The following is a 125,961-nucleotide window of genomic DNA, read 5'->3' as shown; positions in this document are numbered from 1 at the left end:
TATGATTATGAAACAGTATAAAACATCAAATTGATCTCTTTGTACAGCACTGCTTTGTCATCGTGCTTCCGTGCAGCGGTTATGCAACTGATCCAGCATAATATATCTGAAAGAGGGACCTCTATGAAACTCTCTCTGTATAAATGGCTTTTCTGCTCAACAACTGTCATGAATCCTGTAAATGTGATTCCGCAGAGTTTCGTGTGTCTGTCTGTGTGTCAGTTCACTAATCTTTTCCATTTTTTACTTTTATTTATTTATTATATGGACATCAGTTGGAACTAAACTGCTCATTATATCATGTGACATATGTACCATCTTATCATATTTATGATATACCTATAGTTTATAATATTATTTAAATGTATATTTATAATATACATATATGGGCCGTCGCTAGTGGGGCGAAAGGTGGTGACGATTTTAGGGGCCCCAGCTTTTACAGGAATAACAACAAGACAAAACGACTTAGGAACATGTTAAATCTGGCCAGGTTTCGTTAACTCTTCAATTTCTGTGGTTATGTGTGTATGCGTGCAATGTCTTTCCAACCCCTCAACAGAATTTTACAGTATATCAGTGCATATATGTTGACATCTCATTGACTATGAGTGAATGAGTTATAGTGTTGCATCTGGAAGGTTGTGCACAGTGTTTGTTCACAATGCACACAGGTTAACCATATGGTTATATGGGCGAGTGCTCTGCATGTCAGACCACGTTGTTCTTTGTATATCTGCTTTGAAAGTAAATGTGTGTGTGTGGATGTACAGTTGGAATGCATTGTGCATATGTGTGTGTGCGTGTGTGTGTGTGTGGGAGAGAGGGAATTATAATGGATACAGGATGGTCTACGTAATCAGTTTGATAGGCATCAATAAAAATAACCAACATAGCCACATCTTTGTGTTGTTACTCATCTCATCTGCTTACAATGGAAATCGACTAAAACCATTAAAAACCTATCAAATTCAAATAAATTTTAACTGAAATAATTTAAAATGTAAAAAAAAAAAAATCCTTAAACTTATTTTATTTCAGCTCTCTATATATATATGGTCCTACTCATAATATTATATATATATATATATATTATTTCAACATTTCTAATTTAGTTTAGGTTGATGTAATAACTAAAACAAATAATAATTAATAACAACTATATAGACATAAAAAAAACCAGAAATTATTCAAAATTATTTAAATGATCAATTATTTTAAATTAAAATGAACATATAAACATATAAATACTAATTCAAAATATGAATAAAAAATATAATAGAATAACACGGGCATGGATCAGCTTCCTTCCATCCTTAATTATATGAGAATATAAGTATAATAACAGAATATAAATATAATTTGTCATTCCTTGTGAAAGTTATTATAGAAGCCAGTCCGTATGCCTTGCCCACAGATTGTTCTGGGATGATTTCACAATTAATTGACAATATTATGATGTATTAATAATAAAAATGTAAATACTGTGTCTGTAAACTGTACCTTTATCATGTGCTACCCTTCATTTTCAGGTAAACTAAGAAGTGAAGGTGGAAGTAGAAGTGTTGATATAAAATAAGGCCTACACAAATACAATTAATTTTGTGATTTTAGAACTGTATGTTCTTCACTGTTGCTTGAGGGACCAAGTTAAATAGAAAATAGAAGAAAAAACCTTTATACCTCTAAAATTACATTTATTTGCATACTAAATTGGCCTTCAAAAGGCCTTAATGCTTAGTCAGCTCTAAATTGCAAAATATCGTTTTTTTTGTGTGTGTGCTGAAGTGGATCTGATTTGGCATTTCATTCACACAGTCACAGAACCTTCAGAAATGCATATCTATTTTTTTATTACTCACAGCTCTAATGGAAATTTGACCAGTGAGCCATTTACACTGGTATGTGTTTCATATGCATCTTAATCAGATAAACTCACATGAAATGCCCAAGAGGGGATTAGAGGGCTTTCTTTCAGCTGTCTCGCCACTGGATGTCAGTGTCAGGTAATCCTGTGGGAGTTAGAGCGCCTCCCAGCGGTGACGATGAGATTTGCATTTCATCTTTATAAGGCAACAATAACCTAAACTTGTCAGATAGATTTGCTGTGCCTCTGTATGTTTTCCAAATAAACAGAAGCTTATAGATTAAATTTGGACACAATTTCAAATCATTCCAACCCAGTACCTCTACATAGGCTACAAGCAGGCTACTGTATTTCTGGCAATAATGGTTCTGTATTTTATTCTCAAAAATATCCTCAGCTAAAATACATAGTTGGAGATTACTAGGCCTATACTGATAAAAATCCATCCATTAATGGGTACTTTCCAACACAATCCAGCAAAACAGGATATGCTTGATAGCATATAGAGGCCTGTTCCCTCAACATCAAGGCTGTGTGTCAGAATCTAATAAGCTGCCTAACTAGACTTATAGTAGGTGTGTGCAGTACTTTTGGGCACCACAGGATCATGGCCCAAAATGATGCTGACACAGGAACACCTGGTGCCCAAAAGTGTCTCAGTATCCAGCACACAAGATTTGAGCCTAAATCTACAAGGTCAGTTGGACTTCATCCAATTCCAGAATATAATCATATGATAGTTTTAAACAAATACAGATAGAATGTAAAATTTGTTTATAGCTGTGCACATTGCACACTACATACCGCAATCTATCTCGCTATAGAATTATTAGTTGTGCAAACTATTCAAGTTTAATGCTATTTTCCCTGTTCAACTCATTAGTTATGAAGGACATATAATCAGAATTAGGCTGATAAACATCTTAAAGTCACCATGAAATCGAAATTGACAAATCTTTTTTTAAAATGGAATATTGCCGTTTTTATAATAAGGGATTTCTCTGTGCACATCTTTTTTTTTTTTATCCATGGAGACACGTGTCTCATAATCTTTGAACAAAATAACTTCCCCCCTCTTTTGCAGTGACATCTCTTCTCTGATGATGTGTTTAATGGCGCGAGGGCGGGGCAAGCTGTCACTCACATGAGATCCACCAATAGCAAACCACAGGGAGGGGAAGTTATTTTGATTAAAGAATATAAGGGCTAAAAAAATATGAGATGGAGGAAAAATGATTTGTCAAGGCTTTTGCGTTCTCTCATTGTTTCATCAAGTTTCTCGTGCCGCAAAGGTTTTGCGAGCGAACATAATGTTTCTCAGCGGAACGCAAAGGTTTTTGCGAATGAACGTAAAGTTTCTCGGGGGAACGTAAAAGGTCTTGCAAGCAAATGCAAAGTTTCTCGGGGGAAGGCAAAAACATTTGCGAGAGAATGCAAAAGCACTGACTTATCATTTTCCCTCCCATATTTTTTTCCACCACCATGTCCATTTAGGAGCTCCGTAGATGGCAGATAATGATGATGTGCACAAATAAATTACTTATAATAAATACGTCAATATTCCATAAAAACAAGAATTGTCAGTTTTGAAAATCAATGGACAATTTTTTTTTTTTTTTGGAATATTGGCACATTTATTATAAACGATTTAGGCCTACCCATAGGCTACACATAAATCTATTTTAATACAAATTTTATTTTGAAATTAAATTTAATAAATTCAACTTTAAAGGTCAGAACAGGTAGAAATAGCTTAACTGCACATTTTCACTGTGTAGTGAATAGCTCTGTTATTACAAGGCCTACAGCTAGTACTTTCTTTATTGCCATTGTTATTTTTTGTTTTAATATTGTTATTGCTGCTACTTCATGTATGGTGACCTTGAGTGGTTTGAAAGGCGCCTTAAATAAAATGCATTATTATTATTACAGTTAGCCTACTTAATACAGAGTAGCCTACAAAGTACGGGTTGATATGTAAACATATGCTAAATTATCTGTCCCAGTTCATGGTCATTGTCAAAGGTGTGTGGGAGTCGTGAGGGGCGCATAGAAACACGAAGCCCACAATGAATCCTCAATGCATTTTTCACGCGAAGGCCAGACATCCCTGAACGTGCATCTGCGAATGTCAAAGGAGTCTCCCTCTCCCCCTTCTTTGGGCTCTGACCATTTTGGTTGAATACGAGGGAGCAGTGTGTTCCGGGAATAGCTTCTGTTAGTGGCTGCTGTGGAGGTGAACTAGAGACTACGCGCGTGAGCCCGAGTATGAGAGAGAGAGAGAGACAGAGAGGGGAGGGAGAAGGGAGAGAAACAGCCGCCTTCAAAAATGGCGTCTTCGAGGGAAAATGACTAATATTATGAAAACGCAGGCCTCGAGCTCGGCTTTCAAGTGAACTGTGCGGAATTACCACGCAGCGTCAGTTTTTTATACCGTCGAAGTCGAATGCAACACAAAACTCGTGAAGGGAACGGGATTTACTGAAAATAATAGCAGCAACACCATCTTATTTTGATGCGTCGACAGGGCTAACAGCTAGCTCACAACAACATTGTGGGTGGAATTTAAAGGGTGCATTTGATATTCCTCCAAATTCGCTCGCAATATAGTTGCACGCAATGTAGGAGTTGTTTAAAGGCCGATATGCCCCTTGCTTGGTTAATGCATATTTAATACAACTAAAGTAAGCGGAGAAAGGGGAGGAGAAACAAGGGAAAGGACGTGTACGGTCATATGCGTCCATCGGTAATTTATCGGTAACCAGGTCAAACCGAATGATTCGCATCCCGTCAGGAGCATGGCATTACTTGGTCTGATTTTAAATGAGAAAAGACTGAAAAAGAGGTGAGTTATTTCGTTGGAGGTGGTCGGTGAACACCCCCTCTATCACGCACGCACTCATCTCCTCCCCTCCATTTCCCTCTCCCTTTTCAATATGCTATTTTTCACTCTTGTGGACTTAGTCGTCTCTCACCAGGAAGAATGATTAAAAACTGACAACAGGACCGCGATCTTGCCGTGCAAAAAATAGTTTTGCACCGAAATCGTTCGCTCGCATCCAGCCGCGCGTATTGCGAAGCAATGGATAGAAATTACCCGGGCGCTGGGTTCGGTGATTTGGGCGCCGGAGCCGGATGGAGCTACGAGAGATCAGCCAAAGCAAGGTAAGCATGCAGCCATGCTGAAAACACAGAATGGTGTACGCTGTTTGGCACTAAACAGACTGTGAAAACCTATGCATTTGCATCTGACTCTGACGATGCATTTGCGTAGGATGTCATAAGGTATTAGTGTAGCTATTGTTATTCAAATAAGCGAGGGATTGCGTCTTTGGAAATTCAAGTGTGATTGATGGACTAATGTGCGGTTTGGGGAGGAGAGGGAAGAAAAAAGGTGGGGGGCGGGGTGAAGTCTGCCCGAACGATTTTGTTACAGATCCCATCGTAGATTCATTTAGCAGCATCCCCAATCAATGAGGGGCTCGGGTCAAGTCTATTGAGAGCGGGGTCGCTGAAAAGAAGGCGAAGTACAGCGATCGGAGATGCTGCTGCAGTTTACCTGCGCTCTTTTATTTGCAACATTGATTAAAAATACACCGTCTCACAATCAAACGTTACAGTTGCAATGGAAATGCATGTGTATATTCATATCATATTGCTCTAACCGCGTGTTCGATAATGCCTCGTTGTTTTATAAATCGTGGAAACAATACTACGCGGCCTCTGATGATGAGGAGCCACAGTCAAACCTCCCATTCAGCTGACGTTAGCTAACCTCTTCTTGCTGTTGTCGCATGTGGGCCTACTATTGATTCCAGCTAGAAAATGTTATATAAAAATTGATCTTTACGTTAGGGCAGTGAAAATAAAGCAATCTGTATCGTTTGTAAAGATATGCATACGCTAGCTCTCGCGCTCGTTCTTCGGAAGATGGGAGCGACCTGCGGTGCTAACGAGTTAGCATCCAATGCTATGCTTACTGTCACAGATTAGGACATTAATTCCAGCCAACAAACCATTGCATAAATAAAAAGGTTTATTTTGAAAAAAATCAAATAAAAATGGTATAATCACTAAGGCGTATCATTATTTTAATTTCAAAATAGTTTATTTGCATGATTGTTTTACATCGATAATGCCAAAGCATCACTAGCACACAGATTACAGAGACAGAAAAGATACAAGCCTTTAATAATGTTAATGAAAATGAAATAATTCACAATAGAACATTGTTAAAACAAAAATATTATTGTACTAGAGGAGAGCAGTGGCTGGTTTCTGAGGGTATAGCTCAAATTAAGATATGAGATTTATTTGGTTTTGTTTTTAGGTATAAATTATCTGTCCAGGTGCCTTACAGAAACTTATTATCTTAATATACAAGTTCTGAATGAGATTCAAAGTGAAATTGCTGTGGTTTCTGCTAGATAAGGATATATATGGATAAGATAAGTGTGTTTCTACAGCCCCAAACATATAAATATATTAGGGGTGCACCAATATTAAAAATAATCATACGTAATGGCAGATGTGGGGGAAAAAAATATTTTCTAAAAAATAAAATTGAAATGTTACAATTGAATTTAGGCATCAAAACATTTTAATAGTATTAAAAAAGCGGGATAACTATTATTTTTTTTACCTGAAAAAAAGCAAGCAATGAAAAACTTATTTAGTAATGCACTATGATTTGCTTTTGACATAGATGTTCAGGTCTTTCAAAAGTGACCTGTTGTCTAATTAAGGCATATATACAATTGTGTTTTTCTCTGATGCATAATTAACAGATTTTTAGTTTTAAATGATTATTCATTCAAATGTATGAATTTTGTTCTAATTAGCAATTAGGCCTGCTCGATTATGGCAAAAATCATATTCACTATTATTTTTGGTTAGTGAAATCACTATTTCACACGATTGTTGGTGGGCGATATGATCAAGTCTTAATTCACGATATGAGTCATTTTAAAATATCATTGAAATTTCACCATTATCTATTCTTCAGCAAAAACTAATACTTGGTTAACTAATGTAAGAAAAAGGACCTCAAAAGTAATTACATAAGACAAGTAAAACGTTTGCTATACAATAAGAACAAAGAATCTAATTACAAACAACAGACAAATAAATACAACAGAATGAAATACAAATTAAGTAAAGTGTTTTAAGTTTTTCAGGAAGATGTAATAACAGTGGCATTCAGATAAGTAATAGCCCACAACAAAGAAAGTGAATAATCAAGTGTAAGATAACACTGCATAGGCTTACTGTACACATTAAATACAGATTAATCCTTATTAAAGCTTCTTAGGTTATTCAGTTAAGATCAGTGAGTGATTTTCCTTTGTCATTTCTTGTTGATTATAATTAATAACAGGCTGCTGTCATTTTAAGAGATTGCGTAATGCACGGATTCAGTATAGTGTTTTTTTCTCTAATGTGTACGTTTACTTAACCCAAAATTTTTGTCATAATTTACTCACCCTCAAAATGTTCCTGTATGAGTTTCTTTCTTCTGTTGAACACAAAAGAAGATATTTTAAAGAATGATGGTAACCAGACAGTTGATGGTAGCCATTTTTTTTCCTACTATGGAAGTCAATGGCCACTGTCAAATGTTTGATTACCAGCATTCTTCAAAATATCTTCTATTGTGTTCAACAGAAGAAAGAAACTCATACAGGTTTGGAACATGAGGGTGTGTAAATGATGACTTTTTGGGTGAACTATCCCTTTAAGACAACCGACTGTGTTTACAAGTGAATACTCTCCAAAAAGGCATTTTGAGATTTTTGTGTGTATGCTTTATGGCTCGTATCCGAAGCCCAAATGCCTATCTGCGTCCGGCTCCGACTTGGGGCACGCGCACAGAAAGCCGCCTGGCGACCAGTGTCTCTATTGCGGCTTAAAGCACTTTTAACACTGTTTAATATCAAACATGTACCGCAGTTTAGCAACAGACTGCATTTATTTAGCGCCGCTTTGAAGGAAAGGAAGGTGCATGGGACGGAATGCTGCAACGGCACAATAATCGCTTGACCTTGATTCTCTTGTTTTTATTGTTGGGAAGCCAAAATCAAATTACAATTAATCGCACAACCATATTAGCAATTTAAACAAACTTAATGGGAGTTGAATTAAAAGTTATATAACAGGAAAGTACCCTACCCTTTACAAAATTGCTTCCTAGTTATTGCTAGATATACTAGTTTAGGAATAGTGTACAAAGAGAGATTATTTGCTATTTAATTACTATGGTTTTAACCTTGTTTAAGTATCATTGTTTATTAATGCTAAAATCACTGGTGATTTCTGGTCTTGTCAGCTTGGTGTACGGCAGCTCTAGATCATCACACCCGGAGTCTGAACTTCTTCATCGCCAAGCCTATGCCACTCCCCATCCCCTGCAGGGTTATGCTACCAATCACCATCCTGGTGGATCTGGCCAGGGTGGGGCTTGGGGTGCAGCCGGAAGAAGCCTAGGTGAGTGACACTACTTTGACTCCATATCTCGTTTGGGTTCATTGTATCATGTTGACATGTATAGCTCTACAGCACATGTGGAAAATGGAATAGCTAAATTTTATTTATGATGTATGCTGATCATTTAATGATACAGTAATTGATATATGATAATTTCACAGTGTTTCCCACGGGATTTTGTGAAACTGTGGTGGGCGGACCTCAAGACCCTCTAGGTGGGATCCGGAAGAACATTTTGTACAGTTTCAAAGTTAAAGTCATAAATCTGGTGCACTTTGAGAGTTCGAAATTTAGAGCTCCAACCCATATTTAGTGTGCAAATTGAACAAAGAAAAAGTCAATGTATGGACTCAAACCTCTTTTTTAGTTTTGATAGTGTCTCAGTCTACATTACAGTACATACTACTACTACTACTACTAATAATAATAATAACAATATTATTATAATATTATTCATATGAGAGTAATATAGCCTAGGGCTGGGTGGTATATCAAGTTTGTACGATATATCAATATATTTTTTAGAAACAATATGCTATATATCGCCATTTAACCAAAAAATACCAAGATATGATTTTTTTGGCCATACCGCCCAGCCCTAATATAGCCTTATATTGTAAAACAAATGCACTGAAAAATAAATGAAACTTTCATAATTAGTTTTGGTCATTTCTGTACATGCAAGAGATAAACCCCATGCAAGAGCTTTTGGTGCTGTCAAGCTTTTATTATGGCGGAAACCAAGTTTACAAACGCATCTCATTACAAATCTAGTGAAATGCTGTAATCGCCAACTTTGCAAATGTGAAAATATTGTGTAACTGCGTTCCCAAATGCACGCTAAACTCAGCACATGCACAGAAAGAGTTCACTGCATTCATTCACTGTGAACTGAGACGCGGAGCTAAACGCGTGAGTGAAGTGCGCACTTCTCTTTGCGCAGCGCAAACAGTATTTTAACAAGGACACAAAGCCTTTTCGCGCATTCGATTTTAGTTTGTTTGACAGCAATGGTGCAAAACACGACATTAAAGACCTTTTTATGTTATTATGAGACGTTTAAATATATTTTCGGGCTGCCACAGTCTAGTCAATGAATGGGAAACACTGAAATCTATTTGTGGCTGTCAATGTTGATATTGTGGCTAAATCAATGTATGGGGAAACACTTTTATCAACTGATCACAATTGTTGATCACATCAAGGCCAGACATTTTTTTTACATGTGTATTTAAGTAGTTATTTTTTTGATGACTGTGATGTGAACAGTCTTGCATAAGAGGGTGCACTGCATTCCTGAGGTTTTGAAGTGCAATGTGCCCAATAGTAGTCTTTTTTTTATAGAGCTTATCACATTTTCTCTTCCTTGACTACCATGATTGGTTTGCAGCAAAGAATGCTTTAGTCAATACAAGGCTTGTCACATACACAATACCAAATTTCAGTGGTCAATTCTAATATCAGCCAAAAATACCAGTAAAATAATTTAAAAAGTGAAATATTCCTGTAATCAAGTAGTTATTGAAAACAAGTAAACCAATGTAATAATAATAAATGGAAACAAAGTTATTGTTTTTTTTGTTTTTGCATTTCTAACAGCAGGATCAAGTTTTCAATTAAAAAAGTTATCACATGCAATGTACTTTTGACAGCTCCAGAACTTTCGTGAAAACTACAGATTATACTTCCGCTATTTTGTATCCCTGTCCACAGACAGTCGGATCGACAGAGGGTTATTACCAGGCAGTGCAAACACAATGTAAATGAAAGATTCATTATGCAGTGTAACCGGTGCCATTGATATATAACGGGAGTTTTGGTGAGAGTCCAGAACTATTTTAATCACAATTAAAATGACAGTTTGTTTTCATGTTACGAAAAGAAACCATGTGAAGTTGACCGTTTAGTCACTGGCTTGATTTACTGATGCATAACAGGGCTCCAGACTAACTTTTTTTATTAGGAACGCTGTAGCCCCTGACTTAAAATTTTAGGAGCGCAAGCAGAAAATTTAGGGGCACACCTTAAATCACCTTGCAATGCAATTATTCACATTTTCCCCCAAAATAACTGTATTACTGACAAATGCTTTGATAATAAATAGCCTTAACGTACAGAAATTACAATGTGCAGTTTTATTTTAAGTTCACAGGGCTCCAGACTAACATTTGAAGGCAGCAGCACTAAGTTCTACAGAAAGTATTTGGTAGCACTGTGGGATGACAAAGCACTGAGCTTAATTTGAGGTGTATAGATAAAGTTAACTTTAATTATTATCATTCATAATGTCTTAATATTAATTCAAAAGCAAAATGAGTGACAAAACAGATATTAGGGAGTGAAAATAGCCAATAAGCGTCCTCTACAGCTATGTTTACAATAGTAATTTAATCTTTATCTTTTTTTTTAAATAAGTGTGAGTTTTCCTACTTCTTGAAACTTTTAGTTTTATAAATAGGGACAATCTTTAAAGGATGAACAAAAATGTTTTGTCAACACATTAAAAATAACATTTAAATATGATATTATAGTTTTGAAGTGCTAGAAAAAGATGTACTGTTATAACCACAATATACCATAGTTACAGTAAGTGTTACTACATTAAATCCATCGTGAATGTTGCTGATCTGTGGACCTAAAGCCTTCTATAACTTGTTCGTTCATGGCACGATGTTTCTCCTGTTTTCCACGTCAGCGCTGTTTGATATGATATGGTTTATAACAGAGAATTCTGCGTCAAATCTGAACGTTTCTCACTAAACGCAACTCGCAGCAATGTTATTAATTCTGTCGCGAACTCAATGGATTTCTTCACTGGATCTCCACGATGTAACTGTTTCGCGTGTTCGCGATCGGCCCGCGACTGGCGAGAGAAGCTCTGCGCTGTCTATTATTGGTTCGAACTATTAAACGGTCTGTGAAGCACTTTCCACTTTCATTTTGTTTTTATTTATTAACATGTCACGGCATACTCTATGCTTGAGGCTGAGAATGTGTCTAACTAGCGTATTGTGTTTAAACTGCAACATTCGCAGCTCATGGAGTTCGTCTCCTTACAGTAGGCTACCTCTCAACCAGCTGAATTCTCGCAGACAGTCTTCCCGAAAATAGTGGGTTCAGGCCTTTATCACCTTACAAACCTCTGACTCTGAATCATCATCATCCGACTGTGTCTGTCTGTGACATTGATATTTGTCTCCGTCTCCTTCCCACGGATGTTTACGCGCGCTCGATTATCTCTAGGACCCTCCCCCTCCACACATTAGCCAGTTACAGTGGCCATTCCCTATTCTTCTCACACTCATTTGCCTGCCACAAATTCCGGATTCATTGACGCGCCCCTTCCACGTTTAGTGAAAAAAAAAAAAAAAAAAAAATTCTCGTTCGCACATGTGCAACTGGATGTAAAATTCAGTCGCACACTCTCAAAATTTGGTCGCAAAATGCGACCATTTGGTCGCAGTCTGGAGCCCTGCATAAACAGCAAAAAACTATTTTGGGACAAAGAACATCTGATTGTACATGAATCATTCAGAAATCACTGATCACAGATAAGGCATTAGATTTAACATGGATACTTACATGTTGTGGCATTACTGTCATGTTCATATCTTACAGTAAAAGTCTGTTTGAAAAGCCTGCACCGAAATTGCGACTGATTTACCAAAGAATCCACAGTGAAATATACTGAACAAACAAATAACGCTCTACTGAGACATCCACATAATTGAAAATAATTAACCACTTTACTAGCATTAGGATCCATTGGAAGGTAATGTTATTTTTAGTTCAGTGATCCTGTATCTCTCTCTCTTTCTCATCTCACTAATGTGCCAGCGGGCAGGGCCAAAGATGTAGAAAATTATGTAGAAGTAGGCATTGATTTGATTCTGCAGAGGCGGTCTTTCGTCATACTATCATGTCATAATGTGACAAAATCTGAAACGAGTCGTTTTCGGAGCTTGGTTTCAGTAAAAGCTGTTTTTGGACCAACGAGGATGAGTACAATGAGTTCTTACATAGGGGTGGGAATCTCTAGGCACCTCACGATTCGATTCGATTACGATTCAGAGGGTAACGATTATTGATGCATCTTTTTTTTGTGTGTGTGACTACTTGGTACTTTTGAAGCAAAGTATTTATGATGACCCATAAAGAATTTACTTCCAATACTTCCTATATTAATTTTATTAATAAAACAAATGGAAGTGATTTGGCAAGTCAACTGTAAGGTTACATTTGACAGCATATGTCACAACATTGCAAAGAACCAACAGGAAAATAAATGTGCCTGTACTAGCAGCATACTTGTAGTAAATGAATACAAATTTCAGCATATTCTGAATCTCTAGCATTTGATAATGGACTTCTAACCAACATCCTCCTGTTATTTCCAATGAGAAATATAATCCTTCAGACAAAAAAACATTTTGCTGTAGCAAAATCACAAACAGTTTTCGTTCAAAAATATAGAATTATGTACCAGCAGCTCTCATACAAACATAATGCTTGTGGACTTACGCATATTCTGAATAATTAGTAACATACAAAGCCGCTTTTATACACAACTAAATAATAAAGAGTTATGACTTGAAATTTTTGCTGTATACCACAATCAAAAACAGCTTATACAAAAAAAGTAAATGAACATCTGCAGAGAGCACAGTCAAAATGTAACTTTTTGTGACTGGCATTGCACTGATACATACTGTAACTGGAGGGTAGTATAACGTACGTATAACAGATCGGTTTACAGCATATTATTGTGAAAACTAAACAATACAGAAAGCAGCTCTCATACAAACGTGCCGTTCGAATTTGGCGCTCAGCCATCATGTGTCTCTGTTATGTTCGCGTTTCTGTTATGTGCGTGCCACAGACTGTCCACGCACTGCACATCCGCTTGAGAGTTCTGCCTTTTACGTTTCATCAATATTACGTTATTAAAAAATTATTTTTTTTTTTAAATTGATTTTTGACATTTGTGAATCGATTCAGAATCTTCCACGTCCGCATCGCGATTCATCTAAGAATCGATTTTTTCCCCCACCCCTATTCTTACATGTCAAAAGATCAAGAAAAAATTTATTTCTTGATTCATGGCCCCTTAAAGACCTAATTTACTGTGTTTACATCAATACCCTGCCGAAGTATTTTGACCAAGAAGTGAATTTGATCATGTGAAAAGACATGGGTACCAAATTTAGAGAGACTGGTATTGTTAGATTTTCATTTTTATTATAGAATTTGCTGGGTATCAAAGCACCAGTACTTTTGATATCACCAATAAAAAGTATATGTTTTTGGTGTGCGTGTGGAAGTAATATATTTACCAAAATGTTCTCATTACATCATTGTTTTTCCATGTTTCTCATAGGCCTTTCTGGACTTTTTGATGCTGGGCTCCACCACGCAAGTCCATCAGGCCCAGATCCATCGGTTATGAACCTTATATCTGCACTAGAGTCCCGGGGTCCACAGCCACCTCCCTCTGCCTCATCCCTCCTATCACAGTTTCGCACTCCATCATGGCAGACTGGTAAACTGAGCTTACTGAGTTGTATGGGGTTTGCATGGGTGGTTCTTCTATTTGAATAATGTACAACAAACTGAAATAACATATTTGATAAAATGACATCAAGAATGCACAGTTACTTCCTCGATGTACTGAGTATATGGTGGAAATTCTGGTAAACTGTAAGTGCAGTCATCCAGCACTGTCATCACTGTTGCTATAACAACGATTAAAAAATATGAATTTGTTCTCTTGTAATAACTCAGTGTTCACAGCCATTTTCTTAGCCTTAGCTTTTATCTTTTCTTTGTGTCTTTTCTCCACATTCTAGCCATGCACACACCTGCCCCTGCAGAGCTCTTCATCTCTGGTGCTCTTCCTGGATCTGGATCCTTTCCATCCTCTTCTGCTTTGTCTGCATATCAACACCCAGCGTCATTCTCAGGGCGCTCCTTCCCTGGTGTGTCCTTACAGGATACGCCCACTTTCAGTCCTACCTCCAATGGCCTCCTGTCACCCCATGATCCTTTACTCCACATCAAGACGCCTTCTCAGTCAAGCCTGGGCTTTGACCGCCTGTTGTCATCACAGGGTGCAGCTGCGGCTTACCGTGGAAGTCATGATCCTTCTGTGAGTGGGGTCACATCTGCTCAAGCCTCCTCTGCAGCCTCAGTTTCTGCCCGCCATATACCGTCTCATCAGTTTAACTTGTTGTCCTCTCAACTTCAAGACCAGTCCTCCCAATTGTACAGTGCCTCTGTGTTTTCCTCTACCCCTGCTCCACCTCAGCCATCATCCCAAGAGCGGACAGTATCAAGACAAGACAGTGTAATTAAACACTACCAACGTCCCTCTCCGGCACAAGCCCCCCCATCCACCCCTCACCCCCTGCAGCACTACCTTAGCTGTGGGGTATCAGGATATCAGCAAGCCACTCATACTCGCCATGCTGGCCTCTCGTGCAGTCCTCTTGGTGAACACAGTCCTTCCTCAGACCATAAACCCTCCCCCAGGACTGAACAGTACAGACCAATAATCCAACCTTCTTATGGGTCCTCATCATCCACATCCTCTGGTGGGGCTGGAAAGGGGACAAAGAGCAGCTCCAGCAGTGGCTACTCCTCTTCTGGATCTGCATCCTCTTCCAGAACCCCCCACACACCACCCTCTGCCTCTTCTGCTTCATCCTCATCTTCATCCTCTTCCTCCTCCACTGCGTCTGCTAGCGCTCGTCAGTCTAATTCCATTCCAGCCTCCACTTCTGCCTCTGCATCCTCTCGGCAACAGCCACCAACTCAGACTGTACCTCCTCCACCCCAGTCACATTCCCAACCTTCCCAGAGCTCCTCTAACTCCACCCAGCAAACCCTTCCCAAGTCGTGCCTCTCGGGTTATGGATCCCCAGTGGCTCCAGTCAAGTCATCGAGTGGTCTAACTGGCCAGACCCCACCTCAACCTCAGTCTTTCTCTCCAAATCAGCCTCCCCCATCACACCTTTCCCAGTCATATGGGGGCTTCAGTTCTCCACAGACTCATGATCTTCCTTCAGCTAGGACCTCTGGAGTTGCTAAAGGATATGGGAATTTGGGAAGTCAATCGTTTTCAGCAGATTCAGTATATGGGACTGATTCAGGTTATGGGTCTCTGCCACCATCCCTAGGAGGTGCTGGAAGTCCATCAATGGGTTATGGCGCATCAGGACACTCTCCTGCCCTTCTACGGTCAGGAGCAAGTGGTGGAACAACTGGTGGTAGTAGTAGTGGAAGCAGCACAGGAACTGGAGGCAGTGGTAGCGTGGGAGGTGGAGGAAGTGGTGGTGGATCTTACCACATCCCTGATTCCAGCCCATCTCCATCTGGCAATTCTGGAATCATCCGCCCTGGTCTGCATTCTCCTGCACCTTCACGACCTGCTCAGTCACCTGTTGGAGCAGGATCCAACAAATATTTATCGTCTGTTCTCTCACCTTCGTTTTTGCCTTCCCCACAAGGGTACCCAGACACAAGAGGACCTCGATCACAACCCTACCACTCATCTGTTCCTCCTAAAACAAAGTCTGATAACAGCATACTTGGTGTAACAGAGTCTAGGCCACAACAAGACGATGATGTTGATGATGATTTCCTCATCCAACACCTTCTTCAAGCCCAGAGTCCTACTCCTCAAGCATCACATCACCACACTCCTCAAAGCCATCATTCCTCACAGCCCACCCAGCAGCCTCCAGTCCTTCCAGCTCAGGATAAAAATAAGGGGCTTGATTATGAGATGAGCAAAAGCTCAGAAGAGCGGTACCACCTTCAAAGTGTTATTCGAACACATAGTGCCACCTCTAATGCTGCCGTCACTGGCACCGGGAGTGGAGCTGGACTGGACAGTCAATTGGAGATGTCCCTAAAGAAACAGCACCAACAACAGCAACAACATCAACAGCAACAACATCAACAGCAGCATAAACAACAACAACAACAACAACAACAACAACATCAACAACAACCACAGCAGAAGAGCAACAGAACTGTAAGTGATGGAGGACGAGGGAGTTCAGAACAAACACATTCCCATCCTCACCATCATCATGATTCTTTGGGATCAGTGGTGCACTATGGACGGGGTGACCCGTATTCCCAACACTCCATTCCTCAACACTCCACCTCCCACCATCAACACACTCCACATACACCAACGCACCCACACCTACACTCTCACCCACACATGGATCTTCAGAAAAAGCCTCAAGATTCAGGAGATATGGCTTACATGCGTAAGACACCTGATGTGCAGCAACATCACCATCAGCATCAGCAGACACATCAACAGCAAACTCAACATCATCAGTCGCATTCACAACATCAACAACAACAACCACAGCAGCAACAGCATCATTCTCAGTCACAGTCACTTATGGACTCTCCCACTGACCAGTCTCGCCAACCTTCTCATTTGCTGCAGTCTGTGCTGTCCCATACTCGCAGCAAAATAGACCCTCAGCAACAGCAGCATTCTGTAAGCCAGCAGGCCCTAATGGAAGCCACTGGGGGAGTTGTGTCATCAGAGACCCATTCCCAGTCTCAGACATCCCAGCTCCAACTCCAGCTTCAATCCCAAGCTTTGGAAGCAGCTGGTCACTATGGTCATGGTTCTCAGCAGCAAGACCAGAGCCGCCCTAAGTCTAACACAGTGTCTTCACTAGACATGCTAGAGCATTCCCTCTCTCGGACATCTAGCCAAGAGGGGGCAATGGTGGATGAGAGGACAGGGAGTGAAGGAAGCAGGGGGAATTCTGGAGCAGCAACAGCAGGAAGTGTAGAAAGACGCCAGTCACAGGAACAGCAAAGACTTTCATCTCACCACCCAACGCAGCACCATGCCTCGGAGTTACACTCATATCTTCCTGAGCCAGACATGAGTTTATCAACAACCTCACATGGACACCACCTATCCCACCATCACCACCAACAGCAACAAGCATCACAAGGTCCTCAACATCCTAACTCCCACCATCAACACCCTCACCCCTCCCATAATAATCAGCAGAGCCATCATCATCTTCCTCAACAGGCCTCCTCTGCAGCTTCTCAGCAACAAGAGCAGTCTCACCCCTCTCATGCCTCCCAGATTCCTCAATCCCAACTTGACCATCAAGGAGAGCCTCACTTTGACACCAGAAATCCAGCCGCAAAATCGAACCAAAACCAAAATCAAAGCCAACAGAGCCAGAGGTTTGTTCCTTTAACATCCATCTGCTTTCCCGATTCTCTTCTCCCAGATGAGGACCGCTCGTTCTTTCCTGGAATGGAGGATATGTTCTGCCCAGAAGAATACAAATCCAGTTGCTCAGGAGGAACTGGGCAGGGTCAAGATGGGGTTGCACCTGGCCAAACAGTGCAGGAAGGAATGGAAGGAATTAAAACTACATCTGGAGGAGGAGACAATACAGGTCCAAGTTATGATATGCTTGGCCATCACAGTGACCAGGGGTATGGGCAATATTGCCATGATCTTTCAGAAACTGATAATGGAACCATGCATTTAGATCTTGACTCCTTGAAGACTCATGAGCTCCCATCTACTGTCAACACAGAGCAGCTTGGACTAATCCAATCTCAGCCAGCCAGCCTTGGAATGGGGACAACTGGAACTGTCGGGGAAGGATCTGGTGCCAAAATAGGAAGTACTGGGGGATCTGGGTCTGGATCCGGGGGTCTTACCTCTCCAATTTTCTGTTCCTCTCGCCCAAAGAAGCTTCTGAAATCCAGTTCCTTCCATCTGTTGAAGGAGAGACCTGATCCAAACTCCATGCCCAAGAAGAGCTATGCACAGGAGTATGAATTTGAGGATGATGAGGATAAGGCTGACGTCCCAGCTGACATTCGCCTCAACAGCCGAAGCCGACTTCCTGATCTGATACCAGACCTTGTGTCCAGTTGTCGCAAATCAAGTGGAGTGGGAGGGGGAACTTTAAGCCCTTTAATGGGTGATCTAGATTTTGGATACTCATCCCTTGGTCCCCCTCCTCAGTTGTTGCCACAGGATGGACCGAAAAAAAGAGGCAGGAAGCCCACAAAACCCAAACGAGATGGACCTCCAAGGCCACGTGGACGACCACGTATACGCCCATTGCCAGAACCTCACCACTCTAGGGGTATGATGGGAGAGTACGGAACAGGATATGTTCCTGAAAGAGGCAGAGGCAGAGGAAGAGGCAGAGGCAGAGGTAGACGGGATGAATCCATGATGGACATGGAGATAGCCAATAAAGATCCAAATCAGATGTATCAGCAGCACATGCAACAGCAAATGCATCACCAATCACAACAGCAGACACAGCATCAGGAGCCAATCAAACCCATCAAGGTGAGCTGTTAAAATTGAAAAAGCTACTGTTACAATTTATAATATACTGTCTAAAATGAAACTTACAACTTTGGTAGTCATTACAGATGAATAAATATATCAGTTATCAGAAATCATTTTTGTATAGCATTGTATAACATTGGATATTTAATTTTGTATGTTCATTTCATCACTTTCCAGGAGATTTTCTATAACGTTTTATCTTCCTCTTTTAGATTAAACTTCCTATTGGAAGCATGTCATCTTCTGATGCCTTGTTGCGGACAGACTCCTTATCAGGCACTGATCCGGCTCTCTCAGATGGTTCTCTTGGTTCCGCTCCTTCTTTGGGATTAAGCCCTGGGACACCCGGAGTGCCTGACATGAACAGACCTCAAGACAAGAAGTCCAAATCCCAAGAGGTATGCAAATATAGTAGGCCTGAAAAATCGAATTGTGATTTTTCTATTTAAAATTGCGATTTTTAAAATGCAATTTTTATTTTTTGATTTTTAAACAAATGAACAAAAAAAAGATAAAGAACACCAGGTTTGTTGTGCCTACTTAGGGCTGCACAATTTGGCCCAAAATGTTGTGCTTTTACATCAATATGACTAATAATAATAAATATGATTATGATTAGGGATGGCTGATATACTGGTAGATCTGATAAACCGGTAGAGATTTTGGACTATCGTCTCTATTGCGGTTACGCTCACGTCACGTGACGATGCTGTACTGCGCGGTCATGAAAGCTTATGGTTTGCATGCATTTTTTTAACAATGCCATTTAAAAACTTTAAAATTTTTTAAACCGGTTTAAAAACTGATTTTAAACCGTTGAAGCGGAATAAATAGCTAAAGACAACTAATTTCAGTATGTTCATGCACTGTCTGAGAGACATGAAGCTGCTGCTTAAAAGCGTGTGAGAAGTTTTTTACCGCTTAAATTGGCTTGAACGGTTAAAAACACATACCTATGTGTCAAAGTGAACATGTAGAGAGAGAAAACACAAAAGTACAATGGATCCGTGCAGTCGGTCTTAAAATTATCAGCATCCAAATTGACCTGCTGTCAAAAAAAGAGAGCATTTCTCACTGCTCTTGACTGAATAACTTTTGTAACTGTGATACGAATAACTGTACTAAGACTGTATATAACTATGTTGTGATATACATCGTTATCGTGAAATAAAATACTTTTTTTATAAGATTAAGTAATTAAGATTACTTACTATATGATTTTGGTCATATTGCCCACCCTTAATTATGATTATTATTAATTATTTTTTACTATTTATTAATTCTAAATAGAAACATTAAACAAAATAAAAAATATTACTATTGTAATACACTATTTAGTTTATAAAAAAATAAAAAACAATATTTAAAAATAAATATAATAATATTTATTTAATCTTTGTGATTTCATAATTGCACTAAGGCAAATCGCAATTTCGGTTTTATTTTGATTAATCGTGCAGCCCTAGAATGTAGTGTAGATTGCACAGTAGTTTTTGTGAGCATATTTTTACATTTTAATCTAATCACAAATTTTGTCCCTTCATGTTTAGTTGGAAGATAAAGAGTCGGAGAAGACTGGCTTTGTTGCCTCATTTCTAGATTTTCTCAAGTCTGGAAAAAGGCCATCTGGAATGTCAACGGGCTCAGCTGACAGCGGTGGAAATGAAGATTCATCTCCTGGGAAAAGTGGAGGCATTCGCCCATTATCCCCTCAACCTCCACCCCCGCCAGCCGCTGCGGCTGTATCTGGATATGGAGATGGGGAAAGTGATGGAGGACTGTCTTTGGGTGGCTGTCCTAGCCCATGCAAGCGCTTGGATGAAGAGCTGAAAAGGAACCTTGAGACTCTTCCCTCCTTCTCATCCGATGAGGAGGACTCCGTTGGAAAGAACCAGGACCTGCAAAAGAGCATCTCCTCCGCAATCTCTGCTTTGTATGACACTCCTCAAATCACCTCAATGCAGCCTTCTTCACTTCCTCCACCCCCTCCTCCACCTCCTCCTGAACAACTTACACCAACACAGCAGCCACCAGCCCTCAGCCCTCAACCACCAATGCATACACACCTTCCCTCACACGCCCATACCCACTCTATTGAGCCTGCAAGATTGCAAAAAGAAGAGCAGGAGGAAGAAATGGAAGAAAAAGAGAAGGATGTAGATGAGGTAGTGGAGCAAGACCTGGAAGAGAAAGAGAAAGTCCCAGACATGGAGCTGCCAAGTGTCCCAAAATTTGGAGGTGAGGGTCATTTTTGGAAAGTGGAATGAATTAAGCAGCTTAGAAAACACCTCCACACACCTTTGCTTTGTTAAAATAGGGCATTATTAAAACACAGTTGAACACTTGTTTGCTGTTGCATTGTTGAAACTATAGGTGTTTGAAAATTTAAGAGTACCCTTCTCTCTTGCAGACTCGCCTCAAGAAGCCATTGAAGCCCAAGCTCCCCCTTCTCTCCCACCAGTTTCCCCATCATCCCCTGCTCCCTCCTCCGCCTCCTCGCCATCACCTCTTCCTCCCCTCCCCCTCCCATCTCCCCCCCCTCCACAGGAGGACAATCCTTCCGCCTCTCAGAAATCTCCACCACAAGAGTCCTCACCTCCACCCAGTCCTGTGGCTTCCACTGTTCCTGTCCTCTCTCCTCCTCCTCCTCCTGTAGAGCCCACTCTATCCTCTAGCCCACCTTCTCCCAGCCCTCCTCCAGTACAGGAGTCCATTGCAGAGCCCGCCTCCCCTGAAGAGCCAGCTGTGCCTCAGATTCTACCGTTGCACTTGGCACAGAAACAGAGCGGTGCTGCCATTGTTGGAGAGACCGATGAGGATGAGAGTGAGAGTGGAGGCGAGGGCATTTTCAGAGAGAGGGATGAGTTTGTGGTGCGGATTGAGGACATCAAGTGTCTGAAGGTACGGCAATCTGTTTCTGTATTTTTTTTATGTATAATGCAAATGTGCAGAAATATAATGTGACAAGATAATTAATTTTGTGATAATCTCATCTCTCACTAGTTGGCCCTGCAGACAGGACGAGAGCCCCCTCCAATTTGGCGTGTACAGAAAGCTTTGCTGCAGAAGTTTTCCCCTGAGATTAAGGATGGACAGAGACAGTTTTGTGCCACTAGTAATGTGAGTCATGACCCATCACATCATTTGTAGAAAGCAGCACACCAATTTTCAGCCATTTCTACTTTGTTTACTACATCTGATTTTGATTCTTATATATTAGTGCTGTTTACCATGGCACTGTTATTATTACTTGTATTAAGCCAGGGTTTTTAGAAATATCACTTTCTATTTTTATCTGATAAAACAGGCTAAATAATCCCATTCACCTGCATAACACCCTATTAAACTACTACTCAAGCTAATTTAGTAACTGCAAAGCACCATCATTGCAACCATTCAGAACAACTTAGAATTGTGGCAGTAAGCATCACTTTTTCATCAGAAATTGTAAAAATCAATTGAAGGGAAAGTATGCATAATTGCATATTGAATAGTACAATATTCATCAGCACATTAAGTTATTGGTGATTCTGTTTTGTTTTTGACATTTGTATAAGCTGCATTTTAAGTTGTGTCACTATGTTTCTAAATTTTGTCTGTTCTTTTGTCCCCTTCTCCCTAATTTCTCTAATCCTCCTAGTATCTTGGTTTCTTTGGGGATGCTAAAAAGCGCTACCAGCGGCTGTATGTGAAGTTTCTGGAAAACATAAACAAAAAAGACTACGTGAGGGTCTGTTCCTGTAAGCCCTGGCACAGACCTTCTGTCAACCTGAGGTATTTTGACCCCTTTATCTGTCTTGCTGCCCAGTCACGTCAATGACTTCACAGACAAGTGTGAAGGCATCTCCTAAGGAAACTTGTTTCAGACAGAGTACCTAGGCACAATAGCATCATGTTTAGTGATCTAGAAGAGATTCAAATAAGCTTTATTCATATTTAGTGACTTAACTCCTTTCAGTTAATCCTTCAACACTTTTTACATTTTTTCCACCTGTTCTTTAACTGCACTCACAGGATTGTGAGATATCATAGATGCATACTAGACACATATATCTCATAAGATGAAGGCATGTTAGTTGACAGGATATTGCGCAAACATTACATTTGCATGTGCCTTGTTGCATTTTTCAGGTTTCGTACACATCCTATATGTCAGTATAAAAGTTGCAGTGTAAAGGGCTGTTTACAAACAGACAGTAACTATGAAGTTTTAATTCTATGAGAAGAGGAAAGTCCACATTACTCTAACAGTAACGCAGTGGTACAATATCATTGGGATCACTTTTAGAAGGATTTTTAATCTAGCTGATGAACGAAAAAATCATTGCTAGCCAATCAAAATCCACCCGACTTGAGCATTTAAAGCTACAGATGCCATCACTGCAGTGGATGCTTAATAAACAAAACATTATTGTATGTTGGTATGGATGCTAATATAGTTGTAATAGTTAACAGCCCTTAACAGTTACATTATTTACTAGGGTAGGGTATTTTACATGTTTTGTGGTGCACTGTTGACCTGCTTAATAATGGTGTCATGATGATCCAGATCACAGCGGGTCATTTCAATGTGGTATATTTTTGCAACCATCCTGTTGTTTTTTGCTATTTAGGAGGCAGTCTCAACCAGTCCCGAAGTTAGCCCCGCCCCCCAATAACCAGACTCCCTTAGAGAGGGTTGAGAAAGACAGAGAGAAGATAAAGGAACCACGTGAAAGCAGAGAGAAAAACAACATTCGGCCAAAAGAACTGCGGGACAGAGAAAAATTGCTTAAAACCAGGGAAGAAAAGAAAGAGAGGGAAAAAGAGAAAAAAGCTTCACCTCCGCCGCCTTCGAAACCTGAGAAACGGGCCGCGTTGACAGAACGAGGGAAGGTGAAGGAGGAGAAGAGGAGCGCTGGACAGGATAGGAAGACTGAACGCTCTGCTAAGCCTCAGCCAGCAAAGCCTCCGCCCAAGAAGCGCAGGAAGTGGCTGAAGGAAGTGCCCTCATCATCAGAATCAGACTCCTCAGCAAGCGAGGATGAAAGTGAGTATACTTTGAGTAAACGTGCATGGTATGCATTAGCCTAAATGTGCAGCGTATGTTTCTAAGGTGACACATTAACAATCACAATCGTTTTCTTGAATCTGTTTTTCTTTAATCAAGATTTTATTTATTTGCACACAAAATTTGGAATAAAAATTATAAAATCAAAAATATAAATACTATAAACTGAGTCTAACTCTATCACGAATCATATCGCTTACATCAACGATACATATCGTCACGTCTTCATATTGCGGTATAACAATGTATCATTACACCCCTATTATTAAAACTATATCATACATCATGTTTAACTGTAAAATCAAAAGAAAAAAATAGGAAATTATATTTTATTTAGAAAAGAAAAGCCTATAAATTGTAACATTGAGATTTTTTTTGCATTGTGACATTATTCAAATGCAAAATAACCATTTTTAGACGTAACAAATGAGGACATGTGACATAAATTAGGAGGCAATGTACAGTTATGATAGTGAATATATGTTGACATGTCTCTGTCCAGCAGTGTCAGTAAAAGCTGGCTTGAACACACGTGGAATGCGTGAGATGTACCGGAGCTACGTGGAGATGCTGGTCAGTACGGCACTCGACCCGGACATGATTCAGGCTCTAGAGGACACAGAAGGTAAATGAATATGATTACCTCCCAGAAAAACTGCTGCGCTGTCGTTTTCAAAACATGAGATGAAATTCACCCTTCTCCTTATGTTATTGGCTGTTTCAGATGAGCTGTATCTTCCTCCAATGCGCAAGATCGACAGCCTTCTCAGTGAGCAAAAGAGGAAGCTTTTGAAAAGAGTCAATATGAACGCCCAGCACCAGGTAATTCACCTTTGTATTTGTGCTTGCTTGGTTTGATCGCTTCAGTGGTCTTTCATGTCGCTTAGAAACAGGCATCATCAAGGACTTTCAAACAATGCGTCCAACACCAATTTTCTTCAAGGACTTCATACAATAGGTTTTTCTTAAAGGAACCGTATGTAAGAAATGTATTTCAATTAATCATAAAATGGCCCTGATATGTCTCTAGACATTAAGAAATCATGTTCGTTTCAAATACTTATATCACTGACAACAGTAGTCCGGCCAGGATATTGTCATTTAAAAGTGAAGTTGCAGCCCTCAACTGATGTTGATGTTGTCATGTTGTGTTTTGGCCTGATGCCCCACCCTCCACCTATCTACTAATCACGAAGTCAGTAGTGTTTCATACACCGCTCTACAGTCATTTGAAAGTGATTGCAGTACCAGTTTTGGCCACAATCTTACATATACGGTTCCTTTAAATTACTTTTTATTTCTCACATTCTAATAGAAAAGGTTTGGGTAGAAAATAAATATAAAAGTTAAATGTCTATATAATGTGCTTGTATATGAATTCCTATAACACAAATTGAAGAAATACAGCCTGTAGGTGGCAGTCTTGTAATGACATGATGAGAAACTGCAAAACTCCTAAAATAATAGGATTCTACTGCTAATTCATTATGCTGAATAACTTGCCTTTCAGAAATTACTGTTTAGAGACTTTATTCCTTTGTTTTAGTCACTGTTTGCATTATGTATAGCACGTTGCTGCTGTATTTTGAAAGCGGAAAGTGAATTTTTGCATTTTATAATTTAAAAACTGCACTGTAAAGCATTAAACTCACCTGACTCTGAACAGAGCTTGAGCCCTGAAGCATCTACAGCATAAAATACTATTTTACGTTGGGCAATCTGTGACGTACTGTGATTGGATTTCAATCATCCATGTTGTGTTACTGTAATTCTGAGTTCTTTGAGGTTAACCCGCTTAAACACCAGGTGCAGGGGAATATGAGACTTTAAATACTTTTTCCAAAACATATATTTGTTTCTTGTGCGTTTAAAACACCTACTCATTCTTTTTAAACTTCAAGCTCTCTTGAGCACTCTTCTACAAAACAAGCCCTTTTTCCAGGTATTCCAGAACTGACATTTCTGAAAGCTAAATTCAAGCACATCTTGTGTGAACCCTGTAAACCCATTCTTCTCTGAATGTCCCTCTGTTCCTGCTCCACAGGAAGCTCTTCACACGTTCCCTCAGATTACGGCGGAGCCCCTGGACTCGGGGGCGGTGAGGGTCAGACTGAGTGGGGAATGCTACAACCGCAAAACCCTGAACCGCATCAAAAAGAGTGTCTCCAAACCACAGGTGATTCTTTCACTGTGAACACTCCCCCTTTTTAAATTGAATTAATAGAGCTGTCAATTTGTGTGCGTGTAGATAGATAGATACAGTAGATAGATAGATAGATAGATAGATAGATAGATAGATAGATAGATAGATAGATAGATAGATAGATAGATAGATAGATAGATGGATGGATGGATGGATGGATGGATGGATGGATGGATGGATATATGGATGGATGGATGGATGGATGGATGGATAGAATAATATACCATTCAAAATTTGGGGTTAAAGATTTTTTTAAATGAACTAATTAATGCTTCTTTTTTTTTTAGCAAGGAGGGATTCAGTTTTTATTGTACATTTGTCAGTTTTTAATGTTAGATCTTTTTAACAAAGAATCCTGAAAAAATGCATCAAAGTTTCAACAAAAATATGAAGCAGCACAACGGTTTTCAACACTGATTATAATAAGAAATGTTTCTTGAGCATCAAATCATCATATTAGAATGATTTCTGAAGGATCATGTGACACTGAAGACTGGAGTAATGATGCTGAAAATTCAGCTTTGCATCACAGGAATAGATAACATTTTAAAATATATTGAAAAAGAAAACAAGTTATTTTAACAGTAATAATATCTCACAATATTCCATTCCAAAGGGAATCTTCTGAACTCCCTGAAATGCCTCGATTGTAGTCTTGAGTTTTCTTCTGGAAACGAACATGTCACAATATTCTTCATTTAAATAATTCCCAAGGAGATGTCTTCATTCTCCAAAACAAAGGGGCGGGGCCTGGTTGAGTTAGTTAGTAGTGTGTTTAAACTTGCATCTATGGTAAAGGGCGTGACATTCCCAAACACGCTCGAAGCGCTTGACCAATCACAACACACTGATCCATTCGACTAATTAGAGCACAGTGTGCTTTTCGGAAGAAGGGGATTTATAGAGAACTAAACAGAGCGTTACTGACAGACTGGGAAGAGAGGAGCTGCAACAATGGAGAATATGTGAAAAATTGTGTTTTTGAACATTCAAGCATTAAAGGACAAGTTCGGTATTTTACACTTAAAGCCCTGTTTACAGATCGTTTCTGATGAAATAGAACGGTTAAGATTAAATTTTGGACAAATGTTGCTGTCCCGAGAATTTTAGGTTTCTTTCGCTTTCCCCCCCACCAGTAGACTGGGTGTATAGGTGCACTGGAACACTCCTTCCTAAAACACATTAAACTTTCGTTTACAAAGACGTGAAACTCACCGAGTGGTCAGGGGTGTTCACTGATATGCTCACACAAAAATCGCTGCAAAATATGCTTTCCAACAGGTTTTATCGTAGTTTTTGTCCAACTCCATTGACTTGCATTGGATGTGCTGTGAGGTACGGTATTACTCCGCGCCGGAAACTGAAATGGGGTTCAGGGGTTGTTTTCTTCTTCTTGTTTTTTTTTTGTTTTTTTTTTACGGCGGATCGCAAACAATGAAATGCCAGTGGTTTGCTTGCAAAGGTGCATTATCGCCACCAACTGTGGCTACGAGTGTCTATTATTCAAGCTCTCAACGGAAGAATGTTCGGGTGTGAGACGTTTGGAAAAATAGGTCCACAGTTTTACAACGAATGGTAAAACACCTGTTGAAAAGCATCTTTTGCAGCGATTTTTGTGTGAGCATATCAGTGAACACCCCTGACCACTCGGTGAGTTTCACTTCTTTGTAAACGAAAGTTTAATGTGTTTTAGGAAGGACTGTTCCAGTGCACCTATGCACCCAGTCTACTGGTGGGGGGGAGCGAAAGATTGCGATATAATAAACAAATGGTTTCATGTGTCAGCTTGCTTGGTTCCTCAAGGAAAATGCACACACAGATTAGTGATAATGCTGAAATATGTATTTCTCAACTCAAACTTGCAACAACAACTAAAAAAACAGTGTTTTCAAATTAAAATAATATTTTTTCTAAATTAAATAGACATCTCTGCATTACTGCAAACTTGTTATTGTCTCAATAGTACAATAGTATAAAATAAATGGAACAATAATTAAGAACATTTGTATGCTCATGAAAATAAGATATTTTGAACATTCTGTCCAGACAAGCAGGGACATTTAAGCATGATGTAACACATGCTTTGTCTAAACTCAGTCTGTGGATCATTTTTGGTGCAAGTGTATTGTGATTGTCAAAGCATTTGGTAACTAAACAGAACTTTGTCAAGTTTAGTGACAACATGTTACAATGTTTACATGGTACAATGACTTGTTGGCTACTGTTTTTATTATTGCTTGACACAAATTTCACGATTTCGATCTTGATTCAATATTGATTCATTTGGATAAATATTAGGTAGCCTAACAGTAGATGCATGTTAATTTTTGCATTTGCATTTTTAATGTTTAAATATATTGGGTTTTTTACTAGGCTATAATAACAACGTTACAATATTTTAATAAGTAAAAATATAATAAATATTTAATATAGTGCACATATTTAGCAAAATACTCCTCTCTTTATATCATTTGTCTAGCCAACTAACGTGCTATCATCAAATGGGTTTCCTGAGATAAATGTAACTTTATGTGACACATTGTTCTCCAGCTGTTTTATTGACCTCTTTCCGGGGTTGAAAAAAAACCTGATTGATCAATATTATGAACGAGGCATAAACATTTCGGCAAGTCGTACTGTATCTTTCAACACGCCTATTGTTCATTCGTGCTTGTTTACTATTAACTAGTAGTAACTAGTAGTAGTTAACTAAGAGTAGGCTAAGAGATGTTCGGTTCACGACCACGATCTGTCACGTCACATTTACAAGCGCCAAAACGCTATTGTTTGAATTTTGTAATAAAATTGACAGAATCTGAGAGCTGAGAATTAGTTTCATATCAAAAGTAACCTGCATGTCTAGTCTTTTGGTGTCAGTGTCCTCTTTGCTTCTCTTTGAGAATGGATGTGTGGTGCGAGAGCGTGTGAAAAGTGTCAATTGCGTGAGTCTCACGCTGAATGAGTGAGAGTTGGCAGCCCTGCTCTCTCTGCTCAGTGTCTGTTATATTATAGCCAGAATATCGCCATATAACAGAGGTAGAGGTTTTCTGGCCACCAGTTCAGTGTCCGTCTACTCGGCGTCCGTCTCCGTGCTGCACACTGGGAAAACTCACGACGTGACCATACGCGCCACACGTGCCACTGCCTACTGAAACTGACTGGTCTTTTTATTAGCGGTGTAGAAAATGGGCAAACAGCTCTCAGAGAGAATGGGTTGTCATGTCCACACATGCATTTATTTATTTCATATAATCGCATAGGCTTGACATCGCGATTGCGATGTGATTAATCGTGCAGCACTAATTGGCAGCCTTCATAACTAATAGGAACAATGTAGAAACTGTAAGAGATTTCAGATTGTAACATGTCACCATCCCTGTCTCCTCCAGGACCTCAAGTTGTCAACAGACACATGTCGAATCTACAGTCTCTACCATTCACTGCATCATTATAAATATCATACCTTCTTACACTGCAAGAAAGAGGTAAGAACTACATTTCCCAAAAGCAGCTGGAGTAAACAAACGCATACATGAACGCACTACTAAAACTCTCTCGTCTTTTCTTGTAGACGAACACTATAGAGCAGGCTTCAGAAGACCCTGGACAAGAGGAGGTTGTTCAGCAGTGCATGGCCAATCAGAGCTGGCTGGAGACGCTCTTCAACTCCTTCTTAGAGCTGATGGCCCTCAGCACCAAAGCTTGAGAGGGAGGGGGAAATCGAGGAGGCCTCAATGTACAAAGAAGCTGGATTTACTGTTGCCTAGCTCCCCTTCCCTCCTCTTCGGCTTTACAGAAATTCTCTTTTAAGCGGCTCTTACGCAGCGGCGACAGAAGAGGACCGGGCGATGACAATAACCAATAACTCGATTAACTCTTCACAAACGTCACCGAGGCCGCAGACCCGGTGCAGGATCCCTCCTGAGACCTCGGACGAATGGATATGACTAAACTGAGAGCACCTGAAATGGGATGACCTTACTGAATTCACTGAATCCCAAGGAAATGGTACACAGAACCATGGAATATACTGTGTGGAGTCTTTATACTTTTTGAATTGACTGATTCACCGTGGGAAATAACTGACAGGAGGAGTTCGCTTCGTGTCGACACTAGGAGCAAGTCTGTTACTGAATTTTACACAAATAATTTTTTAAGACTATAGCAGTTTTCTTCTGGCTTTTTTTTCCTGAAACGAGAGCGAGAGAGAGTGAAGGTTCTGTTTTATAAACGAGTGCAGATTGGGGAGCGGACATGGGAAGATGCGTGCAACGACATGTGATGACATTCAACGCTTTAGTCCACACGCGTGAAACAAGTGAGCTAAAGTAATGCATTTTTATTATTTATAAAGACATTTTTAACAGGACTTCGCACATACTATACAAACAAGTAATGCTTCATAACGGTTAAAATAATGTTTGTTCAGATGTTATAAATGGATCTTATTGCCACATTCTGAGCTGTCTTCCTTTTTGCTCATCGAAGGTGGGTAGATACAATGGAAAATGTCTTATCGTTTTTATCTGTTACGGAAGAGAAAAGAAAGAACAAACTATTTCAAGCTACGCAAACGGTATTATTGCAGTGCATTCTACAGAAAAAAATCAAATGGCGTTGAAAGTGAGAGTGAAGCATCTGAGTCCCATTAGGGAGGGATTATGTATTAGTACTATTTAAAATGGAAATTTGTTTTTATTTGTTTGTCTTTTGTCTGTATTCTGAGTATTATTTTGGAACAATCTAATACTGTGCTTCTTTCAAAAGTAAAGCCTTTGTGTAAATATTGTACAGCTCTTGACAAAAATCCTCCGGTTCTTCTGTACATGGACTATCCCTGTATTTGACAAACAAATAAAACCGTCAACAACTACTTTGTCTCAAATAAGATGTGCTTTTTTTCTCTGGGTTTGCACTTTGTGACGGGAGAATGAATCAAGTCAGATCTTTGTCTCTCTCTCTTTGGCTTCAACAGAACTTTCTTCCCTAAATGACTTTATGCAAAGGTTTGTTCTTTTCCTTCAACTTTTGACCATGACTTCATTACACTTCCCCTTTTTGCTGTTATTGTGTATTATTTCTGTTGCTTTACATTTTATGATCTATTCATCTTCGGGTTTAGGCCGCAAAACAGCAGGGTATTTCCAGCCTGGAACTTTCTAGAAAAGTAAAAATGTCTAGCTTTTTATGAAAAACGGTCCAAATTGTTTTGGAATATTTTCAAAGTAGAACCAGAAAGTACAGTTGTGACCTACAATTTATACAATTACTTGGAAAATATGCAGTCGAAAAGTACATTGGCACTGAATTGATATTTCTCGTGACCCTCAGAATCTAAAGACATGCTTGCATTCTTGGTTTTGTATACAATTATAAATTAAAGCTGGTGTTTTAGAACAGATTTAAGAGTTTTGATTGGTTGACATTTTTGCTCACAATTCTGATGATAATTCTTAAATAATAATAATAATGAGGAATAGGAGTGGGTGCGTCCAAATCTTTGTTCATTTGATCAGACAGATTATTCGCTGATTACAGAATGTAAACGCTCCTCTGACCAAAATGCCCTGTAAAATAAATATAAATATGTCTAATAGGTGTACTGATCAGAAATTTTTAAAGTCAATAGAATAATATCATCAAGAGAACTAGAAAAAAAGTTCACCAATCAATTTTTAAAGCAAACTTTGTATAAAGATGATTCTCAACTGTTAGGAAAGATATAACAATGATTTGATAATATGCATGTAAACATGGCAATAAATGAGTATTCCCATTCTATTTCTACATTGCATCTAATTGGCATATTAATGTGTTCTTGGGGCAACATGGAAGGCAAAAAGAAGTTTAATAATGGGAGTAGTAACTTGGCAACAGTTTCATAAGAATATCATATTTCGTAGGAAGAACATTATTTTCTTTCCCTATTCGCTTGTTGTCTCCCCGAAAGTCCTGGTTACATCTATAGAGGACATGTATGAAATCGACAGAAAGTCATATTCTGATTTTTCCTGAGATGTTTTTTACTGAAATAATTTCTTCTACAGAGGACAAAAGCTTATGGGTCTCATGAGGATACACTATATTTGGAAATGTCATTGATTTTTACGTTGTTCCAACTGACCAAATTGCAGATATTGGTCGTCTACGCCATCTGGTGGTCATTTTTATTTTTATTTTGAATTTTTTATTGATTTTTTATTGAATTGAAGAATTACAATTACAGTCAGTGGGGTACAATGAGTAAACAAAATAAACAAACATAAAAAGACATATACAGAAACAGTGACAAATTTAAAAGTTAAACAAAACTGTGAAAATGTTTACAGATTGATACTAAATTTAGCTAACAGAAGAAGCAGATTAGTGAAGTAATATTCCTTATGATAATTTGATTTGTCATAAGAGAAAAACACATTTTTAAAGCACAGTTGAAAGCTGGGCATGATATGAGGCACGGAAATCTGACCAAAAACAAACTGAATGAGGATGACTCCAAAATAAATGATAAAATGTTCCCCATCTAGTGGTCATCTGGGGTAAAACACTCAGGGAGCGACGTGTACAATGACGTCAAAATGGTAAATCGAAACTGACATGGATTTCCCGAGTAATGTTTATCACCTGACCTCAAGGGACAAACTGTTGAATAAAGCCCGGTATTAATGCAGAACTGACAAGCGAGCCTGTCTCACAGCCCTGATAACCGAAGAGTTCGCTGAAAAACACAACAGGCCACAGAACACATGTCGATGTAACCTTACACGGTAAGTGACGATTAAAAGCCATGGTGTTTTTGTTATTATACTTAAATTATGGTTTATTATTTGACTCCCGAGATCACAGAATGTCTTCCAAGATATGTCATGTTTAAAATTAAATGTCAGAAAATGTTTATACTGTAAAGTTCAGTCAAACATTGACATTAGAAGAAAGGTGTTTTAGGTTTTACTGTATTTTAGGGGTGTATTGCTTTATCATATTATGATATATTTTTAAATAAAACAGTGTGACCTGGAGTTGTTAGAGTCTGTAAGCGGATATTTCAGCATGTTCTTCTGTTTGTGCAGGTACATTGATGGTTTGGTATAGTCTAGTCTGATTGCATCATCATGACCCAAACAAAGCCGCTCTTCGTTCCCTGGTTGTACCAAAAAATCCAGAGTGGATGTTATCCTGGAGTGTGTTGGACCAATCAAGAACTTCAGCAGTTTAGCATTCCATGGAAGCATGCTTTGAGACAGGACAAAAACAGTGATGATGTCCTCATATTCAAGGTGAAAATAAGCATTATTTGTCATTATTAAAGATCCATTATCATTCATACAAGTTTTTGATTACCATATTAACGTGCCATGTTTTTTACTTAAAAGGATAGTTCACTCAGAAAGGAAAATTGTGTCATCATTTACTCACCTTCAAGTTGTTCCAAACCCATATGAGTTTCTTTCTTCTGTTGAACACAGAAGTAACCAAACAGTTGATGGGCCCCATTGACTTCCATAGTGTTTTCCCCCATCAACTGATTTTAAATGATGACAAACTTTTCATTTTTTGGTGAACCATCCTTTTAAAATAATTGAATTTGCAATGCAATGGCACTTTTGGTATATTATTGATATATTAGTGTTTAGTGCATTAGATCTAAGTAGATCTTTATATGTAGGCTATTTTCATAATTACTTATGTTGTCTGTGAAATATGGCTAACGTCAATTGTACTGACAAGCATTTATGGTAAACTAAAATATACTTTAATGTCATATCCACTGAAACATCTATTTATGTCATGTAGAGAGCAGAGAGAGCAGTTCTCATGCTATATGAAACAGCTTGACAAACTTTTTAACCTGACAGTATCATTATTTCTGTGTTACAATAATTCAAGAGATCCCAGAAGTACTGGGACAAACATTTATAGTTCGGATATAAACACTGATGTCTACGGTAGCGAACAAAATAGAGCAAATCACCTTTTGAAACCAACTTGAAGTGACTGTTAAAAAATCTATTTGTCAGTGAATGAATCATTCAAGAGATTTGTTCAAAATCACTGATTCGTCCAGTAACGACACAAGTGAAGTCTTCATGAGTGAATCAATGAATCATTCATTCAAACCGATATAAAAAAATGGTTCAAAATGATTTTTTAAATATAGTCTGCTGCAATGAACATTTTGTCAGAGCCTCTAGTAAAGTTCATGTTATTTTGTTTAATTATCTATTCAGAATCATGGGCGAATCTTGATCCTTGTTTAAAAAAAATCGTGATTTATCCAGAATCGTGCAGCTCTTATGCATACCCTCTTTAAGCACACTTAGATTTGAAGTACACTACAAGTGCACATTTAACACAGTTAAGCACATTTCTTTTTCACAAGAGGACACTGTAATTGTAGGAGTAATATCTGTATTTGGGTCCCGTCAGGCATGGGCTCAGACCAGCGCTTCTGGAGACGGCAGGATAAATGGAGATCCCTCCGTTTGGAAGAGAAACTTCCGAAGCGCTCTTCGTGCCAAAGGCTTCAAGATGGTATTTGACAACAAGAATGACACTGCTGATCCGCATAAAGTGTATCAGTTTCCATCTGATCATCTTTCTGCAGGTAAGAAGCAATAGATGTGTGGTTGATGTCATTAAGAAGATTGTTCGTTGAATTGTTATGAACCTTTTCTGTTTTCTATCCTTCCCGCCTTCAGGATCGGAAGGGTCTCAAGAGACTGATGTGAGTATCTGTTTAATCAGTTATTCTGTGCTTGTCAGGTTGGGGTTTTAGAAAAAGCACATTCAAATAGACAACCTGTGGCATCGGATAAGACATACAGCACACACACTGACTTGGGAAATTTGTTTCCCGTTTTTTAGTTTTCTCCAGAACTATATTTGGAGGAGGAAAACGTGTTCTCTAGTAAGCAGTTTTTTTATACCCAGTCATGCATTTGTTATATAATGCTGAGGTAGGCCTTTAATCGTGATGACATTATGTTTTACTGTTATCTGATCTTTTCTTTCTTAGCAAACCCATCCCAAGATGTAGAGGGACAATTCACTGGACTAAATCTTCAAGAAAGTCCCTCCCAAGGTAGATTGAAAAGTGTATTATTGGATGCTGTAGTACAAAGCAAAATATGATATGGATTAACTCTATGGTTTTACCATTATTTTAGGTATTTGAATCTTTATATGCATAATGTATGCTATTGTTATATTATGATAAAAAAATTGTGTTTTATTACACACACACACACAGGCCAAAAGTGATGTCCTGCTTAGGAAATTTACATGCTTTATTCAAATATTATTAAAAATTCAGTCGCACTTCTTTATTTTACAGTATGTGCACTTACGTGTATAAAATACTGTGTAATATGAGGTAACTAAATGTCTTAAAGGGATACTCCACTTTTTTTGGAAATAGGCTCATTTTACAACTCCCCCAGAGTTAAACAGTTGAGTTTTACCGTTTTCGAATCCATTCAGCCGATCTCCGGGTCTGGCGGTACCACTTTTAGCATAGCTTAGCATAGATCATTGAATCGGACAAGACCAATAGCATCTCTCTCAAAAAAATGACCAAAGAGTTTTGATATTTTTCCTATTTAAAACTTGACTCTTCTGTAGTTACATCGTGTACTAAGTTGCGATTTTCTAGGCTGATATGGCTAGGAACTATACTCTCATTCCTGCGTAATAATCAAGAAACTTTGCTGCCGTACCATGGGTCCAGCAGGCGTAATGATATGACGCAGCGCCTGAGAATAGTCCCCAGCTCAGTAACTTCCAACGTGACCGGGACTAAGTTTGTCTAACCTAGACCTATTTTCAGGTGCTGCGTCATATCATTACGCCTGCTGGACCCATGGTACGGCAGCAAAGTTTGATTATTACGCAGGAATGAGAGTATAGTTCCTAGCCATATCAGCCTAGAAAATCACAACTTTACATTTTCCGTCGGTCTTAGTACATGATGTAACTACAGAAGAGTCAAGTTTTAAATAGGAAAAATATCAAAACTCTTTGGTCATTTTTTTGAGAGAGATGCTAATGGTCTTGTCCGATTCAATGATCTATGCTAAGCTATGCTAAAAGTGGTACCGCCAGACCCGGAGATCGGCTGAATGGATTCGAAAACGGTAAAACTCAACTGTTTAACTCTGGGGGAGTTGTAAAATGAGCCTATTTCCAAAAAAAGTGGAGTATCCCTTTAAGGTTAGGTTTACTGATAAGTTCAGGGTTAGTACCTAGTTATTACCCAGCTATTGTAATAACTATAATAAGTACATAGTATGTCCATGGGGAACAGGACTGTAAAATAAAGTGCTACCAAAAATTAATTGAAGAATTGGTAGGCATGTTGTTTTGACACGCAATGACACGTCAAATTATCCAGGCATAATTTTTGGCCTGGCTGTCATACAAAGAAACATGTAAAAACAAGAGAGAACCAACAAAATATTAATAACTGATTGTGTTGTCGGGTAGACAGTGTCTGCTTTTTCCTGCGCACTTTCTGTGTTCTATGCATTTTCATATTTGCATAGTAAAATAAAACCTGTAGCTGTAGTTTGACTTTTATGCCAAATAATTTTGTCAGATAAAGACCCTAACCATGTTTAGTGTGTGGTTCTTCACTCATATTTAAAAATAATAATAATAATAATAAAATAGAATATTTTCTTCATATTTAGATGGTTTAATCCCCTCTGGACACCACTTTTGGCCACTTGATTTACAATGTACATGGATTATTGCTTTTAGTTAAATAATGATTTAAAGGACAGCGAATTATGAATTTCACTTTTCGTTTTTTTGTTTCAGTCCATGAAATTTGGAATCCAGATCAGTCATACATGGAACAACAACTCTTCCAAACGAATCCTTGTTCAGAAACCCAGTTTACTGGGATGGCCCATTATCAAACAGTGGACACTGCTGGAGTCTTCTCTTCAGCTGGGGGTGCTGTTGGTGGTTTGGGGCAGATTTCACCAACTGATGCAGCGATGGCTGTGAATCCTCATTCTCCAGAATATCAGCAGCCGACGGCGTGTCCACCACATGCTGAAGGGGATCAGGGTGCCATTCCTGGAGCAAAACTGGGTAGGTAGAACCCAAGACCATGACATATTCTTCACATCAATTACTGGTGTTTAATTACTCACACAGCTTTTCTTCCATTCATTCATTTCCTTCACAGAGACATTTTTTCGGATTAAGGTGTATTACAAAGGGAAGATGGTGTTAGAACAGCTGGTGGAGAATGATGCTGGATTCAGACTGACGTATCAGGGAAACATGTTGGGTTTTTTTGTACTTAATTGACTGATCAACTTTCAATTAGCACCACTGAATCATGTTTTAATATAATAGACGAATACTGAACTGTCCACCCTTTCCTCCCATAGGGACGAGTCCAGTGCTGATCTACCAGTGGTGAGGCTTCCTCCTCCAGATGATATCGTGGATCAGATCCAGGCCAAGCTTACGAATGACATTCTGGAGAATCTGGGCGGTCTGGAGATCAGGAGATCGGATGCTGTGGTTTATGGCCATCGCTGGGGAAACAGCAGGATCTATTGGGGTTTGTGCAAACATGAAAAAAGCCCAACAACCAGAGAGCTCTCCAAAAACAAACCTCAAGACATCTTCCTCTTCAAAAATTATATTTCAGGTGAATTATATTAGATGTTTATTATTTTATGTATTTGTTCAGGTATGGTTGATCTTTGGTGGTTGCAGATATTTTGGTGATTCTTCTATATCCCTTGGATAATGTCTGTTGATGCCATTCCATTAGGTTTGATGGAGTTTATGGAGAAAAGCAGTAAATCTCCCTCTTATACTCTTTACTTCTTTCTGGGAGAGAAGTGGCCGGACCCCAAAATGAAACCGTGGGAGAAGAAACTCATCATGATAGAGGTTAGGATTGGGCACATTATTTATATATATATTCCCTGTGTATATATATATATATATATATATATATATATATATATATATATATATATATAATATTTGTAATATTTACATTTTTAATATTAACCCTATAAAACATACTGTACCATATTTGGTACGCAAACTATCAACATGATAAAAAAATAATAATCTGTTGCACACATGCCTTCTGCCATCTGATTGATAGTTTATACTTGTTTTACTCTTTTTTACTCTTTTTTTTTATTTGCTTTTTTTAATTTTTACTCTAAAATGTTTAATGATTTTTATCACATCAATGTAAGAATAACTTATATATTGTTAGTAATATTTCAAGATGGACACTTAATGGACTGAAGAAACTTAGGTTTACTTGATTATCCATACATCTTTTCTTTTCTTTTCTTTTTTTTTAAATCATGTTAAAATGTATCAAATATGATACATCAGGCTTTTGAGGAACGTTTATTTGTACATCTGCCAATCCTCATTGTATCATTATGTAATTGTTACATTATTAACATATTATATTACATTAACATTGTTTCTTCCACAATTAAAACCTAGATTAGATCATAAAACCTAAGCATTTAAAAATCATCTAACTAAAACATATTACTGAGAGATACAGAGTGACATCTGACATAGTCTGAGCTCCATATTCTCACTATATCATATACATTTTTACATTTACATTTATGCATTTGACAGACGCTTTTATCCAAAGCGACTTACATTGCATTTCAAGGTACACATTTACATTCTTATCAGTTCTTTTCATACTATCATACTAAATAAGAAACAAAAGCCTTGATATATCAAATATGATACACGTATGCTTTTAAACAAATATTTAGTCTAAAGGTTCAATAAACGGCTTTATTTTCCTGACTATTATTCCATAAGCTAAGCTTTACAGGGTTGAGAAATTAAACCGCTTATTGAACATTGGTATCTTTCATCATATTGCAGTTATGGCCACAGTCACATGTGACTATCCACTCAAAGCCATATGTTGCAGTGAGGCATTCTGCTTCTATACCTGGTGTTGAGTCACTGACTGTAATGCAATGCCTCTTGTGGCTTACTGCTTCATTTGTATTCACAATTTCTTAGAGGCACCAGTATTGATTTTTGTCAGAGTATATAAAATAAAATAAAAAACTGTATCATGACTTATTTCCCGGATTCTTTCCCATTCTCTGGTTTGGTTAGGTTATTCTGACTTCACTGGAGACTTTGAAGACGATTGCTGTTGCACGTGGGGCGTCTTCACTGCAGTCCGTGGAGCTACAACTCTCTCTGGAGCAAATGATGGAGTTGTGTTAGAAAGATCGCCTCTGACCAAGTGAAAAGGCTTGACTCTATACTTATTTGGCATGAATTGAAACGACTTCTTAAAGTGCCCCATTATGCTATTTTAAAGGCTTCTAATGTGGTTTTGGAGTCTAAGGTCAAAGGTACAAATCAAGGTCAAAAAACACTTTCGTTTTCTAATAATATACATTTCACATCACCTCATTTCTCAGAGAGTCTGAAACGGTTCGTTCGAAGATTAAGTCTCTCTAAACCCCTCCTTTCCGAGAGCCTACTCTGCTCTGATTGGTCAGACATCCCAGTCTATTGTGATTGGTCGACGGCCAATTCCAGGATCAATTCCAATTCCGGATCAATTCCAGCGCGAGTCTTCATCCTTTTGAAATGCATGCAACGTGGATTCTCAGCGTCTTCACGACATGTCGACAACATGAACCAAACTCTTCCAGTCTCACCTACAACTACAGTGTTTGAGGGCGGGTCAAAGTAGAACTTGTTCAGCCAATGAAGACCATAGACTGGCATTATGCAAATTTGTTTCATTGTTACAAAGGTTTGTAACAGGATGGGAAGTGAGACTGGAATTTCTGACACGTTTCTGCAGTTCAGAATCGATTCTTTCTTTTAGGAGATAATAACTTTATTTGTGGTGCACTTTGATCTTTGAAACGTTGCAGAAATTTTACATTCACAAAAAGCTATATTACACACTGCATGAAAGCTTATATTCGAAAAAGCATAATAGGGCACTTTAAACTGTTCACTTAGTGGCGACTCCATGGTTAATTGTATTTATTAAAGGTGTGTGGACTAATATTGCTGAGCAAATTTTCAGTAATGGTACAAGACAATAATCACTGATTCAGTAGATAAAAATACATAAAGAAGTTTACAAAGAGAGTCATATTTTAAAAGGAGGGATTTCATATAACAAGTTGTGTACTATCATTAAAAGTCTAATGTGCCTTTCAGTCTGGTTTTACCCGACTACATTTCTCATAATACAATAGTGTCACATTGAATAATCATGTCTTTTCACAATATGTCCTGAAATCTTTTCATGGTCTGATTTTGATTTTTTTTTATATATCTCTGACTGAACTGAATGTGAACTGTGTTCATTTTGTGAACTTCATTTCCAGGACTTCAGGACTTCATTGTTCCACTGATGTGCCCTGTTTCTTTTGCTTTTTCTACTGATATGAACAGGTTCGCACTCAGTATCATGGTTTCACTTTCCAGTCATGTAAAAGTGCAAAAAGCATGCAAATGAATAAAATCTCAAAAAGTCATGGAAAACATTTCATTTAAATTCAATTCACATTTATTTGTAGCACTTTTCACAGTACATATAGTTTCAAAGTAGCTTTACAGAAAGATGCATGCTTCTACATTTCAATTTAAAGTGATCTTTACCAGTGTTGACTGTATTAAAGTAATGTCCATATGTCAAAAATGTACATTTCTAAGATAATACAAATAGTGCAGTTAGCTAATATCATGTAACAATGATCTCATTAAAGCAATTATTACAAGTTGTGATCATGATTACAATACTTTTCTATAATGAATATACATTTTTCTAGTTATACTCTGTTCTAAACTATTTTATCGATGGTATCAGATTTGTGAGTGAATCATTTGAATCAGTAGTATTCAGTGAACTGATCAAACCAGTTCACACATCAGTTTAACATTTAATATTCAGCCATGTGGGAGGGATTTTGCACCAGTGAGATTTCACTGTGGGCGGAGTTACCCAGTGCTATACAACACAAATAAAAACTAAAGACCACAACATGTCCTAGAGGGATTCATCTAACTTACATTAAACCGACACACTGTTTGTACCACTGATTCTACAATCTCAGAAAATAAAACATTTAACGAGCATTCAAAGCAACATTTAAAGAATATAGTGTCCTTCACATCACAACACATTTTAAATGCATTGACTAATTGAAATTTATATTTTATTATTTACATGTCCAATGCATTATAAAAGTTTGGGATCTTTAAGATTTTTGAAAGAAGTCTCTTCTGCTCACCAAGGCTGCATTTATTTAATCAAAAATACAGTGAAACAGTATTATTGTGAAATATTATTACAAATTAACAAATATTTTCTATGTGAATATATTTTAAAATGCAATTTATTCCTGTGATGCAAAGCTGAATTTTTAGCATCATTACTTTTTTGTCTTCTTCAGCGTCACATGATCCTTCAGAAATCATTCTAAAATAATATATATATATATATATATATATATATATATATATATATATATATATTTTTTTTTTTTTTTTTTTTTTTTTTTTTTTGTGGAAACCAAAATTTTTATCAGAATTATTTAATGAATAGAAAGTTCAAAAGAACAGCATTGTAACATTATAAATGTCTTTACTGACACTTTTGTTCAATTTATTGAGTCCTTGCTGAATATATATATATATATATATATATATATATATACATATATATATATATATACATATATATATATATATATATATATATATATATATATATATATATACATATATATATATACATATATATATACATATACATATATATATATATATATACATATATATATATATATATATATATATATATATATATATACACACACACACACACACATATATATATCCAGGGTGTGATTTGTGGAAAAAGCAGAGGGGTGATGTTTTGAAAAAAAATGTATTCATGAAAATAAATCATCAATAAAAAAAAAAACTACTGCAGCTTTCAAGACTTTCAAGACTTTCTTGTCTTGTCTGTTCAAACTTTGCACGTCTGCACTCGTGAATCTCTACTTGCTCTTTCTCTTGAATTGTCTTTTTTTCCTGGATTTAATGTTGCCAGAAGCTTTCAACCACCACTTTCACGATTGATTGATGAAATAACACAGTGTACCTTTAAATTGTAAAGAACTTACAGATTCGCCTTTGTTTCATGAGACAGCATTTTCAAGTTGATTTTAGTCAACAAGTTCTCTAGTTGTTTTATTATTTAATAGTTCTTTTTGAGTTAAAGCTGCAGTCCGTAACTTTTTTGGGTTAAAAAATATCCAAAATTAATTTTTGAACAAGAACATAACCAGCCAGTGTTCAAAACTATCTGCTTGCCTTAGCTCGATTCAGAACGGTAAGCTTGTAATAATGTTTTTAATTCCAGTGGTACTGGTGGATTTCTGCTTGAAAGTCGAGCATGTCTTTGCGTCATTACGTCACATCTGTACACATAAAGAAGAGTCTCGCCTAGTAGGCTATGAGTGTGAGGATGTTGGAGGTGAAGATTTATAGCCTTTTCTCACAGCACTTGATATAATTAAACTTATCAATTTGATGGCGGATCCAGAAAGGTTCAAACGACAATCACCAGTGACAACTGGAGATTCACCTGGTGTAAAATGCAAAAGACTTCGGAGTGGTTACAGAAAAAAAGAGACTGCAACCGGGCCCATGCGAAAACAAGGATAAATATCGGAAGGGCATTAAATGTAGTCACGCAATGCTAATGTTGTTAACATTAACAATTTGAGAACAAAGTATAATTTGCACGGTTTGACGTGATATGATAAGTGATCGTTAGATTTAATCAGCGCGATTTACTGCAATGCTTTTTTCCCCTTAGTTAGTCAGAACAAAAGTGGATGTTACTTGTTCAGACGACATTTTCCGGTGAAAATTCTTATGTTGGTCATACTTCCAAAGAGTGGAATCTGTGATTCCGAATGCCAGTCTCCACACCGGGGGCGACTGACAGCCGCACATTCTCCTCAAAACATTGGATTTATCCGCGCTGTGCCATGCCCAGGCACAACCCACATAAAGTTTATAATTCCGCGAATAACTGCAATTGCAAATTTCGAACAGAGATGGCGACAAAGAGGAAAAACTACGGACTGCAGCTTTAAGTGCTTATTGTAACTGGTATTTATTGAATTTTATTAGGTGAACCACTACTGATCATCAGGTAGTATAGGCCATATCAGCGAGAGCACGACTCGCGACAACACTCAAGAATAACATGCGCTTTTATTTGGTTGGTAATGTATTTGCAGTCTGTGCGTTAATCTTCGCAAGAACTTTAGTGTAATCCATTCACCAAGCACACTGTTGAACGGAAAAAAACTAAAGTAGCCTACTCTTGAAAAGTGAAAATCCATTTCTGATTTTATTGTTGTTTAAACGTGCGTGTTGAAGCATTAGTGATATATTTAAAAAAAAAATCATATATTTTATATGTTCTATTGGTTAAGTATCTTATTGACCCCAAACTTTTGAACTGTAGAGTATTAATTAATTAAAGTGTCTTAATTAGATATATTCAGGTAATATTTAAGGGTATGTTTTTATGTTTACGCTGTTAAAATGTTAAGACTACTTATTTTAAGTTATATAGTTTTGGTCACCACATCTATGTCGATTCTACTCCACGTTCTCCAGGTCATCGTGTTCTTCCTCCGATTCCCTCTCCTCCATTGAGAAGTCCCTGAGCTCTGACAGTGGCACCAGCTGACCCGCTTGGTTCAAACCCATTGGCTGAATCACATCCTCCCTGTTTAGGAAAAGGTGCGAGAGTGTGAGAGCAGTGTGTACAAAGCTTTACTGGTGTTTTGAAAAGTGGTTTAAGTTCCTTACTTTGAGAGTTTGTTAAAAAGACTGACGAGTCGGTGAGCTTCCTCCTCTTTCTCTTCCTCTGTCATTCCCTCCATGGGATTAGGCTGCTCCTCTTCCACCTGTCCCGTCACTGGGTTCACGCGGTCTTTAATCTGCCGGTACTCCTCGGTGTCGGAGTCGGAGTCGCTAGAGTACCGTGTGCCTGAGGATGTGGCCTGTGACCTTTGACCTCCTAGCAAGCCTCTAGTGGCCAGGAGCCCAGCGGCATTCCCATATCCAGTGTACTTGACGAAACGTCTCACTGGAATATCCAAGAATAAAACAGCTTTTTTTAGGTTTTGGGGGTAAAACTCATGGGTGTTTAATACAGTGGTTGAAATGTGGCCCACCCGAGGGAGGGGCCAGGTGGATCCCAGGGGGGGGGGTCTGTTGGTTGTGCTCACTGGCAGTGGTAGAGTGGTCCCCAGGCCTAGAGAATAGTGTATATTTGCAATAATTGTATTGACTGGCCTAAAATATAGTATTATTATTATAATTACTACTATTATTATTATAAATTACAGTGCTACCACTACTCCTACTGTTATTATCATGAATATACTATTGTTACTACTACTACCACTACTTTTGCCACTACTATTATTATTTTTGTTATAATTATTATTATTATTATTAGTAGTAGTAGTTGTATGAATACCAATTTTACTACAACTTTTCTTAAATTGCCTCTATCTATATCACTAAAATATCTCATTGCTTAAACTTACCAATGTACCTGCATACATCACTATATTGTTTAGTTGTTTAAACAATATTTAGTTGTATACACTATATTTAGTTGTTTTCTTTTTCTTTTTTTTGTCTTCTTTTTTTTCTTTTTTTTTTTTTGTTGTTGTTGGGTGTTCTGTATGTCCCTCTCTCTTCTGTATGTGTATATATGTCATTGATCTTTTACTTTGTATAAAGCTACAATGTTTTAACTTGCAATAAAAAAAGAAAAAAAAAGAAAAAAAAGAAATGTGGCCCACCCAATCAAAAGTTGGTTATTTTCCAAATAGTAATAATAGTAATATTAATAGTAATAGTAAAAGTGTAATAAAAAAACAAAACAAACCCAATAATAATAATAAACGTCTTATCACACTATAAATGTATACATTTAGTTAAGGAATAATTAAATGCGAGTTTCCATGGTCAGTTGCAGACTGTTTCCTAGTGTTCCCTCTCCTTTTAGTGCATACATTACGCTTGTCAAAATGAAAAGTCAAATAAGATTCGCCAGTTTCTGTTAGTCCCGCCCACTACATTATCTTTAGGACTTGAGGACGTAATAGTAGATTCATGCTTTTGTGGAGTTGAAGTTGAAAATGGCAAAGCAAATATCAATCAGCTGATACTTTAAAAGGGGTCCTATCGTGCTGTTTTACATCTTCATCTTTCTTTAGTGTGTAATGTTGCAGTTTGAGCATGAAAAAGGTCTGCAAAGTGTCACAAAGTCCCTCCAGCGGGAGTTATTCTCTATATTAGTGTCACTGTTTCTGAACTCCCTGAAACGCCTCCATTGTAGTCTTGAGTTTTCATCCGGGAACGAACACGTCACAATATTCCTCATTTAAATAATACCCACCCAAGGTAAACATTAATTAAAGGGGCAGGGCCTGCATGGTTGAGTTAGTTATTAGTATGTTTATACTCGCGGTTATGGTAAGGGGTGTGACATTCCCAAACACGCTTGAAACGGTTGACCAATCACAACACACTGATCCGGCCGACCAACCAGAGCACATTGCGGATTTCAGAAGGAGGAGCTTCATAGAGACAGAAACTAATCAGAGCGTTACTGACAGACTGGGAAGAGAGGAGCTGCAACAATAGAGAATATGGGAAAAATAAAGTGGTTTTGAACATTCAAGCATTCAAGCCTATTCTATTAGACCCCAAAAACAGAATTAAGTCTTTGTAAAAGGAAATAAATTGGGCATCCCAACTGTACTGCTGCAGTAATGAATCTGGGAGATTCCTTTTAATGTGAACTAACAGACACTTGATTATGATGAGATTTCATCAGAAGCCCTCATCGTCTCAGACTAATACTGTAGGAGGACATTTCAAGTTAAGTACAATCATTTTTTCAATATTTATAGTTTAAAAAAAAATCATAATAGTAATTCATATGTTTATTCTGTCATTATACTTGATAGAAAACAGGAAGAGCCATTTTCTAGTGTTTGCTGTTTATTGGTTGTTTTGTTATTTTCGGTTTTGAAACTGTGTTGCATTGAATTTTTTTAATCTGTTTTTGTGGTCCTTTGGCGTGCAGTTTTCATACTCTATGCTTGTGTGTTTCTATGCAGTACCGTTCTCTTTGCACAGCACGAAGAGCAGGTCGGCAGCGCAATGTTTGAGCTCAGTATCCAGGCTGGTCATCAGTCTAACCAGACGATTCCTCAAGGTGTTGCCCTTTTCAGGTTTAGTGCTAGCATCTCTTAATGGAGGCAGAATCTGTACTCGGTGAGAACACATATGCAGTTTGATACAAAACAATGCAAGTGTTTTATTAGACAATGTTGCCTCATGATAATCTAAAATAGCAGTCGTGCCTGTTGTCTAAGGTAGCATCTCGTCTCTTTGTGACCTCTGGAGCACTCGGTCAGCAAGTTCAGCACAGGGGTCAGTCTCTCTTTGACCTTTTCACCCTGCATGTAAAACACCACTGCGTTAGAAAAGCCACGGTTGCACATGACAAGCAATGTCATGCAAAAATATATGCAAGTCATATTATATATTTTGTTTTTCTTTTCCCCCTGAGGTCCACTATTAAAGATAATGTATTCCCTCTCCCTACTTCCACCCTCTCTGACTCTTCAAACACACGGCAAATCTTTCAAAATTTTACACAATAAATAAAAATGCTCAAATTGTGTCATGAAAGGTCACCAAAATCACCAAAAATCAGTCAAATTTTATTCAGCAAGGATACATAAAATAGATCAAAAGTGACAGTGAAGTCATTTGCAATTTCAAATAAACACTGTTCTTTTAAACTTATTATTCATCAAAAGAATCCTGATTTTTTTTAGCATGGTTTTCACAAAAATATAAAGCAGCACAACTGTTTTCAACATTGATAATAATCAGAAATATTTCTTGAGAAGCAAATCATCACATTAGAATGATTTCTGAAGGATCATGTGACACTGAAGAACTGGAGTAATGATGCTGAAAATTCAGCCTTGCATCACATTTTATTAAATATTCAAATAAAAACTATTTTAATATTTTAAATCGTAATAATATTTCACCATTTTTTGATCAAATAAATGCAGCCTTGGTGAGCAGAAGAAACTTCTTTTAAAAAACTTTTGAACGTTACTGTGAAGTGCTAATATTTTATTATAGTATAGTAAATATTAGTATTGACTGATTTTTGGAAGGCTCTAAAGGCATGAAATAGACTTATTTCTACCTAACTGCTGCCTTTCACAACATTTCACCCAACACAACATCATTTCCATAATGACCAATGCCCTTTTTGGGTGGTAAATAATGGCGCAAAATACCAGTAAACTGACAAACACAAACCTTAGTAAATCACAGTGCATGATTCATTTAAATACTCTCCTCCTATAAGTTTTGTGTCTGAAAGGGAAACTCCTACAAATGCATATGCAATAAGGTCAGCCGTAAAAATAACCCTGTTCATGCCTTGTCAGCGCTAATATTTCACTGCGTGTCTTTAGTAAATCCTGACAGTAGTTTTTTAACGCCAAAAGAGGGTTTGCGCTGGCACGCGCCGTTAGTAAATCTGGCAAAATCTCAAGGACAATATGATTCATGATATGATAATCTATCCGTTTCTCTGTTGTCTCCATCTTTTTGTTTCTCCCTTCCATTATTTCTTTCTTTCACCCTCTTTTTACCTGTTCCAGTTTTCTCTCCATGTACATGAGTAGGTTTTGCACACAGTCCATGTTGACTCCATTCATCTGGTGTGAGTCTGGAGCCAGAGGCACAGACACCAGAACGTCTAGACAACTCAACGGGAGAGCAGACAGCATGTTCGCTGCATGCCTGAGAGAAACAGAGAGATTTGAGGTCATGCGTGTGCTAAAATCTCTTCTGTTTTAATCAAATGTTGAACACTGTTGATTAAAACAGAACATCAGTCTGTAAAAAGCAGAATTGTACATCTTGTATTTGACATAAATTTGTCTATAAATGTTGGATATTTAAAATACAGAAAATAAATTGTCCTTTTGAGGTGGAGAAGGTTATGCATTACATAATTCATATGAGTGAAGATGAGGAGAATGAGTAAATGAACTGTGGTCAATTTAGAGATATGAGAGAGAAATACTTTGAAAAAACCCCATATCTAATTCCTCATTTTCTAAAGCGTTCACGAACAGATCAGCAGGTGTTACTGAAGGAAGGCAGTCACGCATCTCTGTCAGTCAGATTAATATGTGCTCTACATTATTATTATTATAATTATTACCTGCACACCGTGTGTGGGCTTAATGCTTTTTTTTTTTTTTTTTCATGTCATGACCCTTAGAATTAAATGCTCCAAGTTTAAATAAATCAATAAAAACACAAAAAATATTTAGTAAAATTAAATATTATTAGAAATACACAAAAATATTACAATAAATAAAATTAAATAAAATTATTAGTAACATACACTACCGTTCAAAAGGTTGGTAAGATTTGTTTTTTATTCTTATAAAGTCAAAACCAGCAATATTGTGAAATATTATTACAGTTTAAAATAAATATTTTGTTATTTATTGCAATCAACATAGTTTTTTTGTGTTGCTTTATTATTATTATTATTATTATTATTAATATGCTTACCAAGGCTGCATTTATTTGATAAAAATACAGTAAAAACAGTAATATTGTAAAATATTATTACAATTTAAAATAAATATTTTATTATTGTAATTATTATTGTATAAAAATTTTGGAGTCTTATTTTTATTATATTTTAATACTGTTTTCTATTATATTTCACTTTGTGTGTGGGTGTGTGTGTTTGTCATGATCTTGTAAATCCTACCAATATATATATATACACACACATATAAATATAATATGTACATCTGTCAGCCAAATTAATATGTGCACTAGACTCTTATTATGTGCATTTGATTCTCATATTTACTTGTCTATTTATTACCTACACAACAGTGTATGCTATTTTATTTTATTTTATCCTTTACTTTTATTTTATTACTAACTTCTTTTATCTTTAATTATTTGTGTGCTTGTCTTGATCTTGTAAATCCATGTAAATTATATTTGACTTCCACTGTAAGTACTTTACTGTACTTCCTCTGGACCTGGTTCTACTCGCATCGCTCCGAGCGGGATTCGAACCCCTGTCTCCGGCATGACCCATGGGAGGCGGACATTAAAGTCCACAGTGCGCTTCTTGAGGCCAGGGGAGTGAGGTTTATTTGCCCAGCTCTTACTAGCTTGCCTCAGTTACACTCACCCCCCCAAATCTCACTCCCATCCGGGTCACGGCACCAATATAACTCACACTGCTCCGAGTGGGATTTGAACCGCAGCCTCTAGCGTCAGTCACTAGTGCACACTTTTGTGCTTATGGAACGAGTCATAATTACTGAAATTTTCAACCCATAATAGTTATTATAGAGCAATACAATTATTTATCAACACTAACCCCTTTAATTCATCTGTAGCTTCTTCCTCCTCACAGGACACCATCAGACAGTAACGCAAAACTGCAGCCAGGTGGCGATAGAGAGATGCAGCTTCCTGGTGGTAGACACAATGTGAACCTTGATGTTAACAATTTATATCAATTTATTTAGTGCAATGTGGGTTTACTACAGTATTACTACAGTACTACCATCTGATCACATAGTACCATTGTTTGAGTGAGTGAGCATGAGTGTGATTATATCTGCATACACCCACCTCTTCAGGTTCTTGAGTGTGTGTGCTGTGTGTGATATTAAAAAGGATCTTCAGAGCCTCCTGAGCCTGCTGTGAGTCCTCCACACTTACAGGAGGCGCTGCAGGATCCAGCACGACCTCATACTGTTCCTTCCACTGTACTGCTAAACACATCTCCAGCACTGTGGTCAACAGCGACACTCCTCCCTCCTAAAAATGACCAAAAACTGTATTTGTGATCTGCTTCATAATTTTTGTGGAAACCATGATTTTTTTCAGGATTCTTTGATGAATAGAAAGTTAAAAAGAACAGCATTTATTTGAAATAGACAGTTTCTGCAACACCATTTTTGGTGAAAAAAAACTGTACGTCTCACTGACCCCAAACTTTTGAATGTTAGCATACATAATATGATAACAGAAAATATTATTTGTATTACTTCATTTTTTAAAAAAATGTTTCTCAAAATTCAAATAATAGAAGGAGAAAAGTAGATACTTGTTTCAGCTGTGTTCTGAGTTCAGGTCTCAGCGCCGTCAGTAAAAACATGAACCGGAGCGTGTAAAATTGGCCACAAGGGGAAGATGCAGACTGAAACTCCTTATTTAGCTTTTCTGTCAGACCACGGAGGAGACTGAAGTACAGCAAGTAGTGGGAGAGAAAAGAAAAAAGCATATGACATGCAAATATATTTAATTTCAGTGAATACAGTGCCCCCCAAAACACTTTAGTAACAGAAATGTATGAATTTCATTGCAATTGAATCCCCCCCTAAAAACTAACTTCACTTAGCCATATTTGCAATGACTTGTAACCCAGGGGTCAAGCTTTCTCTGGTTAGCACAAGTAGGGCCATTTGAGTTACTGTGTATCTGATGATAGTTTTTCTAAAATTAAATTGTGAAATGCTGGTGAAGTGAGTCTCTGGAGATGAAGTGTATGAAGTTCATTCTTCTAACCCTATTTGATGGAGTTTGTCGCTTTTCGTTTCTTAAACAACCATGTAGGAAGACACATCATGGCTATATTCCAAGATGACAATGTCAAGATTCATCAGTCTCAAATTGTGAAAGAATGGTTAGGAGGGAGCATGAAGAATCATTTTCACACATGAAGCCTCTGAGTCCAGATCTTAAACTCATTGAAAGTCTTTGGGATGTGCTGGAGGAGACTTTACAGAGTGCTGGACTCTTGCATTGTCAATAGAAGATCTTGACCAAAAATGTATGCACCTCTTCATGGAAATAACATTTATCTCTGTACAGTCTACTCCAGTGCATTCCAAAGACTTTTGATGAATTTAAGGTCTGGACTCAGAGGTGCGAATTCATGTGTTAAAATGAGTTTGAGTTTGAATCGTATGTTGAAATGGCTCATACCTGAGTTCACTGGCTCTCTCTTGTGCCCAAGTACTATTGTAAACAATGTTACATAATATTTTCATGACTTCCTTCCTGGTAACTTCTTCATCATCCTCTTTTTCTCCCTCTTCCTCCGCTTCTCCAACGCTTCCTCTGCTGTCTCTTTTACCAGGTGTGAGAGCTTTATAAACGCTGCTCCTCCTGCGGGAAGGTACGAGGCTGATGTTTGAAAACGTGCTAGGCTTGCGATCACCACACCAATTGCTCGGCCCCCAGACCGCATCACAGGTTACAGCCCCAGAACCATCGTCTTCCTCACCACCGTTCTCATCCTCATCTGCTCGGCCAAATTTGCTCTCAGAAATGACCAAAATGACGTCATCATAGGAGTCAACATCACTGTCGGTGTCTTCTTTTGGAATAGGTGCATTGCTGATGCCGCCCAGGTGGGCTAGAGTGAGCAGTGCTCTGTCAGTGATAAGAGGTCCCAAAACCTTTTTGTCCCTCGAGAGGATTCGTAAGGATCTCAGACATTCTTTCAGCAAACGCCCTTGCGGTTCAGTGTGGAGGAACCGGATCATAACTGTAGCCAGAGCCTGAGGGCAAGAGAGAGAAATAAATGCAAATGAACAAAGGCGTATGTTGTTTTTAAGAATGTGTGTATTTCTTTATAAAAGCCAAGGTTACCTGTCTCAACATGACGTCTGGGTCACTGGACTCATCGTAGTCTGAATCCGAGTCTGACACATACTCCCGCACTTTATTCTGTCTGAACTGCGGTGACCCAAAAAAAAAAAAAAAAAAACTATTATAGGAATTAACCATTTTGAGTATACTGTGAATCATGCATTCAATTTGTGGGAGTTTTTTTTTTTTTTTTTTTTTTTTTTTTTTTTGTGTAAAATGACAGGCCAATAGAGATTAAGATATAACAGTGATTAGTGTTGCTAGTGGTGGTGCTAGGGATCCAGAAATTGTACATGGCACCTTTAACCCTCTGGTATAGAGTGCTTTTTGAGAGTATTTTGTAGGCCATCTTGGAAGTTAGCATCACCCATGGTTCCCTCGACAAATATCCAATAGGACTGGCTTTTGAATTATTGAAGAAAATAAGGTCTGTGACTAACAAAAGCTTAAGATTTTTACACATTTTGTTCATCTTGATAATCTTCACAATTGAACAACTTTTATGAATTTTGACTTTTGAATTCTCACAATGTAAACTCGCAACTGCAAGAAAAAGTCAAAATTCTGAGATAAAAAGTCACAATTACATTTTTTACTTTTATTTTTCAGTGGCGGAAGCAAGCTTCCATATCCGACAACTCTCATTCGGACTTTGTTTAAAAAGTATTTCCCTGAACGTTTGAGTTAGCAAGAGTATGAGTGAGATTATTAACACATAATCTTGAGACTTGATAGCGACTAGTGATGATTTTACCTGTCGATGTGATAACGTTTAATGTCCGACAACCTCTGTAGTGCCATTTAACCACTTATTAGCAACCTCATTTTACATGGCAAGAGGATATTCTAAATGTATTTTATATCGTAGAACAAAATGTGAAAATATCTTGAGCTTGTGTTCACCACGGACCTTATTTCAAACATTTACCAAAAATGAATTGACGTCAGGATGACAGAACTGGAAATGCTAAAATGCTAACTCATTTCTGGGTTTGGCCTACAAAAATATGTCATCCCTGCAGCACTCTATTCTATATTTAGGGGTCACACAAAACAGACTGAAGACAATAACTGTAATTTTTTTTTCTAATTTAATGAATGTTCAATATTTTGTTTCAATAATATTTATTCTTTAATATTTTGTATTTTATGGGTATTTCATGGCAATAATAATAATAAATAAATAATAAATATTAGAAAAAATAGTGTTTAAGTAAAAAAATACAGTAAAGGTATATAAAATTGTGGAAAAAAAATAAATCATATGTAACATCATAGTGTAACCACTGGATACCTGTTTAGCCCTATTTATAGCTACTGTATAGCCACCGTGATTTTGCAAAGTAAGACATGTTTCTGGATCAACATATTTTGTTGATCATGGAACAACATTCCTGTCTGAAACCCTATCTCTAAACCTAACCCTACCCACAACTTATCCCTAAAATTAGAGGGAAATGATAGGTGAATGTACTTCTGAACTGATGTAGAAGCAAATAACCCTGGTTGTAAGCCTAAACTTAACAAACTTTAAACTTGCCCCACAAATCAGATGTTGTTCCAGGAACATGTGAAATCACGTTTACTCCCTATAGGGCTGTGTGTTACTTAGTTCCTCAGTATTTTCAGGCATAATTACAGACAAACTTTTATTAGGTTTTGCATTTGAATATATATATATTTAGGCATTATCAAAACTATTTGTGACCTTGGACAACAAAACCAGTCATATGGGTCAATTTCTGGAAACTGAGATGTATAAATCATCTGCAAGCTGAATAAATAAGATTTTCATTTATGATTGGTTTGTTAGGATAGGACAATATTTGGCCGAGATACAACTATTTGAAAATCTGAAATCTGAGAGTGTAAAAAAATCTAAACATTGAGAAAATAATTTTTAAAGTTGTCCATTTATGTTCGCGCTTATGCTGCATTCACTCACAAAAATAAATGTTTTATATATTTACATTAGAAAATTCACAAAATATCTTCATGGAACATGATCTCTACTTAATATCCTAATGATTTTTAGCATAAAAGACAAATCTATAATTTTGACCCATACAATGTATTGTTGGCTATTGCCACAAATATATACCGTGCGACATGTGAATGGTTTTGTGATCCAGGGTCACATTTAGTCATTGCTCTGTAAAAAAAGCTCTGTTTTTCATATGCCCCATTAATTTCCTATGTGGTCAGTTTGGACTGTGAAGATTACAAGTGTGACTATTTTGCCTTCTAATCATGTCCACAATTTATGTGTGTGTGTGTGTGTGTTCATATAGGAAGTTTTTTTTGCCATTTTGATAAAGTAAAAAAAAAAAAAAAAAAGTAAATTTTTCTAGTCTAAAATGACCACCAGAGGGTTAATAATGGTCAAATCAGGATGTCGATAGCCTTAGGGAATTCAAGAATTTAGAAAATAATACCTCTTCCAGCTCCTGCCTCTTTTCAGATTAAACAAGCAGACAGACGACAGAAAAATATGAAAATCATTAAACCAACCCAAAAGATAAGACAAGATGTTTTTCTATCCTAAGTGTGCGTTTTGTGTTTGCATGTTTTAACAAGCAGTAACAAAGCTGAAGGACCAGGAAAGGAGAAATATATCCCAGATAGCAAGGTGATACTGATACGATGTTGAGTTTTCATCCAAAAGTTTTCATGAAATCAAATTTGGCAATTCCTATTTTTTGATGGAATATTGCGGTGTTTATTATATTTGTCCTCATAATCTTTAATCAAAATAATTTCCCTTCCCTTGTGCAGCGACATCTCTTTTCTGATGAGGTGTTTACTGGTGCGAGGGCGGGACAACCTGTCACTCACATGACACTGACCAATAGCAAACCACAACCATCCAATCAGTGACTGGAAGTTTTTCCGGAACATCCCTGATTTTATTCATTTTTTATTTACTTACTTATTTGTTTTTGGAGACCTTTTTTTTTACAATGTTTTAGTATTTCTAGTAATAGAACATTTGTAACATTCCTAATGTAACGTTTGTACCAATATTCTTCAATATATCTTATTTTGTGAAATCTCAACATTGTATCAACAATTACTGTGGATGTAAAAATGATGTTGAACCAACATCATATTGTAATGTTAATTCAATGCAAATAACGTAGACACATCAACACTGACTTGCTACCTGGAATGGAATTAGTAGGGAGCTTATGGTCTAAATATTAATGAGGTGACGGCCTGGGATCAAGTCAACTACTGCAGTATCAGCAAACAACTGAGGACATGCGGGAAATATTTCCAGCCCAGAGGAAATTTGTATGACTCAAAGTTTACAATTTCATATAGCTTATAGTTCTTATTTCTTTGTAAATTGAATATAAACTTGATCTCAGATGTTTCTTTGGGAAAAATCAATTATTTGGAGAAATCAAAATATAAAATACATCAGCTATAAAATAAATGTGGATAGCATAACATATAGACCATTTGCTCGGGGAAGAACATTTGGTCTGGAATTCATTCATAGAAATCCCTGAATTTGAGAACATTTTAAAGGTACACTATGTAACTTAATATCCCTCTAGTGTTTAAAAACAAAACTGCATGCATTTTGTGGAAGAACGGTTTTGGTTGTGCTTCGGCTCGGCTTGACTGTGTGGATATGACTCTGTTGTTAACATAGTGTACCTTTTAAGACATTGCTTGGGAGCTACTGGCTTCTTTTTCTTATTTAAATATATATAAAGAGACCTCATTGTTCTTTCCTGTGAGTGTAGATGTGTAATTGCGCTCAAATATCCCTTACTTTTCTTCTGTCCCGCTGCTCCAAATCATAGAAAAAGCACTGTGCATACTAGGAGCGAGAGAGAGAGAGAGAGAGAGAGAGAGAGAGAGAGAGAGAGAGAGAGAGAGAGAGAGAGAGCAATTAGAAAAGAGCAATTACATAAAATGTGAGCTTTGAGTGCACAACTTGTGCAAAGTAGATTGTTTTATAATGACATGTATTGTCAGTGCAAATGTTATTAATACAGTTGTTTTGGAGCTACTGGACTGAACATAATCACTGTTCATTGTCAGTACCTCTCGATTAAATTGCTGTAGTTCTGCCTTGAGTCCTTTCTGATCGCCCTCTCTGATAAACTCAATAATCCTCTCCACATTTATCGCTGCAAGATAAACACAAATGCACACACATGCACAAACATTAAAACATTCTCCAAAAAAAGGCGAGGTACAGAAATCTGAGGCCACATGAAGAATATGTGATTTATGTGATTTCAAGAAAATAAACACAATTTTAGGGGGTTGAAAAATCTAAAACAAAGAAATGCTGAAAGTGAAATGTAAAATGAATAAGAAATATTGGTTATTTGGTAACACTTTATTTTACAGTGTCCTTATTCCACGTTACATGTAGTTACTGAAGTAATAACTATAAATTATACATAATTACATGCAACTAACCCTATTCCTAACCCTGACCCTAGTACATGTAGTAAATTACTATTACTCAGTACTTAAATGTATAATTACACTGTAACACAGACACTTTATTTGGTTACACTGTATTTTAAGGTGTCATTGTTACAGTGTAATTATACATTTAAGTACTGAGTATTAAGTAACTACATGTACTTTCTCCAGGGTTAGGGTAGGATTAGGATTTGGTTGAGGGTTAGTTGCATGTAATTATGCATAATTTACTGTAATTACTATGGTAAGTACATGTAGCATATGTAACAAGGACACTGTAAAATAAAGTGTTACCCTTTATTTTAAGGTGTCATTGTTACAGTGTAATTATACATTTAAGTACTAAGTAATATTGATTAATATAGGGTATATAGGGTATAATAAAGAGTATAATATAAGGTAAGATTAGGTTTAGGGTTAGTTGCATGTAATTGTGCATAATTTACTGTTATTAAGTACTTGTAACATATGTAACAAAAATACAGTAAAATGAAGTGAAACCAAATAAAGTGTAACCTTTTATTTTAAGTTGCCCTTGTTACGGTGTATTTATACAAATAAGTACGGAGTAAAGTAATAAGTACATATATATGTACTATATAATTAGGGATAGGGTTTGGTTTAGTGTTAGCTGCTTACATGTAAGATGTGTAACAGACACTAAAATAAAGTGTTACTGAAATATTTGCTAGTTCACTAATCAGAATTAATAAATGTAGCCTAATCAATCTGTTATTAAAGCACAGAGGGGGACAAACCAGAAGCTAAAACATTTAAAGTTTTCAATTCAACTTTTGATTCAAATAGTTACAATGATAATATAACTTGTAATAAAACAATACTAAATGCAATATAAAATGAGAAAAAAAAAAAAAAATACTGTAGAAGCATTTCCACGAGTGGCACTTAAACGTTTGGCCGACTACTTACTGAAACAAATACTACTGTTCAAATTTGTAAAGGCATTAATATGATATTTTCATACCAAAACACAGCCTGCATATAAGTCAATTTCAGATTTCTATCCACTCCAACTAAAACAAGTGTCTTCTTCATCCTCTCACCTGTGAGTGTGTCTTCACCTGAGTACGCCATGCTGGATCCAATGTGCTGGATCTTAAATTTCTGTTGGATTTGAATCACTTGCTATTAAACTACAAGTCGTTCTCTTTACCTCCAGGCCTTTTATCCACTTCTCTCTCAGTCTTTTTCACTCTCTGTTTCCTCTTCCTTTTTCCCTGCCCCCTTTTCTCTGTAATCCTGCATTGCATTAGTTATGCTCTAATCCTTTAATGTCTTTCCACTTCATCTCGATTCACTCGCCCTATAAATAACCTCACAATAGAGCCAGTCAATGGTGCAGTGGCATACAGTAACCACAAGGTGGCAGTTCAGTTGATGACAGTGACATGACGACCAGCAACTGTTCCAAGGCACACATTTAACATCTGTATGTCATTAAAGGTAGGCTACTGTATGTAGATGTTAAATGTGTGCCTTGGAATGGGTAGGGTAGGTCATTTGTTTTATAAACACTTTTTTTTTATAGGCTACTGGTTGAAACTCTCTTCACATCCTGATAGCAATCAATACTGGTCTAAATATTAAAACATGTACATAGTATTTACTGTGGAAGTCTCAGGTCCGAATGCAATGATACGATGTCCTAGCCTGGCTCCGAACTCCTAGGTACTTCCGCTCAATTTTCATTTTCCTTCAGTACTTCGCCTGGGTTTGCGGTATATCCTTGGGTTTTCTCAGGCCAATTTTATGGCGGTCCAATCAGTGAACAGAGGGAGTGGCTGAGAACGATGACGTTGAGGTCGTGCGCTAGTTTGAGTTGTAGGGTTACGTCACAACCAAACGTTAACGACTGGTTATGGCAGATCCTGAGTGGCTCTGGGCAGATCCAATAGTTAAACTTCAACAGAGTACCCGCCTTCAAGGAAGTTAACGCTTGTCAATGGAGAGAGGCCAGACTCCCTGTAGAAATGAAATGTACGAGAGTCTGGTAGGACCAGGCTAACGATGTCCTTCTTACCTGTCAACATGCATTTATTTCCATACCTCCTGACATCACACGTCATCAGCACATTCCTTAATGGTGTGTGCACACCCAAAAGCAAAGCGAATACTACTCGCTCTAGATTACGCACGGGATTACTTGGATCGCGCGATGAGGAGTGTTTTCACGCACATCAACAACAACAACAACAACAACAACATTTCTTTCTGCCATTTTTTCTATCATCAACCATTTTGGAGATAACTACTATTGCTGCTCTGTACCTGTTGTGGAAGGCCAGTGCTAACCCGCGGCAATCGTGTTGCCCAATTCACGTCATTCACATTGCAAATTTGCATCTATTCGTGTATTTGCATTGACTTTGTATGTAATCTACTTGTGGAAATAATTAAATTTGCTTTTGGTGTGCAGACACCATAAGGCTATGCAGAGATGTACACAGACAGCCACTGAGCGCCAAAAACAAACGGCAGCCGCCTTTTACAGTTCCGGACTAAAACAACGAGCTGCATTCATGCCATGTCGTAACCGTAATTACGAGATGGTAACCCGTGACGCTCTTCACGTCCTCAGACACGGATTTATGCGTTATGTCATGTAAGTTGTTAATGTTGACTATTGTCATAATGTTATGTGGTTTAAGACATGAGGTAATTTAACACTGTCTCTCGTGACGCTTTGCAGAATCTGCTGTGTCAGGTGAATCATGTGTTTTGGAGGAGGCGTGGCTTTGGAGAATCTCTGAAGGGAGGGTGGGAGCTCATGCTTTCAAAGCTAACTTGCTATTGCCTCTCCGCAATTGCCTACCCTACCTTTAATCTTCAAAAGATTAATAAACGTAAGATAATATATTGTAAACAGACAAAGCTGCTTTGTTAATTTTTAATTTAAAGTCACCATGAAATCAAAATGGACAATTCTTTATTTTTTTTAATATTGCAGTATACATTATAAATTGTTGTCCATGTTCATCATTATTTCTTTAAATTTCCTCTTAATATTTAATCAAAATAACTTCTCCCTCTTGCAGTGACATCTCTTCTCTTCTCTGATGACGTGTTTACTGGCGTGAGGGCGGGACAACTTGTCACTCACATGAGATCGACCAATAGGAAGGAAACCACAACAATCCAACCAATTGCTGATGAACAATTTTAAGTCCTGTCTTACATTTTTTGCTTGTTCGAGAAGCCGTTTCACTTGGACATTCGTCACAATAGGGATGATTAGATATGTTCAGAACTAAGGAAGTGATGTATGGTAGTCAAGATCATATATTTTTTCTCAATGTTCATAAATATTTTCTATAATTTTCTAATCATATAAAAAACAAATAAATTAACATTTAATATGTAATCTATTCTAGCTGTCTTTTTTTTTTTTTTGTATTTTTATATATTTACTGAAGTTTGTCCCTAAAAAAATTTAACCATAGATTTAGCTTTTCCCATGCCATAGTTTAAATTTAATTCTGATGAATTAAAATAAACAATCATTTACCCTGTAAGATACAATCCACTGGATGAAAACTCTAACAGTCTACTACTGGATGTAAAATGTATTTTGAAAGGGTTAATACTCAATCAGGGTTGTATTTTTTTAAGGTTTGAAACCTTAAAGGAGGGGGGAGGGGGGATGCCAACTTTATCTTGATAAAGTACATGTTTCAGTATACATAATGCAACATAATGAATCATCTACTGTCCTTCTGCCTCTAGATTAGAAGGCCAAATTGTGTTTGCAATTCTGAATTTCAATATGATAATGAGTTAAAGTACATTTTACTTAATTTATATACTACAGGCATATTGTCACGTTTGGGTTTTGTTTTCTTGTTCTTGTCATTGTCATATTTCTGTGTCTTGTCATGTGATTCCCTGTTTGTCATGTGATCCTGTCATGTCATTGGTTAATCGTCTGGTTCATTGTTCACAGGTGTCCCTTGTCTAGTAATTAATCTGTGTATTTAAGCCCTCATGTTTGCCCTGTGTCTTTGTCGAGTATTCTATGAATGTTTCAAGTTATGAATGTTTCAAGTTATGAATGTTTCTTGTCCAGGTTCTTGTTCTTGTTTTGAGTTACCAGTTTCCAGCCTTTGTTTTATGTTTGATAATTAAAGTCGCATGGGTTCTTTACATCTCGCCTCCAGTGGATTTCGTTACACGTAGGCTATATTATATTTAGCCCATACGGTCCATATGGAAATGGATTATGACGTGTACGTGTGTGTGTGAGTGTGAATGGGCATTTTAGTAACTGAAGTGTGTGTGAATCTGTCATGTAACTTAGTCAATGTGTTTCCTGACAGGATATACATCAGTGCCCGGTGGCCAGGACAAAAAGAAATGACACACAAACACTCATACATACAGTACACACACTCACTGCACCTTGTGCCACTGATTGGCAATCAACAACAGGATGTGCCTGTTAAAGATAGGAGAATGTTCGAAATGATATACACTGCAATTCATATGAGAATAAACCTCCTTCACCTTTCCCTATCTGCACAAACTGACGTACACAGACATAAATCACAGTAAGTGCTCGAACAACAGCTCCTCTTCTACTCTTAATCAAGTGTTACACAAATCCTGCATCCACACCTGCCATTTACATCCTGTTGACAAGCTCTTTCATAGAAAAAAGCGATTGTGTCTTGGAGAGAGAGAGTCAAGATGAATAAAGGTGAATCTGATTAAAAGTCACAAACATCTGTTAATTGTTACCGTGACCTACTTCAAATCTTATAAAATAAAATATCAAGCATCTTATGTTTTTCTCATTTAATTTTTATGAGATTAATTCTAAAGTTAGTGACTTATAATCTTACATTACTTACAAATAATAAATATGATTGTAAGATTCCTAAGTGATGTTTAAGATGTCTGTGTCATAGAATTGTTCGCACAAAAATCTCCATGACCCTTTGAGTAGTAAATTTTGCTTATTTTTTAATGAGTCTCATAGGAATCACAGCTATAATTATGCCTGGTTGTTGGTTAATGTCTGGCCTGACTACAACTGACACAGGCAGATAATGAAAAAAATGATCGACAGTTAACATCAAAATATCAGATTGTTTTTTTTTTTTTTACTTGTAACATATTACAAGTAACATGAGTTACATAATCAGATTGCTTTTTCAAGTAACTAGTAAAATAACATAACTTTTACATTTTTAAAAAAGTTACTTTTTCAAATAAGTAACAAAAGTTACTTTGTTTTCCCATGTATTGACTGACAGCTCTGCTGTCCTCATGTTGAGAGAAATCAGGAGTGCAGAGGCATTGTGTTCGCTGAGTGTTCCTCGAAATGAATGAAAACAGCAAATGGTAACTCAGAATATTATACAAACCTTAATGTTAAATAACACAAATATACTTTATGTATTTAATCTCACTTTATTAACCAATGTATTTGCTGCTGACCTTCGATGATCCAGTTTAGCTATACAAAGAAGCAAAATATGACTTTCGATAAACATCACTTTTGCGTTTCACGTTTTTTTGTTTTTATTGCTGAAGAAAGAGTGTTGAACTTTCATTGCCTGAGTTTTATTCTTCTGCGATCCAGAATGGGCAGCACATGCCGAAAGGTTTGTTTGAGCTGCACTATACTGTTCAAGCGTGAATTTACATTTCCTTCCGCATTAGACTTATTTATTTTACTTTTGGTGTGAAATGGCCTTTACTTTGGAAAAAAACAACAACAAAAAAACAACTTTTTTTTGTTATGTCAAGTTAAGTCAAGTCACTTTTATTTTTATAGCACTTTATACAATACATATTGTTTCAAAGCAAAGTTTACAGTTGTTAAAAAATAAGCAAGCGAGCTCAGCCCAGCTGAAAAAAAGTTACGCAAAATAACATAACACATTACTTTTCATTAAAAGTAACCAAGTAGTGCAGTTAGTTACTTTTTTAGGGAGTAACACGTTACGTTTAAAAGTAACTTTCCCCAACTTAAACTTATTTTAGTTACAGTGGTTGCCAAGGCAACATTTCTAATTTTCAGGTTCTTTAAAATGTAAGTTTTTCATCTAACTGTTTGGATTTTGAGTTTTAAATGTCTTACAAGTTTTTTGAGAATAAACTTAAATTAATAAAAAGATGTATAGAACCATTTCTTTAACATGATTATAATTAGATGAGATAGAGGTCTTACATTTCTTGGCTTACAATGGTATGAATTATCAAACAGCATTTGAGTTTGTTTTAACCACAAACCACTACATTTAATTGAGGGACAGAGCACATTTGGCCTCTAGTAGGTCCACACTAAAAAAAAAAATTTAAAATTCCACAACCTGTTGCATATACATGTTACGTTTACAAGAAAACAGCAGGGAAAGTAAATATGAACTAAAGTAAGTATGTAAACTGAGTCAGGTGAATTACGGCTTTCTGTCCTTTATCTAACAAGTAATCTCTATATGATACATGTTTGTATATGACATAAACATAAATATTTGCATGTGGCACTTGGTTATAAAAACATGAGGTATCCCAGCAGCTACTCCGACTGGGAAAACAACTCCAGATGTCCAAAGCAGGAAAAGTGCACAATAGAGTCTATAGGGAAACAGAGAACAAGCAAGAACAAGGGGGGAACTAGGTTGTCAAGAAAAGAGGATGAGAATAGGGGAAAGGCTTGTGAATGAACAGTCATCTCCTTTATATAGCTCAATTCAAATGACGTTTCAAAATTCCTGAAAGTTCCTGACTAACTGAAAAGATTTTATTTGGAGACTGTTAAGAGTGCAACCTCGTGAAAAAAAAAAGAAAAAAAAAAAAGAATCTTGCTTGATAACAGCGATGGGAGTTTTGAGAGAACAGGAGAGGATCTGAAGTGCCAGGGGCATGAAGAAGAAAGACATGGAAAAAAGAGTGACTCAAGTTAGGGGAACAAAACGACAGGAAAAGTGGAGTGATAAAGGAAAGCTGCGTGAGAGGAGGGGCTATTTTAAGAGATGGCTTTCCGGCAGGTGAGAGAGCTGGAAAAAAAACTTTCAGGAACAAGCAGCCAGTTGAGATGTAAAGAGGTGGTGAGTCATAAGAAGAGGAAGGTATTGTAGAAAGTATGACCGCGTCAGGGTTAGAGAAAGAAACATAAAATATATATTATCATTTAGATGTTACATCTGTACCAGTTTAAACAGAAATGGAGACTTGTCTGTAAGAAGAAAGGTACAAATATATTATAATCCACTACAATTAGCAGTGAGGACACACCCCCTTGTGTAGCCCCGCCCCCTTCCCACTGTCATATAAATACAGAGGAGGCAGAAGAAACTGTAGAACTTACATGCTTTTCTCATAGACAAAGACCAAGTGGATCATATTCCGTTTTCCTCAGCAGTGTGACACTGGTTCTAAGGATTGATGGTCAGGACAAAAAGTCTTCTCAAGTGTCTCCATTCCATGCAAGGTGAGTTCCTAAAGAGATCAACAAAACGTTAATTACGTAGTTGCATTTAATTGAGAACGGAGTGACGAGGCATATTACCTGTCACTTACTTAAAAAATGTAGTAAACCTGTTGCCTTAAAATTACCAAGTAAATAAACTTAATGCTTAATTGAAAAAAATAAGTTATGTGAACTTGACAATTCCACAGTACTCCATTTTTTTCAATTAAGCATGAAGTTTCACTGTATATTTTTACAGTGTATATAATGATACTAAAATAACACTTATTTATTGATTGGTTGATTGATTGATTGTGTGTATTTGCATCCCTACAGGTCATACCATTATGGAAGTGGCTGTTTTGCTGTTGCTGACTATACCGATGAACACAGCCACACAAGTGAGACAGACACGGAGGTGTGTGCATTTACACACACACACACACACACACACACACACACACACACACACACACACACACACACACACACACACACACACACACACACACACACACACACGTTAGGTTTCCATGTTTTGTGGGGACTTATAATGATTTTAAACTGTACAAACTTCATATTCAATTCCCTTACATAACCCTACCCCCAGACCTACCCATCACAGAAAACGTTCGGCATTTTTAGATTGGTTTATAGGCTGTTTTCCTAATGGTGACCAAAACATGTCCCCACAAGGAAAAGGATTTCTGGTATTCCCATCCTCGTAGGGACATTTTGACCACATACACATGCTACATAATCTCACACAGTATTTTCACATGTACAGGACACAGACAGAAAGCCTCTCACTAGTGAAGGGCATACAGAGGTCAAGGGACGTGACCTTGGTCGGCACTGACAGAGAGACTCCATCAATGGAGACCAAAACCACCAGCAAACCCGATCCAGACGCAGCCTCTTTTCTGATTCTACAAACCATCCCTCAAAAAGCCAGAGAGTAAGTGAATCACTGTCCAGAGCTCAACATTTATCAAAGAATATACACTTCAAATGTTAAAAAAGTCTCTTATGCTCACTAAGGCTGCATTTATTTGATTAAAAAAATCAGTAAAACAGTGATTTTGTGAAATATTCTTTTACAATTTGAAATAACTGTTTTCTATTTTAACATATTTTAAAATGTACTTTATTCCAAATATTTTAGAATTCTTTGATCACGATGAATAGAAATGTAATAAGAATAGCATTTAAAAAAATTAACATTTTCAACTTTATAAATGTATTTACTGTCACTTTTTATCAATTTAATGCACCCTTTCTGAAAAGAAGATGTACTTATTTTATTTTTTTTTAACAGTAGAGTTTAAATATTATATGCAAGAATATAAACATATATATTTTTGTTTTCCTTGTCTGCTGCTTGGGGTTAAAGTTAATAACAAATATTAACAAAAACAAAAAGTGTGCCTCATATCAAATATGGGTAGATTAAGGTTTCATTCATTAATATAGTTAATGCATTACCTAACATGAACTAACAATGAGCAATACATTTGGTACAGTATTTATTAATCTTTGTTAATGTTGGTTAATAAAAATTAATTGTTTGTTCATGCTAGTTCACAGTGCATTAACTAATGTTAACAAATACAACCTTTGATTTGAATAATGCATTAGTAAATGCAAATATCTTAAATCATAGATCAGTATAAATGCAGAAGCCCATGGATTGACATTTGTCTTCTCTCTCTCAGAAAGCGCGCAGCTCAGAGAGGCTGTCAGCTTGGAACATGTCAGGTACACAACCTGGCCAACAAGTTATACCGAATGGGTCAGAGCAACGGAAAAGATGAATCCAAAAAGGCCAACGACCCAACAGGATACGGACGCTGAGACTAAACATCTCAGACGAGCTTCTGCTCATTCATCAAAGGACAGAATGTGTTTGACTGGTACTGCTCAGGATTATTGCTGATGTGAAAAAGAGTTCAAATAAGAGAACTATTCTATATTATATTAACTAATTTACTAAGATATTGCATGTCTTTGATAGACTTTGTTTAGGCTGCTCTTATTATATAAAAGTTGTATGTATTCTATTTAAAAATTGTATATAAAGGTGACAAAAGTATAATTAATAAAAAAACGTAACGACTTTATGGTTTGTAATTTGTGTTGTCCAACATGGTAGCTTCCTTTGGCATATTCATTTTGCTCTTGTGAATATGAAGGGTACAATGGGGCTTTTAACTAAAGGAAAATATGTCAAATATTTTGAGTACCAAAATGTATTATTTATTTATTTATTTTAAAATAGATATTCAGTGTAAAGAAATATATTTTTTGATGGTCAAATATTTTGGCACTCAAACTGTTTGGCATAATTGAATAAACAATAAACAATAAATAATACAATATTTTATTATTATTATTTATTATTAATCTCATTATTAAAAATAGGTGATGAGGGGCATCTTTTACCTTACATTTAGAGTAAAATGTCTTTCAGCATTGAGGAAAGTTCATTTAATGTAACCTGCTTAATTGTGCAATATTTAATTTAATGTCATTTGTAATTTAATATCTAAAATGCTGTTTTGATCTCTCTCTCTCTCTCTCTCTCTGTATATATATATATATATATATATATATATATAATGAAAATAATAAAATATGATTTTTATTAAATAAATAACATTTCTCACAATTTTTATAAAATATACAATTTATAACATTTTTATATTTATAAAAGAAAAACAAGATTGCCACCAGATCAAATGGCATTTTAGTTCCGTTGTAGCCTACATCAGGTAAATTAGGACACTTTTTTGGCACTGAGATAACTCAAATTATCTAAATGTTCCAATTATCTTGAATTATCCATAACATAATAAGCACATAACAATTATAACCTGGTATTTTGTTGACGGTGATTAGACAAATCCTTTGTGTAACGAACAATAAACCGGATTTTGATTCAAGCATAAATGAGCATAATGCTCTCGTCTCACATGTAGCCTACTGTCTCGTTTTTCACACACACACACACACACACACACACACACACACACACACACATCCACCATCTCCTCTGTAGCCACACCCTGCGCGAGCGCTGGTTCCACCTGTTTTCACAGGTAACCCGACAGTCTCGAGTGATCCCGGACTTCCTCTCACCGAATGGAGATTACGCGCTTCTGCAGAGCGCTCTGAAGTCAACTTACTACAAACTAACAGCGACTTTATAAAGTCCATAAACAAACCAAGATGAATGAAAGGGACATTGAACAAGGTGGAGTCGCCGTGATGCCGAAAACAGATCTGGTAGGTCTGTCAGAAAGTTGATTACAGCGTCTAAGGCTACAACAGAAGCGCTTTTTTTTTTTGCATTTGATTTTGTATCGTCGTTACAAACACGCTTTTGCTGTTTGCTTGTCATATATTATGCTCTTAAAGATTCAGTATTTTAAAGCATTCGTGTCGTTAAGATTCAGTGTTGGCTATGCAACAGGACTTCAGGGAGTTCCTCAAAACAACAACATACCATGGGTTAAAACAAGACTGTGCGTGTGTGTGTGTGTGTGTGTGTGTGTGGTGTGTGTGTGTGTGTGTGGGGGGGGGGGTTGTCATGTGCGTCTTCTGTCGTATGACCTCACTTTACTAACTGCAGTGTTCATGTATTACAGTGCAGTTACATTTGCTGTATCTTTTAAATGAACAACAAGTATTTTATTGAAGTTAGTCTGATTTACAGTCACACTGTAGCAACCTAAGGTTAATCTAAATTATCATTAAATCAAACATTATCATTTCAATCAAAGTTGCATTGGGGAAACTAAACATAAAACCCAGTTCATATGATCTAAATCAGTGATGAAGCGCCTTAATGGCTAAACTGGTCTGTCTTGCTTTCCTGATGAAAGGGATGGGTGGGGATCTAATGATACCCCAGCTTTGTGATTTTCTCATTCTGACCTTCCTTGCGCAAAACCATTAGATAAGATAAAGTGTTACAAGCTTTGAAATTGCACTCAGTATTTTTCCCTCAATAGATCACATGATCAGCTTGATATACTAGCTTGATCTTGCTAACTTAGTGACATTGTCACCGTAAGTCCAAAACCTCTGTTGTACTAGCTGTCATGTTTTTAGTGCATTCATTAAATTTTTTTAAATTTTTTTATTTTAGAGCTGGATTCCAAATTTCTTTAAAAAGAGAGTGTGCACGACATTTGTGGAGGACTCTTTCAGGTAAGATGTCTGACTTGGTGAGTATCCAGTATGTCTTGTTAGATTCCTTCTGATCCGTCTGTTGTTTTATAGCAATGGTGGTCTGTGTCAGTGTGGGTCCACGCGAGACACACACCCCTCAGCGGCCCTGGGTGATAACTTCAGCACAGCCATGGTCAGTCACTGGGACAGCACACAGCACTCCTCCGAACACCCCACAGACGCCTATGGAGAGCTGGAGTTTGCTGGGGCCGGCAAGAGACACAGCTATGTGAGTATCTCTTTGTGGATAGGCTGTATATGAGCTGTATTAACTCTAAAGTTATAGATATTAGTGATCTGGATCACATGGAAAATAGAGATTATAGAGAATACACTTTGGTAAACAAGCAAACCAACTTTCCAATAGTGGCTGGCTCAGACTTGCACGCTAAGTCACCTGCGCTTCCGCTGCAAGTGATGTCTAAAACTACATCATAACTTGCATAAATCATTTTCACTTACAGTTTTTTCAATTGCTAACAAGCTTTGGTCAGTAATGAAGGCACATTTCAAAACGATTCACACATTCAGTGAAACAGAAGTCTATGCAAACCAAACTGTGAATAATTTTTCATTGCATTTCCTAAAATCCATGAACACTTTTGTCAAACACTATATATTCTCTGCACATTTTTGAATGCTAACACACTACTTTCAAAACTGATATAAGCACATTCAAATCAGAATGATAGAATGATGGCAAACTCTGTGCATTTTTACAGGAATTATATTGAAATATAAAATCTTTGCAGAGTATTTGTAAGAGCCATTATGCTCTCAAATGTCTGTTGTAGTTCCACTGGAGAACACTGGGTGGAGTATGGGTTTAAGGTATATAGATAATCAGAGAGCAAGAGACGTCAGGTGTAATGGGGAAGCAAACAGTTTTTGACCGTGAGGATCATGAATCATGTAAGGACATGCTAACTATTGAGTGCAATGTGTTTGAGCATCAGAACTGAGCCAAAATAAAGAAGATAAATGCAGTATTGGACTGGAAGTGTATTTGTTTGGAACCACGCGTCAGATAGCCCTACAAACACCTCTAACTAGTGACAAGATGGTAAATTGTCGCTACAATATTTACAATGAAATTAAATAATAATTAATACAAACACAACTAATTGTAATTTCATCTGAAAGCCAACCCAGGTGTCCTATTTTTGGTCTCTATTACAGTAGTATTTTTTTTTTCAGTCATCTTTTGGTAAATCGTGATGGCTTCAGAATGATTTTGTTTGGAAACATGGATCAAGGAAGACACATTGGTGAGGAAAGAAGAGTAGCCCATCCATCCTTCCATCCATTAATCCGTCCAAAGCACTTGTCATGTGTAGGGTCGAGGGGACACACACACACACACACACATTCATATTCACACTCACACCTATAGGCAAACTTAGTCTCCAATTCTCCAATTCGCCAATTCATCTGTCCTGTATATCTTTGGATTTTGGGGGAAACCAACGTCAACACAGAGAGAACATACAATCTCCACACAGAAAGAATTGTCACACATAGTTGTAGATGCAGACGATGACGAAGAAGATTATGTTAAAAGTGTTTAATTGGTTGCGTGACGTCTGTGAGGTGTGTCTGGACAAGGCTGCTGTTATCCTCTGGTTTGCCCACTGTGAACACAGATCCATTCGTCCACAGCACAAAGTTGATGTAACTTTCAAGGGTCCAGCAGGGATTGCCACAGGGCATGGCAAAGCGGAGATCTACATGAAAAATGCAAAGGAAAAACTTTTCCATTTTTGGTACATCATTTTCATGTAAACGGACCCTAAATTTGGTCTTCATATTACAAAAAGATTTAATATCAATCAACCCCTGGGTCATAAAAATTGCCCAAAGTTGAAGAAATAACCACATTTAACAAATCAGTAGCTTGTTTCTGTAACTTACAGCTGCTTCTTGCCATTGATTCCCGTTTTGATCTCAATCCCCTTCTCTTTATCCCAGTTTTTGCGTCTCTCCAGCACCGCTGATTCTTCCAGGGTCTTCAATATCATGAGGGAGCATTGGAAACTGCCGCAGCCCAACCTGGTGGTGTCAGTGGTTGGTGGTGAGAAAAAGTCAGAGGTCAAGACCTGGGTGCGAGAGGTGCTGAGGCATGGGCTGGTTAAAGCTGCACAGAGTACAGGTATCGTCTTCTCTCCGCACTTAATATTATTCATATGTTTTCATGTTTTTCATACATTTCCATGCTATACAAAGGTTTGCATTATGCTACTTTCACAACGGTGTTAAAGTTGTGATATCGGAGTAGAAGTTGTGATTTACTGCCAGACTGTGATTTGTGAAAAGGTTTGCCTTGCGACTCTTTGTTCGTAAATGTCATACCTGAAATGATCGATGTGCAACCGAAAATTGCATGACCACAGTGATTTGAGCAAACTTCCACTCTGCCTTCTATTGTAAACTGACAAGATGCAAGAAGTATGAATATGAATCATACATTCATGTCTAGAGTAACTGCAAGTTATTAAAGACCCATAAATTCCTGCAGAATTTATTTCATCAACCTGGTGTATGTCTGGAAAGTCGCCCAGCAAGTTCTTCCCTGTGTGTATATAGTAAAAAAAAGAAAACTACTTCAACTTTTACTTTCACTAAAAATATATGCACAAAGCAATTTAATGGAAATATAATAATAATAATCATAATAATAATTAATATAAATAACTAAATGAAGTTTTATGTAACAAAGTTCGGGAGGTGCACGTTCAGGTAATCAACCAATCAGCACAAGAGGAAGCCGGTATAAATAAAGCCTTTCCTCACCTCTGTCTCATGTCAAGTTTCACAGCATCCCTCCACCACTCCATCACATCACTCTCGGCTGGTTTTCTATCCCAGTAAAAAGGGGAAGTGCTCTGGGTTCGGGCCAAATTCCGAGCTCGGAGCCCTCCCCCGGACAGCATGCCAAATACGCTTAAAATACTACATCTGATTTCATGTACGTGTGAACTCGTGAAATATTACGTAATTCATATTTTTAAAATGTTTGGGTCTGTGACAGGTAAAACAAAATCTTTACGTAAAAATCACTGAAAAGCAGCAAAAATATATATATAAAACAATAAAATATAATAATTCATAAGAATTATGACTAATAAATATCATCAATTAAATAAAAAAAGTAGATTTTGTATGTGGCTTACAAACACCTTATGCATTACATATAGGTGCGTGGATCATAGCTGGAGGGCTGATGGAAGGCCTCGGAAGGTGTGTAGGACAAGCTGTGAAAGATTATGCCACTGCAACGTCTTCTGTCACTCTCAGTAAAGTGGTACTTATTGGCATCGCTCCCTGGGGCCTGGTGAAGAATCGGGAACAGCTCGTCAACCCTGAGGTAATGCAACTTCAAAAAATAAACAGTCCTGGTCAGAATCATTGGCACCCTAACAAAGAATGAACAAAGAAGCCGGTGAAGAAAAATCTGCATTAATCCTTTTGATCTCTTTTTAAAAAAAATCACAAAAATCGAACCTTTCATTGAAGTAAAACAATTGGAAAATGTGGGGGACATCTCATTATGAAGTGTTTTTCTCCAATACACATTAGCCATAATTATTGGCAGCCTTTTATTCAATACTTTTTGCAACCTCCTTTTGCCAAGATAACAGCTCTTCTCCTATAAATCCTGGTGAAGTTGAAGAACACCTGATGAGATCAGTGATCAGTGACCCATTTTTTGTGTTGGTTTTGATGTTTGTCTTGGATCATTGTCTTGATGGAAGATCCAACCATGGCCCATTATAAGATTTCTATAAGAGGCAGTCAGATTTTGAAGTCAGATTTTTTTATCTGTTGGTATTTGATTGAATCCATGATGCCATGTATCTCAAAGAGATGTCCAGATCCTCTGGAAGTAAAATAGGCTCACAGCAGTATATTTATTATTTAATTGTACACATGGGGGTACCATTTTATGCATGTGTGCACCAAACCCATCTGGTGGGTTTGCTGCCAAAAAACTCTTTTTGTTCCAGTCGTGTCTGGCAACTGAATATGCTGGAGCTTGTTTTTGGATGAGAGCAGAGGATTTTTCCTTTCTCAAACAACTTGTGAATTATTTTATTTTTTTAAGGTTTTCTGACCCCAATACTCAACTAATTTCTACAATTTTCCAGCTGTGATCCTTGAAAAGTCTTTGGCCACCCAAACTATCCTCCTTACTTGTATAAGACAATGTAGACACGCGTTCTCTTCCAGACAGAGTCATAACATCTCCTGTTTTGGAACTTAATTATTGCTCTGATGTTGTGAATATGAATTTTCAATCCTTTAGCTATTTTCTTACAGTCACTTTTATTTTATTTTGTGAAGTTCAACAATCTTTTGCTGCACATCAGAACTACATTTCAGTCTATTTATTTATTTCTTTCAGGTTTATTTAACAGGGACAATGCACACTAATAATACATAATTAAATGTACAGAGTGCCAGAATTAGCCCAAAGGCTATTTTACATCTGCTGTCCCTGGACAGATCTTAAGATGTCACACCTAAAAAAAAAAAAAAAAGTAAACAAAAGGATTAAAATATCACATACATGTTAGAGCCAGCCAACCTCATCGGCATAGCACAAGAAGCACAAACAAACAAAACAGACAGGACAGAGAAGACAGGGGAGCAACAAGATTTCATGTCAAATGTAATGTTGACAGTCCTGACTACCTGTTAGCCACTTCTTTAAGTTAATTTTAAAAGAAGCGTACGTTTTAAAATTCCTAATGTGAATTGGAATGAGGTTCCATTCACGAGCAGCCCTGACTGAAAAAGCTGTTTGACCAAGTGCACTCTTCCTAAACGGGACAATGCAGTCACCTCTTGCTGCACTCCTTGTAGATCTGCAAGCATTTGGCGCTGTTCTCACAAACTGGCACAATACAGGAGGAGCCAGTCCATGCAAAATTTTGTACACAAGACAGAGATCTGCATATATAATCAAGTTTTCGAAATTCAATAGATTATATTTTTTTAAAACATGACAGTGATGATAATATATAGATTTCCTATCAAGTACTTTAATGGTTTTCTTATATAGGGAGAGTAGTGGTTTGAGAGAAGTGTTGCTAGCTTGTGACCAGGTTGTCAAACAATAGGTTATATGAGATAAAATCATTGAATGCATGAACATCATAGCGGCCCTTTTTGACATGCAGCTACGGACATATCTAAAATTTGCCAGGTTGTACTTAATGCGATTACAAACCTTCTTAATGTGTAATTTAAAAGTAAGATTGTTATCTATATATACTCCAAGGTATTTAAAATCTGAGACGACTTGTAATCTCTCTCCTGCTACGACTACATCAGGTTCTACACAGCGGCTTTTAGATTTACTAAAAAACATACATACAGTTTTGGATAAATTTAGTTGAAGGCAGTTGTGATTGAACCATTCTGTAATCTTTTGCATTGAGTTTGATAGCAGATCAGCAGCTTGTGCAGCACTGTTAGCATGTACAAAGATTACTGTGTCATCTGCATACATTTGGATGTTGGCATTAGGACAAACATTTGGCAAATCATTTACATACAAAGAAAATAAAAGTGGACCCAAAATAGAGCCCTGTGGGACACCTGCAGACAAGGCAATAACACCTGATCGATGATTCCTAACTCTTACGAACTGAGTTCGATGTGTTAAATAAGATTCTACCCATTTGATAGTGCCTGTTTAGAAGAAAAAAAAAAAAAAAAATTATAATATGTAATTTAGATAGAAGAACTCCATGATTAATGGTGTCAAACGCTTTTTTTAAATCTAGAAAAACAGCACCAACAACCCCTCCTCGATCCAACTGTGACTTGACTTTGTCAACGAAATAGCAATTGGCTGTTTCTGTTGAATGATTAATACGGAAGCCGAATTGATATGGATGTAAAGAATAGGAACTGGTATTTAAATGATTTATCATTTGTTCTAAGACAAGTTTTTCGGCCACCTTGCAAACCACCGGCAGGATACTAATAGGTCTGTAGTTGCAGATGGACAAACGATCACCTCCTTTAAATACAGGAAAGACTGCAGCCAACTTCCACACATTTGGGAACAATCCCTGAGCAATTGAAAGATTAACAATTTTCGTAATTGGGTATACTAATGATTCAGAGAGCTCTTTCAACATAACAGTGTTCATTCCAATGACATCTTTCGCTCGAGATGGCCTCAGAGATCTAATCACTCTCAAAACATCTGCCTCAGTGATATATTCTATGTTGAAAGCTGGCTCTGTTTGTTCGGCTTGACAAGGAGTGTTCTTATATTCAGAAGAAAAACACTTGATGATATTTTCTACTGAATCAATGAAATAATTATTGAGAGCATCAGCTACTTCAGCTGGCTGGCTGACAAATCCTGGAAAAGTTTTAGCATGTTATTGAATCTGGCAATGTTGATGCATTTGGTCTTGGCGGACTAGATCTGCTACACTGCTGCTGCTGAGTAAGTATGGACTTGCTACTGCTAACAGATACACAGACACGCTGCTGTGAGCATGTAAGATATGCTGCTGCTGCTACTGCATAAATAGACATGCATAAGTCCCGTAGCAGATCTAGGCAGGTGGAGCTGGGGGAGGTGGAGTTTTTCAGAGGGACTCTGATAGGGCGATGCAGGACTAACTTATAACAAACACTGAACCAGACTATTTAAACATTGAGCAAGCAATCTTATTGGCTGCAGGATCAGCAGGGGCCAATCAGCTTGTGCCAATGTGGCAATAGTGTGATTGCTTTCAGATTGCCAGTAAAGGACCTAAAAGCCTGTGCCCTCTAGAATTTCATAACTGAACTAGTTATTCTTCTATTTAATTTTTTTTAATCATTGTGATGTATGATCTATGGAATTTGGCCTTTGTGTTACCTCATATTTATACTCTTCATGGCTCGACAATTTCATGCTCCTAGTCACCCTGGTGTGCTAAAAATGTGTAAAGATGATATATTCTTCAGAGATATTTTATTCATACAAATTTCCAGGGGTACCAATAAGTCCACATGCTATGTACTGCATAGAGCAGTTGGTGTATACAATTTCCCAATTTGAAGATAAACTACCATTCCACACTGCATTTGCATATGGTCTTTCAGAACAACAGTGTCTCATTCTTTCTCTTAGGGAAGTTTCCCTGCAAAGTATTTAGTCAAAAACGGAGCACGGGACTCTTGCCATCTGGATAATAATTACAAGGCATTCCTTCTGGTGGATGACGGGACCATAGGGCGTAAAGGTGGTGAGGGCGCCTTCAGAGCCCGTCTGGAGGATTACATTTCACGTCAACGCACAGGTACAAAATAAAATGCTGCTTTTAGGGCATTTTACATGCTTACGTGCTTTACGGCATTGAACTTGATGTTCACGAGATACTTATGTTTAATAGAATATTACTGATGTAGAGATGAGTTTACATAATATGGTTTCATTGCAGTTATTTCATTGAACAGGAGTGCAACACGGTATCTAGCAAATACTTGGTTTGAACAAGGGAGGCTTAGATTTTTGGCCACCTAATGGCTATTTTGGGTGTATTACAAGAGAATACCAAACTTTTAGTTTAACCATTCAGAAAGTGTTCGTAGAAGGTCATGTGAGGGTTCATTTTGACAAAGTATGACATTAGTAAGAGTTCAGCGATTCAGAGAACTGAAATTTTAATGATAATCAATGAAAATTAATTCATTAATGTATATACTTGAATGCAGTTGCTAAAAAACACAATCTCATGTGCAGGCAGTGCAAGTATTGACATTCCTGTTCTGAATATGCTGATATCTGGAGAAGCTTCCATGCTGGAGGTGAGCAGATTCCAGTTTAATTACATGCACAACATCCTCAGTCCTATCTCTTAATTCTCTCTTGCAATGTTTCTTCATTTCAGGCATTAGATATCTCTCTGAGGAATTCCATGCCCTGGTTGGTCTTGGCTGGTTCGGGGGGGCTTGCCAATCTTGTGTGTGACATCGTGGAGAATGTGCAATCTGCTCCGATGCCCTCAACTGGAGGAGCAGAGAAGGAGGAAGGCACTCCCAACATGGAGCTTAGAGAACGATTGGCTGAGAAACTAAAGATATACTTTCCTTCAGACCTGGAGATGGACAAACAAGTTGACAGGGTGAATGTTACACTCTTTACTCGATCATATAACATCAAAATACTAAAAATGAATTGTTTTTTTAGTGCTGTTTTTTCTTCTTGTTGTTGCTTGGCTGGTACCTGAAAGGTTTTAAGCATCTACCAAAACAAAGACCTCATCTGCATTTATAACACAGAACAGGAAGGAGCGGATGATTTTGACACTGTGATGCTTAAAGTCCTTGTTAAAGGTAAACTTTAAACTGTTTATTACAGTGTTTCTGCATCTCTTCAACTTGGAACCCCTTCGGTCTACAGTGGACCTATTCATTAAATATAACATTTTTGCTCTCTCTCTCTCTTTGTGTGTGTGTGTTAGCGAGTAAAAAACATGCTATGGGCAGTTCTAATCCCTATACTGATGAGTTGAGGCTTGCTGTAACATGGAACAGAGTGGACATTGCCAAGAGTGAACTCTTCAATGGAAACATCGACTGGAAGGTAGAGGATTGTGGGAAATATACTGTAAATGAGCTTTTAAACAAGGGCTAGCTGTTGAGTGCTCCTGTACTTTAAACAGTACAGCAGGGCTCTCGAAAAGCCAGAGTCAGTTTGATTTCCAGAGAATACTTGAACTGATTACAGGTATACCTCAAGTCAATTTGGATAAAGTAGCAACATTTTTAATATATAAAGGAGGGATAAAATGTTTAAATACACTACTGTTCAAATTTGTTTCTTTTTTAAAGAAAGATTTTAAAACAAGACAAAAAACACGTTAAATTGATCAAAAGTTACAGTAAATACATATTCAGCATAGCTGTTTTCAACAGTCATTATAATATGAAGTGTTTTCTTGAGCAGCAAATCATCATATTAGAATGATTTCTGAAGGATCATGTGACACTGAAGACTGGAGTAATGATGCTGAAAATCCAGCTTTGATCACAGGATTAAAAATGACCTTTTAAAATATATTCAAATAGAAAACAGTTATTTTAAAGGGGTCCTTTTATGACCTTTTTGGGGTGTAAAAGAATATGCTTTCATGCCTTCAGAGTGGTATGTTTTAAAAAAAAAATGTTTTATATACATTTTAGAGGCAAAGTTATACATCATTTAATCATGATACTTGTCAGAAAACTATGGTAACACAAAAAGTAATCGATAACAAAACCATGGCTAATTTTCCTAAGGGGCGTAATAACCTTACAAAAGCTACAGTAAACACTAGCCGCGTTTCCATTCCACTTCAAATTGCGCAAATTGAAATTGCGAATGGAAACACGTCAATTTTGCAAAAACTCCCATTTATCGCAAAAAAAGTTTTTCCGCTCGCATGAGGTGGTTTTCCAGGCAATTCGAAAAAGGAATATTTTGCAAAACTGCAATGGAAACAGTTTTTGCGCATTTACAGGTCACCTTACATAGATGGCGCGGTATGTTTGGACAGAAGACGAGACAGTGTTCTTTATTAAACTCATAAAAGACAAAAGAATTACAGGAATACTGGATTGTAAAACAAAGAAATGCCACAATCAAGAGCTTGAAGCAGATATGAGGGAGAAACACCTCATATGTGCCCCTCACAAATATAAGGGGCTTTCCTTATCATTAATGCTTGGATAACACACATACTTCGATTGAAAATAATGGCTAATGCGATGGTTGGTATAAACCTACCAACATCTGTTGCCATGATTGTTGGAATGACTTATCGCAAGAGGAAAAAATGACGTTTTAGGCACATAACATCGGTTAATGGAAACACCATCATTTCGCAATAGTTTTTAATCGACATTTAGAAAAAATCGCAAAAGTTTTGCGCAAATCTGTAATGGAAAAGCGCCAGTCTATATCAACACTTATGTTGGCTAGAGGGTGAGCGGAGCAAACAGCTTTGCCTTTTGTTTACATCGAGGCAACAACATTGTAACTGTAACTGGCATTGGAACTGTTAATAGAAAACTCAAGAATAATAAGACATACTTAAATGTTGTGATCCACAAACAACAGATTGTCCTGACAAAGTGGAAACTGCTCCATTTGAGGAGAAGCTTTTGTGCGTAGCCTGCATTGTACTCTGTAACTTGTGGGATAACAGATAAACATTGGGGTTATAATGTTCAGGAGCTGTGGTTAAAATCAATTTTATCCACTCTAAGTTTGTCAACATTATATATAATAATGAGTTTAAAAAAAACAAAAAAAACTCTTTGACCGCGACCGCACTGTCTTCTCTAACACAGCTCAACCAGGCCTTGTCCGCTTTTCTGCGTATTCGGAGGGTGGGGATTATTTAAATGAGGAACATTCTGACTTCACAAAGCCCGGAAAAACGCGTTCTAGTCCAAACGAGTCGTTCGTTGTAGTTCTTGGAAAGTGGATTCTGTTAAATAAAATATCTCCCTTTGGAGTGGACTTTTAGCTTTGTAACCTTGCAGATCTTTTTTTATGCTCAAACAGCAACATTACACACTAACTAAAGTTAAAAAAGTGAAAAAGCATAATAGGACCCCTTTAAATAGTAATAATATTTTACAATAAGACATATAAATGCAGTCTTGGTGAGCAGTTTTTCTGGTATGTGGTGATAACCTGGTATTTCTTTCCTGGCACATGCAGTACGATGATCTGAAAGATTCCATGACTGACGCGCTGATGAACAATAAACCCCAGTTTGTGCGTCTCTTCATTGATCATGGCCTGAACATTTTGAGCTACCTGACTTACGAAAAACTGGAAGATCTTTACAACTCCATCCCTGACAACAGCCAGGTCGGCAAACTGCTGCAGAATATGCTGAAGGAGCGCAAGAACGAGTCCAGCAATGATAAGAAATACAGCATTAGCATTTATGAGGTGAGATCTGAAAATTATTGGACAAATGTCGGCAGATTAATTAGTGTATTACCCCTCTATAGTAACACCCACTGGGGGGCATAACTACTGTAGGATTTCCCTTGCTACTCGCAAGTTATTCTTACCAGTTTTGTACTTGTATGCTAAAACGGTGATATTAAAAGACCAAATCCAGTATACACCTCCTTATTGATAAAAATACTCTTTACAGGCAAGCAGATGAACCCATAATATGAACGAAACATGTAAAGTTTCATGTTAAGGGTTTTCCCTTTGAAAACTATTATAAAGTTAACTCATAACATGAAATTTATTGTGTTCATATTCTGGGCTTATCTGCTTGCTTGTAAAAATAATACATCATCAATAAGATGTATGCCGAATCTGATCTTTTAAAATCACTAAGTATATTAAGCGATTTTTACGTTAAGCATTGTAGAATGTCTCACTGTTTTTTAATGAAATACTGTGATGGGGGCTGTATATGGATCATAAGTGCCCAAAACTTTTAGTTTGTTCACATATCTTTGTTTTTCTTCTTTTGAGAGGTAAATGTTTGTGGATCGAAACTGTTGCAAAATTGACAGGCCTGTGCTGCAGCTCTTTAGATGTTTTGTCCTCTAGTCATATGACTGAAAACTTTGAGTATGCGCTGTTGTAAATTTCACCGATTTCTCATCCCAGGTGTCCCAACTGCTGGAGTATCTGTTAGGAGATGTATGCCAGCCCTTCTACAAGTCTGTACTAATAGTGGACACTTATTCTACCAAAAGAAAAGCTTTTAAGGTACCAGACTTAGTACCTAGTACCTTAGAATTTAGACCTGTCTAGTCTGAAAATTCATTTTTTTCCCCACTCTTCCATTTCTGCTCAGTCCCCAAAAATAAAATGTCTTTAAAAACCACCCTTCAGAAAGCATGCCAGGTCCTGCAGGGGGAGTGTGTCTATCGGAAGAAGCAGTGTCAGCACGCGTGGTTATGTCTCTTCATCTGGGCAGTGCTGCAGAACTGGAGTGAGATGGCCATCTTCTGCTGGGAAATGGTAACATGCTTCTGATGAATTATCAATTTTTATCGATTTTATGTTCTGTCATTATTAGTCATATTGGATATTTAATTGTTTTATATTTAGATTACATGTGCTGTCTTTGAAAACTCACTTAAAGTTCATATTCAACCAAATTTATTAAATGTCAAAGTAAGATCTTTAGCAAACCTCAAAATGAATATCACACATCTTGGGTGTGTGATTTATATATATATATATATTGTCGCAAAATGCAAATTGTATTTTCGCACAGTTCTCCATATAAAGTTTGATTTGTATTTTATCCAACTTTATCAACATACATACACTATACTCTACACTATACTATACACTATACACTATACTACACTTATACTCGTAAAGGGATATATTTTTTAATAAACCTCAACTGCTTGACTTTTTTTATTTTTAACTTTACCTGCATTAATACGGTACACTCACACAAAACTATTTATACTATATATACTGCTTGACTTTTATTTAATCTTAAAATGTAATTTATCACCCAGCTCTTTATATAAAGTTGGATATAAAAGTATGTCCAACGTTATCCGTATACATACAGCAATATACACAAAAGAAAATATAATGTATAGCAAAATAAATACATTATGTATAGCAAAAGAAACTGCTTGATTGCTCTAAAATTTGCAAATGTTTCCAAAAGTTATCGCTGTATTATTGCTAGATTAACTATATTATCACCAAGCTCTAATCTTCTAAATGCAACTACCGGTATGTGGCATGAAGATATTAAAATATTGGAAACAGTAACATAATTTTCTGTAATGCTTTGAAACAATGTGTATTGAGAACAGCTCAATACAAATTAATTTGTATTTATGTATTTGTATATGTATAATGCCTAAATTTACTTTTAGCATTTAAAATGACCAATTTTAGTTCCTTTTTTCCTTAATTCCTTTTAGGAATCCTTATTTGTCAGCCATATATAAAAAGTGAAATGTATAAAAGGAAATGCTCTGCACAGCATCCCTCTGATCTGTACTGCTGTTCTCTCTCAGTGCGGCGAGTCGGTACTGACGGCTCTGGGAGGATGTAAACTGTTGAGGGAGCTGTCTAAACAGGGGATTGAGACAGAGGCCAAGCTTTCCATTAAGGATTTGGCCCAGAAGTTTGAGAATATGGCTCACGGTATGATGGGTGAAAATATTCAGTTTTTGGCATCCTATAAACGTTCTAGTGATAAAACCCTCTGTTTTCTTCCCTGGCATTTTTCAACAGATGTGTTTAGCATGTGCTACCAAACCAAAGCAAGTGATTCCTATAAGCTACTGATTCGCAAGTCTAAAATGTGGGGTGACGCCACCTGTCTAAAGATGGCCATGGCTGCTGACGCCCGTGTTTTCTTCAGCCACGATGGAGTACAGGTCTTTTGACATGCAAACAGTCATTAATAACATTGTTTGTTTGGTTTTGGTAAGTGTTTTTTTCTTTTATTTTTCTTAAAGAGTCTCTTTTTTTTTAGTCGATGCTGTCTGAGATCTGGTGGGGTAAGATGGAAAGAGGAACTGAGCTCTGGAAACTTGCACTCACTATGGTCATTCCTCCTCTCTGCTACACCAACCTCATCAAATTCAGGTCAGTACGTCAACTATGTAACTTTCGGTTAACACTTTACAATAAGGTCGCATTAGTGAACATTAGTTAATACATTAACTAATTTTATAGGTGCTCTAAGCGATGTCACACGTTTTTTAGGCTGAAACATTTTTTGTCACATACAACAAATATCTCCTCACTATCCGCTAGCTGCCTGTCCCCTGAACACACTGTAAAAAACACGGCCTCTGTAGACAGCCCAGGCTCCACAAACGGCAACAAAAACAAACTGGGCCAACCTGGACCACGAAACATAACAAACAGTGTTCCAGCCAATAACCGACAAGAATGATTTGGGGGTGGGGGGTTAGTGCACGTGCACATGAAGGGGTGTGTGGGGAGTGGAGGAGAGAGAAGCATGAAGAGGGAAGTTAGCTAGAGGAGAGATGTCCTAGACAAACGACAATGACTAACGTTAGAATTACATTCTCTTGAATTTTGATATGGCCGACACACGACCAAAGAGACGACGTTCCGATGAACAAATAGCAAAGAAGAGGGAAAGGGAGAAGGAACGCGCGAAGTCCCGAATTTACATCGGAAAAGCCTTCGAAAGGTGGCGAGAACTCCGCCGGCAGAAGGGCTTCCAATCCGACATTCAGGTGGCTGTGTTTTTGCTGGTCAGGTGGGTTAATCCAGTCTGGCGTTCATGACTGTTTCAGGAAGCACGGAAGGGAGGGGGAGGGGATGGGATGAGGAGGAGGGAGGGTCGAGCTAGCCTCCGTTTTGTTTGACAATACTTCGAATGTCAACAAGAAGTGACTTCACCCAACATCGCTTAGAGCACCTTTAACAATGATCATTTTAATTCAGATCATCAGTATTTATTATTTGTTAATGTTAGTTAATAAAAAATACAGCTGCTCATTGTTAGTTGATGCTAGCACAGGTCTGTTAAATATTTAAAAAAATTGAACAAACTTGAAGATTACATTTTTAAGGTTTTTAGCTCCCATCTGGGTCAAAAAAGACCTGAACAACCTTTTTTTTTCTAGTCTGTTATGCTCACCAAGGCTGCATTTATTTCAAAAGTGACAGTGAAGACATGTATAATGTTATAAAATATGTTATTAAATATTAAATAAATGTAATAAATACAAATGCAAATAAATGCTGTTAATTTAACTGTGTATCAAATAATTCTGAAAAAAACATCACCGTTTCCACAAAAATGTCAAGCAGCACAACTGTTTTCAACATTGATAATAACAACATTGATAAGAAATGTTATCCGAGCATCAAATCAACAAATTAGAATGATTTCTGAAAGATCACGTGACACTAAAGACTGGAGTAATGATGCTGAAAATTCAGCTTTGCATCACAGGAATAAATTACATTTTAGAATAGACATAGAATAAACAGTTCTTTTAATTGGTAATAATATTTCACAATATATCTGATGTATTTTTGTTTAAATAAATGCAGCCTTGGTGAGAAGAAGAGACTTCTTTCAATTTTTATTTTATTTTTTGTTTAATGTCTCCAAACATGACAGGTACTGTACAACTCTCCCAAGAAAACATTTTGTTTTAATTTCAGAAAAGAAACAAATGAAGTAACACCTGGAAAATGTCTTAATGAATTAGCAGTACATCACACAGTGACGTGGAAGTCAGTAACTAATAGTGAATAATTAACTAATACTTCCATTTTTACAAGCTGTGAGTTTAACATTTGAAATGTATTGCTTAATAGAATGACCGAAATTTTTATTTCTCACAGGAAAGAGGATCACGCGGAAGGCAAATCGGTGATGGTACCTCCACCCTCAGCAACAGACTGTCACTACACAGAAACTGTCTTCTCCTTCAATGACATCAAACACCAGTAAATTAGCTTTTATTTAATACATCATGCTTAAATATAAGATCTTTGTAGACAAACATACCTTCATCTGTGATCTTCTTATGATATTTACCAGTGAAGCCGAGCAAGAGGACTCAAATAATATCAGACGACCAACAAAAGGTTTGACTGTTCAGTTTGAAACCCATGGGCTAATAAACAATTGAATTTTCACAGAGATTTGTTCATTAATTGTCTTTTTTTGGTCTTTTAATTTGATCGGGTTGACCGAAATTTGTTGCCCTTATTACTTTTCCCTGGTTCTTCCTTCCTGTTACAGGTACTCTTGCACACGGCAAACCTAAGCAGCCATTTCTGGTTTCCCGCTGGAGGCAGTACTGGTACGCTCCTGTCACTTCATTTATCGGCAACGTTCTGATGTACTTCCTGTTCCTGTTTCTGTACGCCTACGTGCTATTGGTTGACTTCAAGCCACCTCCCCCTCATGGTCCTGCCCCTTCGGAGTATGTGCTGTATTTCTGGGTTTTCACTATCGTGTGTGAGGAGATTCGAGAGGTAAGTGCCGACACGAGTGCAAAAATCGGCTTACAAGTGATCAGTGTTGGGGGGTAACGCATTACAACTAATGCCAGTTACGTAATCAGATTACTTCTTTCAAGTAACTAGTAAATAATGCGTTACTTTTAAATTTACAACAAAGTTATTTTTTCAAATAAATAATTAAATTTACTTTTGTTTTCCCATTTATTGAGTGACAGGTCTCTTGCCTACATGTTGGGTAAATGCAGAGGCTTTTTGTGCGCAGTGTAAACATGATACTATAGTTTTTGAGTTTCATAGTACATGTTGTTGTAGTTCTAGACTACAGATATACTCACATACAGTACTGTTCTAATCGAATAAAACAAGGAAATGCAAACTCGGAAAACTACGCAAACCTGCAATAATTAAATGTTAAATAACACAAATATACTTTTTGTATTTAATATCACTTTATTAACCAATGTCTTTGCTACTGACCTTTGATGATCCAATTCCACCATACAAATCAGCAAAAATTATTTTAGTTAAAGATCACGTTTATGTTTCTTTGTTTTTTTTTTCAATCCTGTGATCCAGAATGGGCAGCACAGCTGAAAGGTTTGAGAGCCTCTACTGTACAGGCTTGAATTTGCATTTCCTTCAGCCTGAGGCCATTCATTTGACTTCTGGTGTAAAAGGGCCTTTACTTTAATAGAACCTTTTTTGTTGTTATTTAAAAACAAACAAGCGAGCTGAGCCCAGGTGAGAAAAAGTAACGCAAAAGTAATTGTTTTTAATAAATACATTTAATAATTAAAAGCATTACTTTTCATAAGTAGCCTAACTAAGTAATGCAATTAGTAACTTTTTTAGGGAGTAACGCAATATTGCATAATATAATGTAATATAATATTTAAAAGTAACTTTCCCCAACACTGCAAGTGATACAAAGAAATGAGAAAGAGTTTTTCAGTTGAGTATAATGATTAATCCATCCATTTATTCTACTTTCTCCTGTCTTTCATTCCCAGGCGTTCATTGTGGGCAGTAAGACTTTTACTCAGAGTTTGATGCTGTATGCTCAGGATGTGTGGAATAAGTGTGATGTTCTTGCCATCTCCCTCTTCATTGCTGGTTTGTGCTGCAGGTAATGGCCCTTGACAGTCCTGCAAGTTTTCATGAAAAATATTAAGCAGCAAAAAAGTATTTAACACCGCTAAAAATAAAAAATGTTTCTTGAGCAGCAAATCAGCATATGTGACCCTGTATCACAAAACAGTCACAAGTAGCACAGGTATATTTGTGGCAATAGTCAACAATACATTATATGGGTCAAAATTATAGATTTTTTTTTTTATGCCAAAAAATCATTAGGATATTAAGTAAAGATCATGTTCCATGAAAATATTTTGTAAATTTCCTACCTTAAATATATAAAAAACAAAAAAATTGTGAGTGGATGCAGCAAAATCGCGAACATAAATGTAGAACTTTAAAGGCGATTTTCACAATATTTCAATTTTTTTGCACCCTCAGATTCCAGATTTTCAAATAGTTGTATCTCTGTCAAATATTGTCCTATCCTAACACACCATGCACCAATGGAAATCTTATCTAATCAACTTTGTGACTTGTGACTGGTTTTGTGGTCCAGGGTCACATTTTAGAATGATTTCTGAAGGATCATGTGACACTGAAGACTGGAGTAACGATGCTGAAAATTCAGCTTTGATCACAGGAATAAATTACATGTTAAAATATATTGAAATAGAAAAGATAGAAAAGTTATTTTAAAAGTTTATTTTTAATATATATATATATATATATATATTAAAAATAAACTTTTAAAATAACTTTTCTATTTCAATATATTTTAACATGTAAAATATATATATATATATATATATATATATATATATATATATATATATATATATATATATTACACACATACTTTTCCCCTTTATATTTTAAAAAATTGATACATTAAAGGAGAACTCCGGTCAATTTTAACATTGAGCTAATTTTATTGTACATTTGGAGTGCTGTCAATACAGAGAACAACTACAAAAATCGGTGTTGCCTACACCGAGTTATTCTATTTTTAAAATTTGCACCCTGTTGACTTCAATGGGGCAAGTACTAAACCTGCTTTTAGCCTCTTAACATCCTTGATGTGTCATTACAAGTGCACAGAAAATGTGAGTGATTCCTTCTGAGTGAACACGAGTGGATCTGACTGCAGTAGATGTGAAAGATATGTATAAAAATGATGTTATTTAAGCCAGCGCAAATACCTGTTTACATCCTGTTTTTCGGTTGAAGTCCAAAGTAGTCGATTGCCGAGTTCACGCGCGTGATCATAGGTAACTAAACCTATGCGCGTGAACTCGGCAATCGACTACTTTGGACTTCAACCGAAAAACAGGATGTAAACAAAGGTATTTGCGCTGGCTTAAATAACATAATTTTTATACATATCTTTCACATCTACTGCAGTCAGATCCACTCGTGTTCACTCAGAAGGAATCACTCACATTTTCTGTGCACTTGTAATGACACATCAAGGATGTTAAGAGGCTAAAAGCAGCTAGTACTTGCCCCATTGAAGTCAACAGGGTGCAAATTTTAAAAATAGAATAACTCGGTGTAGGCAACACCGATTTTTGTCGTTGTTCTCTGTATTGACAGCACTCCAAATGTACAAAGAAATGAGCTCAATGTTAAAATTGACCGGAGTTCTCCTTTAAGTCTTTTCAAGTATTGCAGGCTCTAGTAGCAGGCTATGGTCTCACAATTTAGCAGTTATCGTTTACTAAATATTCATCATACCTGTGTGCATTCTACTACATTTTTGTGTAATCATCTGTATATGTGTGCCTTTGTGTCTGTCTTAGGATGTTCAGTTCGTCATACAGCATGGGACGTGGTATACTGTGTATTGACTACATGGTCTTCACGCTCCGACTCATTCACATTTTCGCTGTTCACAGACAGCTGGGTCCCAAAATCATCATACTTGTCAAAATGGTGAGACAAACAGAAAGACGTTGTAGTTCTAAGTTTAGTAAAAATTAAGCGTTCAGTTTGAACCCTCCCTCAATACAAACATTGGTTCTGCCTAAAGAGGTAGAAGGACGATAGACTTTTAAAACTTTACAGCTCGGTTAAAATTTTTGGTAACACTTAAATATTAAGGTACACATATTCACTATTAACTTCTAGCTTATTAGCATGCATATATACTAGCATATTGGCTGTTCATTCATACTTATAAAGCACATATTAATGCCTTATCCAGTATGACCTTATTCTACAACTAATAGACCATTAACAGAGTTTTTATATAATAATGTGCTAGTAATATGCAAGTTAATAGTGAATATGTGTACCTTAATATAAAGTGTTACCATGATTTTTGTTTGATATTAGGAATTGAGGGATAAAAGCTATTGTTGAAAATGGGTTAATCGATCATTAAAGGAGAACTTGGTAACTTTTTTAACTTAATAAAACTGTCTAGAAATCATTTGGATGGTTAAACAACCTGTTCTGGTGATATTGGTGACTTTCCCCGCACCCCCCAGCGTTCCCAGGCGGAAAACCAACCTTGCAACTTGGGGACTACCGTCCCGGCAAGATAGAAATTTAGAAGATTGGAAGTCTCGTGAGAAGCGAGAACAAGAACGAGAATGAGAACGAGCGCGAAACACTAATTGCTTTACGGCAATTCGACATAAACACACACGCATGTATGATGTATTACCAGATTACCCACCTCGGTAGACATAGCTCCACACGATACAGTTGGCTTGCTCCGATCAAAACCCCAAAAAAATGCACATGAGCAGCGGTAGAGAGGGGGAGGAGGCCGCCGCAAGTGAGTTTTTTACGACCGTGTTGTGAAATATACGCCCCCCCACAGCTGTAGGGGGAGCTCGTGGGGAAAACATGCGACAACAAAAGGGAAAATCAGCGAAGAAGTGACTAGAGTTCGCTAGAGTTGCCGAGTTCTCCTTTAATTTTGTTCAATAAATGTATTTATTGACTTCTTTAGATACTTAAATCCCATTGTGTGTCGAACATATTCCAGATGTAAAAAGTAAATAAAACGAATAAATACAATTAAATAAAACATTTCAGTACTTGAAAAATGCCGGAGACCATTATATCCACTTATATATTCTCTTTCTATTTTGTATGAATGTTTTTGAACCACAGATAAAGGATGCGTTCTTCTTCTTATTCTTTCTGGCGGTGTGGCTGAGTGCGTATGGAGTGGCCAATCAAGCTCTGCTATATACATACGATCCAAGCCCTACTAGAGCGTTTCGTAGAGTATTGTACAGACCATATTTGCACATATTTGGACAGATTCCTGTGGAAGAAATAGACAGTATGCTCACTTCTGATTTACACTTCACTTTTTTTCAATTAATAATATTTTGCAAGTTTTTGTTTGCATCCACTGACTATATTGTATATTTGTGTGTGTTAAGCTGGCAAGTATTGGGATAGGGACTGCACCGATAATATCACATTGATTGATGAAGGGAAAGAGCCATGTAGAGACACCAGCCACAACTGGCTTGTGGTCATTTTGCTGGTCATCTTCCTACTGGTCACCAACATCCTACTTGTCAACCTGCTCATTGCCACATTCAGGTATTCTTTTTCTGTTCATTCATCCATCTGGTGTGTGTAGCCATCAAATGACCCATCCATCCATGTATTTCTCTTCTCCTTGTGTCTGTTTGTGCAGCTATACATTCTCTAAGGTTCAGGAGCGCAGTGACACATACTGGAAGTTTCAGCGCTATAATCTAATAGTGGAGTATCATTCTCGTCCAAATCTCGCTCCACCCTTCATCATCCTATCTCACATCAACCTCTTTATCAAAAGAAACCTCCGCAAAGTGCCATCCACCAAAATCCAACATTTTGGTAAATTATAGTAAACATTTTGGGTAAATTTGGTATGTTAGGGTGTGTTCACACTTGTAGTTCAGTTCTCTTGGTTCTTTTGGTCCGAACCAAAAAAGAAAATGATACATTTAGTCCTGGTTCGCTCACACTGTCATTTTTAAGACTGGATACATTTTTTTAAATATTTTTTTTGATGTATATTTTGCAACCAAACAATGCCAGGAAGTGCTTTTTAATCAAACTAAACATGCCTAGTGTGAACACACCCAATGATTCTAGTTCAAAAAGCAGATTTAAAAAAATATGACGTCATGTAAACATTTTATGAATTTGTCTCTTTTTAATAGCACTTGAATTGTGGGGTAGAGAGGCTAACAAGCTGGTGAAATGGGAGGCCTTGCAGAAGGAGAACTTCCTGGCTTTCGAGAGCAAAAAACAAAAAGGGACCGACTCTGAGAGGCTGAAACGCATGAGTGCTAAGTGAGTCAATCTGCATGAAAAATCACATTTTACTGTTATATAGACATACTCTTACAACTTTCTCACTAGTATTTAACAAAGTGGATAAAGAGAGGGTGGAAAATATCAAGAAAATATGTTATAGATCTTAAGATGCTGTCACATAGGTGAAATTTTGCAGATCAAAAATCGCTGTTCATTGTCAGTAGTGAAGTGATCTATGATGCTGTGTTCACACAGAAGTCAGTTTCAAAACGAGCAGCTTTCTGTTGGTCAAACCTGCAATTCAGTGTGTTGGAAGCTTTTTTGCCCTCACATGAATTTTCAGATCACGCATATTGCTATTAAAATGACTGGATCCTCCGGTGAATTTGTCAAGCTCATACACAGCTGATACACTTTTGAGTGCCATGCCCACATCTCAACATCCAATCAACAGCGGATGAATAGAACCAACTCCCGGCCCTACATTTTTTTTCTTTTTTGATAATCCATTTCACTCAGGAACAGAGATGTAAAGTCCAGGTTCAGAAAGTAAAGTCCTCCTCAGTATTTTGTTCCAATCTCCTGGATTTGCTAATTAGCAATTTGAAATCAACTGGCTGAGTTCATGGGTGGAATAAACATATGGCAGAACTTTTACTTTCTGACCCCTGGACTTTACACCTCTGCTCAGGTGTATGTCAAAAAACATGTCGCTACTTCTTTTCCATTGGGACAGATGGGATTGTAAACCTATTTACCTCAGATTAATGTGAAATGTTGATGTTTTGTGCATGTTTCAGGGTGGATGGTGTTCTCAAACAGGTTGGCGAGATCAGAGATGTTGACCGCAGACTGCGAACATTAGAATCAGAGGTAAAGACATATGATGTGTGTTATCTGTATTGCACTGTATATAGACTGTAGAAGCTGTTGTTCAAAGAGGAATACTCATCTATATGCAGATGGAGTTCTGTACATCTTCTCTTCAGTGGATTATGGAAGCTATGTCTCAAAGCAGTACGGCGAAGGGCACTAAAGCACACCCGACACGCAAAGGTACAACTGCTTGTGTCGCTGTGTTTCTCAACTGGTGGGTCAGAATTTAAAAATAATAGCATCAAGGATAGCATGTAAAAAAAAAAAAAAATAATAATAATAATAAGAAGAAGAAATTATCATTTAAATAAGGCGCTTCGAAACATTTTTGTTAGTCTTACTCTTAAAATAATTTACTTAAAGCACCCAAAGAGAGATTTGAAGGTAGTACTTCAATAATTTAACAACTCATGTTTACGGTTCTCTGATTTGGTTAATGGTCACATGATATGAAATTACAATGATAAAATATTGAATCTTTTTTAGTACCCCAAGTGTTTTATTTGGATTGTTTTAAATTCTTAAATTATAAAAAAAAAAAAGTAAAAAAAAAAAATAATAATAATAATAATAATGATATAATAATAATAATAATAATAATAATAATAATAATAATAATAACATATTTTATAATACTATATAATATTTTGTCATATTGCAATTTAAAATGTTATTAGTTTGAACTCTAATTGTAAAAATGTATGAAATATATTGCTGTTGTAAGTTGTAAAATAAAAATGTATGAAATATATTGCTGTTGTAAGTTGTAAAATAAAAACATCATAATTTCTATTTTACACAAAGTTATAATACTAATATTTATGTCTTAATTGTCCTCACTTTCAAACATTTTAAACTCTCAAGCCTTTAACATTTCTAATAATAAAGCTTTTATTTTGGAGCATTACTTGTAAAATGCTATAAACTTCTGTCTGGAAATAATGCAGTGTAAAATACAATTAATTGTAACTTTTATACAATTAATAAATGAAGGATGTTATTGATGTCAAAAAATGTCCAAGCAAATTGTCCAATCAAACCAGTTGAGAACCACAGCTTTAGTGGATGTATTTGCCATTGGCTGACAATTAGAAGACATTTTAATTTCCAACATGTACTGATGTTGTCACATTCATCTTTTCGTCATCAGCTGTTGTTTCAGCCTCCCTTGAGAAATGAAGAGCCTTCTCTTCTCTCTCTCACTCTCACGGACACATACAGCAAGAAGCCAGTTAAAGGAGGGGTGATGACTTGTCAAAAACTACCCTCATTGTTTTGGTTTCCATTTTTAAATTGGTCATCCTGGCCTTTCCATGGTTCATCCTGCTCTTTCAACTTTAGTACTCCCAAATGACCTGTCCTCGTTTTCCATTGATTGTGGGAATGACTGGAGTAAGAGAACAGGGCACAGAATGTCCTTGAACTTACTGTACACTGAAAGGTCAGTTATGTCATCATGTTACATTCATAGATTAATCAAATAATAGTTTTATTGTCTGTAAATGCAGTTATTTTTTTAAAGGTCAAGGTGAATGTATTCGTAGAATCTGATTTTTCAGAGCTATAACATTTTTTAGAAGAAAGCGACATGGCTTAAAAGCTTCAGTGGGAACAAACAAAGCATATTAGAACTTATGCATACAACTTTTTATGCCTTATTGGTTGTAAACAACAAAAACAAAAAACACTTTACATTTATTGATTATGTAATCTTGGCAAATAATGTTACAGTACATCAAATAAGCCTAATGTTCAAAAGGATATTTTTTATATTAAGTCCAATAGAAGAGAGCACATCTAAAGGAGAAGTGTCCAGTCAAGGTGCTCTATGGTCTAGAGCTTTTAGTAGTCCATCAAAGAAAAGGATGATCATGGCACTCTTTAAAATTAAAAAGCCTTTATTATCAGATGGCTACAAACTCTCCAACGCGTTTCGGCCCATGCCAATCTCAGCCACAGGTGCAAGCAGTTTCATGAGAACAGTTGTCATGTGATCAACTTATCTTTACAGCATTAAACATTCACCAGTACATATTCAAACTCAGAAACACCACTTCATAAATCCAACAAAAAAAGAAGACATCACAAGAAAGGAGTAAAATCCAAGTCTTGGTTCAATTCTGGATATATATTGCCCTTTAATTTATAAATCCAAAATGTCTCCCTCTGATTCAGTTTAAGTTCTCTATTCCCTTTCCTAATAGTACAGTTCACATGATCAACATTCTCAGGATAGAAGGGTTATTACTGTTATGCATTAATATAAATGTCTTGCCATAGGATATTCTTCATTGCCCCTCCCGATGGCATATTTATGTTCAGCCAGTCGATCTAATATCCGTCTTTTTGTTCTTCCAATATAAAATACTTTACATTGAGGACATTCCAGTCTATAATTGACATGAGTAGTTTGACCATTAATAAAAAGTGAAATAGAATAGATCTTGTTTGTCTAGAAACGTTTTATCTTGTACAACATTATCACAATGATTACAGTGATGACATCCCTTAGGTTGAACCCCTAACCAGGAGCTTCCTCGAGTCGGTGGGAAATGGCTACGAACTAATTTGTCCCCTAAGGTTGAACTTTTTTTTTTAAACTTATCATTGGAGGTTCTGGAAATACATTTCTCAAAAATTCATCACTTTGTAAAATGCACCAATTTTTAAATAATTCTTACAAAAAAATTCAGCGACTATTTTTTATATCTCACTGTATTAGTTGACAAAACAAACAAATTAAACATCTATAATTGAGTGTTTTTCAGTCAAACATGAAACAGATTGACGCAGTGAATGTTTACATTTTTAATATAGCAAAATATTTTTTACTTTTTCGTAAGATCAAATGTTATTGCATGCTGTAACAATGTTCTTGGATTTTGCATGTTCTTTGTTTTGTTTTTGTGGATATTTATATAATTACATTTTGTGATGGCATTTTATTAACTCTTTCCCCGCCAGAGTTTTTGAAACAGAAGTTTCATAGCCCTCAGAATATTTTGTTGTATAAATATCTGAACATGCAATATTTCAAAGGAAAGAACCGAGCAACATTTTGAGCAAACGATCCAGAACGATGATCAAAACACAGATGGAGTAGATCAAGTCCATCAACACCCCCAAAGATTCACAGTCCTAAAGCTCGTCCTGGGTCGACATTTCATTCGGGAACGTTAGACAGTTTTGATTTATATGCTGTTTTTTTTTATATATGATTTATTTATTTAATTTTTTACAACACCAAAGACAAACAAACAATCAATATCAAAACAAAAATTAAATAAAAAAAGCACAAAAAAAGACATAAAAAATTAAATAAATAAAAAACCTTAATACAAAAACACCAACACAAAATCCCTCACAGTACTAACAGGTTTAGTATAGTATATAATATATAACAGAGCTTTATGTCATAATACAGAAATAGGACAAGGTCAGCCTTAACTAGGTCCAGCAAGTAAAGTTGAGTAACCTCAAAACTTAGAAAATAATGTGTGCTGCTAACGATAATACCAGTTGAAAACTGAAAAACCACTGAAAGTGCAGGGTTGGGCGGTCAGTCAGACAGATGAGACTGCATCCAGCTGCAGAGATTTAACATGCTCAAAAAAGGGTAACCAAATTCTTGAAAATTTAATCATGGAACCACGAAGGCAGTGTTTAATTTTTTCCAATTTAACAAAAAATAAGGCATCTTTTATCCACCGAGTATGAGAAGGGACTCGAGGACCCTTCCAGTTCATCAAAATGCAACGTCTCGCTAGTAGTGTAAGAAAAGCTACCAACTCAGCGAAATGAGATGGCAATGAATAATTAGGAGGTAAAACTCCAAACAAGCCAGTTAGCGGAGAGGGATGGATATTGACAGAAGTAATAGCGGAAAGTGAGTCAAAAACCGACTCCCAGAAAAGAGATAAAGCAGGACAAGTCCAGAACATATGAGTTAGATTAGCCGGTTCTAGATGACACTTGTCGCAGCTTGGATCAATGTCAGGGAACATACGGGCTAATTTACTTTTAGACCAATGTACCTTGTGGACCACTTTACACTGTAAAACCCCGTGGCGAGCACAAACAGATGACGTGTGAACACGTTTCAAAATCGAATGCCATGTTTCTGTCTCTATCTCTATATTAAGATCCCTAGCCCAGGTAATCCGCAGACTATCAGAGTCCAAAGGGCAACATGTGAAAAAGGTATTATAAATCGTAGAGATGGCCCCTCTTTGATAAGGATTGATATTTGATATGGTATCGACAATGGTTGAGGGTGGGATCGAGGGGAATCCCGGAAAATGCTTACGAACAAAGTCACGGACTTGCAAGTATCTGAAAAAGTGGAACCTTGGTAAGTTAAAAACTTGAGTCAATTGTTCAAAAGAAGCGAATGTTCCGTCAATGTAAAGATGTTTAATGGAAATGATCCCGTGGTCCACCCAGGCCGCAAAAGCCTTATCAATGAGAGAGGGAGGAAAGAGGGGGTTAGAATGTACAGGGCATAGAAGAGGTGTTGACTGTAAAGTGAAATGCCGCCTGAGTTGACGCCAGATCTTAAGACAATTTTTAACTATAACATTACTGGAGAAGGTTAAAGGTGATAACGAGAGAGGAAGACACAAAAGAGACGTAAGCGAAGTGCTGCCACAAGCAGCCTCCTCGATCCTTAACCAGGGAGGAGGCTGATTGTTGGAACAGCACCAGATTAACATATTACGAACATTTGCAGCCCAGTAATAAAACAAGAAGTTAGGAAGTGCTAAACCCCCCAGCTCCTTAGTTTTTTGTAAAATGCCTTTCTGTATTCTTGGAGTTTTTCCATTCCAAATAAATTGAGAAATAGTGCAATCTAAAGAGTGAAAGAAACGCTTTGGAATAAAAACCGGTATGCATTGAAAAAGATACAGAAATTTAGGCAGTGCATTCATTTTTATACAATTTATCCTACCCGCAAGAGAAAGAGGCAATAGAGACCAACGATGAAGATCTTCGGTCAATCGATCCAACAGAGGAGAGAAATTACAGTTAAACAGGTCAGAGTAGTTCTTAGTTACGCAGATGCCCAAATAGTTGAATTGATTTAATGATGTCTTAAATGGCAATTTTGAAAGAGGGTAAGCTATGGCTGCAGAATTTATAGGCAAGAGTTCACTCTTCTGAAAATTCAGTTTATACCCCGAAACCTGCCCAAATTCCTTCAGTAGATCTAAAACGTGCGGTACAGATCTGTCTGGCTCAGAGACGAAAAGTAAAAGGTCGTCAGCATATAAAGACAGTTTGTGCACAGCGCCCCCTCTTATAATGCCCATCATTTGACTAGATCTAAGGGCCACTGCCAATGGTTCAATAGCGATGGCGAACAATAAGGGTGAAAGGGGACAGCCCTGCCGAGTACCACGTCCAAGGGGAAAATAATCGGAGTAATCATTGTTTGTGCGGACACGGGCCAAAGGAGAAGCATAGAGAAGTTTAATCCACGAGATAAATTTACAGCCAAATCCAAACTTTTTTAATGTATGGAACAAATAAGGCCACTCCACACGATCAAATGCCTTCTCTGCATCCATCGAAATAACCAACTCAGGGGTGGTAGAAGTTGAGGGAGAGTACATTATGTCAAATAGACGCCTGACATTGTGAAAAGAGTGCCTTCCCTTGACAAACCCTGTTTGGTCTGTAGAAATGATTGAGGGCAAAACAGCCTCTAGACGCCTTGCCAGCATTTTAGCTAATATTTTAACATCCGCACATAATAAAGAAATAGGGCGATAGTTACTACAGAGAAGGGGATCCTTGCCTTTCTTCAATAAAAGTGAAATGGTGGCCTGTCTTAAAGTAGGAGGGAGTATGCCGCATTGTAAAGATTCGTTAAACATATTTAGCAGTAGTGGGGAAAGTTTATCTGTAAATGCTTTAAAAAATTCAATAGGAAAACCATCAGGCCCCGGACATTTCCCATTCTGCATGGAGTGTAACGCATCTTTAATTTCGTCTACCGTAAAAAGCTCATCCATCCTAGAAGATGTCTCGGGGTCAATGGAAGGAATGTTTAGGGGCCCAAGGAAACTATCCAACTGAGCCTCATCATATGAACACTCAGAAGTGTATAACAAGGCATAAAAATTCCTGAATTGGTCATTGATAGTTTGAGGGTTAATAGTTGTGCCATTGACCGTATTAATTTTTAAGATATGTTGAGCCGAGACAGATTGTCGGATTTGGTGAGCCAATATTTTGCCTGGCTTATCACCAGATTCATAATAGCTATGACGAGACTTAAGTAATGCTTCTATTGCACCGTCGGAAGCCAATATATCAAATTCAGACTTTTTAGTAAGCAATTCTTTTATAAGTTCGGGTTCAGGTGCATCCTCGCATCTAGACTGCAGGTCAGCCAATTCCCTAGAGATAGAGATACTCCTTTCAACAGTGTTTTTTTTCCGAAAGGCAGAGAAAGAAATTATCTCTCCACGTAAATAAGCTTTGCATGCCTCCCAAATTGTTGACGTTGACACGTCTGAATTAACATTAGTGGAAATGAAAAGATCAATGCGACCATCAATGTTTTTTATGAAATCCGGGTCAGTAAGAAGAAACGAGTTAAAACGCCACGGGGATCGCGTAAAGGACACACCAGGAAATGAGATATCAACTATGATAGTAGCGTGATCTGAAATAACTATAGGACTGTAGAAACAATTGTTAACAGAAGAAAGAAGCTTGTTGTCAATGAGAAAGAGGTCAATTCGAGTAAAAGTACCATGTACGGGAGAAAAAAAAGAAAACTGCTTATCACTGGGATTGAAGAAGCGCCATACATCCGAGACAGCATACTGCTCCATAAACAGTTGAATAACTTTAGATGATTTAGATGGAGAGATGGGCTTAGTGGATGAGCGATCGAGTGAGGGGTCCAGACAGCAATTAAAGTCTCCACCGAGAATAAGGTGACTAGACACTATATCAGGAATTGAAAAAAGAAAATTTTTATAGAAATCCTCATTATCCCAGTTTGGGCCGTAAACATTAGCTAGCGTCAGAGAAATGCCAAAACTTTTACCTGTAACAATAATAAAGCGACCATTGGGATCCGATATGATTTTAGAGACGGACAGAGGTACTGACCTATGCACTAATATTGCAGCCCCACGGGCCTTACTTGAAAATGAAGAATGGTAGAGTTGGCCTACCCATCCTCTACGAAGTTTAAGATGATCAGATGGTTTAAGGTGGGTTTCCTGCAAAAAAGCAATTTTAGCATTTAAATGTTTTAAGTGATCAATCACTTTATTGCGTTTAACAGGTGAATTAAGCCCCTTCACATTCCAGCTGACAAACCTCAACCCACCACTAGAAGCCAACTTGGCATTACAGTTTAACATAGAAAGGATATGTTAGAGGTGATATAATCCAACAAAGCTGCACCCATGACAGTATCACAGCAGCAGAAGAGAGGGAGGAGCCAGGCAGCACAAAAAATTAAAGAAAAAAGAAAAAAAGAGGGAAAACACGCACACAGAGCGCAAGAAACCAAACCACACACACACACAAAAACCATACTTACTAACCCCAACCCGGTTGCTGTAGAGAACAAAAACAGCAACGAACACACCTCCGATACAACGATCAGCGAATATTACTACTTCCCTAAAACAATCGCACTGCCCCCACAAACAAGTGCAATTAAACCTTAAGAGAACAAGATAAACCATATCAAACAACTCGAATAAAACACATTGAAAGAAACAAGGCCTGAACTTAAGGCCCGTGAGGTCATATATAGTCAACAGAAAATATACCAAAACAGCATTCACCTTAAAGCCGGTGTACGGTGCAAAGATGCATGTTATAAGAAACTAAATACACAAGACTTATATAAAAATAAAAATATATATACATATCCTATATTACCTATATGCATAACAAAAACGAAACATGCATTTACCGTCCGTAATAAGGCAGGAAAAAGGTCAGCACCGTTTTAGCAACAAAAGCCGCAGACTGAAAGTGCCAATTTGCTAGCTTACGAGTTCTTGTTTAAGTCCTGGTCCTGGATGAATTTAACAGCATCTGAAGCGGACTGGAGCCATGTTTTATCTCCGTTGGGTAAAGTGATGCGCAGTCTGGCCGGGTAAAGAAGTGCCGGCTTGAACCCGCGCTTGTATAGCTCCGTCATGGGACCTCTGTACTCGGCGCGCTGCTTCACCACGTTGGGGCTGTAGTCGTCAAACAGACGAATCGTATGGCCTTTATAAAGCAGGACACCCCGTTTACGAGCCTCGCGAATTACGACGTCTTTAACTTGGAATCGATGGAAACGCAAGATAACAGGCCGCGGTCTTCCTCCAGGAGCCGGCTTAGGAGCGAGGCTCCGGTGCGCACGATCTAACTCAGGGGGCGAAGTGAGGACCTCCGTACCAAGAACATCAACAAGTAGTTGAGAAAAGAACGTTGATGGACGAGGACCTTCAATCGATTCAGGTAGGCCTATAATCCGAATGTTTTGACGTCTGCTACGTCCCTCCAAATCAGCTACTTTGAGTTTGAGCAACTCGTTGTCTTTCTGCAAAGCGGAGTAGGCGCCCTCGAGATGCTGAAGTCGTTGGTCAACTGAAGTGGCGTTAACTTCCAGAGAATCAATGCGTTGCCCGTGATCAGTAATGGTGGAATGAATGCTGTCCAGTGTAGATGCAAGAGACTCGAATGAGGATTTAAAATCAGCCGAAAGGGCCTCTCTGTGTTCATCCAGCAGTGAGCTAATGTCAGCCATGGAAATGCTAGCCGTTGGAGAACCCTCCTTATCTTTTTCTGCGTGTTTTCCTTTAGCCTTAGACATGAAGTGTTCCGAGGACTTACAAACAGTTTATTAAACTTTTGTTGACAGTATAAATTAAAATTGGAAGGTTTGGCAAGAAAATTAAAATTGAAACGGCGGGAGCAGGCTGAGCGCGCGACTATTCTGCACTCCTCATAACCGGAAGTCTCTATATGCTGTTTAATGTTGATGATCGCATTCATTTTCATATGCATCTGCTTACATATGCTATCGCTTGTTTCTGCTTCTTCTTTGCCTGTGTTTTAATAAGGGGATTCAGTACTCTTTCAGAAGATGCGTAATAGCGCCCCTACTGTATAACAGTGAAGACACAGAAGGCCGGAAAATTCAGTCAATGGCGGGGAAAGAGTTAAGAGTTCTTCATTGTTATTTTTTTTATGATATTGTATTTGCCTGTTGTTTTTGTATTGGACTACATTTTAATATACGTGTATCTAATTACTATTTAAAGGATTGTAAGAGTAACTATTTAAGGGATTGTAATGTCAACCTCAGCAGATGAGATAAATAGATTGTGTGTCCACGTTTGCCTCTCAGATTTCAGGAGCAACAAAGATCCTTCACTATGTTCTCTCTACCCTAATCCTCACCCCTCCAAAACAAATTAACACAAGCTAAAAGAATCCCAATGTACTCTCTGGACTTGTACACCACACTAAGTTTTCTTGAAAATGTATTCTATTAAATGTGATCTACAAATCATCCAAAGACTATTAAAGTGTCTGTATATAATATGAGTTCTTCTTTTATTCATTTGTAGGGCTTGTTTTGTGTGTTTTGTGGAGGGTTCAGGCCAATAAGAGACAATTAATTTTTACTCATTTTTTATGCAAATGTGTAGGCCATAATTAAATATATCTATATTATAAAACTGATACAAGAGCAGGAAAAGAAAAATGGTGCAGGATTTACTTTGAAACCATTTTCACTCAGAAATTGCTATTAAGTTTCACAAATAGAAATAATGTTGTGATTGATGGACAGATGTCAAATCCTGGTGTTTCAGAAGGGTGGAAAACTAAATATTTTAAACTTGTGAGATCTACTATCTGTCTTTAGAATAACCTCTTATATAGTTTGCCTAAATATCAAGGACATTTTGATTTTCCATTTCATGGCCCTTTTAAGTATGTAGCCTACTGCTAAAGTACTTTTTTGTACACTTTTAAGAGCACACTAGTGTAACGGAGGCCAGTAGTCGCTGTGCTCCTCTGGCTGCAGTCTGAAATTGTGAAACAATTGCACAGATATTTTTGTGGCTGAGCTTATTGCGTATATGCATTTGTTGGAGTTTACCTTTCAGATGCAAAATGTATTTAAGTAATTATTTGAATATATTCTGCAACATGATTTACTAAGGTAAGTGGAAGTCAATTTAATGACAATGAAACGCCTTTATTTAACACCCGAAAAATCTTAACCCATTTTGCTCTTGACATGCTGTGATAGTTGCTAGAAAGGATCCGCAGAGAGACCGAGCGCGTGTGGCAGAAGAAAGAGATTTTCTCCACTCATGTTCATTTATTTGGAATGCCAGAGGAAGACGTTATCCGAACATATTGTTATTTTTTTTTCTAGCCTATATGAAAACGAGTTGGCTGTGTCGGTTCTTTAATATGCATTGTTAGTAGATCACCCGTAGGACTTCTGCACTTTTATGGGATAGCGGTTTCACTCTAATATGCCGTTTGAATAAATCTGACCTAAAGACTTGGGTTTAAAAAAAACTCAAATCTTGATTTCATGGTACAGTAGAGGAACATGTGGAGAAATTTTCTGGAAAGAAATTACAAATTCTTTAAATTTTCATTGCCTGAAAGGTAGCAGCTGCAGAGAGAGGAGTTAAAAGGGTACGATATGGTTAAGAAATAATATAGAGTACAGATGTGACCTTTAGAAAAAGAGCTGGTATAGGGAAAGAAAGTGAGCGAGGGAGGGATGGAGTTTCAGCAGCTGAGTGATCTACTGAAGGTCAGATCATGCATGGACTGCTGCTATCGAGAACCTCTTTATATAGCTTTCCACACGCCAGTCCCAGCCAGGCCTAAGGACAGCTTCACTCAATTGTGTGAATGTTTGTGTTGGTCCTAAAGTTGATTTGTTCCTCCCCGTAATCTTCCTTTTATTAATCTCACTTTCTCTCGCACATTCACATATAGACAAAGGTGTATTAATAAAGGGCATTACGAGTATCTCGTGCATGTGGCCCTGTCAGTCATCTCAGTATGTTCCTCTGTGCAGAGAATGGTGTGAGTGTACATGTGACCGCACAACAGAGACCAGCCCCCTCTCTGTTACTCAACTAACTCTAGTTCTCTCTGGTGGATCCGGCGACTGCAGCTCCGAGGAGGTTTGAAGGGTGTCCTTCCATGTGATCTTGAATCCTGGACCTGTTAAGTCTTGGAATCTTAGGTGGATACAAACACATTCTTATAGACTGGACTGTCTGGTTTTTCCTGTTGCATTTGTGTGAGGGAGTGAAGGCAAGATGGCAGTTTCACACAGCTGGCTGTTAGGGCTTATCATAGCTCTGCTTTGCACTGGAGCGCAGGCCGAAGAAAGGCTCCGAACTGAGGAAGCCGAGGAGCTGGGAGGTCTGGAGATGACTGGAGGTGGGAAAGAGGAGGTGGATGATGAGGAGGAAGGTGGAAATGCATCGGAAGAAGGAGATGGGGAAGAAGAGAGAGCTCCTGATGAAGAGGCATCTCCAGAAGCTGAGATAACAGAGGAGGAGGAGGAGGAAGAAGAGGAAGATGATAAGATGGGAGGAGTGGAGGAAGAACAAGAAGCTGTTGAGGAAGATAATGAGACTGGAGAGGTAGATGAACAAGAAGAAGCAGAGGAAGATGAGAGAGGAGGAGAAGAACCAGCAGATGAAGATGATGAGATGGGAGGAGTAGAAGATGAAGAGGAGGAAGAAGCAGATGAAGAGGAGGAAGAAACAGACGAAGAGGAGGAAGAAGCAGACGAAGAGGAGGAAGAAGCAGAAGAGGAGGAGGAGGAAGCAGACGAAGAGGAGGAAGAAGCGGATGAAGAGGAGGAAGAAGCAGAAGAGGAGGAGGAGGAAGAAGCAGATGAAGAAGAAGCAGAGGAGGAGGAAGAAGCAGATGAAGAAGAAGCAGAAGAGGAGGAGGAGGAGGAGGAAGAAGCAGAAGAGGAGGAGCAGATGGAGGTGGATGTAGAAAGATTAGCAGAAGATGAGAAATCAGCACAACAGACAGCAGAGGAAGAAGAGGAAGAGGCAGATGAGGAAACAGCTGCTGATGAAGAGACTGTAGTTGAGGATGATGCTGAAGGTAACTACTGAATTAGCCTTTACAGAGAATCAATGTCATGTGCTCTTACTTACAAATGCTTATTTTTCTGTATCACTCTAATCACTATATTGAGCTGGCTTCAAGGCCACATCCTAACTGAAACTGAACCTCATAAGTGACTGATCTGGAATGCTTTGCTTAGGCAGCAGCTCTGTGTGTCAAACAAATAGCCCTCTTCTCAGATTCAACTCAGTTTACCATTAACATGTTGCTAGACTAAAAATGTGATGCTCTAACAGGCACAAATATTGAGTAACAGTTACTTTAATCAAATTATTCCATTTATAAATCAATGCTTTTCATTATTTCTTTGTTCATCTACCATCTTCACTGGCTTTTTTTCAATAGTTTGTCTCAATGAATAATGAGATTGGTCAAAGGAAGGTAACTTGAAGGTAAAATAATTATTGTGCCTACATTTTAGGACGGACCTATACCTTAACCCTGTAAGGCCTGATATATTAGGTAATAGTCAGAACATTTTAGGAAAAGCTTTTTTAAGTCTAATATTTGATCAGGCTTTTATGGCTCATATAGTAAAAATATGGCCAAAAATATTAAATACAGAAATTCTTCTATTGACAGTGGGCAACTACCACTTTGATACTTCAAAAAGTTCATAAAGAGATCGTAAAACTAATCCATATGAGTTGAGAGTTTTAGTCTAAATTTTCTGAAGAGACGCGATCGCTTTATGGGGCGGATTCCCGGACAGAGATTAAGCCTATAGTCCTAGACTCAAATGGGCTTTTAAACCAGATTAACAGAAATCTGCTTTCACTGTCATGGTTTTAAATAGCCCTAGATTTAGTCCAGTCCAGCGTTTAATAAGATGATTTCCTGGAAGACTAGAGCTACTCCAGGACTAAATTGAGACTTAAATTAAACCTACAGGAGGCAGGTTTAACTTCAGATTAATGTTGTGAACAGCATCAAAAAATCCTTATATACACACACACACACACACACACACACACACACACACACACACACACACACACACACACACACACACACATACATTAATTGGAAGTAATACATGTGTGTATATATTAATTATTTGTTGATGCTGTTCACTTCATTTAAACAATTCATTTTTATTCAACAACATTGTATCAAGTTTCTGGTTCAAATGGAATTGCTTCATGTTAAATTGACTTGAAACGGTTACTGTTTGACTGAAATGTTTTTATTTTGAAATAACATGTTTCAGTCAAGTAACCCAATCAAACAGGAGTTTCTCTTCCCATCTTGCTTTGTACAGGGCTGAATTGGGATGCATTTTTTAGCAAGATGAGAAAATGGAGAGACCTTTTAATGTTTACTGTTCTATTATGTTGGTATTTAAAAGTTTCTGTTATGCTAGTGTTGTGGTGAAGTGTTGATCTTGTGCTTGGGTTGAGGACCTACTGACAAGACTTCTAATTGCTTTAATAATAAAGCAATCACTATGATAATGCTCTAGATGAAACCATTATCACTTCTAGTCTGCCAACACTGAACATCACATGTGTAAAGAAAAGTTATGTTTAGTTTGTTGTTCTGTAAATCACTGGACTAAACAAGAAGCATTAAAGGATTATTTGAAAAATTCAATTTAAATGAAAACCGTTTATTTAAGTTAAACTAAAACCATTTACACATATACAGTACATTGTATTTAGAATCTATTCTATAGAATTCATTACAAACAAATTTCCAGACATTCCTTTTCTTTTATTCCACAGCCATTTTTTAAGTCACAATTAACTATTCTAGATTAAGGCCTACTCCTGTCTTAATTTAAACCCTGTGCGGGAATCTGCCCCATGATGAATTTAGGCTTTTCCCACATATAAACATTCATCAACTCACACATCAGTTGTGTTAAACAGAAGCTCAAGCATGTTCTTTTTGAAGTGTCAATAGTTGCGTAGCTGTCAATGGAGACACAGAAAGCTCTCAAATTTGATCAGAAAGATGAGACATGAGGGTGAGTAATTAATGACTGAATTTTTATTTTTGGGTGAACTATCCCTTTAAGAACTATCAATTAGACATAATCATGAAGTTGATTATGTACAACATGCTTTTTAGCAGTTTTGATCATGTTGATAATTTAGAGGCCTTTGAAAATTGCTGTATCTATGATACAGTAGGCTTTATAGGGTTGTGCTCTCTTACGTAGGCATTTCATAGGTTTGGAGCACAGCCATTGTTGGCTGTCTAAAGTCCTGTGTATACCCTTCAGTTAGTCTGTGAAGTCACACATGAGCCCTAAAATAGCTCACTATATCTGAACAGCTACAGCAGCTGAAATATTCCAACCACTTTAAGTCCTTTCTGGTTGAATGCTGTTGACATGCACCTAACAAATGGCATATATGTTACATGGTATCACATGACTGTATGGCCACCAGTGAAACCTAGGATCCGGGTTTAACTTAAGTTAAAATTTACAAGCACAAAGTACATTTCCGTTTTATATGTCATTTGACATAGAACAAAGAAACCATACCTATTATTTATTAAACCAACTACTGTCCGATTAACATTTTCTTTACCAAACGTATAGCAATTAATGGCAATTTCAATGAATGGAGCAGGAAAAATGGTCTGAAGCAATTTATTGAACAAATAAACCGTGAAATAATGTTGACTGCAGGCTGGAGTTAGAGTTGTTGAACCCAGTTGTACAATGACATTATGATTGCCTGATGGTTTAGACTGAGCTTTTTATCTTAGCAAGGTTCAGCTGAAAAGTGGCAAAGATGTCCGAAAAGCATGCAGAGTATGAGTTGAGATTAGAGTTTCGATAGGTTAGAATGACAGGTAGAGCTGGCACCATCTGCAGGAGTGATAGAAGCAATGTGCTTTTATGATTTCCCTCTGTCGGGTTGTGTGTATATCAAGAATAAGAAAGGACTCAGCACTGAACCTTGAAGCCCAGTGATTAGCTGATGTGTCTTGGACACAAATTCTCTCCAGGAAACCTGAGAGTTGACTGAACACAACTCTTTCAAGAGCTTGTGACAGAAAGTTGGCAGGACTATTCTGTAGCTTTCAACTGTTGTTCCTGAGCCTGCTTAAATATGGTGGGAAAGTATTAAGAGATGTAGTAAGAGATGCATTGATGTGAAAGAGTGGAGTTGGAGAGATCTCTTGTTAAAGATCCTGTGATTAGTTTGCATGTGTCTGAAGTGTTGCTGATCTTGTTTCGGTAGTACCTACAGTAAGTGACCTTGGCAGCAGAAACAACAGGAGGAGGAGAACGAGATGATGGATTTATACTTGCAGTAATTGCATTAGTCAGCAGTAATGACGTGTATGACAGATAACTGGAGAAAGTGATGGTCAGAGAAATGCAAGGAAGTGATAAGATTATTAGGGATATTACGGGTAAAGGCCCCGATATACTCACGGCAAAGTTCTTTTTCGTTCTTTGCTTAGTTCCTATTCAAACTTTGAAATGCCTTTACGGTTAGCAAACATCACAAAGATTCCCACACTGCTTGGAGTGCCATTTAGCTGCAGAGTTTAAGGTGCTGTTTGTAATTTGTTGACTGTGCTAAAGCATAAAAATACCATAATGTTTGCAGATATTTAGGAAATGCTCATACTCATTCTTTGAAAAACAATACTACAGCCAGTTATTTTACTTTGAAATGTGTGTTCTTTGTGTGTTTTTTTTTGTATTGGTCTGTGTGATCCCGCCCCAATTTACTCAATAGTATTTCGACACCACAGGTTGCCAGTTGGCAAAAAACACAGCATTTTGCAGCCATGGAAGCCGGCAAATGAACTGGGTCAGAGATTGCAGATTCTACCCGACCTAAAAAGCCTCGGCATCCATCTAAATATCTCTATGAACGGGCACATATTAAAACGCGGATAAATCAACTCATCAACTTACAGTGTGTAAGTCTTCTTGCCTTCCGTTGTCAATTGCATTCGTTCCTGTTGCGTGTCCTCAAACTTGCAACCCGCGTAAGCATTGAGTCTGAGGAGGAGGAGGAGGGGGCGGGGAAACAACTCTCTCCAATATTTTGAATTTGGACTGCAGTACCCATTTCAACCGCTAGCTGTCAATATTACATACTGCATCTTTTAGCAGCAACACACCTGCCTGCCTGGAAATTTCTGCTGGGCTTATCCTAATACCCACACTTGCATCAGAGGTGTATTTAATTAAGGCTGGAGCTAAGTTCTTCTGAAAGGCACAGGATTGGACACCCCTGCTGAGTAGATCCATGTTGTCTGATTTGCAGGTTTTGACACGGTGAGAGCTTCCACTTCCTCTTAAGAATCAACTACTAGTACTTGTTCATTTAGAGCTGAGCCTAACACTGACTGACGGATACTTTTTGCTTTATGGTTAAATGTACCTCTGGTGCTTTATACATTACTAATGAAGACCTTTTTTAAACCCCATCTTTCCCTTGTGATGTAGAAACTGCTGAGGAGGAAAATGTAGAGTCAGAAGAGGTGGTCTCCAAGGAGGATGAACAGTATAGATCAGGCTCTTTCTGTGGCCTTTGCTCAGTCTGTGAGGTAAACCATGCTTCTACCACACTTTTTACTGACTTACACATTCCACAGCCTCATCATATGTTAATGAGTTTAAAAAAAACTCAACAATCATGAAAAAACATCATGACATGTCACCATGATCAGTACATGAAGAATTCATATATTTTTACCACATGCCAAACCCACTTGCATGACCCATGCTGAAGTACAGATCTGGGCTGCATCTGAAATCACATACTTCCCTACTATATAGTACGTGTACGTGACAAAAGAGGTATGTCCGAATTCACACTACTCATAAAAGAGTAGGCAAAAAGTACCTGGATGACCTACTACTTCCGATGAGATTCTGAAGTGTGCATATGATGGACTCTTTACTATCCCATGAGGCCACAGGAGAGAATTTATGAATGGCAGTGAAGCAACGCAACTGACGCTGGTAGGTCACATGATAATGACAACATTGCGAATGTAGTACGTCCAGATTACATTCATACAACACACATTCATACTATATCGAACATACTTTTTTAGTGGTCGTGAAGCAATTACTTATTCAAAATAAGCTACTCAAGAGAGTATGCGAATTCGGACACAGCCCTGGTGTGATCCCTCCCTAAATTCCCCCAGTAAAGGGCAGAGATGTAACTTACTCTATCTGTGTCTGGCTCTCTCTTTCCTCTCAGCACTGCAGTACCTGTGACAAATGTCCCTGTGAGGAAGGAGACACATCAGCACACTGCCATCACTGTGAAGTAAGTGTTACTTCTTAATATAATCAAAATCTACATTAATACACTACATGGGCAAAAGTACTGTATGTGGACAACCAAACAATACACCTAATTTTAACCTTAAAAAAGTCCATGAAGATGTTATGCATCAAACTACCCTCTTACACTTCATTTCTCCTTCCACAGGGTTGTTCATACTGCTACATTTGTCCGGTGATCTGTGAGACCGTCTGCCAGCCAGGTAGGATAATGCAGACACACACTCTCGATTAATGCTAGAGTTTCAACGTTTTGGAAAATTTCAGTGCATAGTTTATGCTGATCCAAAAACTTTTTCAGATCTATATATTTTTATGTAATTACTTTCAGTGTTTTTGGATAATATTTTGGAAATGTTTGTTTTTAGGTGGAATTCTTGATGTATTGAGCGGTTCTCTCTACCAGTAAGGATATAAAATCTATCCAGACTTTACTTGCAGAAAAATCACATTTGTATATTTAATATTCATTCATACCTGTTATCATTCATATCATTCGTTATTTGTGTGTGTGTGTGTTTTTTTTGTTTTGTTTTTGTCCTCATTTTCACCTACAGGACTGTGAACATGTTACTCTGAATACGTTTGATGTTCTTCACAGCGCCATCTTTTGGTGAACAGAGGAACTAAAGACTAGCGGTCAGATCATTCACTTGTAAGCCTGATTATTTGACTGACCAGATCAGGGGATTTTCACCCTGAGGCCAATAATGGGAGTGGACAACCTACTGTATCCTAGATATAACTGAGGAACTACCAGGACCCTAATGTTTACCATTTAATGGCACTTTAAAGGTGACTTTACATGCTGCGTTAAATTAATAACAATTAAATATGATTAAGTGCAAAGGTTCTCGTATAAACTGTATTTTGACTGTATTTTTGTTCAAATAAATGCAGCCTTGGTGAACATAAGACTCTTTTTTTATATAGATGTATAAAATCATACTGACCCCAAGCTTTTGAATGGTATATATACAGTATAGAATAATAATAGTAAAAAAGTTCTGGTCAATGTCTATTTTTATAAATATATGTCAGTTTATCATAAAGTGTTATTCTGTTTTCAGATTACTCAATCTCAATAAATAGGTACAATTTATGTGAATAAACAGGATGAGCACAATACAGTATTAAATAATTAGATAAATGCCATAGTACGTCTCAATTTGTAGTCCAGAAACACCAGCATAATATTATATTCGTATGTTTTTTACAGTTTTTCCCTCAGCTTCTACTGTAATTGTGTCTTTTCAACATTTGATCGCTTTTTATTATTTACTATTAAAGGGATAATTCACCCAAAAATGAAAATTCTTTCATTATTTACTCACCCTCATGTTGAGTTGCTCTCTTCTGCTGAATAAAAAAGAAGATATTTTAAAGAAGGCTGGTAACCAGACAATAGGGTATATGTCGAACGTCGCATGACGAAACCGGAAACCTGGTCTCATCGCATCCGCTTGTCATAGAAAGTGTTAACAGCCGTATGAACTGATGCCGATATCTATGGAATTTTAAGGTAATCAGCTAACCTACCTATCTCACTTTGTTATTGGCTTTTTATTCTATTTAAATATCTAAACGTTAGTGTGAAGATTTTTTTTTTTTTTACTTTTAAATATCGATCTTCACATGCGAGGGACATTGGTTATGATCATCTTTGCTCGCTCCTTTTAAGTTATCTTGAGTAAAACAGTAAAAAAATGCATGAAGCACATACAAAAGACCTGAACCGGAAGCGATGCGTTCTGTTTTCCGGTTTCGTAATGCGGCGTTCGACATATACCCTATTGACGGTAGCCACTGACTTCCAGAGTAGGAAAAAAAATTACTATGGTAGTCAATGTTTACCGTCAATTGTCTGGTTATCAGCCTTCTTTAATATATATATACACACAACATGAGAGTGAGTAAATAATGACATCATTTTCCTTTTTGTGTATGACTGCAGCATGGCAACAAATGTTCAAGGTGGCTTCCTTGGTGGATTTTTTTTCATTGTGAGTCGCATTTGCAGTGTACATCCACTAGAGAGCAGTATTAAAATGTCAATTTAGTTAGGAAGTAATGAAAAATGTTGCTTTGGCGACTAGCTGAAATAAAACAAGTTTAAGGTTTTCATTTTATTATTTGTTTATTTCAAGTAACATTTTTTAATGGTTTTAGTTTTAGTTAGCCTATTGAACCAATGCTTGTCAAGCAATTCTGGTTAACTAATTATAATTGTGGAAAAATGTAAGCTATAATTACAGTGCAGTGACTAAACTAAACTCTCTTTCTTTTTCGTTCATTTTGAAAAACATCATGTTTTGTATTCTAGTTTGATATTCTTATGGTAAACCTCCTCCACCATACCTAACTTAACTGTTTGATCTGAGCAAAAGCTTGAAAGAAATGATACAAATGAGCTGAATGATAGGATAAATGACATTATATCCTCTTTATGTTGTCTTCTGCTTTAAAGTCCCCATGAAATCATATAGTCAATTCTTGTTTTTATGGAATATTGCAGGGTTTATTATAAATAATATCCGCGCACATCATTTTTTTAAATTCACATGCCACAGAAGTAATGCAGATTGAGAATCACTGATTGCATTTAGTATAACCTCTGTAAGACTTTAAAGGCACAAAATGTAAGGTTTTTGGATTCAAATATCCAAAAACCATTAGAACAGTGTTATATACATTGGCAAAAGTATTGGAAAACCCCTCCAAATCATTGAATTCAGGTGTTCCAATCACTTCCATGGACACAGTTGTATAAAATCAAGCACCTAGGCATGCAGACTACTTCTACAAACATTTGTGAGACAATGGGTCGCTCTCAGGAGCTCAGTGAATTCAAGCGTGGTACCGTGATAGGATGCCACCGGTGCAATTGTCCATTGGTGAAATTTCCTCACTACTAAATATTCCACAGTCAGCTGTTAATGGTATTATAACAAAGTGGAAGCAATTGGGAACAACAGCAACAGGCCACGTAAAATCACAGAGCGGGGTCAGTGCATGCTGAGGCGCACAGTGCGCAGAAGTCGCCAACTTTCTGCAGAGTCAGTAGCTACAGACCTCCAAACTTCGTGTGGCCTTCAGATTAGCTCAAGAACAGTGCGTAGAGAGCTTCATGGAATGAGTTTCCATGGCCGAGCAGCTGCATCCAAACCTTACATCATCAAGTGCAATGCAAAGCGTGGGATGCAGTGGTGTAAAGCCACCGCCACTGGACTCTAGAGCAGTGGAGATGTGCTCTCTGGAGTGACGAGTCACGCTTGGCAATCCGATGGACAAGTCTGGGTTTGGTGGTTGCCAGGAGAACGGTACTTGCCTGACTGCACTGTGCCAAGTGTAAAGTTTGGTGGAGAGGGGGTTATGGTGTGGGGTAGTTTTTCAGGGGTTGGGCTTGACCCCCTAGTTCCAGTGAAAGGAACTCTTAATGCTTCAGCATACCAAGACATTTTGGACAATTTCATGCTCCCAACTTTTTGGAAACAGTTTGGGTATGGCTTTTTTTTTTTTTTTTTGGCAATATAGTGTATTTTGTTGACTTGTGTAATTACATTATCCCAGATGTTTATAAGAATGTTTAAATCCATAGAAATAAGCAATTTTAACCAGGACACGGACCGTGTCCATGCGTCGCCTGTCAATGACATACCCGGGTTACCCTTGATTTCCACAGAAACCATGGAAATTCCAGAGACACTTTAATATATTATATGTTTTATTAGACAAGGGTAAAACTGTTTGGATACATTTAAAAAATGAATCACTGTTATATAGGTCAACACTGTTAGTCTTATTGTTTGAATTGCTTGTTTTCTTGATTTTCTTGAAGTTTCTTGAAACTTAAACCATAAGTTTATCAAGCGCCGAGAATACTTTTTGTGCGCAAAAAACAACAAAAATAACGACTTTATTCAACTATTCATTTTCGTCTGTGTGGGCCTGAATGAATTCACGTAGTGTAACAGCACAGCGCTTCTGTGTTGTACGAAAATGAATAGTTGAATAAAAGTTTTTTTTGTTGTTTTTTTTGTTGTTTTTTTTGCGCACAAAAAGTATTCTCGTCACTTGATAAACTTATGGTTGAGCCACTGGAGTCACTTGGACTATTTTAACAATGTCTTTTCTAACTTTTCTGGGCCGGCAAGTTTCGATTGCTTAGAAGCCTATGGAGGAGTGAGCCAGCTCTCAGATTTCATCAAAAATATCTTAATTTGTGTTCCGAAGGTAAACGAAAGTCTTACGGGGTTGGAACAACATGAGGGAGAGTAATTACTGACAGAATTTTCATTTTTGGGTGAACTAACCCTTTAAAGGCACAATAACCTATTATGCCCCTTTTTTACAAGATTTAAAATAAGTCTCTGATGTCCACAGAGTGTGTATGTGAAGTTTTAGCTGACATTTTTTTACAGCATATTAAAATTGCCACTTTTTGGGGGTGAGCAAAAACGCGCCAATAAAATGAGCATTTGAATGAGGGTCAAAACTTTACTAATGAGTTTAGTTTATTGTACTTCACACAAAAGACACAGTGCAAGAAGTGGACATTAAAGTCTTATCCATAAACTCTCTCTCTCCCTTTCATTATCATCAACAAACAAAGCGGATTACACAAAAACACTTGTTCCAACTAACAGGGGGGTTGGGTAGGGTTGGGGGGGGGGGGGGGGGGGGTTTCGGGTTGGGCGCAGTTGTTGCTGCAAAGGGTGGCACAACCAGTTATTAGGTTTTGGGGGCAATTACTTTTTCACATAGGGCCATGCAGGTTAGGACAGCATTTTTTCCTTAATAAATGAAACCATCTTTTAAAAACTGCATTTTGTATTTACTAGGGTAATCTTGAGTGATATTAAAAAATGTGTAATATTAAAATTTGTTTGATGATCTGAATAATTTAAGTTTGACAAATATGCACACACACACAAAAAAAAAACAAATCAGGAAGGTATATATATATATTTCACAGTAATCACAGTGCTGGGAAAAATTATTTGCCCCCTTCCTGATTATTATTATTAATTAATTTATTTATTTTTGCATATTTGTCAAACTTAAATTATTAAGATCATCAAACAAATTTAAAAGTTCATCAAAGTTGTCCTAAGACAAGAACAGGTATTGTTGTAATTCATATATAACTTTTGATGAAAGGTTTTGATCCACTACTATATATATATATATATATATATATATATATATATATATATATATATATATATATATATACACACACAAGACTCAAGCACTGCACCTACAGGATATCTGTGTGTTTATCTCTGCTCAGGTGATGTGTGTTTTTTGTATCTTACTGCCATATTATTCACAAGAATTAGTCTTCCATCTCCCTCCCTCATTTTCACCCTCTATCTCATCTTGTATCTTCACCGCAGTCTGTGTCTTTTCTTATCACACTCTTCTCTTTCAGCATCCTGCACATGTTTACTAAATTCCTTTGGGCAGCAGGTGCAGCAGACTTGATCGTGATCTGATCATGTGACCACATACACACGCGCCTGTGCTAAATCAGTGCAATCAGTAAAATTATGTATAACATGTCATATCATTTTCCCTTGTGACTCTGTTCTTTTTCTGAAGCTGCTCAGATTCCTGACAAAAATGTCTTTTGACGTTTATCGGCCACAGCAATCTCTCACAACTGCGAAGTCTTTGCGTCTGCTGCCCTCACAGCTGACGTTTCAGCACCTGCAGGTAAATTGTTCATTTGATATGAACGATTTATGTTTCTCCCCGTGGGTGCCCACACTCGATGCCGAACAAGTGCAAATACATTACCAACTGAATATAAACATCTTTATTCCATGAGCAAATGATATGCACATAAAAATACAAAAGCTGTTATTTTAATTATTGTCATTTGGAAAAACTGTGGAGGTCTCTGCATGATTAATCAAGACAAGTTGAATAATCAAAGATTTAATGACAGGTCACACACCTAAAAATGCATTTATGGGTCACATAAAACCACTGTGCAAAACAACAAGTGAAACCACATGACCTTATTCCCTTTGTATGCTCATATAAACTCTAAATGAAAAGAATGAAAGAGGAGACAAAGAGAATAAAAAAAGTTCAGGAAAAGCTGTGGGTTTGCGTAGTACGCAGCCTAACTTTAGGAAATAGCTAGAACAAAAATTACAACCAATCTTTTTGACAAAAAAATAAAAATACTGAGACAGTTAATATAACATAATCTCAAATGTTTAACCCTTAAACAGGCAAGAGTAGAAAATGATAAGCAAAAAATAATTTCATGCAATTTTTTATATCATCTGGACTTAAGTAAAACATATCCAAAAGAATTTTTTAAATATTTGATATATTTTGGATTTTATGAGTTGTGACTCCCAGGTCACGTTGCCTGATTAGGGTATAGAAAAAGGACCAAATCTATAACTGTAACTGCCATTGCATGTTTAAAACAATTATATCCTATACTTCTCCTGATCTAATGTTGACAAATTATATATCATTCGAAAGCTTACGAACTCAAGATTCAGCCTGTGAAAACTGTTTTGAAATCGGACCCTGCGTTACCATAAAAATGATACTTTAACCCCTTAACTGTCACCCCCTTTTTGAGAATGGACATTAACATGCACTATTCAAACTTAAATGGTTGTAATTCAAGAATGCTTTTGGGTATATATATATAAATGAAATATACTGTACTTAATATTCTTTTATATAAAATATCTATTTTACAAAATATGTTTTACTCTAAAATTAATATAAAATCAAAGCCATATATCTAACCATGTTTTGTTCCAAATTTGAAGTTGATATCACAAAACTTGAAGTTCCCATGAGATTTCGTTTAGGCGTAATACCAGAAATAGCCACCGGGTGACACACATTCCATTGAATTGAATTGTATGCATTCTGCTGTAACAAATTAATACATTTCTGTCCAAATATCACTTCTGTCACAAAATATCAAACCTTGAGACTCAGACCTTTCTGACAATATTTTGTCAAGATTAGAAAAGGTTTTGATCATAAATTATGAAACATGATTACGCTCAAAAGGGGTGGAGCCAGAGAAAATAATTTAGACTACCGTTTCTATGGTAACGCAACGTCCAATTTCAAAGCGGTTTTCACAGGATGAATTCTGAGTTTGTAAGCTTTCAAATGATACCTAATTTATGATAACTACTAAAATATGTGATGTAATAAAAAAGGTGATAAAAAGATAATATTATATTTTAGAGGATAATATATATATATATATATGTTATGCTTTTTAGAGGATAATATTATTTTATAATTTTTTATTGACAAATACTAGATTATATGTTTTATTATGAACTTTTAGCATGAAAACCAAAGTTTCAATTATTAAAAGTGTGTGCGTCGACTTTTTATGACAAACGCCAGAACTCCTGTTATGATGTAGATTTTTTGAGGTGCATTCTTGTCATAAATTCATCTATTACTGTTCCTACATAGTTCGTAACAAAAAACAGAGCTAGAATATCTATTTAGGAGTCTTAGACCTTTCCAACGATATATAGTTTGTCATGATTAGATTAGGTTTTAATTGTAATATAGTGAATTAAAAACTCAAAATACACAGATAGTCAAAATTAGAGTTAATCCCTTTTTTATACCCTAAACAGGCAACGTGACTCAGGAGTCACATATATTTCAAAACGTGCTAAATAACAACATGAACAACATGTTAATTAATTTTCTTCTTCAGCACCTTAAGACAATGTTCACAATTAATGTTAGCAGTATTATTATTATTTTTCCAGAAGAAAAGTAAGTTTAATATATATTTACTTTCCTCAAAATCTGAATGTCCTGCACCACCGGCAGCCATGTTGGATTTAGGTCAGGCTGACTAATTTATCACAAAAAACTTGAAGCAAATCATGTGACCAGCATACTCAAGACAGACCAGGCTGTGATAAATGATAAAAGGATTTGATGAAAAAATCGTTCTTAGGCCCCAAAAAAGACAATAAAAACTATGTGACTCGTGAGTCACGTTGCCTGTTTTAGGGTTAATAAATAAGCATTCATTATGCATGCAATACTCATCGGTTATAGAATAATGGGTCATGTTAATTTATGATGTAAATGTAATTAATATAATCAGTATAATTTAATTATCCATCTTTCCATCCATCCATTCTTCAAACCGCCTGTCCTATGTAGGGTCGTGGGGTCATTTCATTAAAAAAATATAAATGAATATATGATCTAATCTCCAGGATGAATGTAGAATGACAAATCTTCATGTGCTCAGTTTATGCAGCAAGAACCTCATAAGAACGACACAGCTGTAGATGAAACAGCTGCATGGTGCATCACATACATGACTTTTCTAATGACGCACTTTTTCACATTTTTTCATGACTCTCATGACAAAGACAATCTAAATAGTTAAGAAGCTTTGAGCTAGTCACGTTAAAATGCCTGTTGTCATGTGATATTGTGAGTTCAACAGTGGTATGCAGTTCCAGCACTACTGTAATCACTGGGCTTCCAGACAGGACTGTTGAAAGCAAAACTCAAATCAGTTGTTTTTTTCTGTGTCAGGGTTTGGTCCAAACGAGGAGAGAGGAGGATCTACTTGCAAGTGGTTAGATTATTAAAGGGATAGTTTACCCAAAAATTACTCACACTCATATCGTTGCAAACCCATATGACTTTTGTTCATCTTCAGAACACAAATGAAGATATTTTTGATGAAATCTGAGAGCTTTCTGTCCCTCCATTGACAACTACACAACTACCACTTTGACGCTTCAAAAAGTTCATAAAGATATCGTAAAACTAATCCATATGAATTGAGCGATTTAGTCCAAATGTTCTGAAGAGACACAACAGCTTTATATGATGAACAGATTAAATTTAGGCTTTTATTCATGATTGAATCATATGCGATCCCTCCGTCAACATTCATTATTCCCGATTTTTTGGAAATGAAGATCAAATTCTGGTGAATCTCATTCTGGTGAATTTATTTTAAAATTTGTTTTATGAAATGTTTTTAAAATTGGCAGGCTTTAAAGTCATTTAGAAAATGACTCTGCCTACATCTCGTCTGAGCATTTTACTTCCACATTTGTAAATTATTTTTAGAAATACATTATATAGAAATGAAATGTTCCAAATGGCACATCTACATTGTGTGAGATGAGAATAAAATAAAAAGGAATAAATTAGAGTAAAATAACATTGTTTTAAGTTGTAATAGATCTTATAACCTGCTCCTGAGATAATAAGTCGCTATGGTGTAAAAGTTATATCTCAGTTTTTGGAACTCAATGTTTGGGTTATCTGCTTACTTATCCGTAAACTTACCTGGATATTTTGCATAACCTGCATTCTTTTTTTTGCGAGTGCATCTCGTGTTCATGGTTTAGTTCCAAGATCACGTGTCGGATCACTGATCAAAGAAAGCTGAAAGGGAAAAATATTAAATTAAATTAAATTATTAAATTCAATTCAATTAAATAAAAAGGACAAACAAGCTTGAACTATCATGTTGGTATAGTTTCAGCATCTACCAGCATGCAGGGTCTAAGGGGAAATGCTAACCAGCCAATTCCCGGGGAGTACTCTAGAAAGCAAGGTTAACTTACCGTCACATATACCCTGAACTCTCAATTAATTAACCCAAACCTTGCTTACTTGGGGTATGCCAGCTCCAAAAACGTGGCCAAGTTCAGTCAACCCTATATGTTCACAGTGAAGGCATTAGATGTGTAGACACCCAAATAACACACTATGCACTTATACAATATACTCAACAGTGTTGTGTATAAATTATACAAGGTTATTTTGTCATTTAACATTGGAGTCTGGTTGCCCCTCTCCCTCTGCTACATATTAAAGCTGCAAATATTGAGTGCATAAAGGAACATTACACACTTTCCCCCGGTTAATTAAGGACATAATATTTCAATTATTTTGGCCATTTAAAATGCACTTTTTCTTTTTGGAATTTTCTCACTATACTACAAAACAGCATAGAATAGTGCGCAAGTATGCAAATTGGGATGCTGCATCTATTCTCAACTGTGCACCGAATCAAGGAGTCACCATGAAAACAGAGCTAAGAAGAAGAGCCCCATACTTTTTCTTTCATCTTCTTTTGTTTAATTGTGATGTACATTCTTATTACATATCGCCACCTACTGGGTGGTTGTGCAATCCTTTTTTAAAAATCAGTTTAATCAGTTTTTACTCTGAACAAGACTTATATTGTTCGTTTGATGCTAAACATGTAAATTATTAAAAGAAAGATATATTGAGGTAAAAAAAAAAACAGTCTGTGCTTGCAAAGATGATATGGCATCACCACATATATTTCCATCAAGAGGTGCACACATTTTTGCTCAAGATCTTGTATTGACCAGCACCCTGTAATTCTCCTCCAGCAAATCCCAAAGATGCCAACAGCCTCATCACCCTGTAGCCCAAGACTGGTTGCCCACTGAAGCTAAGCAGGGTTGAGCCTGGTCAGTACCTGGATGGGAGACCTCCTGGGAAAACCAGCTTGCTGCTGGAAGGGGTGTTAGTGAGGCCAGCAGGGGGCGCTCACCCTGTGGTCTGTGTGGGTCCTAATGCCCCAAAGTGATGGGGACACTATACTGTCAAAAAGCACCATCCTTCGGATGAGACGTTAAACCAAGGTCCTGACTCTCTGTGGTCATTAAAAATCCCAGTATGTCCTTCGGAAAAAAGACTAGGGGTTTAACCCTGGCATCCTGACCAAATTTGCCCATTGGTCCCTGTCCATCATGCCCTCCTAATCATTCATCCCCATACATACTGATTGGCTTCATCACTCTGTCTCCTCTACACCATCAAGATGGTGTGTGGTGGACGTTCTGGCGCAATATGGCTGCCGTCTGTGATGCAGAGTCAGAGACGTTCGGATCCATTTGCAGTATTATTTAATAGAGAATGGTCAGACAGGCAGGCAGTACTCAGAGAACAGTGTCAAGAATGTCAAAGGATATCCAGAATCATAAACAATACCAGGCGGAGGTCGGGGCAGGCAGCAGACGAAGAAACGAGAATCAATAAACAGTCAAGGGTCAGATAACAGGGAATCAATCAATCAATGTAGAGTAAACGCTCAGAAATGTTAGCCGGGGCAGAACAAGACTTCGCAATGTGTAAGAGTTGGGAGGCAGTTTATATAGAGGGGAGAAGTGGATGCACCTGTGCAGGTGATTAGACCTAGGTACGGGGCTGATGGGAAATGTAGTTCAATACTCCGGTGACGGTGTCCTTCGGTGATCGGAGAGAGCCACAGAGGTACGATCTATGACACTGTCGCATCATCCAGGTGGATGCTGCACATTGGTGGTGGTTGAAGAGATCCCCCCATCTATGTAAAGCGCTTTGAGTACCCAGAAAAGCGCTATATACATGTAACAAATTATTATTATTATTATTATTATTATTAAAGACTTTCAGTGAATTTAAGGACTCAGAGGAGCCAATTCATGTGTGGAAATTATTCTTCATGCTCCCTCCCAACCATTCTTTCACAATTTGAGACTGATGGATCTTGACATTGTCATCTTGAAATATGGCCATGTTTAAGAAATGTTTAAGAAATGAAAAGCTACACACTCCATCAATTAGGGATAGAAGAACTGTTGTCAAACATATAACATAGAAACATAATAATCACTGCAATAATGATCCAATCATAGACTTTTTAGTATTTGCCTATTTAAATCCAGACAGAGACTTTTTTTGGCTGGGCAGTGTGTGTGTGTGTGAATACTGTTTATGCCCACTGGAGCATCATCAATTGGGTACGTTTACGCTGAATACCTCTAAAGTAAACTAATCTTGGAACATAACCAGCTCCTGAGAAAGTAAACTGAAAGTTTAGGTTATCCGTTTACTTATCAGTAAACTTACCCGGATATGTTGTATAACCTGAGTTCTATGCACCCCTGGCCTTGGAATTATATTTCCACTCTTCTTTGCAAGAACATTCCAGATCGGTTTCAGTATTTTTTTTCTTTAATATTTTTGGCAATAAATATGTCTGTCAAGGTTTGGCGGAGATGAGGAGAGGATCTATTTGGAAGAGGTTAGTTTAAAAGAAAACAAAACACCAGGGAACACTGGAAAAGGAAGCACAGAAAATCAAATCATACATCGACCTGGATGGACAAACATATAAAACTGAGAACTGTAAGCTGGAGACACTGGAAGAACTGGTTGAGGAACAACCACTCCCTGAGAAGACAAAGGATCTTTTCTGGAAATTAACATTTGAACTCACTCTTGTGCACCATTTGAGACACAAAGTCTCACCTCAGAATACATCTCTTCTCTCTCATGCTGAGATCACTTGAAAATCAGCCAAAAATCCATATGGTTTAATGTGAATAATTATCATCGAGTATTATACATGTTTGGTATCATTTTAAATATCTCAGTGCGACTGGTACACAGGTCTCATTTCCAAATAAGTAAAACAAAGGTAATAAGGTTTTTAAGAGTTTAGAGATAACTGGCACACAAAGGAAGGTGGTCTCTAGACAAATGGTCTCAAACCCCCAAAAGGTGTCAACTCTGAATGTAAATTCCCATTGTTAGCAGATGTTTCCAAGGGAAAGAAGTTTCTGTTTACATAATGAAATGCAACTAGAGGATCGGAGCAATTCTGTACCTCAGATCAGCCCGTGAATGCTGAGAGCCTCCGGGACTCTCAGCATCATGTATTTCCTAATGTTGGGTTCGCATCTCTTCTCTTTATTCCAGAGCATTTGATGTTTTGTATTGATTATCTTTGAATTGATTATGTTATTGACATGATACATTTACCTGACATAATAAATTGTAAACATTTGATTTTATTCTAATCTCGTATCTGTGGACACATTGCATCACTTCCGGTGTGAGAACGCTAGGCGCGCTTGTGCTGCCGCTTCACGCTGGTACCTGTTTGTCTGCTGTTGTTACGTCTGTTTTTTGGATATGTTTTTTTTCTTGGAATCGACCTTCTTGGATTATTCACTGGACTATTTTACACTCCTGAAACACGTTTTGGATTGTTCTCTGGACTATTTACACGCTCAAAAGTTCTTGGATAACTGACCTGGCTGTTTCCGTGATCCTGTCACACTGATCGGCTACGAGCCCTCTCCATTCCTATCCTCATATCCCTCGCGACATCTGATACTGTGAGTCTCCCCTCTCTTTATCATTTTGTGGTGTCAATCCTTGGTATGGTTGGGTAGCCTTCCCTTCTGTGGATTGTGTGGATTGTGGGTCTGATACGGACCGGTTCTTGCTAACGTAGTTAAACCGATAAATTGTTGTGTTGGTCGTCACTGGTCATGTCGTCACGTATCCACTTGCCGGTTTTGTTTTTTGGTCTTTTTTGTTTTTTGCTGTTTTTGAATGACATTAGTTTCCCTGAGATGGCTCTACAATTTTCTGCAGCCCATCTCAGAACATTTAAAGGATCGTTCCGATTGGCTCCGGAAACTTATAAATGGTGTGAACAACTTGGAGTTTTACGCCGACCGCGCTATATTCACCGGTCACGGAAGAAACTTCGGAATTATCATTACTCCTCTTCTAATAACATTCCAGTTGTCCGTACCAACACCCGTGCGTCGGATACAACACTGCTGGAAAATCGTTCCATTAACCTTGGGAATCTAAGATCATTGCGTTTTGATCCTGACCTCGGAACCTGCAGACGCGCATCTTCAGACCTGCAATGTGCGCTGTTGAACACACGCTCTCTAACTGATAAAGCATCAGTGCTGAATGACATAATCACTGACACAAACCTGGACATGCTACTTCTGACGGAAACCTGGCAGGTTCCTAATGACATTTTCAACCTAAACCTCTTAACTCCACCTGGGTACACCTATTTCTCTCAACCGCGTCTTCATCGTAGAGGTGGAGGGCTGGCTGTAGTTTGCCGTGAGACCATTAAAATTTCTAAGATCGAGTTTCATGATGTTTCAGCATTTGAATACCTTGCGCTGAAAATGACTGGCCAAACGCAACTGGCTGTAATCTTAATTTACCGACCTCCAAAATGTCCGTCTGACTTTTTCTCTGAGATTAGTGCATTACTTACTCTTGTCTGTGGTAATTATTCATCTGTAATTCTGCTTGGTGATTTTAATATACATGAAAACACTGCACAATGCAATGAATTGATGTCTGTACTGGACTGTTTCAACCTAACTCAACATGTAACTTTTGCTACTCACTCCAGGGGTCATATACTGGATCTCTTATGTACATCTGGCTTAAATAATATCCTTGTAAAAGGTTCTGACTTTGCTCTCTCAGATCATAAGCTCATAAGCTTCAGTTGTAGCTTTCCAATACCTATATCACCACTGAAGAAAATGCTGACTTATCGTAAAATTAACTCTGTGAATCCATCTTCCTTCTCTGCTTCAATAAGGGCTTCCACCTTGTTAGAATGTCTACTATCTAACTGTCCGTCAGAAATCTGCTGTATATACAATAACGCCTTGTCTCAAATACTTGAGAGCCATGCTCCTGTTAAAACGAGACTGGTTCCATCTACTCGTGCCTCACCCTGGTTCACTCCTGAACTACGAACAATAAAAACTGAGGGTCGCCGCCTAGAAAGACTATACAGGAAAACTGGACTTATCGTGCACTCTTTGGCTTTTAAAGAACACTTGCTTAAGTACCGTACAGCCCTTAACGATGCTAGATCCTCTTATTTCACCACTACCATTAGGAATTCCAAGTGCAGGCCCAAATCACTCTTTGCAATGGTTAACAAACTCACAAATCCACCACAACATGTTATTTCGGGCTCTGTAAGGCTTGTAAATAGCTTTTCTCAATTCTTCTCCGATAAATTGAAGTCAATCACTGCATCCATTATCAAAAACACTCCTCATATAAGTGACTCAAATGTTCATTTAAAGTTAGCTGCTTCCGCTCACTTAACAAACTATCTCTCTGCTTTCACTCTAACTACTCCTGCTGCCATAAGTGACCTAATTGTGACATCAAATTCCACATCCTGCCGGCTTGATCCTACACCTACTGTTTTGCTTAAGTTGTGTGTGCCCGAGGTTGCACCCTTCTTAACACACATGATAAACTGTAGTTTGGCATCTGGCATTGTTCCAGCAGAATTAAAAATGGCTGCGGTGACCCCCATTCTTAAAAAAACAGACCTAGACCACCTAAATATGGACAATTACAGACCAATATCCAACTTAACATTTTTAAGCAAAGTCCTTGAAAGGGTTGTTGCTTCACAATTGCGATCACATTTGGATGGTAATGGTCTTTTTGAACCTTTTCAGTCTGGTTTTCGCCCATCACATAGCACTGAAACTGCCCTTCTTCGGGTGGTTAACGATATTCTTTTGTCCGTGGATTCAGGGCTGATAAACATCTTGATGCTCCTCGATTTAAGCTCTGCTTTTGACACAGTCTGTCATGAAATAATGATCTCTAGGCTTTCTGATATTGGCATCACTGGCTTTGCTCTTTCCTGGCTCATTTCCTCCATCAGCGACAGAAAGTATTACATCCCTATACAAGGGTTTAGATCTGCCGCTGCTTCACTTACACAGGGTGTTCCTCAAGGTTCGGTTCTTGGCCCGCTATTGTTCATCATCTACATATATCCACTTGGTGACATCATACGCAGGCATGGACTTAAATTCCATTGCTATGCTGCTGATATTCAAATCTATCTTACCACCAGCTCTGATAGGCCATCTCTGCCTGACTCACTCACTGCATGTATCAGGGACATCAAGCATTGGATGTCCCTGAATTTCCTCAAATTAAACGATAAGAAAACCGAGATATTAGTGATTGGTTCAACTGCCTCAGTCAAAAGGATGGACCAGTCCTTTGATATTGATGGAATTCACGTTAAGCCTTCGTCATCAATTCGTAACCTTGGTGTCTTATTCGATCCAACTCTATCTTTTGGCTCTCATATTTCTTCTCTTGTTAAAAACTCTTTTTTCCATCTTCGTAATATTGCTCGTCTACGATCTTCTCTCACTTTAGCCGATGCTGAAACATTAATTCATGCATTAATCACATCACGCCTGGACTATTGCAATGCCTTATTTCTTGGTCTTCCCAAAAAACTTATTTCAAGATTACAGTATGTTCAAAACTCTGCAGTAAGAGTTCTCACCTCCACTAGGCGTTCTGCTCGCATTACTCCTCTGCTTCATGACCTTCACTGGCTACCTGTGGCATCACGTATCCACTTTAAGGTATTGCTCTTAACGTTCAAAGCATTAAATGGTCTTGCTCCCCAATACCTGTCTGACCTACTCTACCCTTACCACCCTGCCCGGTCCCTTAGGCGCTATATAAATAAAACTTCTTCTTCTTCTTCTTCTTCTAATCGACTCTGACAATATTTTCAGTAAAGAGTTAAAAGGAATAGTCAAACATTTGCTCACATTTAATGATGCACAAATATCATTAAAACTTTTTCATTTATGGAGGCAGATGAAATACACGAGTTAATACATATGAGAAAATGTATTTCATTCAATCAAAAATACTTTGCCAAGAGAAAAGATGCCTGGTCGGATGCCTACTTTGGGCCGATTGAGCGAGGGCTTACAGGACTATACAGGATAATTCTGAGGAGAATACAGAATAAATTAAGGTAAAACATGGAAAAGGTGTGGGTAATCAGAGACCACTGGATTGTCGGAATCTTCCTCCACTTCACCCACTGTGAAGTTGTACAGTAGTAGTGCACAGCTCTACAAACTCACAAAAAGTCCCTCCAGTACAGTTGTCCAGTAGTGCACAAAACAACGAAATTTTTAAAGCAAATATAAGTTCACAACACATAGAACCAAGCCACAACACAATGAAATCAAGCCACAACACAATGAAAACAAGCCACAACACAACGGAAACGAGCCATAACACAACGAAATCAAGCCACAACGAAATCAAGCCACAACACAACGGAAACAAGCCACAACACAACGGAAACAAGCCATAACACAACGAAATCAAGCCACAACACAATGGAAACAAGCCACAACACAACGGAAACAAGCCATAACACAACAAAATCAAACCAAAGCACAACGGAAACAAGCCATAACATAACAAAATCAAGCCACAACACAATGGAAACAAGTCACAACACAACGAAATCAAGCCACAACACAACAGAAACAAGCCACAACACAACAGAGACAAGCCATAACACAACGAAATCAAGCCACAAAGCAATTTAAAAAGCAATCATAAGTTCAATTCACAACGAAAATGCTCCTGACTCAAAGCGCAGCAAAGTTTAGTTTTAGGTTTGATATCACTGCATATTCCCCTAGGCTTCTAAAGGCAACCCCCCCCCCCCCCCCTACAAATAAAATCTACAAATTCCAATATAAACGTCCAATCATTCATAATCCATAATGATATTTACAAAGTTATAGTAAATGCCTAGTGGGCAGACTGACGGTATTTGCATTTGTACTTTGCAACGAAAATATAAATGAACATGCTGTTGCAATTTTAATAACTTTTATAACTTTATTTAACTTTTACACATTATTTTGCTGTAAGCCTTTTGATCTGTTATGGCTATGGAACTCTAGCGGCTACGGTATAAGCTACGGATTGATCGCGCTTGTGTCGGAGACTCGTTGTCTATGGCAGATATTTTTCCCACACAAAAAAAAAAAAAACTAAAATTACATAGGAACAATGATCCAGTGTTTAACCAGAGGTGTTTTTTTTTTTTTTTTTTGATGCAGTTACATGAAATCCGTTTCATGTGTGTTCCATTCCACATCCGTTTTAAGGCTATTCCACTTAGGCTTACACTATCACAGTTAAAGCCCCGAGATAGGCTACTCGCGGCAAAGTTCTTTTTCGTTCTTTGTTTAGGGGTAAAAAAAGTTTGAAATACGTGAGCAGCGATATAGTACTGTTAATATCTGATGCCGTCCACACTTCTGAGAGTTAGGCTACGGTAAGATGAATATTCACTCTAAACAAGTAGCCTAATAAAAACTCAGTGAGTGTTTTAGCGCAATTTTCTCACCTCATGGGATCACAACACTAAGAGATAGTAAATCTTTTCCTGGATTTTTTTTGTGCGTTCCCGAGATTAGACCTTCCTTAACATAATGCCGAAAACCCGAAGTCTCTAGGTGGTCTGGTTGAGGAGTAGATAGAAGTGCAAGATTGGTGCGCACAGACGCACAGAACAGAAATCATGAGTTAACAATCGCAATTTGTCCGGTGTAAAATTGCGCTAAAAATGCTGGGCTGTTTTTTAACCCAGAATGCTGGGTTGAGTCTGTTGGGTAATTTTGTTGTATATTGTA

At 37.4% G+C, this 125,961-nt stretch overlaps 6 protein-coding genes across 9 annotated transcripts; 5 read left to right on the top strand and 1 right to left on the bottom strand.

Moving 5' to 3' along the window:
• The first annotated feature begins 4,814 nt into the window (after window positions 1-4,814).
• On the top strand, window positions 4,815-30,860 carry prr12a (proline rich 12a). Of its 2 annotated transcripts, none has more exons than XM_079851501.1 (15): window positions 4,815-5,032; window positions 8,193-8,350; window positions 13,728-13,889; window positions 14,197-18,722; window positions 18,938-19,123; window positions 20,276-20,963; window positions 21,136-21,626; window positions 21,729-21,845; window positions 22,366-22,499; window positions 23,339-23,754; window positions 24,278-24,400; window positions 24,500-24,597; window positions 25,820-25,951; window positions 29,368-29,463; window positions 29,550-30,860. In XM_079851501.1, the coding sequence occupies exons 1-15, from the start codon at window positions 4,950-4,952 to the stop codon at window positions 29,682-29,684; spliced, it is 7,545 nt and encodes a 2,514-aa protein (XP_079707627.1). In that variant the 5' UTR covers window positions 4,815-4,949; the 3' UTR covers window positions 29,685-30,860. The 2 variants fall into 2 exon arrangements, with proteins under 2 accessions (XP_079707627.1, XP_079707628.1); XM_079851502.1 differs by having other exon boundaries at window positions 24,281-24,400; window positions 29,550-30,858.
• Window positions 30,861-32,538: 1,678 nt separating this feature from the next.
• Window positions 32,539-43,803, top strand: irf3 (interferon regulatory factor 3). 3 transcript variants are annotated; one of them, XR_013819213.1, is made up of 13 exons: window positions 32,613-32,745; window positions 33,049-33,255; window positions 34,406-34,583; window positions 34,678-34,703; window positions 34,844-34,886; window positions 34,995-35,060; window positions 36,797-37,075; window positions 37,173-37,272; window positions 37,381-37,646; window positions 37,773-37,894; window positions 39,125-39,257; window positions 40,369-40,435; window positions 43,685-43,803. XR_013819213.1 is itself a non-coding variant. In XM_079851544.1 (12 exons), exons 2-11 carry the CDS (start codon window positions 33,091-33,093, stop codon window positions 39,236-39,238), a joined length of 1,359 nt encoding a protein of 452 aa, XP_079707670.1. In that variant the 5' UTR covers window positions 32,613-32,745; window positions 33,049-33,090; the 3' UTR covers window positions 39,239-39,257; window positions 43,685-43,762. The 3 variants fall into 3 exon arrangements, 2 of the variants coding, with proteins under 2 accessions (XP_079707669.1, XP_079707670.1); XM_079851544.1 differs by lacking the exon at window positions 40,369-40,435 and having other exon boundaries at window positions 43,685-43,762; XM_079851543.1 differs by lacking the exon at window positions 43,685-43,803 and having other exon boundaries at window positions 32,539-32,745; window positions 39,125-40,767.
• On the bottom strand, window positions 41,924-57,533 carry LOC307147066 (chaperone Ric-8A). The gene is made up of 14 exons (XM_079851526.1): window positions 57,352-57,533; window positions 55,895-55,980; window positions 55,620-55,667; window positions 54,271-54,288; window positions 51,836-51,922; window positions 51,167-51,744; window positions 50,286-50,421; window positions 49,808-49,996; window positions 49,551-49,645; window positions 47,779-47,929; window positions 46,459-46,554; window positions 46,216-46,360; window positions 43,880-44,159; window positions 41,924-43,796 (listed from the first exon to the last, which is right to left on the bottom strand). The coding sequence occupies exons 1-14, from the start codon at window positions 57,380-57,382 to the stop codon at window positions 43,667-43,669; spliced, it is 2,070 nt and encodes a 689-aa protein (XP_079707652.1). The 5' UTR covers window positions 57,383-57,533; the 3' UTR covers window positions 41,924-43,666.
• A 6,078-nt stretch (window positions 57,534-63,611) lies between these two features.
• On the top strand, window positions 63,612-65,840 carry LOC307147039 (uncharacterized protein). Its single transcript, XM_079851490.1, has 4 exons — window positions 63,612-63,743; window positions 64,059-64,140; window positions 64,510-64,680; window positions 65,438-65,840. The coding sequence occupies exons 1-4, from the start codon at window positions 63,698-63,700 to the stop codon at window positions 65,574-65,576; spliced, it is 438 nt and encodes a 145-aa protein (XP_079707616.1). The 5' UTR covers window positions 63,612-63,697; the 3' UTR covers window positions 65,577-65,840.
• Window positions 65,841-66,793: 953 nt separating this feature from the next.
• On the top strand, window positions 66,794-91,386 carry LOC307147153 (transient receptor potential cation channel subfamily M member 4-like). The gene is made up of 28 exons (XM_079851649.1): window positions 66,794-67,007; window positions 67,873-67,934; window positions 68,007-68,184; window positions 69,924-70,104; window positions 71,150-71,319; window positions 75,097-75,265; window positions 75,709-75,773; window positions 75,857-76,090; window positions 76,199-76,301; window positions 76,430-76,551; window positions 78,676-78,912; window positions 79,597-79,698; window positions 79,825-79,953; window positions 80,985-81,114; window positions 81,205-81,350; window positions 81,449-81,561; window positions 83,308-83,412; window positions 83,507-83,553; window positions 83,711-83,946; window positions 84,945-85,060; window positions 86,811-86,943; window positions 88,135-88,309; window positions 88,413-88,578; window positions 88,676-88,857; window positions 89,187-89,319; window positions 90,084-90,156; window positions 90,246-90,339; window positions 91,310-91,386. Exons 1-28 carry the CDS (start codon window positions 66,951-66,953, stop codon window positions 91,336-91,338), a joined length of 3,687 nt encoding a protein of 1,228 aa, XP_079707775.1. The 5' UTR covers window positions 66,794-66,950; the 3' UTR covers window positions 91,339-91,386.
• A 9,902-nt stretch (window positions 91,387-101,288) lies between these two features.
• Window positions 101,289-108,501, top strand: LOC307147154 (uncharacterized protein). Its single transcript, XM_079851650.1, has 6 exons — window positions 101,289-102,291; window positions 106,742-106,842; window positions 107,508-107,576; window positions 107,742-107,796; window positions 107,962-107,998; window positions 108,151-108,501. The coding sequence occupies exons 1-6, from the start codon at window positions 101,484-101,486 to the stop codon at window positions 108,170-108,172; spliced, it is 1,092 nt and encodes a 363-aa protein (XP_079707776.1). The 5' UTR covers window positions 101,289-101,483; the 3' UTR covers window positions 108,173-108,501.
• The last annotated feature ends 17,460 nt before the right edge of the window (window positions 108,502-125,961 follow it).

Source organism: Squalius cephalus (assembly GCF_949319135.1).
Source record: "Squalius cephalus genome assembly, chromosome: 19".
Lineage (NCBI taxonomy): Eukaryota > Metazoa > Chordata > Actinopteri > Cypriniformes > Leuciscidae > Squalius > Squalius cephalus.
Note: the sequence above shows the minus strand (reverse complement) of the source record. Positions and strands in the feature narration are given on the sequence as shown.

Bases quoted from the DNA above. Each gene is read 5' to 3' on its own strand.
- prr12a (XM_079851501.1), top strand. From the start codon at position 4,950: ATGGATAGAAATTACCCGGGCGCTGGGTTCGGTGATTTGGGCGCCGGA. The intron at 23,755-24,277 runs GTGAGTATACTT...GTCTCTGTCCAG, and splicing joins CTCAGCAAGCGAGGATGAAA to CAGTGTCAGTAAAAGCTGGC. The intron at 24,598-25,819 runs GTAATTCACCTT...CCTGCTCCACAG, and splicing joins ATATGAACGCCCAGCACCAG to GAAGCTCTTCACACGTTCCC.
- irf3 (XM_079851544.1), top strand. From the start codon at position 33,091: ATGACCCAAACAAAGCCGCTCTTCGTTCCCTGGTTGTACCAAAAAATC. The intron at 35,061-36,796 runs GTAGATTGAAAA...TTTTTGTTTCAG, and splicing joins TCAAGAAAGTCCCTCCCAAG to TCCATGAAATTTGGAATCCA. The intron at 37,273-37,380 runs GTTGGGTTTTTT...TTCCTCCCATAG, and splicing joins CTGACGTATCAGGGAAACAT to GGACGAGTCCAGTGCTGATC.
- LOC307147066 (XM_079851526.1), bottom strand. From the start codon at position 57,382: ATGGCGTACTCAGGTGAAGACACACTCACAG. The intron at 46,555-47,778 runs GTAAAAAGAGGG...TTTTACATGCAG, and splicing joins TGGAGAGAAAACTGGAACAG to GGTGAAAAGGTCAAAGAGAG. The intron at 43,797-43,879 runs GTAAGGAACTTA...TTTCCTAAACAG, and splicing joins CTTTTTAACAAACTCTCAAA to GGAGGATGTGATTCAGCCAA.
- LOC307147039 (XM_079851490.1), top strand. From the start codon at position 63,698: ATGGTCAGGACAAAAAGTCTTCTCAAGTGTCTCCATTCCATGCAAG. The intron at 63,744-64,058 runs GTGAGTTCCTAA...GCATCCCTACAG, and splicing joins GTGTCTCCATTCCATGCAAG to GTCATACCATTATGGAAGTG. The intron at 64,141-64,509 runs GTGTGTGCATTT...TCACATGTACAG, and splicing joins CAAGTGAGACAGACACGGAG to GACACAGACAGAAAGCCTCT.
- LOC307147153 (XM_079851649.1), top strand. From the start codon at position 66,951: ATGAATGAAAGGGACATTGAACAAGGTGGAGTCGCCGTGATGCCGAAA. The intron at 86,944-88,134 runs GTGAGACAAACA...TTTGAACCACAG, and splicing joins TCATCATACTTGTCAAAATG to ATAAAGGATGCGTTCTTCTT. The intron at 90,340-91,309 runs GTACAACTGCTT...TTTCGTCATCAG, and splicing joins AGCACACCCGACACGCAAAG to CTGTTGTTTCAGCCTCCCTT.
- LOC307147154 (XM_079851650.1), top strand. From the start codon at position 101,484: ATGGCAGTTTCACACAGCTGGCTGTTAGGGCTTATCATAGCTCTGCTT. The intron at 107,577-107,741 runs GTAAGTGTTACT...CTCCTTCCACAG, and splicing joins CACACTGCCATCACTGTGAA to GGTTGTTCATACTGCTACAT. The intron at 107,999-108,150 runs GTAAGGATATAA...TTTCACCTACAG, and splicing joins TTGAGCGGTTCTCTCTACCA to GACTGTGAACATGTTACTCT.